Here is a 144179-nt window from a genome sequence, read left to right as displayed (position 1 = left end):
GGGAATAAGAAGTAAACTACAACATGGTAACTGCCCTTAGGCAGTTCACAGTTTAGTGGAGGGTATATACATGCAAACTAATAATTATTACATAACATGGCAAATTCCCAAGTGCTACGACAAGGTGGCATAGTGGTTAAGTGCTACAGCTGCTAATCAAAGGGTCGGCAGTTCGAATCCGCCAGGTGCTCCATGGAAACTCTATGGGGCAGTTCTACTCTGTCCTATAGGGTCGCTATGAGTCGGAATCAACTCCACTGCACTGGGTTTGGGTTTTTGTTTTGATTTTATGACAATTCAAAAGGGGAACCCTAGTTCTCCCTGGAAGAGGTGACATCTGAGCTGATTCTTGCTAGACGAATAAGAGTTGGGGTGGGGTTCAGTCCCAACAGAAAGAACAGTGTGTACGGTGACTCGTGCTTGAGAGCAAAGAACATTCTTGGAACACCATGGAGTTCAGTATGACCTGGGAAAGAGCACGAGCTGGGGTGTGGCCGGAGACGTGGCTGCAGAGGGAAGCTGGCTGGGTCCCGCCTGTCACCTCTTAAGACATGTTGAGAAGTGTAGAGTTATCTTCACTGCAATGGGGAGTCACAGAAAGTTTGTAAACAGCAAAATGACATGATCAGATTTGTGATTTGAAAGACACAGACTTGAATCAGAGAGAGCAGTTAAAAGACCATCGTAATTAAGGGGGGATGTCAAGAGGTTCCTGATCAGTGACAGGTCAATTGCAGGGCAGGTGTCATCGTCATTGCCCCGCATGGCTCTGATTTGACTGCCTTTAACAAATTATAAGCTTTAGCTACTTTATTCACATTTGACTTAAGTTTCCTTCTTTGGTGATCGGTTCACACTGCTAAGTTTGAAGTTTACAGCCTCCAATGTTTGATAGCTTTTTGGTACATAGTTTCCAAAGCTTTGTTTCTTTTTAAGTGGAAAACTGGATATTTTCCATACTTGAAATCCAAGACCACACGAATGACTTAGTTTGACCTTCTCCCAAAATATTGACTTTGGGTAAAGACCAACTATCTGAATTTCAGGCTGGAGCTCAATAACAGATTGGACATCTTTGTTATTTCTTCTCTTTAAAAAAAAAAAAATGGCATGAGCAAAGAGAGGCAGAAAGTGGAAGGGAAGGGAGAGAGAACAGGAGGTTTCTCATTTCACTATCCTAAGAATTAACATCTGAATAATAAAATAATATCCACGTGAAGTTCCCTCCAAAACCAAACCATTGTCATGGAGTTGATTCTGACTCATAGCAACCCTACAGGACACAGGAAAACGGTAAATCATTTTTTTTTAAATAATTTTTATTGTGCTTTAAGTGAGCGTTTACAAATCAAGTCAGTCTCTCACACAAAAACCCATATACACCTTGCTACACACTCCCAATTACTCTCCCCTTAATGAGACAGCCCCTCTCTCTCTCCGCTCTCTTTTCGTGTCCATTTCACCAGCTTCTAACCTCCACCCTCTCATCTCCCCTCCAGGTAGGAGATGCCAACATAGACTCAAGTGTTCACCTGATCCAAGAAGCTCACTCCTCACCAGCATCCCTCTCCAACCCATTGTCCAGTCCAATCCATGTCTGAAGAGTTGGCTTCGGGAATGGTTCCTGTCCTGGGCCAAGAGAAGGTCTGGAGGCCATGACCACCAGGGTCCTTCTAGTCTCAGTCAGACCATTAAGTCTGGTCTTTTTATGAGACTTTGGGGTTTTCATCCCACTGTTCTCCTGCTCCCTCAGGGGTTCTCTGTTGTGTTTCCTGTCAAGGCAGTCATCGGAGAACTGTAAATCTTTATGGAAGCAGACTGCCAAGTCTTTCTCCCAGAGTGGCTGGGGGGTTTGAGCCACTGGCCTTTCTGTTAGCAGCCAAGTGCTTAACCACTGTGCCACGCCACCAGTGCTCCTTGAACTTCCCTCATCCTATAGAAAATGACAGTGTCAAAATCTGGACCCTCAGGTCAAAATGTCAAAGATTCAGGGTTCCCCACCCACACCTAAATCCTCTCCTGCCGGGTCCCTTCCTTTCTTGCTATTCCCCTAATCCCTTCCTAAATCGTCACTACCTCCAAGGCAGGATCCTGAACAAAAGTGGCCTTGGCTCCTTGTCACTAAAGTATAAAGGAGTTCTCTTCAAATGATGCTCTGAAAAGAATTATCAAGTAAAATGAAAATTCTGCTTTCAATTTCCTTATGCCTCTAGCCCTTGCTACTCATCCCTGATTCTGAAGCTCTGTAAGACCAAGTGTGACGATTTGGATATAGTCTATTCACTGTCCCCTCACAACTCCTGCATACCAGGGTTCTTAATGCCATGGGATTTAGGAGATGTTTTGGTTCATTATTTATGCATAAAACCACCGAAAAACTTAGAGACTTAGAGCGAAACAGTTTACTATTTCTCACAAACCTGTGTGGGTTGACCAGGAGGTCTTCTGCTTCACTTGTGTTGGCTAGAATTCTGAGATGGTTGGAAAGTTCAAAATGGCTTTACTCACACGGCTGAGAGCTGTTGTTGGCTGGCAGCAGGAGCTCAGCTGAGGCCGTTGGCTAGGGGCATCAGTTCTTCACTTGGGACTCTCACGTGGCTAATTGGGCCTCCTCATAGGATGGCAGCTGGATTCCAACAAGGAGTCTTCCAACAAGTGAAGGTGGAAGCTACAGTTCTCTTACGTAGAGTATTTGTGTTGTGTTTTACTGGTTACAGCCAGTTACATAGCCAGTCCAGATTCAAAGGTAAGGGAAATAGACTCCACTTCTAGATGGAGGAGAGGCAAGGATACATTGCATAAGAGCATATAGAATGGGAGATATAATTGTGACCATCTTCAGCAGATAGCTGACTTCTACGTGCTTAGATCTACATGGTAAAGGGTCAGACTCAGTAGCCCCTGGGGAAGGTTCAGTGAGTAGCTAAGAACTAAATTCTTTTTTAAGAATTAGACTCATTACTTGGAAGGTGGTTGAATATATCCTTCCTGTAAAAACTCTTTCAGTCTCTTTAACACTATTTAATTTTGGCCCAGTACATAACCTGATCCTGAGGAAAGTAATCATCACAGTTTCCACCAAAATAAGTTTCCAGGCTCTGGGTCATGAGACCTTGACCAGAACTGCTTGAACCAGGAACCTGGGCTAGAGAAGCTGGACCTAAGGGAGACCAGGAGTCAATGAGAAGACCTAATCTGGAAATTCTGTGTAATAGGACTTCTTATTAAGTGGTGATACGACAACATATTCAGATCCTTACCCCTGGAAAATTTTAATGCAAAATGAATGGACAAAGGGATGAAAAAGTAGAAAGCTGATGATGATAAAGCAGACAGGGACAGAAGCAGAGGCAAAAAGAAGCTGAGTCATGACGGTGACGGTAAATGGAGTAGGAATAAATGGACTTCAGTTCTGGCAGAACAAGATGTTTGAGATGTAAGAGCATCTGTTGGATTAACGGTGAACACATTGCAGTTTCTATTTTGAGTCTCCTAGTATTCATCCTAGTATTCATCCTTGCTTATGCTCCTGCCCCACTGGCTTTCTTTGTATTCCCGAAACTTTCCAAACTTCTTCCCACCTAAGGGCTTTGTACCAGCTGTTCCTTGTGCCTACAAGACTTACCCCCAGACCTTCTCAAAGCTGGAGCCTTCTGAGTTTTCCAGGCTTGGTTACAACGCCACCTGCTCAGAGGTCTTTCTGGACAGTGCAATCTGAAGTAGCCTCATAGCCTCTTTTCTTTCTCTCATACCACTTAGTACCATCTGAAATCACCTTGTTCATTTATGCACTTTGTATATTATCTATCTGCCCTCATTTGAGTGGAAGCTCCATGCAAGCAGGAAGCTTATCTGTCTTGTTCACCACTAAGGTCCCCAGAGCCTTGAACACAGTCTGGTACATAGTAGGTGCTCAAGAAGCATTTATTGAATGGATGACACCCTGCACTTGCTAAGGCTACTTTCTGTATCTTCCCACTTACCCCATGTATCTTTACAATGAATCCTCATTTTCAACCTTCACCTGAGCATTTCCCTCCATCTTTTGATAATTGAAACAGCTTCACACCACCAAGTGAGGCCCTTGAAAACCTTTGTGGTAGAAGACTTTGGTTGAGAGACCCACAAGCCCATGGCCAGCCGGCCAAAGTCATAGGAGAATGTGAGGAAGCATTCATGAATATTTAAGTTCATCATCAATATTTAAGTTCAAAAATAAAATGAAAACTATTCCCAAAGTAAAGACAAAGCTGAGGACATTTTGCTAGCTTTTAATTAACAATATTGAATACTTTCCATTCACACCCAAGGAGGAAACTCAGGATGACTCAAAAAATTTCTGCTCATTGGAAACTTCTGAGGATCTTTCTTCCCTCAACAGTCTGTCCCTTGCCATCCCCATCCCAACACCACAAACATACCTTTTAAGGTGCTGCTTACAAATGTGTTTGGGTTTGCCAAAGTGGTGTGCCTATTTTTCTGTGTCTGGCCCTTTAAGGAAACCCTCAATGCCCATGGCATTTTAGCCACTGGGTTCTATAGTCAGAGTGTCTGAGGTCAAAAACTTTTCAATGTCCTCAAAAATGCTGATACCTGAAAAAAAAATGATATTTTCTCTCAAATAAAATAAGGAGATACCAAAATATAATTGAGTAAATGTTTAAATTAAATGCATGTTGAAAATTTCATGTCAACTAGTCAACCTCCATGTACACACTTCTCAGTGGGATGGAAGTGCATTTTCATATGTCTGGGGTGGTGAAATGCTGAACATCTGAAAATGGCTCTCACACTATTTGGTGTCCCTAAGTCATGATGTCCTTAAGTCATGGTGTCCCTAAGTCATGAATTCATCTGTACATGAATTCATCTATATGGGAAATCCTTGCCATACTGACAAGATCTAGAGGACTAGAGGAGTAAACTGGTGTGCACTTGATTTTTGAGGTAGGGTTTAGTGTGTGATCTGTGACCAGGATTCCAAATTCCCTAAGACAGAACCAGTCTCAAGCATGTTATGCCCCATTTTGCCCGTAAGTACACTTGTCCTTGTCAGAGCATATGTTCTCACTTTGGTTCAGAAAATATAGTTAAGTATGGCAGCCATACCTTAGGGTGTGACTAGGAGAAGAGAAAGGGAAGTGAAGGGGCCCTCAGGGCCAAGGTCCCCTGCAGGCTTATGGTGACTGCCTCCCAGGCTGCCTTTCCCCTCCTATCCTCCTGCCTCCATGTTTAAGGACTCATCAAGGGAGCCTTCTGGAAGTCTTGGGAACTAGATTAGGCAGATGAGGAAGGAGACTTGGGATAGAGTACAGTTAAAAATTCCCTTATATGATTAAATGGTGGGGAAGAGGGTTGGTTACTCAACAGAGAAAAACCATATTAGTCCCTCAGAGATGGGTTTTGGATTTCCATTATTTGTGTCATGGATATAATTTTCCACATAAAGTTATCCCATGAAATTCCTTGTCAAATATTAACTCCCTTCCTCCACATTGGAGCTCCAGTGTCTGGGTTTGTTCAAAGCATCATTGTGTGTTTAATATTATGCAGGCAATTGAAGAATGCAGGGATTTGTAACAAATCTAAAACAGCTTAAAATCAAGGGTTGGTGTAAATAAAGAGCGTTGCGGTTGTCGCGTTTCCAGTTTTTTCACGGTCCGTCAATCCAGACCATCCCACAGAGGAGAGAAGTCATTCTATTTTTAAAGACCTCCAGAGAAGTGGATTCTGCCGTCTCCTTTCATAGTCTGTTCTGGCGTCTATGAGTCCTCGATGCTGGCAAGTCCTCCTTGGAATCTAAATTCTACCACTCTGAAGCTTGGCCACCCAGCCGTGGGAGCCGGAGCTCCCTTCTACCATCTTTGGATGATCAATAAGTCTTTGGAGCCCTGATAATCCTAATTTCCCCAGCCTCCTCCAGTGTTTAGAGAGTCTGGTCGTGAGACTCAGTGTTGAATTTGCCCCTCACTGAAGTGATCTCGCCACTCACCAGAGAGGAGAGAAACCAGCTCCAAGAAGCCCTGTGAGCCTAGCTTAGTTTAGAGGGTGAGTGGGTACATGAGCAATTGGTCTCGGTGCCCCCACAGGCCTGCCTGCTCACACTCCTGGGCCTGCGAGCTGTGTCATCTGCTCCCCGAGGACCCTGTTCTCTGAGGCGAGGGATTGACCCTACCCCTAACTGCAGAGCGCCCTTTTGGCATTCAAGGAATAGAGGCCAGAAGTGTCAAGGAAGCATGGCCTCATCCCAGAGGAAAAGGAAGCTTAAAAGCTAGGTCAGGGGGTGAGAAATTGCTGGGTGTTAGGATGTATGTGGCCTTCACGTTTATGAGGAAGGAAAGGAAATCACATCTTGGTGGCCTTCTGAACGTGGCTGGGTTCCTGAGATTCTTCCCACACATCTCTGTCCAGACTGAGGTTCAAAAGTGATTTAAGACTCTCCTCCAACTCCCATCATGACTCCAAGATAAGGGCTACACAAGAAAGAGAATGGGAAGGCTAACTAGGAAGGTACTGTACAACCCCAGGTGTACTATTCACATAGGAAGGCGGGACTCTGAAAACAAAGATTTGTGGGTAAAAGCTACGTGGGGGTGGACCCCCTGTACTGGGAAATTGTCTCCATTTTTAAGCACAGTTTAGGAGCTTACAAAATGTCCCAAGACCTGGGTGCGGGGTGTCCTCCAGAATAAAAGTTGGGCTGAAGTGCACAGTTATAGGTGGAAAGAGCATGGGTCTTGAAGTGAAAAGCTGGGTTCCAGCTCAAGCTCTGTTCACTAGGGAGCCACTGGGGGTCTCAGGGTTTTCTAGGCTAGATCATTAGCTTCCACGGAGAATTCCCATTTAGTGCCAAAAATTGCACAAACCCTCACATGTGGCACAGCAGCTTCTGTAGGGAGTTAAGTTCTAAAGTTAAATAAGTTCTAAAGTTAAATAAGAGCAAACTAGTGCTCATATAGTCAGAATTGACTCATATTGCTCATATGGAGCCCTGGTGGCACAGTGGTTAAATACTCGGCACTAACCAAATGTCAGCAGTTCAACCCTACCAGCTGCTCCACGGGAGAAAGATGTGATAGTATGCTTCCATAACGATTACAGCCTTGAAAACCTATGGGGCAGTTCTACTCTGTCCAGTAGGGTTGCTATGAGTTGCAATCAACTCGTCAGCAATGGATTTTTTGGTTTTATTGCTCATCTGAAGAGCACTGGTGGCACAGTGGTTAAGAGCTTGGTTGCTAACCAAAAGGTCATCAGTTCACATCCACCAGCCACTCCTTGGAAACCCTCCAGGGCAGTTCTTCTCTGTCCTATAGGGTCGCTCTGAGTTGGAATCGATTCAACAGCAACAGATTTGGTTTGGTTTAGTGCTCATATAAGAAGCCCTGTGTCGCAACAATTAAGCACTTAGCTGCTAACTGAAAGGTTGGCAGTTATAGCCCACCAGCGGCTCTGCAGGAGGAAGAACTGGCAATTTGCTCCCATAAAGATTACAGCCTAGGAAACCCTATGGAGCAGTTCTACTCTGTCCCATGGAGTCACTACTGGTCGAAATCAACCTGACAGCACCTAACAACAACCATTGCTCATATAAAAATTCTCCTTTAAAATCCCATAAATTACTCACAAACAGAGATATACTGTATTTTAACAGACATCTGTAAGAGCTGAGACCCACCGAGGGGAAGCAGTCATATCTACCATTGGATGCTTAGCCCAAAGTATCTCCTCACTGAGAGAAATGGTGGCCAAATTGCCAGAGCTATTAAATGGTTGTGACTTTAATTTTTGTTTTCCGTTTGTGAGTTAGTTTGTTAAGCCTATATGGTCAAATCTGCATAGTTCTACTTGCATATGATATAACTCTATCCTAAATGTATTTCTTAATAATCGTTGATTAAAAAATACGTTATGATAAGTGTGACTGGAAACTCAGGAAATTTTTTATATGAATTTCTGTTTCATTTGTATATTATTTATTGAAATAGCATCTATTCATATTTGCAAAAAAGATGTACAAATGAGATGAGATATTTGAATTACCCAGATGTAGACCGTGCTAGGTGTAGATGGATTAGCTGGCCCCTGGCAATATGGCTGAAAAACTCAAGTGGGAGCCAAGTAAGTGAGATGCTCTCAATCATCCATGACAGCTTAAAATCTCCATGAGCCTATGTTGTCCAGATATGTCAGTTGTCATGAACCCACAAGGATACTTTGACTTTTAACTCACATTTCAAAAAGCTAATTCTGAACAAGAGAGGCTGGACTCCTTTTATTTAGCCCCTGATTCTAATTATACTTTATTCTTCTAATTATACTTGCCATTTTTGGAGCGTTTGTGTACATTATTACCTGTGGGCCACGGAACACCTCTGTGAGGTAGAAAAAATGAGTATGTCCCCCATTTGTCAGATTTGAAACTAAGACCCCAAAACCCAATGGGCTTCTCCAAGATGAGAGATGCTAAATAACTTTAAGAGTGGAACCAGAATCCCAACTTTTCTGATTTGAAGACTGTTGTGTTAGCTGCTGCCAAGTCGGTTCCAACTCATAGTGACCCTATCTATGTACAACAGAACAAAACTCTGCCTGGTCCTATGCCATCTTCACAACGCTTGCTATGTTTGAGCCCATTGTTGCAGCCACTGTTATCAATCCACCTGGTTGAGGGTCTTCCTCTTCTTTGCTGACCCTCCACTTTACCAAGCATGAAGTCCTTCTCCAGGGACTGGTCCAAAGTATGCCAGATAAAGTCTTGCCATCATTGCTTCTAAGGAGCATTCTGGCTGTACTTCTTCCAAGCCAGATTTATTCACTCTTTTGGCAGTCCGTGGCATATTTAATATTGTTCACCAGCACCACAATTCAAAGGCATCAATTCTTTGGTCTTCCTTATTTGTTGTCCAAATTTCCCATGCATATGAGGCAATTGAAAATACCTTGGCTTGGGTCAGGCACACCTTAGTTCTCAAAGTGGCATCTTGGCTTTTTAACACTTTAAAGAGGTTTTTTGCAGCACATTTGCCCAATGCAACATGTGTGTGATTTCTTGACTGCTGCTTTCATGGCGTTGATTGTGGATCTGAGTAAAGTGAAATCCTTGACAATTTCAATATTGTCGCCATTTATCATGGTATTGCTTATTGGTCCATTGTGAGGATTTCTGGTTTCTTTAAGTTGAGGTGTAATCCATGCTGAAGGCTGTGGCCTTTAATCTTCATCATTAAGTGCTTCAAGTCCTCTTCACTTTCAGCAAGCAAGGTTGTGTTATCTGTGTGTTGCATGTTGTTAATGAGTCTTCTTCCAATCCTGGTGCCTCATTCTTCGTATAGTCCAGCTTCTTGGATTATTAGCACAGCATACAAGTTAAATAAGTATGGTGAAAGGATACAACCCTGATGCACATCTTTCCTGATTTTAAACCATGTAGTATTCCCTTGTTCTGTTCGAACAACTGCCTCTTGGTCTATGTACAGGCTGACCGTGAGCACAATTCAAGTGTTCTGGAATTCCCATTCTTCACAATATTATCCATAATTTGTTATGATCCACACAGTCAAATGCCTTTGCATAGTCAGTAAAACACAGGTAAACATCTTTCTGGTATTCTCTGCTTTCAGCCAAGATCCACCTGACATCAGCAATAATATCCCTCATTCCACCTCCTCTTCTGAATCTGGCTTGAATTTCTGGCAGTTCCCTCCGATGTGCTGCTGCAACCGTTTTTGGATTATCTTCAGCAAAATGTTATTTGTGTTGATATTAATGATATTGTTCAATCATTTCCACATTCCGTTAGATCACCCTTCTTTGGGATGGGCACAAATATGGATCTTTTCCAGTCAGTTATTTCTTGGCATAGACAAGTGAGTGCTTCCAGCGTTGCAGCCATTTGTTGAAACATCTCAATTGGTATTCCTCAATTCCTGGAGCCTTTTTTTTCTCCAATGCCTTCAGCACAGCTTGCACATCTTCCTTCAATACCATTGGTTCTTGATCATATGCTCCCTCCTGTAATGGTTGAATGTCAGCCAATTCTTTTTGGTACAGTGACTGTATATTCCTTCCATCTTCCTTTGATGTTTCCTGCGTCATTCAATGTTTTCCCTGTAGGATCCTTCAATATTGCAACTCAAGCCTTGAATTTTTCCTTCAGTTCTTTCAGCTTAAAAAATGCCAAGCATGTTTTTCCGTTTTGGTTTCCTATCTCCAGTTCTTTGAACATTTTTTTGAAATACTTTGCTTTCTCAAGTCTCCCTTTGAAATCTTCTGCTTAGCTCTTTTACTTCATCATTTCTTCCACTAGTTTTAGCTACTCTATGTTCAAGAGCTGTCTTTGGCCTCACTGGCCTATGGGGGATGGTTGTCAGGAGGGATCAGCCCCTGGAGAAGGACATCATGCTTGTAAAGTAGATGGTCATCAAAAAAGAGGAAGACCCCCAATGAGATGGACTGATACAGTGGCTGCAACAATGGGCTTAAGCATAACAACGATTGTGAGGATGGCATAGGACAGGGCAGTGTTTCGTTCTGTCGTACAGAGGGTAGATATGAGTTGGAACTGACCCGATGGCACCTAACGACGACAATGTTCAAGAGCAGTTTCAGAGTCTCTTCTGACATCCATTTTGGTCTTCTCTTTCCTGTCTTTTTTTTTTTTTTTTGTGCTAGCTTCATGTATGATGTCCTTGATGTCATCCCACAACTCATGTGGTCTTCAGTCATTGGACTTCAATGCTTTAAATCTATTCTTGAGATGGTTCTAAATTCAGGTGGGATGTACTCAAGGTCGTACTTTGGCTCTTGTGGACTTGTTTTAGCTTTCTTCAGCTTCAACTTGAACTTGGATACGAGCAACTGATGGTCTGTTCCACAGTCAGCACCCGGCCTTGTTCTGAACAATGATGTTGATCTTCACCATCCCACTTCACAGATATAGTCGATTTGATTCCTGTGTATTCCATCTGGGTGAGGTTCACATGTATAGTTGCCATTTATGTGGTTGAAAAAAGATATTTGTAATGAATAAGTCATTGGTCTTTCTATCATGCAATCTCTAGAGTTGTTTCTATCAACAAGGCTATGTATTCCAAATACTGATTCTTCTTCTTTGTTTCCAACTTTTGCATTCCAATCACCAGTAATTATCAATGCATCTGGATTGCATCTTTTGATCAATTTCAGACTGCAGAAGTTGGTAAAAATCTTCAGTTTTTCATCTTTGGCATTAGTGGCTGGTGCATAAATTTGTACCATAGTCACATTAACTGGTCTTCCTTGTAAGAGTATGGATATTATCCTATCACTGACAGCACTGTACTTCAGGATAGACCTTGAAATGTTCTTTTTGACTATGAATGAGACATCATTCCTCTTCAGTTTGTCATTCCCAGCATAGCAGACCATATGATTGTCCGATTCAAAATGACCAATACCAGTCCATTTCAAGCTCATTAATGCCTAGAATACCAGTCTTTATGTGTTCCATTTCATTGTTGAAGACTTCCACTTTTCCTAGATTTGTACTACATACATTCCACGTTCCGATTATTAATGGATGTTTGCAGCTGTTTCTTCTCATTTCGAGTCATGCCACATCAGCATATAAAGGTCCCGAAAGCTTGGCTCCATCCAAGTCATTAAGGTCAGCTCTGCTTGGAAGAGGCAGCTCTTCCCCAGTCATCTTTTGAGTGTCTTTCAACCTGAGGGGCTCATCTTCCGGCACTGTATCAGTGTTCGACTGTTATTCAGAAGGTTTTCATTGGCCAGTTTTTTTTTAGAAGTCACCATGTCCTTCTTAATAGTCTGTCTTAGTCTGGAAGCTCCACTGAAACCTGTCCACCATGGGTGACCCTGCTGGTATTCAAAATACTGGTGGTAGCATAGCTTCCAGCATCACAGCAACATGAAAACCACCACAGTAAAACACACTGGCAAACAAGTCCTGGGAAGACTGTCTAGATAAAAACAAAAGCAAAGCAAAAAAATTTTTAAATATCACTGTGCTTATTTGAAAAGGTTTGTACAAAACACAGCAATGGCCTACATGACCGCTCAACTTCCCTTCCAGATCTAAGACAATTCTTTAAAGTTTTGGCCCCTAATTCTTCTAGATGTGTGGTATTCACTCGACCCTGTTCGTCTGCCCCCCTCTGGTGGCCATTACACAAATAACAGGTCGAAGAGCAACTCTCTTAGGACAAGGGTTGCTTTCTCTTTCATCAATATTTCATTCATTCATACAAACATCACCTACTATGCGCCAGACTTTATACTAGATGCTAGACATAAGAAACTAACAAGATAGAACACTGCAGTCAAGGGTGGTAGACAAACAAGTGAATAGATAATTACAAATTAGTGAAACAAGTGTCATGGAGAAGCATACACAGAATGTTGGGAGTGTACAAAGGATACTTGGGCTGGCCTTGGCATTGGGTTAGGGGGATTGAGGGGAAGTGAAGGAAGCGGAGGAGCTGGGGATTGAGAAGTGCAGATAGGGTTCCTAAATTCAAGTAGGAGTAGGAGATGGGAGAAGTCATTGGGAATTCAGGGAGCTGCCAGTATGCTCATTCAAGATGGCGGAAGTCAGAGCACAGGTTTCAAGGGAGGAGAGCAAGAGGTGGGGTCAGAGAGATTGGTAGGGGCCAGATCACAAAAGGCTTTTTATATCACACTAGAGTTTGAGCTTATATCCCCTAGGCTAGTGGTCCACAAATTTTTTTGATTATGTTCCCCATCAATAAAAAGATTTGTGTATACACCTCCAATATATGAATATTTATTCATTTATACATTTTATACCTAGGCAGTGCAGTGTAATGGTTAAGAGCTTGGGCTCTGGAGCCAGATGGACTATATTCCAAATCCTGGCTTTGCTACTTTTTTAGGGGCGTGACCCTGAGCAAACAACCTCTCTGCACCTCAGCTTCCTCATCTGTAAACTGGGAATAATAGCAGACTCACCACCTCTGAGGATTGTAGAAAGGGTCAAATCAAGTAATTCATGAGAACTTAGAACAATGCCTGGCACATGATAAATGTTATGTTAACTTGTTGCTGTCAAATCAATTCCAACTCATAGTAACCCTATAGGACAGGGTATGACTGCCCCATAGGGTTTCCAAGGAGTGGCTGGTGGATTCGAACTGCTGATCTTTTGGTTGGCAGCCGAGCTCTCAAGCATCTTGCCACCAGGACACTGAATATTATTATATACATCCACTATTGAGTGCCATTATAAAAGTGGGGTTGGAATTTATTTTTAGGGGCTCCACCTACCAGAGAAAGTCTGTTTCAGCACAAACTCACTTCAAAATGTCAAGAATTATTTTCATCCTCAAAACTTCTAACTGGAAGAGCAGACCACCTCTAACCCTTCAGCCTATCTAACAGTAAATAGCCTTGGCCTCTCCTGATTGTACTTATACCAAACTCATCAGTGCAGGTAATTCCTGCATTTAACTCAAAGCAGTGAGGTGGGGCCTGAGAACCTTCTTTTAAAACAAGCTTCCAAGTAGTGCTGATGCTGCTGGTCCAAGTAGTACACTTCCACATTTTGAAAAGAAAATATAAATATCAAATAAACTACCTTTGAAATATATTTTTATTTTTATAGCACAACTAGATGGTGCCCAGCTACCATTACCAAATACTCTGACAGAGACCACAAGAAAGGCTTCCAGACAGAGCTGGAGAAAAATGGAGAACAAAATTCTAACTCACAAAAAAAGACCAGACTTACTGGTCTGACAGAGACTGGAGAAACATGAGAGTATGATCCCCGGACACCCTTTTAACTCAGTACTGAAGTCACTCCTGAGGTTCACCCTTCAGCCAAAAATTAGATAGGCGCATAAAACAAAAAATAATATACGTAGCTCAGCCGTGTATACCAATGGGCCCACCAGCCCAGGGGCAAGAACAAGATGGTAGGACGGGACAGGAAACCTGGACGCATGGAAATGGGGAACCCTAAGTCAAGAAGGGGAGAGTGTTGACATGTTGTGGGGATGGCAACCAATGTCACAAAACAATATACACACAAAAAATGTGTATTAATTTTTTAATGAAACTAATTTGCTCTATAAACTTTCATCTAAAGCATAATAAAAATAAGTAAATATTTTTTATTTTACTTATTAGGACACAGCACATTTTTGTTCTCACTAAAAAATATATATATACATATATAGAGAGAGAAACCCTGGTGGCATAGGGGTTAAGAGTTCAGCTGCTAACCAAAAGGTCAGCAGTTTGAATCCACCAGGAGATCCTTGGAAACCCTATGGGGCAGTTCTAGTCTGTCCTATACAGTCTCTATGAGTCGGAATCGGCTTGATGGCAACAGGTTTGGTTTGGTTTTGGTTTACATATATATGCCTCTGTGTATGTGTGTATATATATATACATGTTTTAGCAAAGGTAAATACGCTCAATTTTTTGACAACACTGGTTTAGTTCTAAATTCAGATTTCTGTACTTGGTTTTGAAATAATTAAAGAAGAACTTCAGCAACATGCACGGATACCAAATGGAAAATGTGCTTTATGGACTTTGTCTAAGAAGTTGTGATACTCATTTTTCAGCGTTATCCACCAGTTATGCAAAGCTCTTTGTTGAAATTCAGCTAACAATTTCCATTTTTCCTGATGTCAATCAGTTGTTCTTGTAAAATAATTGGAAGGTTCTACATTTTCATATTGCTAACAAATTAGTTTATTTTAGCTTTTTATGAGGTTAGACTATGCTGTTCCCAAGTGTTTAAAGCATATAAGATTTTAATACGTGGCCCACTTATATAATATTCTGCCTCAAAACCACGTAACACTAGAGACATTCCCACTGTCCATTGTCAGTATACTCTCTCCAAAATACGAGTTTAAATTTTTTTTGTTGTGCTTTAAGTGAAAGTTTACAGCTCACGTTAGTTTCTCATACAAAAATTTATAAACACATTGTTACGTGACCCTAGTTGCTCTCTCTATAATGTGACAGCACACTCCTCCTTTCCACCCCAGATTTCTCATGTCCATTCAACCAGCTCCTGTCTCTTTCTGCCTTCTCATCTCTCCTCCGGACAGCGTGAGTTTATTTTGAACAGCTGTTACTCTCTCTCTCTCTCTTTGTTAGAACATAACCTTTGGCTTGAAAAGACAAATACAGTTATTTTTTCAAATATCCTTTAGGTGCATTACTGACATAGTTTTCATCATGGAAAAGGTCAAAAAGTTTGGAACATTATTTATAAAAGAAAAAGAACATCCTTAAATTTGATAACTCTTTTAAGTACACTGCCACAGGAAACTGCCTTTTTCCCCCAGGTTGGTAATTTATTGTATAAATTGAGTACCATATGATGAGTTGACATGAGCTTCTCCAGGCATGAGAACATACTAGTTGAGGTCCAGATAGTTTAGAATATGTTGCTTTCACAGTTGGAGTTTCTTCAGACCGTAAATTGAAGTATAGGACAAGCAAAGCAATGCCCAGTATGTGGCCAGTGGTGAGAGAATAAGACTTGAAATATTTTTTTCAGTACCAGGGAACTGCAATTGCACATCAGCTTTTGGAGCCACCATGATTTTCAATTTTGTCAAAGCCACGAATTCTGCAGCATGTGTCCTTCAACATATGCAGCCACCCTCAGCCCCAGGGAAACCCTTTTAACCTCGTGTAGCGGATCGTGGAACACGTTTTCTTTCTCAACCATTTATTCTACTTCTAGGTATGTAGACCTAATTGGCATTTCCCCCCTTTTGTTAAAATACACATAAAACAAAAGGCCCCCATTGATGATATACAGTTCACTACAGATAATACAGAAAATATACATATCGTTCCTATTAGAGTGACTGACCCAGTGGTGTGCTGTTAAATGTATAACAACCAGCTCTTTGAAAAGAACCAAAGAACCAAAGGTATTGATTTGCAGTGCCTGCTAATTCTCATGGTGTAAATACTCCCACCACGGCGAATTTCAAGCTACCAGCCTGATGTCATGATCACGGAGTTGGGAAGAGATGCACAGCAGCACAGCAATACAGCCCATATCCATCACCAAGATACAATAGACGGAAGTAATCTCAAGAGCAGACATAATAGTAAATCATAACTGGAAGTGATGTGTTTTGAGTTCTCATTAACCTTTGCTTTTAAAATAATTTATTAAATTATAAGTTTACGTATGTGATTTTTTAGTAACGTCTGTTTATCAGTAAGTCCCTGGGTAGTGCAAATTGTTAACACACTCAACTCCTAAACAAAAGGTTGGAGATTCGAGTCTACCCAGAGGTGCCTCTCAAGAAAGGCCTGGCGAGCTACCTCCAAAATGTCAGCCACTGAAAACCCTGTGGAGCACAGTTCCACTCTGACACGCATGGGGTCACCATGAGTTGGAGTCAACCTGGCTGGCAACTGGTAACTGGTGTTTATCAACGGACTCACAAAATTCCTGAAAAGTTAACAATATGCTCTTGAGAGCCAGGACAAGCCAACTCCAGCAGCACTTTGATCTTACCGTGCTAAAGGAACAAGGCCTTGGGGAGGACCTGGAGTTAAAGCTCTTTTCCATTCACTTAACACTGAAGGACACCATCCTCAATAGCTTCTTCCTGACTCTTGGTTTCTCCTCTTACCTGGCTGAGTCAGGGGAGTGATGATGGAAGAAGAGTAGTCTTGTCACAAAACTTTTTGATATATACCCTTTTGGTTTTTTTTCATGTATTTGTAGGCATGAGTGTGTGTATATATCTAAACAAAAACCAAACTCTGCCGTCAAGTCAACTCTGACTCAGCAATCCTATAGGACAGAGCAGAACTGCCCCATAGGGTTTCCAAGGAGCACCTGGTGGGTTCAAACTGCCAACCTTTTGGTTAGCAGCCGTTGCTCTTAACCACTGGGCCACCAGGGTTTCTGTATGTATCTAAGTGTAAGTGTATGTAAGACTGTGTAATAAATGATATGAGACATCAAGAACTTTTGAAAAGTTAAAGATATTGGGAAAGAATCAGACTGAGCTTGGTGCAAGCCAATCTAAAGGGACTGTATTGGTGTTGCACACTTCGCAGTTTTTAGGGCTCAATGATTTAAATGCCCTGGAGTCTGTCTATTGCGTGGTTTTCTTTATAGATAATAGGTGAGACTGCATTTAAAGACCTGGGACGCACATCCGTGTGTGCTGTGCTAGCGTTACAGTAGAGTTTAAGTTTCTGCATGCAGAATTACTGGATCTGACTTTAGGTTTATTCATGTATTTAGTCAGTTAGTTGGCAACTTGCCCTCCAAAAATGTTTCACTGTTTACCTTCTCATCAACAATCATGAAAGTCCCTATTTTTTCACATCTACAGCAACACCCAGTAATATTATTCTCTTATCATTGTTTTTAAAACCTTTGCCAAACTTGGCAAGTGAAAAATATTGTTTAATATGCATTGTTTAATTATGAGGGAGGTTGAAAATCATTTCATACCTTTGTTGGTGATTTGTATTTCTTTTTTTGAAAAGTGCTTGTGCATACTCTTTTATATTGGCTTGTTTATCTTTTTATTGATTTGAAAGAGCTCTTTACACTTCTAGAATATTACAGTTTTGTCTATTATACACAGCAACCCCTTCCCCTCCAGTTTGGTATTTGCATTTTAATTTTGTTTTGTTGTTGTTGTCATCATTTGCCACACAAAAATTTACGTTTATGGAGTTAAATATATGAATATTTTCTATTATAGTTTTTCTGCTTTTGTCTCAAATTATAAAAACATTCTCCTATGTTTTCTTCTATTATTCTTTAATCTTTTAATTTGTCTTTAATCCACCTACTTGTTTTTAACAATGCATGAAGTAGAGATTTAATTTTATTTTTTCCTAAAATACAACTAATTATCCTAAGACTATCCTTTTATTTTAATAATTCATACTTTCCCTGTTTCTTTGAGACTTACTTTCATAATATGACAAAACCAAAAAAAAAAAAAAAAAAAAAACCCGTTGCTGTCAAGTCAATTCTGACTCGTAGTGACTCTGTAAGACAAAGAAGAACTGCCCCATAGAGTTTCTAAGGAGCGCCTGGTGGATTCAAACCACCAACCAATTGGTTTGCAGCTATAGTTCCTAACCACTACGCCACCAGCATTTCCTATAATATGCTAAGTTCATGTAAATAGGTAAAGATATAGACTTGTTATTCTGTTCTACTAATCTTTCTCTTTATCCCTTCACTAGTATCACAGCCTCCTTATTAGAGACATTTTATGGCACAATTCATCACCCATTACCTTTGTCTTATTTCTTTTTGCTATTCTCATTTGTTTACTCACCAAATTAGTTTTAGATTCACTTAGTCAACTGCCTCTGAAAATATGTAAAGGTATTCAGACCCTGCAATACAGGGCTGGTATAGGAATATACAAACAGACTAACTGAATAGAATAGGAAGTCTAGAACTGGACCCAAGTTATATATGGGAGCTTGGTATGTGGGGAGGGGAACATTTCAAATCAGTGGGAAAAGGATGGGTTATTCATTAAGGAATCTTAAGACAATCAGGTATAGATTTGGAAGAAAATGTAAGTAAGCTCTCAACCTCACACCATAATAACCTCACACAAGTGAATTAAATGCACGAGAAGAAAATATAGGATGATGCATTTAAGGTTGTGGGTTGAGGAGGAATTTCAGCATGATGCAAATCAGAGACACTAAAAGGAGAATTTGACAGATTCTATTACATAACACATGTTACATAAAGTTAAAAGGTTTATCATAACAACTACAACCAAAAAAAGAGAGAGAGAAACAGATGAAGCGAAAATAGCTGCAATATACTTAATTGGCAAAGGGTAAGATATATTATGGAGTTCCTACAAATTAATTTTAAAAAAATAACAATTTTTAAGTGATCAAAGGATATAGACAGTCAAGGCATGAAAGAAGAAATACAAAATGGCCACGGAAACTATGAAAAGAAGCTCCATTTTGCTAGTTATCAAGAATATGGGTGACTAAACACCAACGGGAAGCAATATTTGCTTACAAGATGGGCAAAATTTTAAAAAGACTGATAGCACCCAATGCTGAAAAGAGTGTGAGAAAATGGACTTTCTTGAGGAAATGTAAATAGGTGCAAGATTTTTGGAGACTAACTTAACAGCATCTATCAAAATGTTAACTGTACACACCCTATGATCCAGCAAGAACTCTTTGGAATCAATCCTACAGAGACGCTAGTGTAAATGTGTAAAGATATATGTATAACAATGTTTATTTTAGCAAAGACACTGGAAACAACCCAAATATCCATTAACAGGGAGATGGATAAATGGATGATGGCGCAACCCTCCTTCAAATATTTGCCCTAGTTAAGAGGAATGGATAGTTGCATATTAATAGCTTGGAACGATGTCTAAGACATATTGATAAGTGAGAAAAATTGCAGCACAGAATGAGAAAAATGATCCCTGTATATACTTAAAAAAAAAAAATGTGTGTGCATGTAAGAGTATAGTCCAAACTATAAAGAGTGATTACTTCTGAAGGAAATATTTGATGCCACATTTGTCATTTTTTTATATAATGAGCTTTTGAAATGAAGTATTTTTCTTAAAAGAACAATTTGGCAAGTTCTGACAAAATGTTAATAATTTGGGATTTAGGCTACATTTCTAGATTGGTTTGAGAATAATTGACATCTTTTCAATATTAACTTCTAAACTACAAATACAGAATGTCTCTCCATTTATTCAAGTCTTCTCTGTCTCTCAATACAGTTTGAAATTTTCCTTATGCTCATCCTTTTTAAACTGGCTGCTTGGTAATACATAGTTCTAGTTGCCATGGCAAACAGGGAAACCCTGGTGGCGTAGTGGCTAAGTGCTAAAGCTGCTAAGCAAAGGGTCGTCAGTTTGAATCTGCCAGGCACTCCTTGGAAACTCTATGGGGCAGTTCTACTCTGTCCTATAGGTCGCTACGAATTGGAATCGACTTGAAGGCAATGGGTTTTTTTTTTTATGGTGAGTAGAATTTTTTTTCCCCATGATATTTTCAAATTGATATGATGTATAAAAGCTGTTGCTTTTCATATATATGTCAGAGGACTGCTTATTGAAAGATACCCTTTGGTTTTTAAACAGTTGGTAGCAGGGAAGTTATGTGAGCAGGTTCCAGAATCGGGTCACTCAGGTTGCAGTCGTGGCTCTACCACTTACCACTCACCTCCTACTTAACCCTTCTGGAACTTAGTTTCCACATCTGTAAAATAGAAGCAATGATAAACTGTTTCTGTCAGTTTGTCATACTGTGGGGACTTGTGTGTTGCTGTGATGCTGGAAGCTATGCCACTGGTGTTCAAATACCAGCAGGGTCATCCATGGCAGACAGGTTTCAAGTGAACTTCCAGACTAAGACAGACTAGGAAGAACAACCTGGCAGTCTACTTCTGAAAAGAATTAGGCAGTGAAAACCTTACGAATAGCAGGAGAACATTCTCTGACATTGCACCAGAAGATCAGCCTCTCAGCTTGGAAGGCACTCAAAAGACGACTGGGGAAGAGCTGCCTCATCAAAGTAGAGTCGACTTTAATGACGAGGATGGAGTCAAGCTTTCAGGACCTTCATATGCTGACGTGGCACGACTCAAAATGAGAAGAAACAGCTGCAAACATCCATTAATAATTGGAACCTGGAATGTTTGAAGCATGAATCTAGGAAAATTGGAAATCATCCAAAATGAAATGTAATGCATAAAGATCGATACCCTAGGCATTACTGAGGTGAAATGGACTGGTATTGGTCATTTGGAATCAGACAATCATATGGTCTACTACGCTGGGAATGACAACTTGAAGAGGAATGGCATTGCATTTGTCATCAAAAAGAACAGTTCAAGATCTATCCTGAAGTACTATGCTGTCAATGATAGGATAATACCCATATGCCTACAAGGCAGAACAGTTAATACAACTATTACTCAAATTTGTGAATCAACCGCTGAGGCCAAAGATGAAGAAATTGAAGATTTTTACCAACTTCTGCAGTCTGAAATTGATCAAACATGGAATCAGGATGCACTGATCATTACTGGTGATTGGAATGCAAAAGTTGGAAACAAAGAAGGATCAGTAGTTGGAAAATAAGGCCTTGGTGATAGAACGGATGCCAGAGATTGCATGATTGAATTTTGCAAGACCAATGACTTCTTCATTGCAAATACCTCTTTTCACCAACATAAACAGCGATTATAAACATGGACTTTGCTAGATGGAACGCACAGGAATCAAATCGACTACATCTTTGGAAAGAGACGATGGAAGAGCTCAGTATCATCAGTCAGAACAAGACCAAGGGCTGAATGCAGATCAGATCATCAAATACTCATATGCAAGTTCAAGTTGAAACTGAATAAAATTAGAACAAGTCCACGAGAGCCAGAGTACGACCTTGAGAATATCCCACCTGAGTTTAGAGACCATTTCAAAAATAGATTTGACGCATTAAACACTAATGACTGAAGACCAGGTGAGTTGTGGAATGACATCAAGGACATCAAACATGAGGAAAGCAAGAGGTCATTAAAAAGACAGGAGAGGAATAAAAGACCTAATTGGATGTCAAAAGAGACTCTGAAGCTTGCTGTTGAATGTCCAGTAGCTAAAGCAAAAGGAAAAAATGATGAAGTAAAAGAGCTGAACAGAAGATTTCAAAGGGAAGCTCGAGAAGACAAAATAAAGTATTATGATGATGTGTGCAAAGAGCTGAGATAGAAAACCAAAAGGGAAGAACACATGCAGCATTTCTCAAACTGAAAGAACTGAAGGAAAAATTCAAGCCTCAAGTTGTAATGAAAAAATATTAAATGACACAGGAAGCATCAAAAGAAGATGAAAGGAATACACAGAGTCACTATACCAAAAAGAACTGGTCGATGTTCAACCATTTCAGGAGGTAACATATGATCAGGAACCAGTGGTGCTGAAGGAAGAAGTCCAAGCTGCACTGAAGGCACTGGCGAAAAACAAGGCTCCAGGAAGTGACGGACTACCAATTGAGATGTTTCAACAAACTAATGTAGTGCTGTCTGTGCCTGCAAATTTGGAAGAAAGCTACCTGGCCAACTTACTGGAAGAGATCCATATTTATGCCTATCCCCGAGAGAGTTGATCCAACAGAACACGGAAATTATCAAACAATAATATTAATATCACATGGAAACAAAATTTTGCTGAAGATCATTTTGAATGTAGAAGTGGCTGCAACAGTATATCAACAGGGAGCCACCAGAAATTCAAGCCAGATTTAGAAGAGGACATGGAACCAGGGATACCATCGCTGATGTTAGATGGATCCTGGCTAAAAGCAGACAATAACAGAAAGATGTTTACCTGTGTTTTATTGACTCTGCTAAGGCATTTGACTGTGTGGACCATAACAAATTATGGATAACATTGCAGAGAATGGGAATTCCGAACACTTATCTGTGCTCATGAGGACTCTGTACGTGGATTAAGAGGCAGTGGTTCAAACAGAGCAAGGGGATACTGCTTGGTTTAAAGTCAGGAAAGGTGTGCATCACAGTTGTATCCTTTCACCATACCTATTTAATCTGTGTGCTGAGCAAATAATCCAAAAAGCTGGACTATATGAAGAAGTACGAGCATCAGGATTAGAGGAAGACTCATCAACAACCTGGGTCATGCAGATGACACAGTAACCTTGCTTGCTGAAAGCGAAGAGGATTTGAAGCACTTACAGATAAAGATCAAAAACCACAGCCTTCAATATAGATTCCACCTCAACATAAAAAAAAAAAAAAATCTCACAATTGAACCAATAAGCAACATCATGATAAACAGAGAAAAGATTGAGGTTGTCAAGGATTTCATTTTACTTGGATCCACAATCAACTCCCATGGAAGCAGCAGTCAAAAAATCAAAAGACACATTGCATTGGGCAAATCTACTGCAAGAGATCTCTTTAAAGTGTTAAAAAGCAAAGACGTCACCTTGAGTACTAATGTGCGCCTGATCCAAGCCATGGTGTTTCCAATTGCCTCCTATGCATGCAGAAGCTGGACAATGAATAAGGAAGACCAAAGAAGAATTGATACCTTTGAATTATGGTGTTGACAAAGAATATCGAATATACCATGGACTGCCAAAAGAACGAACAAATCTGTCTTGGAAGAAGTGCAACTAGAATGCTCCTTAGAAGCAAGGATGGTGAGACTGCGTCTTACATACTTTGGACATGTTGTCAGGAGGGATCAGTCCCTGGAGAAGGACATCATGCTTGGTAAAGTAGAGGGTGGACAAAAAATAGGAAGACACTCAATGAGGGTCAACAATGGGCTCAAGCATAATAACGATTGTAAGGATGGCGTGGGAGTGGGCAGTGTTTTGTTCTGTTGTGCATAGGGTCACTGTGAGTCAGAATCAACTTGACAGTACCTAACAACAACAGGGTTCTTGTGAGAATTAAATGAGACAATAATATGTGAAGCACTGAGAAGACAGCCTGGCAAGGAAGAAGTACTTAGCATATTTGAGTTATTTTTTTTATAATTGAGCCTTGTCATATAGTTTATCACACCTGTCAATAGTAATAATTTTATATTATTTCTCAACAGTACTAACATATCCTTTCTCTGTTTTTAACTAAGATTGTTGAGTTCTTTTTCTCTTCCTTTTCAACTGAATTGGCCAAAATTTTGAACAGTATTAAATAGTAATTATGTTTCTGGCCTTCCAAGTCTTATTCATGGCTTTACTAGATAATGCTTCAAACTTGATGAAGGTATAATGATGACCAGCCATTTAAGAAAGATATCCTTAACTCTATTTGTTAAATTTTTCTTCTCCTTATTTACTGTTTTTTTAAAGAAATAAGTAGAAGTAAGAAACTTTTCTAAAGCCATTTCTCTTTTGACTATTGCTGAGATTATTAAAATATTTTTATATGATTCTTCTACTATTTTAGTTACACAAGTAAAGTTTGAGCATATCTTCATTGTAAAAAAATTAAGAAATACAGAGTTATCTAGAAAGACAAGTCTAGAAAAGGTTCACCCCTCTGGCCCTTACTACTATATCCATTGATACCATTCTAATACCTAGAGTTAACTTCTGTAGACAGATCTTCTTTAGCTTCATCTAAGGTACATGTGGAGACACACAAACACATAGTTCTATTTTTTTACACTAATGGGATCATTCTCAAATATGATCTAGTACACTATTTATTTTAGTTACTGCATCAGGGATTTTTCTGTTGTAGTACATACACGGTAACTCTCTTAGCAACTACCTCATATTCTTAGCACGGAGCTAACACTGTGATTGACTCATTCCCTTACTAATAACTATTTAGGTTCTTACCTTTTTTCCCCTATTACAGAGCTGTGTGGGGCGGGGGAAGTTGCAGTAAATATTCTTATACAGACACCTTTGTACCCATATGAGAATATTTCTTTAGCATACAAATAACTACGAGTGCAAATGCTAAGTCACAGATTAGATGCATTTCTAAATCAATAGATTAGATGCATTTCCAAATCAATAGATTCTGCCAAGTTATCTTCCAAAAAAGCTTCATCAAAAGAATCCAGTCATCTTAGCTTTAAACAGAGAAAAGAGATGCCAGTGTTGTTAAGAAATATAATTATCACCATTTTACAGGTATTATGGATTGAATTTCATGTTCTCCCAAAATATATGTGGAAATCCTAGCCCCTGTACCTGTTACTGTGATTCGGTTTGGTGTTTGGAAATAGTGTTTTTTCTTTTGTTATTTTAATGCAATCATACCCCTCAAAAGTATCTGAGATTTTCTTTTATCGATCTATGCCTGCATTCTTAGAAAATATTTTACTTATTCTTATATTTTACTTACTATATTGTTCTGATGTGCTATTCAATTTCACTTGTGAATACTTAGACTTCTTGGAACTAGATTCCTGTCTGAGATTGTAGTAGATTTCTGCTAGAGGGTGTGCTCATTTAGGAAAATTCAGTGAAACAGGCTCCACCTTTTGCTATAGTCTAAATCACATGGCCATCAGGTGCTCCATGAAGTTCTAACGTAATTTGTTTGTAAAATCCAGACACCAGGGAGCACTTCAACAAATTTTAAATTTTCTTCTGTGGTCACAGGTATATTTGTGTTTTTTTCTTCTTTAATAAATTTTGATCTGTGTTTTATTATAAAATCATTCATTCTATCCAGATTTCAAACCTTTTAGCTGAGTTCAATGTAATAATGCACATGATAAAATTTTAAATCTTTCCTTTACCTGCGGTTATATTCTTTTCCTCTTTCCAAGCTGTTTTATCCTTTTTTTTTTTTTCTTGATTACCTTTGCAAAGGTTTCTCTCTCTCTCTGGTGTTTTAAAGAAGAATTTCTTTGATTTATTTATCAAGTTTGCTCATTTTCTCTTTTCTAACCACTAACGTCTGTTTCAATCTGTATCAATTTCTTCTTCCTATGTTTTTGTCCTATTTTCTTTATTGTCTTTTTAACTTCTCATCAAACAGTTTATCTGCATTTTTTTTTCTTGTTTAATTATAAAAGGCTTTAAAGCTCCTACTTGTTCTGTGTGCACAGCCTTGGCCTTCTCTCTATGTGATGTTCTTGTTAGTATTTTCTAAATAATCTATAATTGCAATGTTGGATTCTCTTCTACCCGAGTTATGTAGGTGTGTGGGGTTTTGTCTTCTTTAAGTTTTGGCATTAATGTGTGATTTCACTGCACTGGGGTTCAAGATTGTGGCCTGCATGATTTCTTCTCCTTGGAAGGTATTAAATGTGGCCTAATAGCTAATTTGGAAACCCTGGTGGCATAGTGGTTAAGTGCTACTCTGTCCTATATGGTCTCTATGAGTTGGAATTGACTTGATGGAAATAGTTTTGTTTTGTTTGGTTTGTTTTCTTTTTTTTAATAGCTGATTGCTCTTAGTAAATGTTGCATGGGCTTAGAATAGAGAATATATTCTCTACTGGGAACAAAGTGTGACACCTATATGTGGTTGGAAAATATTTTGATATAACTTGGTTCAAGTAAGTCATCTGAGGTGCTGAATGAAATTTTTAACTTAGCAGACATGAATTGTTTTTTAATTGCAAATGAAGGAAGGAAGGAAGGGAGGGAGGGAGGACAGAAGGAAGAAAGTTTGCTTAGAATTCTAGAAACTAGGGTTTAAGTATCAGGAATCAATCATAGAGGATTAGCTATAGAGATTTATTCTATGAACTACAGACTTGAGAGGACAGAAGAAATTATGTAAAAGGAATTTTCATACCCAAAGAAATAAATGCAGAAAGGAGGAAGGCTGGAGAGAGGGTAAGAAAGTTAGACGCAGGTGAGTGTTTCTGAGTGGCAGTTCTGGCCCTGTCCCCTCCTAATGTCAAAACCCTGAAAAGAGGAAGGAGGGACCCAGGTTCTGGGGTCTGAAGGAAACCCTGCTTCTTACCAGGAGTTCTGAGAGGAAGAAAACTTTTCAAGTCTTCCATGCCAATATGGAATGACCACCTGGGATAGAAATGGTGGCAGGGGAGGTCAAGAAGAGAGAGGGCCCTGGTGGGTTTGCAGATGACAGCTGAAAGGGTTGACTGAAGAGCTCACCTGGGCAGTTCTGGAGGTAAGGAATGCAGGGGCCTGCATTACAGGGCCAAAGTCACAGACAGACACCCAAGGGATCTGCCAGAGCTGGGATGAGAGCCACGACTCCCAGGGACCCCTAGGCACAGGTCAGGCCAAGAGACAGACCATGGATTTCATTAGGTGTAATCTTAGGCCACTGAGGAAGGAGGCCATCTCCAAAGACCAAGCAGGACAAAGCACAGTAAAAGCCAGCACAGAGTCACACAAACAATAGATAAGATGCCCCATCTCAGAGGCCATGAGATTGTCTGAGCTTCTTACGGCCAGAAGAAACCCAGGGGAATGGTAAGGTCAACCCTGAAAGATGCAAGATTGTTTCACATTTTAATATCTCTGAAATGGGGGTGTGAGTTACAAGCGATGGCCTCTTACAGTTTGTTATCTGTTGTCCAGTTTGTACTTGTGACAAAAAGGCATTGCCTATCCATATGTGAAAATTAAAAGTACCAGCTTCAAAACTTGCAGAATGGCAGTATCAGTAGATTGGAGAAAAAACTCATGGTAAAAGGGAAACAGCCATATATATTCCTCCCTGTCCCCACTGTGTAACATAGCCTTACCTTCTCCTTTTGATTAAGGTTAATTACCCCTGCCAAGATAGTGACTTCTTTTCTGTTGGTCTGGTAGACACAAAACCCATTGCCCTCTGGTCAATTCCATCTTGTGGTGACCCTACAGGACAGAGTAGAACTGCCCCATAGGGTTTCCAAGGAGCGGCTGGTGGATTTGAACTGCCTACCTTTTGGTTATCAGCCAAGCTCTTAACCACTACGCCAGCGGGGTCCCTTCTAGACACAAGGAATTCAAAATTGCTCAGACAGCTGCCATACTGTAGTTTGTGGTTCAGTTTTCCCTTGCTGTGTCCCCTGCCAAGAGTGCATTGCTTTTGGGGGCTAGAATCTCCAACATTGTAGAGCCCAAAGTCACGGGATAGGGTACCACAAAGCTACCCAGTAGATCATTGTTAATGACCACTAAGTGGGGCCATTTCTGCTTCTGCCCCTTGATTATTCATGTATTCTTCTTGTTTGGGACACAGAGCCATAAAGAGTTCCCTGATTGAGTGTGTAAGCTATGTCCTAGAGGAAGCACCCACACCCCATCCTTGCAGAATATTGCCTCAAGCTGCACCCTCAGCGTATCATTCCAATGCTCTATCAGGCTGGCAGCTTCTGAAAGCTTCAGTAAATAATATGACCAGTGGATCCCATGATCGTGGGCCCACTCCAGCAGGTCTTTCACTATGAAGTGGCTATCTTGATTAGATATTCTATTGTGTGGGATCTCATGCCTGTGGACAACTTCTCCATAAGCCACTGAATAATGGTACTGCATGAGGCTCTGCCGGCGTGAAAGGCAAACTCAAATCCAGAATTGGTTGTCTCTTGCTGTTAGAACAAATTGCCATCACGTGATCAATTGATCTCATCAAGGATCAGTGCCATATCAGGGGCTCAGTATTGGTCTCTGCTGCTGGCAGAATGGACATTCAGAGGGGACAATAGTTATATCAGGCTTGATAAATGGAAGTTCATGCAACTGGGTCTATGTGTAACATCTGTCTCTGTCACCAGGGCCACTCTGTTCACGGGTCCTTTCAATAATACATCATACCAGTTTTGGAGGGTTAATGTTGGAGGCTGGTTAACGTCAACTAGCCAGGAATTTGGTCTACTTGGTTGTTCAATGCCTCTTCTGTGATGGATGCTTTCTGGTGGGCATTAAAATGTGATACAAATATTTGTATCACACTTTATGCCTCCTTCCATAGGTCCATCTACCTGCCTCTACCCCACACCTCCTTGTCTCCAATCTTCCAGTCGTTTTCCTTCTAGGCCCATAGCCAGTCTGCCAAGTTATTAGCCACTGCCCATGAGTACATACATTTTGTCATTTTGGACCACTTCTCTTTCCACACAAAGTGAAAGACCAGGTGCACTACTTGCTGCTCTGCCCATTGGGAAGATATCCCCTCTCCACTTTCTACCAAGGCCAACCCTGAGTCTGGTTGTAATGTAGCAGCTGTTCATTTTAGGCTTGAACCCACACACTGAGTCAACACAAATGTAAACCAAGCTAAGGCTTCTTCCTCTTTCTTCAGCTGCTCTTATGAAATCCCACATATGGCCATAGTTGTGAGCTGAGGGAGGGGTGCTGGTACAACCACATGGGCGACATGGGGGACTGAGCTACCTGCTTATGCAGTTTACTTGTGCCCTCTGTTCCTGCATGGGCTCAGTCCCAGATAGACCATTTCCATCTTAAAATTAACTGCTGCTGGGCTCACCCAAATTTCTGACTTGGCAGACCCAACAATTTTCTATGGGAAAATTAATTCCAATGTCAAAATCAGAACTTCAGCTAGTGAGAAGTAGATTTTCTCCTTGTATCTGGCAATAATTAAAGCATTTAGAAGGCTATCCCAGGGCCACAAGGTCCCAAAAAAGCAGAAACAACAGATATGTGGGATGGTTTGGCTGTGAGGTAGGGATTTATGGTGATGGGGATCTGGGATTTGGGGAGTAACTTCTGTGGCAAGACAGAGTGGTTCCAGGCAGGAACAGAGTTGGAAGCATAGAAATTCCTGAAGTGTATGCTTGACTGAGGTGGGAGCATTCATAAATAACAGAGATGCATATTTTAGGTGCTCATGGGCTCAAGGTTCCTTGAATACATCTTTTATTTATCAGAAAAGTGAGATGAAGCACAGGTGAAAGTGGGAACGAATCACCTATACTTGGCTATTTGATGAATTAAATAGGGTTATAAATGAGAAATATCTCTTCCCCTTGAATACAGGCTGGCTCTGTGTCTTATTTTGACCAAAAGAATACAGTGGAAATACCACTGTTCTGCAACTTTCCAGGCTAAACCTTAAGACCACCATGCTGAGTGGGAGCTCCAAGTGCCTGAAGAGAGAGAGGCCATGCTGAGGAGCACTGAGACGTCAGAGACGTGCATAAAGCCAGCCTTCCAGCCAAGCCAGCCACCAGGTTAATGAAGTCAAGTGAGTGATCCCAGCTGACGTCACCTGGAACAAAAGACCACCCACCAGACCCTGACTGAACTCCTGACCTACAGAACTGTGAGCAAATACACGGTGGTTGTTTCAACCCACTAAGTTTTAGGGTAGTTTGTTACACAGCAGTAAATCACTGGAACAGGTTAACGCAGTGTTTAGAGATAGACGGCCTTAACGAAACTGCAGTCTCAACGATGACTCACAAACCCCTTTGATTAATTGGAAATGAAATCATCATCAGTCCGAGTGAGAGGCAGGAGAGAGGGAATTCAGAGAGGGACAATGACTCAGCACAACTGTCTCTTAAAAGGAAAGTCATCTTCTATTCAGTTTCCCGAGGCCCTCTGTCAGAGAGGAGCTACCTGCTTTATTATCAGAGCAGTTCACATGATTCAGCTAGTGTTTCTGTATTCCTCCTCAGCCACACCTCTCTCTCCTCCTCCACCACCAGCAACAAAAATTCCTTGCTGTAAGTTTATTTTGCAAGTATTAACATATGTACATAAAATTATCCAAATAAAAGGACAATTTCCAAAAAAAAAAAAAAACTTAACTGCAAAAAGCCACATTTTAGAGTTTTTAAATGGCTTTCTTGGTCTTGACGAACAAGTAAATCCAGCAAAGCCCAAGGGCAGCTCTCTCTAGAGAGAACTCCTTAGAACTTTCCCCCAAAAATCCAGTTGTCAATGATAGAGAAGCCAGGATTAGAAAGTGGGTATGGGTTCTGACGTGGGGGAAACCGATTTCTATTCCAAGTTGTCTCACTAATGTTTGTAACTTTGAGCAGGCCATTTAGCCTCTCTGAGACTCAGATTCTTCATCTTTAAAATGGGATGTAATGTGCTAAACAAGTGTTTATTGGGCTCTGACTCTGCCGTGCACAGTTCTAAACACTTGAGATACATCAGTGAACAAAAGACAAAAAAAAAACCCAGAAATTCTGCCCTCTTGGAGCTTATATTCTACTGAAAAAAGATAAACAATAAACATAATAAATATGTAAATGATATGGTATGATAGAAAGTGATAAATTCTATGGTAAAAATAGAACAGGGTGAGAAGGGACAATAACACAGGGCAAGAAAGCAGACTGCAGTTTTAACTAGTGCCACACATGATATTGAGAAGGTGCCATTTGCAAAAAGACTTGAAGGAGATGAGGGAGTGAGCCGTGAGGATATCTGAGGGAAGAGTTCCAGAGAGAGGGACCAATAAGGGCGAAGTCCCCAGGTGGGAGTATGCCTGGTGAGTTTCAGGAACAGCAAGAAGATGATTGTGGCGGGGACGGAGTAAGGGAGAGACTAGTAAGAAATCAGCTACATAACCATTACTGAATATGTTGATCGAAGACACTATAGAAGAGTCCTGATTAAAAGGGAGAAAATGCAGAACATAATTTCAAATTCTCACAGAATCCAAATTTCTGGATCCATGGAGCCTGGATGAACCCCCAAATCTACTGCCCTGAGATAATCTTTAAACCTTAAACCAAAAATATCCCCTGAAATCTTCTTAAAACCAAACAATAATTTAGCTTATCTAGTAAAGAATGTCTACCTTGAGCATTATGCTCTTTTAAGATCGACCTACGTGGGGTCAAACTGATAATACCCAAAAAACCCCATTGCCGTCGAGGCAATTCTGACTCATAACAACCCTAAAGGACAGAGTAGAACTGCCCCACAGGGTTTCCAAGGAGCGCCTCGCAGATTTGAACTGCCGACTTTTTGGTTAGCAGCCATAGCACTTAACCACTATGCCACCAGGGTTTCCAAACTGATAATAGCAAGTCAAAAGATTAGATAGGAATATTAGAGAACCATGAGTTGATGTTAATGCAAGAGGAACAACTCAATAAAGGAGGGTGAGAATGGTTGCACAACTTGAAGAATGTAATCAATGACACTGAATTGTACATGTAGAAACTTGAATTGGTTTATGTTTTTGCTGTATATATTCTCAATTTTTTAATTTTTTTATTCTCAAAACAACAAAAAATAAAACAAATTATTTTTTTAAAAAGGTTATATACACAAAAATATCAACCATTATATGAAGCCTACAGGTAATGAGCAATCCTAGGTAACTGTAGTCTACAAAACATACCTCAACCAAAACCACTGACATGAAAACAAAAGAAATCAGCTACGTGAGGGATTGGGGTACTACGGGGTCCATCATGTAGAGCCTTTAGCCATCTTAAGTCTTTGGCTTTACGTCTGATTGAAGTGGGGGTCATTGCATGGTTCTGAGCAGAGGAGTGGCATGTTCTAATGTGCCATGTAACAGGACCCCTCTGGTCTCGGAGTTGAGAACAGATTTGCAAGGGGCAAGGACAGAAGCAGGGAGTCCGCTGCGATAATCCAGGGGAGAAATGATGACCCACACCCTGACATTTTAATTTGCCTATTGTGGGACTCTGTTGAGTAAATGGCATGTAAGACATGGCAGAAAGGATGGGGGGAATGTAAATGATTGTTCTGCTGTCTTTGACACACCTACCCTGCACTGGGGTCTGCTGGAGACTGGACAGCTTCCGGCTGACCTCTTCTGGGGTTATGACTAACTGTCATGGAGGGAGTGGAAGGCAGAGAAAGATCTTTGTGTTTCTTTCCAAGTTTGTTGGGAACTGCTCATCTCAGAGGAATGGCTGGCTAGCCTCAGGGAAATCTGATCCTGCTTGGGTATGTATTTTGGGGAAATAAATCACTGTACACTCTTTGAACAGGAAACTTAGACAGCCTGTCAACAATGGTTGGATTTTAAAGACTGGAAATACCTCTTGACTAGGAAAGCTAGCATCCAGGTCCCACGAAGAGGGTTGGAGAGGAGCTTGCAGCCAGGATATGCAGCAGGACATACAGGCTGGGGTAAGACTAAGTCCTCCTGAGCTTTTAATGTTCCATTGGCACTTCCCTTACACACATGATGCATGGAAAACCCAGTGCCTGCCACGTTCAAGAAAATGTTCAATGAGTGTTATAAAGGAAACCATCGGGATGGATTTGGCATTGAGCTGAGTTGTGCTGGTTACCTTGTGACTTGTCTCATGCTTCTCTACACCTGATCACCTCCAAACAATTCCACTTCATCAAGGGTTTTCATTCATCGGGCTTTTGTCAACCAAAGCTTGGCTGTATTTTACACAGGTTGTCACCTTTAGGAATCCTAAGGAAATTTATATTTAAGAAAAAAAAAGGGGGGTCTAAATTCAACACCCATTTATAATTAAAAAAAAAAAATCTCAGCAAGCTAGGAATAGAGAAGACTTTTCCTCAACCCGATAAAGAACACCTACAAAAACCTACAGCTCACATCACACTCAATGGTGAGAAGCTAGATGATGTTCCCCTAAAATCAGAAACAAGGCAAGGATGTTCCTGTTCTCCACTGCTATTCAACATCATATGGGAGGTCCTACCTAATACAAAAAGACAAGGAAAGGAAATAAAATGTATGCAGATTAGGAAGGAAAGAATAAAACTGTGTTTGTTCACAGATGATATGATCGTCTCTGTAGAAAATCCCAAAGAATCAACAAAATCTTAGCGCTAATAAGTGACTATAGCAAGACTGCAGGACACCACTACACGTCTATTAGAATGGCTAAAAGCTAGAACACTGACAACACCAAGTGCTGGGGAGGATACAGGGCAACAGGAGTTCTCCTTTATTGCTAGTGGGGAAGCAAAATGGTACAGCCACGTTGGACAACCATTTGGCAGTTTCTTACAAAGCTAAACAGCCTTAACATGTTGTAGTCATTGTTAGTACCATCTAATGGCAACCCCATGTGTTACAGAATAGAACTGCTCCATAGGGTTTTCTTGCTGGTAACCTTTATGGAAGCAGATTGCCAGGCCTTTTCTTCTACAGTACTGCCGGGTATGTTCAAACCACCAATATTTAAGTTAGCAGTCGAGTTCAAACCGTTTGTGCCACCAGGGACCAACAATCGTCCTGTTTTGTATTTTCCCAACACTGTTAAAAACTTACGTGCACACAAAAACCTGCACACAAATGTTTACAGCAGCTTTATTCATAATTGCCAGAAGTTCGAAGCAGCTAAGATGTCTTTCAATGGGCGAATGGATAAATAAACTGCAGTATACCTATACAATGGAATATCATTCAGCAATAAGAAGAAACACGCTAACAAGCTGGGGAAAAACATGGAGGAACCTTAAACTCATATCACTAAGTGAAAGAAACCAGTCTGAAAATTCCACATACCGTATGATTGAGACTATATGACATTCTGGAAAAGGCAAAACTACAGAGACGGTGAAGAGATCAGTGGTTGACGGGATGGGGCGGGGGTGCTGAATATGTGGAACGCAGGGCATTTTTAGGGCAGTTACACCATTCTGTATGATACTGTAACGGTGGATACATGACATTATGCATTTGTCAAAACCCTCAGGACTGAACAACACTAATGTAAGCTATATAAAAAAAAAATAGACTGTAATTAATAGCAATGTATCAATATTCATCAATTATAACACATGTAACATACTAATGCAAGATGTTAATAATTAGTTAAGTAGTGGGGGAAAGGGAGTGTATAGGATCTTTGTACTTCGCACAATTTTTCTATAAAGTCTCAAAAATAGTCTATTAATTAAAGAAAAAAAGATGGTCTATAGTTTTCTTGACTGTCCCTTTTCTATATATATGATCTCCTACTCTTCTCTTTATCTGCATCTCAGCCCACAAGGCTCTGGCTATTTTTTTCAAGCAATACTTTTTGGGTACCTCTTACAGAGCCCTGGTGGCTCTGTGGTTAAGGTTCGGCTGCTAACCAAAAGATGGGCAGTCCAATTCTACTAGCTGCTCCTTGGAAACCCTATGGGGCAGTTTTGCTCTGTGCTACAGGGTCGCTATAAGTCAGAATCAACTCAGTGGCAATGGGTTTAGGTACCAAACCCTTAGCTCAGCTCTAGAGTTTCAGTGCTGAATAATTCAAGGTCCCTGCCCTTCAGCTGTGTTTGTTCTAGGAAATCTCTATTTTCTGCACAGGACCTGCATATTGCCTAATACACCTGAGAAAGGGCTGTGACCAATCTAGAGGACCCCAAAGAAGGAATAAATTTGTCTCTGAACTGGGTCTTGGAGAGTGAGATAAGGAGGGAAATACACTCACAGCAGAGTAACTAATAGCTAAGAAAGCTAAAAATTAAAACTGGCTCTCCAAAAACTGTGCATGTGTTATACATTATAACTATTATAAATGTTATCAATAGAAAGGATGTGTAGCACAGAATTCACTACTAATAAAATACATGATATTCATCATTAATTATTTCTTCATGAAATGCTTTCATTGATTTTTGCCATTGTATCCATAGCCAAAGTAGGGCTGCAACTGACAAATAAATGTAGCTATGACATGGATAGGAGCCTTGGTGGCACAATGGTGAAGTGCTCAGCTGCTAACTGAAGGGCAGTGGTTTGAACCCACCCAGAAGCTCCATGGGAGAAAGGCCTGGCAATTTGCTCCCGTAAAGATTAACAGCCTAAAAAATCCTATGGGGCAGTTCTACCCCGTCACATGGGGTCGCTAAGAGTAGGAGTATGAGAGAAATCCATGACACCGACCAACAACAACATCATGACACAGATATGCTGGTTGACATTTTTTTTTTTTAATGACTAAGACAAAAGTGAAACAACAAAAATGTATGGGAGAATTTCACTCCTTGGTCAATGACATGAGCAACTTCTTTGCTGAATCCAGTAATAATTTTGAATACTGGAAAAACAGATCCATAATTTTTTGTGCTATTCCTAACATCACGGCTACAGACATGACACATTTTTAAGTTTAATCATGTTATTAACATTTTTCCATCACTTTGTAAGGCCAGGCAATCAACAAAGCAATAAATCGAGCCCGGATTTGTAGGGTTTGTTGATTTCTGTGGTATAAATACTGACTAGAGAAACCTTGTTGCCATCCAGTCAATTCTGGCTCACGATGACTCCGTGTGTTACAGAGTACAACTGCTCCCTATGATTTTCTTGGCTGTAATCTTTATGGAAGCAGATTGCCAGGCCTTTGTTCTGTGCCTCTGCTGGGTGGGTTTGAACCACCAAACCTTTAGGTTAGTAGATGATCGCAAACTATTTGTACCACTTAAACACAGCCACCATAGCCAATTCCAAGCCACCAATATGACAGAGTTGCGCAGTAGCAAGCTATTATACAATATTCCCAACATACAGATACCACAGGCATAAATAACTGCTACAGTCTAAGTAACAGTAAAATGTAGTCTAATAATTAGAAAGTGATGAGTTTTGAGTATTTCTTCTGCTTTAATATAGTTTATTTAATTTTTAATTATGTCATCATATTTTAATTTTTGATTAAGGCCACATTTAACAGTTTCTTGCAAACTTCCTGGAAAGCAAACAACTGGCTTTCGTGAGCCTGTACAAACCATCTCCGGCACACACCCCGCCTCTTGTAGCACACAGTAGGAATTCGTTAAGTAAGAGTTGCCTTTCTTCCCTTTATTAAAGAACAAAAAATAGAAGCTGATTAGATAAGGTGGGTAAAATAATACTGATACGAATCCACAAAGAAAGGGCTGTCCAGAAAGCAGTGGTAACACTGTCCCTCCTTTTTCTGAGCACGGTCCCTGTCATTTTCTTCCGGAAGTGTCAGGACTGCTCTGCTCTGTGAAGGGGAAAAGGCTCCTCGGAATGACCCCCATGTGTCAGTCTCCCTCCTGGGCAGGCTCCAGGGCGATGGGCCTCCTGCAGGGCACATAATGCTCTGGCTTTGTGTCCAGACAAGCAGCTCAGCCAGGCCCAACCTCGCACACTGTGTCAGGTGACACTCAGAGATTGTCTCCAGCAGCTGAGACTTCACAGCAGCCAGCAAGATCTGGGAATATTTGTGACTGTGGCACAAAGAACAATTCTAAGGTGTCAATCAGGATAACACTCCATCCTTCCGAAATTCATGTGACAAAGTCCACAGAGAGGAAGCTGCTAATACGGAAATAACAAAATCTGTATGTTCCCTGATAGCAGCTCAGGCTCTAAAACACACCACCTCACCATCTCTGTGAGCTGGTGCTTAACACCTCTTCAAGACACCTCCAGTGAGCACCAACATGCTTGCTCTCAGGACGCAAAGGACCAAAGTGTTCCAAGTGATGGTCCTAAGGGCTTTGTAAAATGTGACAGCACCTTTCACTTGGAGCACTGGGCAAGCCTTCCTTTGCCCACAGGCTGGAGAGTGGGCACAGGTAGAGAAAAACAGAGGGAACTCAGAGGAAGGTATGCCTACAAGCTAAGGGGAATAATGACCAAGTCTAGTAATCAATTCCCACTCCCCGGATGAGCGTTTGGGGTCCTGCATAAACTGCTTTTTCAGCGACCACAGGAAGATGGCAGGGAGGAGGGACTGTAACGAACATCTATTACCTATTACTTTATCTGACTTTAGTCTTTAATTTTCTGGATTTTGCCTTTCCATTTTCTGAGAACCAAGCCACATGGTTATCATGGCAGCAGGCAGTTTATGCAACATTATTCTGCTCCTTTAGCTACAAGTGATTGATTCTGGGATAGGTACCCATCCCAATGTAGGCTAATCAATCACAGATAGATAAATAGCTGCTGTCAAGTCAACTCTGACTCAGGGCAACCTTACATCCAACAGAACAAAACGATGCCTGGTACCAGCAGGTTCGAGTCTGTCATGGCAGCTATTCTGCCCATCCACCTCACTGGAGGGTCTCCCTCACCCTTGCTGGCCCCCTACTTTACCAAACATGATGTCCTCCTCCAGCAATCGGTCCCTTCTGATGATGTGTCGGGAGCCCAGGTGGCACAGAGGTGTCCAAAGCAAGCAAGTTGGACGATATTCTGTTGTGATCCATAAGGTTTTCACTGGATAATTTTTGGAAGCAGATAACCAGGCCTTTCTTCCTAGTCTGTCTTAGTCTGGAAGCTCTGTTAAAATGTGTCCACAGGTGACCCTCCTGGCATTTGAAACACTGGTGGCATAGCTTCCCCCATCACGGCAACACATAAGTCACCAAGGACCACAAAGTGACAGACGGTGGTAATCAACCTGACCACTAGGAATTTGGGCTTTAGGCCTTGACTTTGGTCCCAGGGTTAGGTTTCCCTCCAGGCTGCTGAACCTGCTATACGTAAAACCTTGGTCCAATGGTGGCCGTGTTCCTCTGTGTAGACAAAGTAGGAGAAGAAGCCAGTCATTACAAGAAAGAAAAGATACGAAGACCCCAGAGAGAAGCAGAAGCAAGCCACGGTGAGAAATCGTGAAGGCTTTCAAGTCCATGGTTCCACTGGGATCCTGAGGCCCAAATCATTGCTGCCACTAGATTCCAGGGGAAATTTCCATCTCAATGTTATAATCTCCTTTTTACTTGTATTAGTCTGACCTGAGTTTTTGTTACCTCAAACCAAAAGAGTTATAATTTGTGAAAGCCCTGAAGAAGGGTTAAAATCAAGAGCTGGCTTCTCCAGAAAATGCTGCGGTGGCCAGCAGGGTCATCTGGTCACTTAAGTAGGTGGTCGCATTACTTCCCGTTTGCCACTGGTTACTTTTGAATGGCCATCAATGACACTACTAATAATAACACTTATGGAGCGCTTACGAGGAGCCAAACACTATATTAATTGGTATACATAATTATTTCATTTAGTCCTCCTAACTGTTCTATGGAAACCCTGGTGGCATAGTGGTTAAGCGCTATGGCGGCTAACCAAGGGGTTGGCAGTTCGAATTCCCCAGGCGCTCCTTGGAAACTCTATGGGGCAGTTCTACTCTGTCCTATAGGGTCGCTATGAGTCGGAATCAACTCGAAGGCACTGGGTTTTCTGGGTTTAACTGTTCTATAAAACCAAAACTGTTCTATAAAGAAGGTATTATTATCATCCCTGTATTACAAATAGGGAGCCTTGAGTGTTTAAGTGTTCCGTGACTAAGTTTCTGTAACTCATAGATCCATTAGACTATCCGGGCAATTTCATCCCTGTGAACTCCTATTTGTCACAACGAGCATCCTGATTTTTGTTTTACAAATATGGGCATTCTGCATTTATTTATTTATTTATTTGTGTTTTATCTTGTTCCAGGAAGGATTTGAGGAGCGCCTCATTAAAAATGCATATAACGTAAAGTTTCCTGAATAAACTGAATGCTTCGAAGGCCAGCATAGCAGGGGCACGGGTCTGGGGACCATGGTTTCAGGGGACATCTAAGTCAATTGGCATAATAAAATCTATTAAGAAAACATTCTGCATCCCACTTTGAAGAGTGGTGTCTGGGGTCTTAAACACTAGCAAGCAGCCATCTAAGATGCATCAATTGGTCTCAACCCACCTGGATCAAAGGAGAATGAAGAACACCAAGGACACAAGGCGATTACGAGCCCAAGAGACAGAAAGGGCCACATGAACCAGAGACTACATCAGCCTGAGACCAGAAGAACTAGATGGTGCCCGGCTACAACCGGTGACTGCCCTGACAGGGAACACAACAGAGAACCCCTGAGGGAACAGGAGAGCAGTGGGGATACAGACCCCAAATTCTCATAAAACCAGACTTAATGGTCTGACTGAGACTAGAAGGACCCCAGTGGTCATGGCCCCCAGACCTTCTGTTGCCCCAGGACGGGAACCATTCCCAAAGCCAACTCTTCAGACATGGATTGGACTGGACAATGGGTTGGAGAGGGATGCTGGTGAAGAGTGAGCTTCTTGGATCAGGTGGACACTTGGGACTATGTTGGCATCGCCTGCCTGGAGGGGAGATGGGAGGGTGGAGGGGGCTAGAAGCTGGCGAAATGGACATGAAAAGAGAGAGTGGAGGGAGAGAGCCGACTGTCGCATTAGGGGGAGAGTAACTGGGAGTGTGTAGCAAGGTGTATATGGGTTTTTGTGTGAGAGACTGACTTGATTTGTAAACTGTGACTTAAAGCACAATAAAAAATTATTTAAAAAATGCATATAATGTAATACAAAGTAATAAATTTAACTGAATGCTCAAATGGGATAAAGATAAAACAAGAACAAGAAAGATACTATAAATACAGGAGAAATGACAGTGCCGCAAAAGCCTGACAGACAGGGTTTAATGTGAAAATTATTTATCACAGCATCATTTATAATAATAAAAAATTGGAAACTATATGTCCCACATAAGGAGACATAATAAATTATAACACATCTAGTTGATGAAATATATCATAAGTCAGATTAAGGACATTGGAAAATGTCCACAACCTTTTTTTTTTTTTTTTTTTCACAAATAAATGTGTGGTGTGACACCCATTTTGTAAACATTTAAGGGAGATAGGCACAAATCTCAGGCTACAAGTTCAATCCTGCAAGAAACTACTTCTTTAATTTACTTTTTTATAATTTTCAAGTGGTAGAACTCTAATCTCCCCATTCCCCAGAGTTTTCTCTGGGTTCCATAGGTGCCAAGGCATCAGGGTTGATATAAGTGTGGAGAAGAATTCTTCTCTGGGTATTTATTGTCTCCTATCCATGTTGGTGTCGGCTGAGACATTCTCATTCCCACACAACCTTTACTTTTGATCTGTGCAGGGCACTGCTGGACCATCCCAACAAGTCTCCCTTTCGCCTACACAAGATTAAGGTGAGTTTCTGTCTGCTTCTACAGTGAGAATCTTAAATAATACAGTTTCACTCACCTTTCTTATTCTCCAGGGTGCAGCGCTTGGCTCATTATAGGAGCTACACAAGAAATGATTGTTTGATTGTTTGGCTTATTTAAGCAACTAAGTGTGAACACCAAAGTATTTCTGACATCGTGTATACCCTGTGTCCTAAAAGGAAACAGTCACTTGAGGGGCTCCACAGCAGGTGTAAACTGGCAGGAAAAAGAATCAGCAAACCTGAAGATAAGACTATTAAGATTATCTAATTTGAAAAACCCAAAAAACCCAGTGCCATCATTGAGGAACAGAAAAAAAAAAAGAATGAAGAAAAATGACTGGAGTCTCAGAGTCTTGTGGGACACCATCAAGCTAACCAACGTACACATCATGGGAGTCACAGAGGAGAGGAGAGAGGAAAAGGGACAAAAAGAATATTTAAAGAAAATCACTGAAAACTTTCAACTTTGATGAAAACCATTAGACAATGAAAACCCTATGGATCACAAAAGCATATTGCCCAGTACAGTGCTGGAAGACGGAAGGTTGGAAGGCACTCAAAATACACAGTGACCACAATCATGCACTTGAGCACACCAGCAATTGTGCAGATGGCACAGGACCAGGCAACGTTATTCTGTTGCATATGATGTGGCCGTGAGTTGGAGGTGACCCTATAGCAACTAACAACTACAACAATAATTAGTAAGAAAAACTACGCCATAAAATAAGATCAGACATGCATGCTCAGCAAAGGAGAAGTATTCCTCGCACAGTGCTTTGAAGATCCAAATAATTAAGTATTTATAGGTGAGACCCTGTTCTAAAGTGTGTGCAATTCATGTCGAACTGAGACAACAGATGAGGAGGGCTGTGTGGCTGGGGGCCCAGAACATGTGCGGCTGCTCACGTGAGCTGCATGTGGCCAACAGACGTAGAGCCCAGGACGTGCTGCGGGAATGGTCCCAGGAGAGAAGTGTCCCAGCGCACTCAGCCACACGTAGTTACTATGGGAAAACCAAGAACATCTTTTTCCGGATGTCTCTGACTCTCTCAAATTTTCTTTCCTTTTTTTCAATAACGGGACTAGTCATAAGTTTTTGAATAGTGTCAGTTTTGTCAACTGGTGGCTACCAAAGGATAAGTCAGAATTTGCCAACAAATATTGGTATATCCACCAATTTTTTCCCACCCCTCCCTCCCTGAGAATTAGTCAAAGGACTTATCAGTTGTAAGTGAATTTTCTAATTGATGTTTTTTCAACATCTTAGCTGATGGTTTCTATTGTTTCCCTTAAAAACACTGCTTAGTCAAAGTTAAAAAGAACTTTTTTGTGCATCAGGTGCTCCTTTAATATGCCTTTAAGCGTTGGTCTGTCTGTCGGAATTTGAAGGGCTTTCTTTTCGGAAGTTAATGAATGAACTTTAAAGCAGTTTTACAACTTTCCTGTCCTTTGCATTTCTTTCTCATATGAATAAACACATACAGGAACACACCTGCATGGAGCTGTAGATATTCTGTGTCCTGAGAGTGCAAATGTGCCATGCTCACTCTCACTTCTTCCTTCTCCCCACTTCCTCTGTTCCCAGTGACACAGACATTTATTTTGGCTACTTGAAAAAGCCCAAATGGGAACAAAGTTTTATTTAAAGAGACACATGTCAACATTACCACAGGTTACCTGATACACTGATGCATTAGTCCGTATTTGTCATCCTCTTGCAGTAAAATCATTCACAATCTAGCAACCGCTGGACACGTGATGTGAACAGAAGCCTGAAAGGTGCTTGCGTGGCTGGGTTGCTCCCTTGTGCTCTGGTGATCCACCATGAAAAGAACATACTCTAGGTAGCTGCTGACCCTTTGGCCTGGGCTCCAGAACAAGACATGTGGAGCAGACTCGAACCCAATCTGCAGCCTGGGGTCTGGGACAGAATGCCTAGACCAGTTAATCTGCAGCAGACCCACAGAACAGTGAGCGGCTCCATATTTGAAATAGAAGCAGGAAGGGTAGGTACTTATCACTGAGCAGGACTCCAGGCTTGCAGCTGAAAAAGGGGCTAGTTAAGCCGAATAGCTATGTCCAAAATGGGTCAGTAAAAGGGGCAGGGGGGAGGCGGAGCCAAGATGGCAGAATAGACAAACGCTTCCGGCAAGCCCTCCTTACAACAAAGACCCAGAAAAACAAGTGAAACGAGTATATTTGTGACAAGCCGGGAGCCCTGAGCTTCAAAGGCAAGCTTAGAAAACGAACTGAGGGGCAGGCGGAGAAAGAGACCATTCAGAAGCAGAGAGGAGTTAGTGGACCTGAATCGCAGGGAGCCCTCAGGCACCATTCCTGGAGCGGCAGCGGCAGGCTGGTACTAGGGTTTGGCCACAGTTTCCTCAGGGGGAAGCAGCCAGCCACACAGCCTACTCACACCTCTGGAACCAGAGAAGAACGGCGCTCTCGGCAAAAGCTAAGTACTTGCGTATATTTTACTGCGCCCACTCACCCCCAAGCCAGCTTCAGCAGCTGAATTCCCTAGGCCTGAGATAGGCACTGTTGAGCACCTAGAGCCATGCTCCCGGCCTTGGGGTAAGGAAAAAATTTGCAATTGTGGGAAAAGATAATTTGCCAGCTCCACTAACGGGGGAGCTCAGGACAGAAGCAGTCCCTGTCCAGGCATAAACCGTCTGTGGACTTTGAGCACCTTTACCTTCTGCATGGACCTGTGTGGGCCTATTTCAGGAGAATGAGCCCTTGTTGGCAGACTCCAGCCGTTTCAGCTGTGCAGTGGAGAGGTGGGTGTTTGATGATTGACGTTGCTTTGCCTATTAAACAAGGTCCTCACCTACCCACATCAGGGACCTAAGAACTGGTAGCTCCACTCAGGTCACCCAGCCACCCACGATAGGGGCCCAAAAGTAACTGGTGCCTCCCAGTCCTTACAACCAAAAGCTTTGGGTGCCCATGGTCCACCTGCAGAACCCACCCACCTGCACACTCTAGGAAACAGGGACGTGCTTTCCTCAGAGTCACTCGGGGGTCAGTTCTCAGCCTCCTGCCTTGTTCAGAGCGTGGCCCTCTCCTGCAGTCAGATACCAGTATATACGCCAATCACCCCTGCCCCTCTAAGACTGTAGGACAGAGCCTGTACCACACACTTGATGATCAGCAACCCAGAAACCTGAACTGAATTCATACAACAAAACTGAATGGACTCCTAGACTGATACACCAGGTAACAGATTTAGCCATCTGGGGACAGGACGTCAGAGCTCCAAAGGCGAAAATAATCAAGCTAGCTCGCTCAAGCAACCCATAGGGGTATGCCAAAACAAAACAAAGCAAGAAGATATGACACAGTAAGCAAGCATAAACTAATACGATAACTTATAGATGGCTCAGAGACAACAGTCAATGTCAAGTACATGAAGAAATAGACCATGATCACCTCACCAGGCTCTCAAAACAAAGAATCCAGGGATCTTCTAGATGAAAGTGCATTCCTGGAATTACCTGAGCCGGAATACAAAAGTTTAATATACAGAACCCTTCAAAACATCAGGAAGGAAATGAGGCAATATGCAGAACAAGCCAAGGAACACACAAATAAAGCAACTGAAGAAATTAAAAAGATTATTCAGGAATATAATGAAAATTTTAATAAGCTGGAAAAATCCATAGACAGGCACCAATCAGAAATTCAGAAGGTTAACAATAAAACTACAGAAGTAGACAACTCAATAGAAAGTCAGAGGAGCAGAATTGAGCAAGCAGAAGCTAGAATTTCTGAACTTGAAGATAAATCACTTGGCACTAATATATTTGAAGAAAAATCAGAAAAAAGAATTAAAAAAAATGAAGAAACCTTAAGAATCATGTGGGACTCTATCAAGAGAAATAACCTACGAGTGATTGGCATACCAGAACAGGGAGGGATAATAGAAAATACAGAGAGAATTGTTTAAGATTTGTTGGCAGAAAACTTCCCTGGTACCGTGAAAGATGAGAAGATATCTATCCAAGATGCTCATCGAACTCCACATAAGGCAGATCTTAAAAGAAAGTCACCAAGACATATTATAATCAAACTTGCCAAAACCAAAGATAAAGAGACAATTTTAAGAGCAGCGAGGGATAAACGAAAAGTCACCTACAAAGGAGAGCCAGTAAGAATAAGCTTGGACTACTCAGCAGAAACCATGTAGGCAAGAAGGCAACGGTATGACATATTTAAAAAATTGAAGGAAAAAAACTGCCTGCCAAGAATCATATATCCACCAAAACTGTCTCTTAAATATGGAGGTGAAATTAAGACATTTCCAGACAAACACAAGTTTGGGGAATTCGTAAAAACCAAACCAAAACTACAAGAAATACTAAAGGGAGTTCTTTGGTTAGAAAATCAATAATATCAGGTATCAACCCAAGACTAGAACACTGGGCAGAGCAACCAGAAGTCAACCCAGACAGGGAAATCCAAAAAAAACAAAGCAAGAATAAAAAAAAGGGAGGGGGCAGGGGTAAGCCCCTTTATAGAAGCTGGAAATCGGAGAAGAATAGGGGCCCAGGCATCTAAGAATACAGGAGCAAGGAACTGTGGATCATCTTGGGTGAATGGGAGATGGTCAGCAAAATTTCCAGAAAAGAGGGGGAAATCCCCTGGATGGGACTTTCCATGGTCCACAAGAAATACGAATAGCTCCCTCTCATGGATTGAATTGTGTCCCCCCAAAATACGTGTATCAATTTGGCTAAACCATGATTCCAAGTATTACGTGATTGTCCACTATTTTGTTATCTGATGTGATTTTCCTACATGATGTAAATCCTACAGCTATGATGTTAATGAGATGGGATAGGTGACAGTTATGTTAATGGGGCAGGACTCAATCTACAAGGTCGGATTGTATCTTGAGACAATCTCTCTTGAGATTTAAGAAAGAGAAGCAAGCAGAGATACAGGGGGACCTCGTCCCACCAAGAAAGTAGCTAACAGAGCAGAGCGTGTCCTTTGGACCCAGGGTTCCTGCAAAGAGAAGCTCCTAGTCCAAGGGAAGGTTGATGGCAAGGACCTTCCTCCAGAGTCGACAGAGAGAGAAAGCCTTCTCCTGGAACTGATGCTCTGAATTTGGACTTCTAGCCTACTAAACCAAACCCACTGCCGGCAAGTCAATTCCAACTCATAGCAACCCTATAGGACAGAATAGAACTGTCCCACAGAGTTTCCAAGGAGCGCCTGGCAGATTTGAATTGCTGACCTTTTGGCTAGCAGCCGTAGCACTTAATCACTACACCACCAGGGTTTCCTCTGGCCTACTAGGCTGAGAAAATAAATTTCTCTTTGTTAAAGCCATCCACTTGTAGTATTTCTGTTATAGCACCCCCAGATAACTAAGAAACTCCCCCGAGAGGTATGCAATCTCTTCCCTAGAAGATGAGGGAGAGGACATACACTGGCAAAACTGATTCAAAAAAAAAAAAAACCCTAAGTGCCCATCTCAGAATAGATGTTTAGTACATGTACATGTTTCCTTTTGTTTCTTTTTTCAAACCTTCCTTTTTACATGACTTTTCCGAGTGCTTAGGAATCTCTTTTTGATTCCCTAATGTTCAAGGGACATTCTGTCTCTTTGACTCCCTGAGTGGACTAACCATCAATATTGCCCAAGCCTAGGCAGCCAGCTTCTCTCTTCTGTACACATTGGGTTTTACTAAAAGGCTATCTATGAAAAAAGGGGGAGTTCACCTGTGTTAATGAAAAATTCCCCCCCCCCCAAAAAAAAAGAATTTATAATCTCTTGAGGTTGTTTTGAGGTTAAAGCTGACCAAAGAGTGGCACCAAAATTTAGGAACTGGTTTCTTTTTTCCAACAAGGATGTATTGGGGAAAATTCAGGAGCTTAGGTAACATGTTGAGTTCTTCTCTCCTATCTGCCTTGCACTGGCTCCCCTAAGCAGGCTCGCACATGAAGTGAGGAATGTTATCAATTATCTCTGGAAAAGAAAAAGCCCTGGCAACCCCAGGAAGACCAAGGGGAAGAAGCATTGCTATCTCCAGATTTCATTAATGATAGAAAGAGGAGTCCAGCCCAGGAAGCTGCCCAGAGAGATTCTACAAGAGATGAAGTGCCAAAGGTCTGGTAGGCAACAAGCCATGGGCATATGCCTCACATGCTCACACATGTGGGGTAACACACACGTCAGGGTTATCCTACCACAGGGGTGGAGGAGCTATGTATATTCGTCAAATCCCATCAGTCCTTGGTTGATAGCTACACTGAAGGGAGGGTGGTATGAGTCTCAGGCACTCTGGCCTGCAGTGTGGGCAGAGAGAGGCTTTCTACAGTTTCAGAGAAAGCCCTCAGGTAGAGAGATTGGAGACTGGCAGTTGGAAGTAGGCGTGAGACATAAGGAAGTGGTAAGGCCCTAAGGATATGGGAGAGGTGCTATTGTAGATTTTTATGCTTGTTCAAAGCAGCGTCCCAATAGGTTGTTGAACCCTGTTAGTGAGAAAAATAAAGCTGAGCTTGAATGACAAATGATCCAGGGACCAATATCACAAGAGCCACCAAATTAAAATAAAAACTAGAAATACTCGTTCCAAATACTTTATACTCATTCCTCAGGAGCACTGCTGCCATAGAAGGTAAATTTATCATCTCAGTGGTCAAGGCAACTCCATAGGGGACTGGGATCATTCATGTCAATAAATCTCACTTCAAAAGGCAATTGCCAGTAATTCCAGGGTGAGGGCCCCTTACTCTCTGGAGGCAAATTTAGAGCTTGTATGACGTCTGGGTGACTAAGGAGACTTGGATTAATTACAGGCAGGTGGCCATCCTTATCATTTCTGGCATCCAGGGAAATGCTCCACTCACAAAACTAACTTCTGGAGCTGTGTTCGGGACCCTTTCTCGGTCCCTGTAGTACCTTCTCATCCGCCCAGGGCCAGGCCAGGTTCACCACTTGCTGCCCATCAATCCTGCCAAGGGCGCTTCATTTGGACGCTCGCTCAGAACACTGGTTTGCTCTGGCAGGTGATGCTAGCGTGGCACCATGGGCAAGCAAGAGGCTACCCACAGAGTTCAACTGAGATGCATGGTCCTTCACACCAGCCCTCCTGAAAACCCCTACAGTTCCCATCGCCTCTAAAATGTCTGCTCTGTAACTTATATTATTGTCTTATAGCTTTTCTTAACTCTGGTATTATTATTCAAGTGTACATGCGTATGTTTTGTTTCTACAAAGCCATTACAGGTCTTTGAGAATAACAACCATGACTTCTATTTTTATAGCTATCCTCCCCTCTTCCATGCCAACAGAATTCTAATTTTGTTCAGGTGGCAATGTGCCCAGTTTTGGACAGTGAGATCTACAGGTAAGTTGTTGTGAAGACTTCTGGGAAAGTTTTTGCCTTTCTGATAAAAAGAACCAGTTGGCATTGCTGTTCCCCTTTTCTACTTCTTCTTCTTTTTTTTTTCTGCCTAGAATACAGATGTGATGGCTGGAGCTGCAGCAATGGCCTTGCAACCATGAGGGAACATCCAAAAGAATTGCACAGACGCTGACCCTGACACTGTTGAACTCATGAACCAACACCAGTATCGGCCTACCTCCAAACTTCTTGTTAGGTGAAAAAATAAGTGCCTATTTGTTTAAGCCCTTGAAAGTGGATTTTTCTATTATCTGTAGCCTCACAATAATGCTTGACAAAAGAAACAGTAGAAATAGTAGGAGCATGACCTCATTATGTTCATCTCTGCTGTCTAAATCACACACAAGTACACCCCTGGAACAACCTATATCTCATGTGAAACCTGAACTATAAATGGGTATCTGGGAAATGAGGAAATATCTTTGACTTCCTCCCATTTAGCTTTCCCACTACAAAAGGGTTGGGATGGAATTGAGTGAGCCAGTTTGCAATACCTGCCATACCATCCGTGATAGGTAGGGAAATAGAGCCCCCATGCAAAATCCCTAATTGATGCCTCTTCTATTTAGTTACGGAAAAAGTGGCCGCTGTAGCAGACAAACCCCAAAATCTCAATAGTTTTAGCACAATAGAAGTTTATCATTCAACCCTGTGATGTCCGAAATGGGTCTTGAAAATTGTGGAAGGGGACTGGGGGGCACTTTGTTCCGTGAGTCATTCCAGGACCCAGGCTGACTTCTTCAATATCAACTGGCAGACACAAGAAAAGAGGGTGAGGAAGGCATGTGCTCTTCTTCAAAGCCTTGGCCTGGAAGAGGCATCCATCACTTATGCTCACATTCCCCTGCTGAGAGCTCATCTTATCACCTCCACCTAAATGCAAGGGGTGGGACACACAGTCCTTGGCTTGGCAGCAACTTCCCAGGAACAACTCTAGTCTATGGAAGGAGAGAACAAATCTTTGGGGAACAGCTAGGTGTCTGCCACCAGCTAAACTTGTTATAATCACTGTGGCAGGTTTTGTCCCTAATTGCTGTGTTAAAAAAAAAAACATTGCCATAGAGTCGATTTCGACTCAGAAAATTCTTAATAGATAAATAGAAGAATGACGGAAAGGATAAGTATCTCTTTGTATCTCAACTCAAGTATTGTGAAGAGCCACTAAAATATTTTAATGCCAATGTCCTTAAGAATAATTCTTCGTAAGAATCATTTTTAATTATTCTCTTTTGAAACAAGGGGAATGTTTATTAATAACCTTGGATGTATATTTTTAAAAACAGTTTAAGCCATCGGTAAGTGATATCAAACAAGGGTTTCTTCTTGTCGTTGTGTGCCGTCGAGTTAATTATGACTCATAACAACCCTACAGGACAGAGAACTGCCCCAAAGGGTTTCCAAGGCTGCAGTCTTTAAGGGAGCAGATTGTCAGGTCTTCTCTCCCATGGAGCTGCTGGTGAATTCGAACTGAGCCTCAGTCAGCAGCCAAGAGTTTAACCATTACGCCACCAGGGCTGCTTAAGGGGTTCTTAATCCAGGGAATCTGTGGGTAGAATTCAAGAGGTTTGTCAACTTGGAAGAGAAAAATCACATTTGCACTAACCTCTAACTGAAATTTAGCATTACCTTCCGTAATGAATGTAGGTAACACACCACAGGAGTGTAAGCAGTAATTGTAACTGTCACCAACAGAAATCACAGATACTCCTATACAAGGTTACAGTTATTGGAGATAGCTGGAAGTATTGCTTACATTCATCATTATTTCAAAATTACTGCAATCATCAATCTGTTACTAGATCTTGGTATTTCAGCCACACTTACTATCATAATACTTTAAATATTTTTGAAAGCTGTATTTTAATATAATATTATACATTATGTCTTATGTATTTAAAATTTTTATTTTAAAAAGGGGTCCATGGGCTCCACTAGACTGCCCAAGGGATCCACAGATCAAGTAAGATTAAGGGTCCCCCCCCCACCCCCACTCTAGGGAGTGGAGCCCTGGTGGCAAAGTAGTTAAGAAATCAGCTGTTAATTAAAAGGTCGACAGTTCGAATCCACCAGTCGGTCCTTGGGAACACTATGAGGCAGTTCTACTCTGTGCTGTAGGGTCATTATGAGTTGGAACTGACTCAACAGCAATGGGTTGGGTTACAGCTTGGGTTGGGTTATAGCTCCAGGGAGTAAGCAAGGCTATTAATGCAATCAACTTTTCACCATCAGTCTTCCCTTCGGAGCCCAGCCTCTGACAGTTTTTTCAGGCCTTAGGTTGCCTGTCTCTTCTCAGAGGCTGGTGGGAGGACGGTGGTTTTGTGCTGAGAACTCAGTAGGGCCCAGGCCAGGCAGGGCCCCAAGGGCCGGGGAGGCAGGGAAATGCGTTCCTGTTCCATTTCTCCACCTCACAGCAAATCACCCCTCAAACCTGAACCATGCTGACACTTTTCCAGATGACCTGGGGGCACCAAAGCAGCCTTTCAGTTTCAGATCTTTCTTCCCTCCCAGCGAGCCCAGGAGTTTTCACCTGAGCAGACAAGCTTTTGCAGTGAGGCCCAAAAGTGTGGCTTTCCTCCCTGGCAAACATTCGCAGCTTCTCCTGGCAGGTTCCAGGACATGTTAATAAGTCCGATTCATTGCAGCCTGATTTGCAGACTTTATGGATTATTTGGGGTTTGTAGCTAATGGGGATCAAAGCTTGCACATACAACAGCCTCCCTCCAGAAGCTTAGATCACCCCAGTCTGCCCATCCCTGCTTTGTAAGAGCAAGAAAATAGCAGGTTTATCACAGAAGGGCCCTCAACAATGGAAATGAATTGACCCCTTCCCTTCCAGCTCCTGCAGGACACAAAGAAAGCCCTTCCTCGGTGCAGGACTGGGAGGATGGCTGTGTGAAGCAAGGCTTGGCGTGATTTAGTCAGTGGCAGGAGATTTTCCCTGGCACCCCTGCCTGCCAGCCATGCAATCACTAGCACCCTGAAGAGTTTTTTCTTTTTTTTTTTTTAAATCATAGCCTTTAAGTGCTCTCTGTGTTTACAATTAGTCAGAAGCCCTGGGATGGCTCAATTCGAATCACTGTGCAGGGCCCACCCCCTTGCTTGCCCAAGTGTTGTAATGAGCCCTGCAAAGCTCAGCAAGCCTGCCTGGCAGTGGTGTTTGCAAAAGGCTCCCAGCTCTCTCCTCAACAAAGAAAAACATCTTGGCATCTGGGCTTTCCAGCTGTCATTCAGATTCTCTGCTTTTCCAGTCTGCCACTGCTGAGGATGGATTTCATGGAAGCATTTACTTGTTTTGAAATGTTAGCACTGAAGTTTTGGTAGAAATTTGTAAATCTTGCATGTGAGAAGTAATGTCACGTTTGAGAATGCTCACAACTCAAGGAAGGGATAGGATGGGGGTTTCTTGCTCTTGTGTGCCATCGGGTCAATTGTGACTCATAGCAACCCTATATGACAAAGTAGAACTGCCCCATAGGGCTTCCAAGGAGCAGCTGGTGGATTTGAACCATGGACATTTTGGTTAGCAGCCTGAGTTCTTAACCACCAAGCCAACAGGGCTCCAGAACGGGGTGGGGCATTCCATGTTAGGTTAAGAATGGGCCTACTGTTTTGGAAAACTGTTTGGCAGTATCTACTAAAGCTAAACATAGACACACACTAAGCCATCCAAACCCATTGCCCTGGAGTCAATTCCAACTCATAGGACAGAGTAGAACTGCCCCATAGGGTTTCCAAGGAGCAGGTGGTGGATTTAAACTGCTGCTCTTTTGGTTAGCAGCCAAGTTCTTAACCATTGTGCCACCAGGGCTCCCAGACATGCACTATGTGACCCAGCAATTCCACTCCTAGGTTATTTCCACAGAAATGGCACCTGAACCCCCCCAAATGTACTGAGATGTTCCCACTCGCATTATTTATAACAGCTCCAAATTAGAAACTGCCCAAATGCCCATCAACAACATAATGAATAAAAAAATTGAGTTGAATTCACAAAATGAAACACTATACAGCAACGACAATACAAACTACAATTACATGCAACAATATGGATGAATCTTACATATGAAAAGTTGAGCGAAAGAGGCTAGATATAAAAGAGAATATGCTGTATCACTCTATTATATGAAGAATAAAAATTGGTAAAACTAATGCACGTTATTAGTCAGAATGGTTATCCTTGGAAAAAGTAGTGACTAGAAAGATCTTCTGGGTGCTAGTAATATTCTGTGCCTTCATCTGGGGACTATCTACAACGGAGAAACTAGTATATGAAAATGTACTGAGTTGTAAGTTTATGTGTTCATATTTCTGTATATATATTAACCAAAAACCAAACCTGTTGCCATGGAGTCAATTCCGACTCACAGCAACCCTTTAGGGCAGAGCAGAACTGCCCCAGAGGGTTTCCAAGGAGCACCTGGTAAATTCGAACTGCTGACCACTACGCCACCAGGGTTTCCGTATGTATATCATACTTCAAGAAATAGTAAATAATAACAACAATAATAGAGCTAAAGTTGAGGTTACCTTCTCCAAGAGGAAGTTTTAAGGCTGGCCTGATCATTGGATAGTTGGAGCCAAAGTGGTTGATTTTGCCTCCCCGGCCAGCTGGACCTCGTATGCCAGAGACCTGGGTCTGCTCTGAGGGCTGAGGTCACTCAGCCATGGGCTGTTGTTCTGAAAACCCAGCAGTGTCCCGGCAGCTTCATTTCAGGGAAGAGCTCACGTAAAATCGAGGCAGATGACGGGGAGAGCTGTAACTGTGGAGGGGAGAGTCAGGATTAGAACCAAAGGGATGTGACTACATGCAAACTTTACAAATTTCATCCCCTGGGTACTCTAGGCATGCTGCCTAGGACCTGGGAGCTTCTTAAAAGTCTGTGAAATTTTATAAGGGTTAAAAAAAAGTATTAAAAAAAATTGCTGTTGATTCCAACTTATAGCGACCCTATAGGATAGAGTAGAAATGCCCCATAGGGTTTCCAAGGAGTGGCTGGTAGATTCGAGCTGCTAACCTTTCTGTTAGCAGCCAAGCGCTTAACTACTGCACCACCAGGGATCCAAAAAAAAAAAGTATAATGACTTCAAAACTCAAAACAGAAAATTACATAATCAAAATCAATAAATGTTTCATTAAATTTCTACAAAACAGCATTATGACAACTAACTCAGTGTTTCTCAGTCAAGCTCCATCTGCTTCTAAACGTCCAGATGTCCAGGCATCTCAGACATTCCAGTCTCAGCTGAGCGCCTGGTCGAGCCTCCAGATGATTGTAACCAGCCCCTGTCCCAGCCAACACTACCTGGAGCAGAAGGACCACACAGTCAACCCACAGAATTGTGGCTTTGCAGGGGTAGATTATCCAACAGGCAAGGCGCTTACCTTGCTTACCAGATCATCTGTAGTGAACATTTTTTCACCACATCAAAGATTTTTCTTCTAGGTCTGGCTGGAATCTGTCTCTCTCCCAACCCCATAGCACCTTCCTACAGAATCAAAGCCTCTTTTTAAACTTATAATCTCTGACAGAGGGAGATGACCCAGTAGGAAAGGTAAGCACAGGGTTACTTGCGCTTACTTACTAATCTGTAGTGAACAGTTTCACATGGATTTCACCACATCTTTGTTCACTACCGATGATCTGGTAAGCACCATGCTTACCTTGCTTATTGGATAATTTGGCCCAGGTTTTAAGCCACCATCTTTTGAGGTAATTTGTTAAACAGCATTAGCTAAGTGAAACAAAAACCTTTCGAACAGCAAAATTCTGTATGCCCACCTCTACAACAAAAAGACAAATAATCCAATTCAAAAAATGGACAAAGGATATAAATAGACACTTCACCAAAGAAGACATTCAAGCGGTCAACAGACACATGAGGAAATGCTCGCGATCTCTAGCCATCAGAGAAACGCAAATCAAAACCACAGTGAGACACCATCTCACCCCGGCATTACTGGCACAAATCAATAGAACAGAAAACAACAAACGTTTGAGAGGCTGTGGGGAGATCAGAACTCTTATGCACTGCTGATGGGAACGCAAAATGATACAACCATTTTGGAAAATGATACAACCATTTTGGAAAATGATACGGTGCTTCCTTAGAAACAAAAATACTATATGATCCAGTAATCCCACTCCTAGGAATATATTCTAGAGAAATAAGAGTCGTCACACAGACAGACATATGCACACCCATGTCCACTGCAGCATTGTTCACAATAGCAAAAAGTTGGAAACAACCCAGTTGCCCATCAACAAATAAATGGATAAACAAACTGTGGTACGTACACACAATGGAGTATTACGGAATGCTAAAAAACGATGAAACTGTGAAGCATCATATAACGTAGATGCATCTAGAGGACACCATGCTGAGTGAAAGAAGTCAATCACAAAAGGACAAATACTGTATGAGACCACTACTGTAAAAACTCATGAAAAGGTTTTACATACAAAAAGAAACAATCTTTGTTGGTTCTGAGGGTGGGGAGGGGTGGGGATGGAAAAACACTTAATAGACAATAGATAAGCAGTAACTTTGGTGAAGGGTAAGAGTGCACAATACTAGGGAAGCCAGTACAACCTACACAAGGCAGGGCCATGGTGGGTCCATAGACACATCCAAACTCCCTGAGGGACCGAATTGCTGGGCTCAGGGCTGTGGGGACCATGATCTCAGAGAACATCTAGCTCAATTGGCGTAACAGAGTTTATAAAGAAAATGTGCTACATTCTACTTTGGTGAGTAGCATCTGGGGTCTTAAAAGGCTGTGAGCGACCATCTAGGACACTTCACTGGTCTCATCCCCTCGGGAGCAAGGAAGAATGAAGAAAACTAAAGACATAAGGAACAGATTAGTCCAAAAGACTAATGGACCACATCTACCACGTCCTCCACCAGACTGAGTCCAGTACAATAAGATGGTGCCCAGCTACCACCACTGACTGCTCTGACAGGGATCACAGTAGAGGGTCCCTGACAGAGCTGGAGAAAAATGTAGAACAACACTCTAACTCTAATAGAAAGACCAGACTTGCTGGCCTGACAGAGACTGGAGAAACCCTGAGAGTATGGACCCTGGACACCCTTTTGGCTCAGTAATGAGGCCACTCCTGAGGTTCACCCTTCAGCCAAAGATTGAACAGGCCCATGGAACAAAACAAGACTAAAGGGGCACACCAGCCCTGGGGCAGGAACTGGAAGGCAGGAGGGAACAGGAAGGCTGGTAATAGGGAACCCACGGTTGAGAAGGGAGAGTGTTGACATGTCGTGGGGTTGTTAACCAATGTCATACAACAATGTGTGTACTAACTGCTTGATGAGAAACTAGTTTGTTATATAAACCTTCATCTAAAGTTCAATAAAAAAGAAAAATCCCGTATGCCTACTTTGGGACATGGGTGGAATTGAAGATATTTGATAGAGTGTGAAGTAGGTCCGAGGACCTAACAAGAGAGAAGATGCCAAGCAGCTGGTAGAAGATGGGCCCTCAAATAACCCCAGTCCCCAGAACGTGCAGCTACAGCGGGTTGTTTTAATAGTCATTTTGTTGTTGCTGTGTTTGAGTTAAAGGCCCCAACTGTACCAGAGCAGCATGCCAGGTGCCTGTTATCATCCTTAGACCAGGAAGACAACTGGGGATTTTTCCATATATGTGGCTTGGTAGGAGCCCTGGTGGTACGCTGTTAGGAGCTACGGCTGCTAACCAAAGGCCAGCTGTTTGAATCTACCAGCCGCTCCGTGGAAACCCTATGGGGCAGCTATACTCTGTCCTATAGGGTCTCTGTGAGTCAGGATTGACTCCATAGCAACGGGTTTGGGTTTTTGGTTTTTGGTGGCTTCTGTGAGATTCCAACTCCTAATTAGAAGCTTCCTTTTCAAGAAATTATTGTGTAGCTGAGTGATAAGAATGAATTCAGCCCAGTCTGTTCTCAGATTCCCATACTCACAGAAAATAAGTAGTCTGAACATAAAGTCCTGGGAGGGGGCGATGAAGAGCAATACTCGCTCACCCAACCCCCGCATCCCTGGGCCCTCTGGCTGGCAGACCGCCAGGACACAGCTTCTGCCTCCTCCCTCCTTTCCAGGTGACGCTGTGGTACACAAGGCAGGGACTGCCCTAACTTGGGCAAAATGAGTGATCATTTGTTGCTCAGTAATATATATTGAGCACCTTCTATGTCACAAACAGATGCTATGTTGGGCACTGAAATATGCTGGTAAATAAAACAGACATTGTCCCTCCTGTCCTGGAGATTGCAGCCTAGTGGAAGAGACAGATGATAAACAAGTAAATAAACACACGCTATGAAAATGCCTCATTTGGTCCTGCCCCGGGGCCCTTTGCATGATTCCCTCTTCTTCAAGGGCTCTTTCTTCTAATATTTTTTGTCACTTAGGTCCCAGCTTAAATGTCACCTTCTCATAGAGGCCTTCCCTGCCACCCAGTCACCCTTTAGAACATCCCTCAATTTTCATTCTCTGAGTACAACCAGCGGCCATTGAGTCGATGCCGATCCACAGCAACCCCGTTTATGTCAGAGTAGAACTGTGCTCCACGGGGTTTTCAGTGGCTGATGTTTCGGAAGAGGATCACCAGGCCTTGAACTCGAACCACCAACCTTTCAGTTAGCAGCTAAGCACCTTAACCATTTGCACCACCCAGAGACTCCATTCTATGGGGAGCGTTTCCTATTATCAGATAGTTCCTTATATGTTTATTGGTTTATTTGTTTACGATGTCTTTCTCCCCATAGAAGGTAAACTCCAGGAGGAGAGGATCTTGTCTGTCTTGTTCACTACTGTATCTCAAGCTCCTAAAACAGTGCCTGGCATGTAAGTGGTGCTCAATAAATATTTGAATAAATGATGACATAAATTTGGCTCTCAATCTTTTAAGGAAAACATTTTATTTTTTATCCTGTGCAGTTTACTGGTGATTTGACGTACCTTTCTATCTCCAAAAACTGCACTTATGTGATAATTTGCACACTTCTTTAAAACGATATACATATATTAACAGCCAATTACAATTTCTGTTACTCATGAAAAAACTGGGGTAATCTGAGAGGGCTTATAGAATTCCAGCCAGAAACAACGCAGATGGACACTTTCATCAGGGAGTTTTCTTACCCTGGATAAATGTGTGATATTTAAGGGGCATTTAGAAATCTTGGAAACACCACATGGACATTTTGGCTGCTGTCCTTCATTTTTTTAAGAAGGATTTTTTGCCTGACTGACTCCATTTCCTCGTACAATAAAACAAAGGTGTCCTGTTCTCCTACCTCGGTCTCTCGTTTATTCGCCAGCATGAGTCATGCCGAGTAAGAACCTGGGGTTTCCACCTGTTAACAGGAGTATGAGAGATTGATCTTGTAGTAGCATTGCCATACTTAACTAAAAATACAAGAGTCCCAGTTCAATTCGAATTTCAGACAAACAACAATTTTTCAGTATAATCCAAATGTTGCACAGGATATACTTAAAGAATTATTTGTTGTTTATCTGAAACTCAAATATAACTGAGAGTCCTGTATTTTATCTGTCAACTCTCTCTGGTAGGTCTGTAGCTCACCAGTTTCCACACCTCTCCCATCCCTGTTTTGAGGTTTTTATTTCCTGCTAAAATGGCTCCCAGACAATACGCAATGGGTGAGGGGAGATCCAGGGACAACCTGCTTTAATAACTGAAGGAGAACATTCTGAAATGCTGGAGAGTTTAAACTGGTCTCACGAAGCCCTACACTGTGTCAGCACCTGCCTTGAGAAATTCAGTTCACAGTCTCCTCATCCAATTGGTTGCTACCTCAAGCCTGCTGCTGTTTGGGGGAGCAAGGAGAAGAGAGAGACAGAGCCAAAGCACCCAACTATTGTATGGTGATATCTAGGCATTTGTAGTTGAGTTTCCGTGAGTGTCAGGGTCTGCATGTGGGGTGATAATTAAGTGGTAGGTGGTATCAGGGAAAACTGTCAACATGGAGGCTGATGATAGATACTGGCGACCTAAACAAATGAGAAAAGTTAAATTAGTTTGGCTAATTATAGTCATTTGGGTGAGCCTCCTAGCATAGATGCCTAATTCCCATATGGCACCGTAATACGTATATCATATATGCTTTAAGTTAACTTTGTCATAAAGTGTAATCCGATTAGAACAGGAGATTCAACACGTATTGAATTGAGCCATTATAGTTTGTCACTGGTGCAGAACGGATAGCTGCTAATCTTAACGTTGATGCAACTATGGTCTGAGCCACAGAGAGAAAAGCAGCTATGGCAGCCTCTAAAACGGCTCCCAGGGAGCCTCACTTCCAGGTGTTCACACCCTTGTGTGATCCCCTGCCCTTCTGTGTCCAATTGGACCTAGTGACTGTCTTTTAACAAGATGAGGTGAATAATGACTGTGACTTCTTTCTCTCTACCTCTCACTCTCTCTAGGTCCCTGGGAGGCACAAATGCTTTGTACTTGTCTACTAACCTAAAGGTTGGTGGTTTGAACCCACCCAGTGGTACCCCAAAAGGAGCATGGGTGGCAAAGTGGTTAAGCACTCAGCTGCTAACCAAAAGGTTGATAGTTTAAACCCACCAACAGCTCTGTGGGAAAAAGATGTGGCAGTCTGCTTCCGTAAAGATTTGCAGCCTTGGAAACCCTATGGGGCAGTTCTATAGGGCTGCTATGAGTTGAAATCGATTTGAGGTCAACAGCGTTAGTGGTACCGCAAAATGTTACAGCCAAGAAAACCCCATGGAGCAATTCTACTCTGTAACAAGTGGGGTCTCCGTGAGTTGGAATTGATTTGACAGCAACAGATATTTTTTGTTCTCACTCTCTCTTGCGGCTTACTTATTCTGGGTAAAGCCAGCTGCCATGTTGTGAATAGCCCTCTGGAGAGGCCTTCATGGCAAGGAACTGAGGGAGGCTTCTGGCCACCAATCAGAGAGAAAACCTGAGACCTACCAACAGCCACACCAGTCAAGCCTTGAGACAACTGAGATCCACCTTGATGCTGCCCACGAGAGACTCTGAACCAAAGGCATCCTGACCCAAAGAAACGTGAGATCATACATTGTTGTTTTAAGCTGCGAAATTTGGGGGTAATTTGTTGTGCAGCAGTAGGTAGCAAAAACAGTCACTTATTCAGGACTCTTCTTGTATGGTGTCATTGAGAAAGGTGGGTGAAAGTTTAATCCCTATTTTCTACAAAGCAGACACAGCAACCAATGAGGGGTCTACAGAGGGTTGCGGGGGGTGGAGTGATAGGAAGAAAGGCATGGAAACTGGTAGTTTACACACCAATATTGCCAAGTTCTTAGTACCTCTAGCAATGCCCCTGCCTGTCCCTGAAGATTGGGTCATCTTGCTATGGTAACCCTGAGCTGCTCATTCCTTTTACAAACTGAATTTCCAATCACCTGCTGGGCCTCCAAATTATTTTCTTGCTTCTTCTCCCTTTGACTTATATTCTTGGGGTTGGCCTGTGCTGGTCAGGTCACAGGCAGCTCGTCTCCATGACTCCTGCAAAATGTACCCTTTGGAAAGACGTGCCAGTTACCAAGTTGTTGCCTCTCAACTCCAAACATGCTCTTCCATAGTCAGCTTTGTGATGCTGGCGCTGGGACAGGGCAACCAAATTTCTGCTTTGCAGTGGCTCCCCACTCGGGTCTGCCAATAGAGGGCGATAGAGGAATACCGCAGGCTGGAGGAGAAGGCAGGCACTTGCTCCTTCCTGTTTGCTTCCTGGTCCTGTAAGAAGCATTGGGTCCAGTCTGCAGTTTCTGCAACACTACTGAACTCACCTCATGGAGCCCCTCAAAGACACCAGCATTTGCTGAGCAGTACCCTCTCCTCAGAGGTCTGGGTCCCAGCCCCCAGGACCCTTCCCTGAGTTTCTAAGTTTTCATAAATTTCAGCCTCTTCCTGTTATTCTCCAGCCCTAGAAGTGCTAGCTACTTACTGCAGTTTCTACTCCCAGATAATTGTTTGCCTTTTCAGTTGCCTAATTTGGGAACCCTGGTGGCATAGTGGTTACCAGTTTAGCTGCTAACCAAAAGGTCGGCAGTTCAAATTCACTAGGCACTCCTCAGAAACCCTATAGGGCAGTTCTACTCTACCCTATGGGGCCCAACTATGAGTCAGAATCAACTCGAAGGCAACAAGTTTTTTGTTTGTTTAATTAGAAATTATTTATATTAAATTTTTGCTTTGAAAAAACAACCTGGTGTGCTTTTTTGCCTTCTGATTGTACCCTGACTGATACAGGCATGTCTTTGTTATCTAGTGCTGCTATAACAGAAATTTCACAAGCGGATGGTTTATTCTCTCAGTCTATGAAGCTAGAAGTCTGAATTCAGGGTGCCAGCTCCAGGAGAAGGCTTTCTGTCTCTGTCAGCTCTGGGGAAGGTCGTTGTCGTCAATCTTCCCCTGCTCTAGGAGCTTCTTAGCACAGGGGCCCCAAGTCCAAGGGGTGCGCTATTTTCCTAGCTCTTGTTTCTTGGTGGTATGAGGGCCCCCTGTCTCTCTGCTTGCTTCTCTCTTTTATATCTCAAAAGAGATTGATTTAAGACACAACCTAATCTTTTAGATTGAGCCCTGTCTCATTAACATAACTGCCACTAATCCCACCTCGTTAACATCATAGAGGTATGATTTACAACACATAGGAAAACCACATCAGATGAAAAATGAAGGTCACACAATACTGAGAATCATGGACTAGCCAAATTGACACACATTTTGGGGGGACACAATTCAATCCATGAAAAGGGGTGACTGATCTACCCTGGGCTTCTGGCCAGGCTATGTCTCAGCTTTTCATCATAACCCTCCAGAGAGAGCTGCCGGCCCTGTTATTGGTTTCTACTTTTATGGCTTTATGGTCAGAAAAGATGCTTTGTAATATTTCAATGTTTTGGATTCTGTTAAGGCTTGCTTTGGGGTTCAATATGTGATCTATTCTGGAGACTCTTCCACGTGCGTTGGAAAAGAAAGTATGCTTGGTTGCTGTTGGGTGGAGTGTTCTGTGTTTGTCTACGAGGTCAAGTTGGTTTATTGTGGCATTTAGATCTTCTGTGTCTTTTTAGATCCTCTTTCTGGATCTTCTGTCCTTCACTGAAAATGGTGGGCTGAAGTCTCCTACTACTATCGCGGAGCTGTCTATTTCTCTTTTCAATGCTGTTAGAGTTTATGTATTCTGGAGCCCCGTCATTGGGTGTGTATATATTTATTATGGTTATGTTATCCTCGTGTATTGACCCATTAATCATTATATAGTGTACTTCCTTATCCTTTGTGCTGGATTTTGCTTTAAAGTCTATTTTGTCAGAGATTAATATTGCCACTCCTGCTCTTTGTTGATTGTTGTTTGCTTGGTATATTTTTTTCCCTCCTTGGAGTTTTAGTTTATTTGTGTCTTTAAGTCTAAGGTGTGTCTCTTGTAGGCAGCAAATAGACTGATCTTTTTTTTCATCCATTCTGCCACTCTCTGTCTCTTTATTGGTGCATTTAGTCCATTTACATTCAGTGTAATTAGTGACAGGTATGAGTTTAGTGCTGTCATTTTGATGTATTTGTGTGTGTCTGTGTGTGTGTGTGCGTACCGTGGAGAGTTTCTCTGTTACACTTAATTTTCTATGCTGTGTTGTTTTTCTTTATGTTATTTTCTTTTTCATTGTTGTTGATTTTGTATTTGCTGAGTCTTTATGGGTTTTTTTTTTTTTTTTTGATATGTAGGATTGTTAGTTTCCTTTGTGGTTACCTTAATATCTATCCCTATTTTTCTAAGTTGAAACAAATCGTTTATTTCTTTATATTGCCTTGACATCCTCTCCATATGGAAGATTTCTGACTACACTTTTTAGTTCCTCTTTTTTGTTTTCATGTTGTCATCTTTTACTATTGATGTCTCTTTTTCCCTATTTTCAGTGTTTTAGCTTTGATTTATTTTTGTGATGTCCCTATCTGGGTCGATATCTGTGTGATATCTCTTCTGTATTCGAGTCTTGGGTTGTTATCTGATGTTTTTGACTTTCTAACTGAAGGACTCCCTTTAGTATTTCTCACAATTTTGGTTTGGTTTTTGCAAATTCCCTAAACTTCTGTTTATCTGGAAATGCCCTAATTTCGCCATTATATTTCAGAGACAGTTTTGCTGATTATATACTTCTTGGCTGGCAATATTTTTCCTTCAAGGCTTTATATATGTCATCCCAGTGCCTTCTTACCTGCATGGTTTCTGCTGAGTAGTCTGAGCATAGTTTTGTTGACTCTCCTTTGTAAATGACTTTTCATTAATGTATAGCCACTTTTAATATTCTCTCTTTATCTTTGGTTTTGGCAAGTTTGACTATGTCTCAGTGATTTTCTTTTGGGATCTACCTTGTGTGGGGTTCAATGAACAACTTGGATAGCTTCTCATCTGCTGCGGTTTCAGGGAAGTTTTCTGCCAACAAATCTTCAACAATTCTCTCTGCATTTTTTCTTATGCCCCCACTGTTCTGGTACTCCAGTCACTTGCAGGTTATCCTTCTTGATAGGGTCCCACATAATTCTTAGGGTTTTTTCATTTTTTTTAATTCTTTTATCTGACTTTCCTCAAATAAGTTGGTGTCAAGTGCTTCATCTTCAGTATCACCAATTCTGACTTCCATTGCTTCAATTCTGTTCCTATGACATTCTACTGAGTTGTCTAATTCTGAAATTTTATTGTTAATCTTTTCGATTTCTGTTTGCTGTCTCTCTACAGATTCTTGCAGCCTTTTAAATTTGTCATAATGCTGTTGTATAAACCTGTTAAGTTCCTCTACTGTTTTGCCTGTGTGTTCCTTGGTGTGGTCTCTGTTTTGCCTGATCTCCTTCTGGTCTCTTGAAGAGTTCTGTATATTAGCCTTTTGAATTCTACCTCTGGTAAGTCCAAGACATTATTTTCCTCAGGAAGGTTTCTTGACTCTTTGTTTTGGTGGCTTGATGAAGCCATCATGGTCTCTGCCTCTTTATGTGATTTGATATTGACTGTTGCCTCTGAGCCATCAATAATTTATTTTATTTATTCCTTTATTGTTTGCTTACTGTGTCCCTGCTTCTTGTTTTGTTTTTATATGCCCAAATAGGGTGGTGGCGTGAACTAATTTGGTTATTCATGCCTTTGAAACTCTCACATTCTGTCTCCAGGCTGCTAGAACTCTTACTAGGTATGTGAGTCCAGGAGTCCATTTCCTTTTCTTGTGAGGATTCTGATCAGGTGTCCAGGTCATTGGTCACCAAGTGTGAGGTGTAGGCTCTCACTTACAGTCCTAGATGGGAGGGATGATTGGAGTAGGCACAGGTATTTGGCTGCAGTAGAGGGTCATGCACTGATCAAGGCTAGGGGCTGACTGCTGTCCCTGAATGTCTATCTAGAAGGCATGTCCCTGCTCCCAAGAGCACATAGGTAGGTGGATTTTGCAGCCAGATTATGGGCACCCAATGCTGTCGGGTGTAATGGCTGGGAGTCACCACTTATTCTTGGACCCCTGTTGCAGGTCGCTCAGTGGAATGGGTGGAGCTACCAGTCTGCAGGCCCCTGATGTGGGTAGGTGAGGACCCTGCTAAATGGGCAGGGCAGAGTCAACTGTCACAAATCTACCACTCCACCTTATAGCAGATACACATGAAAATAGGCTTCAGGTATAAACCCTATTATACTGTGCTAATGAGGGCCTACGCTGTTGAAATGGGCTAACACAGGTCTAAGCAGGGGTGAAAGGCATACAAAGTCCATGGACCCCTAATGCCTGTGCCTAGGCAGGGAGCCTCTGCCTGCCCTGTATTCCCAGAGTAGAGGAACTGGCAGATTATTTTTTCCCCATTTATTAATTTGTTCCCTCTCCAAAGTGAGGAGAATGGCTCAGGACACATGATGGGTCCTACTTCCTGCCCAGGGAGCACAGCACTTTCTAAAGCCTGACCAGGACCCAGAGCACAGCAAGGAAAATGCAGATAAAAAGGGTTTTGTTTTTGTTTCTATTTTGATCCATATGGTAGGTTAGATGCTTGTACTTATCTTTCGCTGACTGAGCAGCATTTCTCACTGGTTCTGGAGACTTGAGCAGACTCTCCACCAATTGGTCTCTCCCAAGGTGGAGAACTGGTCCCAAAACCACCACTTTCCTCACCACATGCGCCAGCCAATCTAGCCTGCAGGGTGCCAGTGCTGGCCAGGTCAGGCCTGGCAACTTCTCACTGCTTCTGAACTGTTTCTTCCTCCCTCTGCCACTCGGTCCAATTCCTCGACTTTGTCTTTGACATTCAGGGCTCCTACATTGCCATATGTAATCGATTTGCTTGTTTTTGCAGGTCTTTTTTGTAAGAGGGACCACGAGAAGCATCTGACTACTCTGCCATCTTGGCCCTGCCTCTATTCCATTGACTTGAATCACAAGGCATGGTAGTACCAAGAGATGCCCTAAGGGATCTTCTGAATTCCAGATGTACTCTTCTTTACCTCCATTATGTAATATCAATCCGATTTCCTCCTGATAATCAGGATCAATCACACTAGCCAGTACAGTAACTCCCTTCTTTGCCTGTTGATCCAGTGGCATAAGGAGCCCAAAGTGGAAGGTAGCATTCTTAGCTTCCAGTTCAATGGAATCAGTGATGCATCTCCAGGTGGCAGCACTTCTCCCTTTGGAACTAAGACCTCTAGATCTGCAGAGCATAAGGCTGTGGGGACACGAAGCAAAAAATCTTGTGAGGAGGTCACTAGGGGTAATAGTGAGTAGTGCCACTCCTATTCCCACCCATTCGTTCCTAGACCCATGAATCCTGGCTATGGGAGATACAATACCATATATTGGACACTGGTTTAGAGCATATACAGCCTCTAGGTGAATACTGCACCAACCTTGCAAGGCATTGCCACCTAGCTGGCACCGTAATTGTGTCTTTAGGAGTCCATTCCATCATTCTAACAAACCAGCTGCTTCAGGATGATGGGGAACATGGTAAAACCAGTGAATTTCATGAGCATGGGCCCACTGCTGCATTTCATTTGCTGTGAAGTGAGTCCCTTGATTCAAGGAAATGCACGTAGGATACCATGATGGTGGATAAGGCATTCTGTAAGTGCATGGGTGGTAGTTTTGGCAGAAGCATTGCATGAAGGGAAGGCAAATCCATATTCAGAGTAAGCGTTTATTCCTGTAAGAACCAAACGCTGCCCTTTCCATGATGGAAGTGGTCCAACGTCATCAACTTGCGACCAGGTTGCTGGATGATCACTTTGAGGGGTAGGGCCATATCAGGGACTCAATTTTGGTTTCTACTGCTGGCATACTGGGCACTTAGCAGTGGTTGTCAACAAGTCGGCCTTGATGAGTAGAAGTCCATGTTGCTGGGCCCAGGCATAACCTCCATCCCTGCTATCATGGCCACTTTGTTCATGAGTAATGATGGGAGTACCTGGGAAAGGAGGATGAGCGGTTTCCAAAGAACACGTCATCCTATTCACTTGATTGTTAAAATCTTCATCTGCTTAGGTCACTCTTTAGTGAGCATTCACATAAGATACAAATATCTTCACTTCTTTGGCCCATTCAAAGAGGTATATTCACATATTTCTTCCCCATAAACCCTTGTCTCCAGCTTCCCGATCATGTTCCTTACAAGTCCTTGACAATCCAGCTAAACCACTGGCCACAGCCCATGAATCAGTATACATACAATCGTACTTCTGGCCATTTCTTCTTCCAGGCAAAGTGAACACCCAGGTGCACTACTTGAACTTCTGCCCATTGGGTGGATTTCCCTTCACCACTGTCCTTCAGGGAGGTCCCAGCAAGGGGCTGTAGTGCTGCCGCTCTCCATTTTCAAGTGGTGCCTGCATATTGCATACAGCCATCTGTAAACAAGGTACGAGTTTTCTCATCTTCAGTCACCTGATCATAAAGAGCTCCCCATGAGGCCACAGGTGCAGCCTGGGAGATGAAAGGTATGTGACATGAGTGGAGACCATGGGCATTGGGGCATTTCCCCATGCAACTTACTTGGACCCTCACATCCTGCTCAGGCCCGATCTTGTATATACTGCTTCAATTAATGATGGAGTGCTGCTGGGCAGGTCCAACTTTATGATTCTGTGGGTCAAACAACATCCAGTTCATAATGGGAAGCTCAGGCCACATGGTGAGTCGGTGGCCCATGGTTAAGCGTTCAGTCTCTACAAAGGCCCAGTATCAAGCCAAAAGCTGTTTCTCAAAAGGAGAGTAGCTATCTGCAGAGGATGGCAGGGCTTTGCTCCAAAATCCTACAGATCAGCGCTGTGATTCACCGAGAGGGGCCTGTTCTTCAAAATGAGGATGAAGAAAAAGGCATTGGCCAGATTAATGGCTGGATACCAGGTACCAGGAGATGTGTTAATTTGCAGTTCACTCCTCCAAGGAAACTCCTCTTCCAACTGATTGGCTGCTCACATCAGATCACAAAATGGAGGCTGATTACATAATTTCTGCCAAACCCCTGAGAATCGTGGCCTAACCAAACTGACATGTAACATTAACCATCACAGTGGTGATGAAAATGTTCTGAAGTAGATACTGATGATGATTGAATAAGACTGTAAAAGTACCTGAAGCCACTATACTACACATGTTAAAATTATTAAAACAATTTTGATTTTATGAGAAATCTACCTGTTAAAATAGCATATAGTGATTTGGAAAAATACTACCACAAAACCAAAAAAAAATCCCACTCCGGTGAATTGAAGAAAGGGTGTGGTTCTGGAGCTGACGTTCCCTACCCATGAACGAGGAGTGGCTGTAGAGGAGGTGTAGCAAATGGCTCAACCTGTAGTGACCGAGGCAGAGCTGGAGATGGAAGACTTGGTGCTCTGTAGAGCTTTGGTGTTGAGCAGGAGCAAGACCAACATCAGCAGATGGTGTGGGAGCCATTTCTGGAGGTGGCTACGATTGAACTCTACGCCTCCAGCTACCTGTCCATCTGATGCTGGTGATGGAGCTGGTGACGGAATAGTTGGTGCACTATGGAGCTCCAGTGTTAGTGCAGGAGCAGGATCAACATCAGCAGGTGGTACGGGAGCTGGTTCTGAAATGACCCATGTGGTCCCTGTCCCCAGGAGCTCACAATCTGTAAGGGAGACACGAAGATGGATAAAAAATGAAAACAAATACATACGAAGAGCGTGTTTCATAGAGAAAATGAAGCAGGGTGCTGTAAGATAAGGCTGGGGTGTGGTCCAAAAGGCCTCACTAAGGTGACATTTATGTCTGACCAGAATGATAGGAGGGACCAGCCCTGCACAAGTCTGGGAACAGCGCACAAGGGAGAAGACACAGCTGGTGGAGAAATTGGGAGGCAGACGTGAGTTTGTCCAGAGAGAGGGTTGAAATGCAGCCAGTATGGCCAGAAGGAGCTGAGGAGGAGAGGAGGCAGGGAGGAGGAGAACAGGTCCAGGACCCATGACCTGGTGGGCTGGAAGAGTTATCTCCTGCTCTGTGATAACAACACCCCCAAAACTAATGACTCACAACACACAACAGCACACAGCATACACTCTCTGTGGGCCAGGAATCCAGACATGGCTTACATGGTGACTGTCCCAAGTTCTCAGAAGCCTGTGGTTGGGGTCTCAACTGAGTCTTGACTGGGGAGGATCTGTTCTCTACCAACTACCACGCTATGAGCAGGACTCTGTGAGCTGTTGTACTGGGGGGCATCACTTTCTCTCTGTCTGTTGATTAGGACCCTCCCTCAGGTCTATGTCACATGAATCTCTCCATGGGCAAGTCATACATCACAGCTGCTTCCCAGGGGAAGAGACAGAAATAAACTGCAGACAGAGAGAGATGACATAGAGAGAGACAAAGAGAGAGAGAGAATAAAAGAGCGCCAAGAAACATTGCCCCGAATGGGGTCATTATAAGTCGAAATCGACTCAGTGGTAAATAACAACATTCTTCAGAAGCAAGTCCTTGAGTCAATCCACACTGAGGGGAGGGTGTCACACAGGATGTGGAAACCAGGAGGTAGGATTGTTGGGAGCCATAGTGCAGGCTGCCCACCCCCTAGTCTGAGATTAGGCACTGGGTCAGATTCTATATAATGGAAGTTATTGCAGGGTTTTATGCAGAGGGTGACAATATCTGATGTTCATTTAATTCCAACCCCTTCCTGGTGCAGACTGGGAAATGAGGCCAAGAGGGGAAGTGACTTTCCCAAGCTCACACCACCAGAACCCAGCCCTGTTTGGAGATGTACTCCATGCTGCTTCTCACACCTGCCTGAAACTCTGCCATCTCTGAGTTTCTGCATTTGCTACAGGAGCAGATTATCCAACAGGCAAGGTAAGCACAGTGAATACCACATCTTTAATGCGGCAAAACCCATGTGAAATTGTTCACTACAGAGTAGGAAGTACAAGGAGACCTGTGTTTACCTTGCTTACACGGTCATCTGCCCCCATCAGGGATTGTAAATTTGAAGAGGCTTTGATTCTGTAGGAAGGTGCTGTGGGATTAGGAGAGACAGATGCCAGACATACCCAGAAGCAGAGTGTTAGATGTGAAAAAAATATGAAAAGGTGAAAATGTTCATTACAGATGATCCGGTAAGCAGGTAAGCCCTCTGCTTACTTTGCCTATTAGATAATCTGGCCCCAGATTAGCTACAGGTAATGCCAGCCCACAGGTTCTATAGGTGTTATCTCACATATACCTGCTGAGGTCCCTGGGAAGAAGATGCTAGAATGATCCCTTGTGTGGGTAAGGGGATGGGGAGGCTCTGAGAAACACAGACACTTGTTCATGGTCACAAACTGGCTGACAGGGATGACCTTTGTCTAAACCCAGCTCTGTCTGCTCAAAGCTGGGGCCCTGGCTACACCCAGGCCTTCCCCAGGTTCTGGGGGCAGGGGGAGGGCTGTGTTGGTGTCACTCTGTACAATTATGGAGATGGCATGGGGGAAAGGTGAGCACTCAGCAGCCCAGAGGGGAATTTGGGGAGGTCTTATAAAAAAAAAAAAAAAAAAATTTTTTTTTTTTTTTTTTATCTGCCATCTGGCCCAAGCCAGGAGACCCAGGACATGACCTCACTTCGTTGATGACAGAGTACATAGAACTTGGAACCCTGGTAACCAGGCACCCACATTCAACACGCACCACCCTACCAGCTCACTTGAGTGGAGACACTCAAACTAGAAACATGTTTTCTTCTTGTCTCCCATCTTCCCTTGTATCAAATCTTGAGAGACCCAGGAGTTCGACACTTTCACGAAGGCTGAGACATGTTCTCATCCCCCACCCACGAAAGCTCAGGCCATTTACCAAAAAGAATCCAAAGGTAACACAGGGTGGCCCAGGGCTGCCAATCCAGGCCAGGCCACCACTGTGACCCCACCCGGGCAGCCCCACACCCCTCCCCAAGGTCATACCATCCACCAGGCCATGCCAGCCCTTGTCCTCATGGGGTCCCTGGGAATGGGGGCTGGGAGGAAATGTGGACAGAACTGATAGGAGGTAGAAAGTTGTTGGCTGAGGCAGGGTCCATTTGGGAGAGAGGTGGTGGGGGTCAGGGAAGGAGGAGCCATGTGGCCTGGGGAGATCTGGGAGGGGAGGAGCGATAATGAGGATGATGAAAATGGGGCTGCTGCTTCAGGACTAGCACACATTGAGGGCAACCCCAAGCTCCATCCCCACGGCCTCTCACCACACTGGGTTCATGGGGCTGAGTCTGACCGTGGCTGGGCGTGGCAGGTTGGGTGCCTTGGGGGGCTGGGGGCTGGGGTGGCAAATGGGGAGGACTCTATCACTTCCCTGCCCTGATCCCCCTGATCAGATAGAACAGTAGGATGTAAGTCTACCCAGGGGTTCCAGTTCAGACCAGGCCTTAGGGAGGAACTGTTGGGGTCACAGGCTGAGTCAGCACTCTCACCTGGACCTTCTCTGAGATCCAGCTCACCCTGAGTGTGGCAGTCAATGTGCAGCCCTGGCTGCTGGCATTGCCTGGGCCACTGCTGACCCTGTGCCAGCCAACTTCTGCCAGATCCTGCTGCAACAGTCAGAGGCTGATTCTTCTACTCGTGGACGTGGTCAGGGCTGGATGGTACAGCCCACAGGCCTAGCCGCCCAGCATGGGGGAACTGGGAGCTCCTCACAGGCACAAGGGCTTGAGGGGCAGAGACGGAAGTGGGTGGCTTGGAGGGGCTCTTGATAACTCCCTGGCTGCTGCCGGCACTGTCTCTGCAGAACTCCCCGCAAGAGATCCCCAAGGAAAAGGAGAATGGCATCATCTCCTCGGTTTACCCCAAGAAAGGGGCGATGAAGGGCTGCCGCAGGTTCTGGGTGAGTGCAGGGGGAGGGGAGTGACGTCCCTACCAGGGACCCAAGATGACCAAGACACCACCCTGTGGACCGCAGGTCACTCCCAGGGCTTTCCCTCTCGAGGGTCCGCAGCCTCCTCACAACAGAACAAACATTTTCCCCTCCTTCCCACTGTCCTCCCTGCCCTGGCCAGCTACAAAGTCACTCTTCCCGTATTTGTAGGAATGTCAGAAGAGAGTTTTTTATACTGTCTTCACATAAGCCCATGTGTCTTTTGCGTGTTGCTGCTGTTTTAGTGTTTAACTTCAAACCCCAGGGCCTCAGGCAACACTCGGCTGGACTGTCCTTCCACAACTTCTCCCAGCTTCACACATCATCAGTTAGCAGGCTTCTTTTACCCCGAAGTACAGGGTCCAGGCTATGACACACCTTTTTCTACAACCTACAATCTTGGGGAGCACATCACATGACCCCTTCAGGTCAGGGCCTGTATCCTCACTTGATGTAGAATGTTCCAGAAGGTAGGCCTGTCCCCACAGCGACTGAGCTTCTCACTGCTGCTGGCCCTGGACTGATTCCTTCTGCTGCCCTTTCAGCAGGGCTGCAGGAACGCTTACACTAACCCACCCAGGACAGACTCCCAGGAGTGGCCTGCTAGGGGAAGGATGTGCACATTTCAAGTTATGATCACTAAAGCCAGAATCCTTCTCAAAATAGCTGTCCCAGTCCCAAAGCCCAGTAGTTTCTGATGCTGGCTGCATCTCTGCATTGAGCCTGTTCTGGGTGTTATGGTTCTTTTCCATTTTCCGAATCTGCTGGCCAACAGAACTGCAGGGTGGCTTTGAGGCACTTGTTGGCTCTGAGAAGCTGAGCCCCCCTCACTCCTTTACCGAGCATTCACATTTGCCCTCCCTGAACCATTTGTTCAAATCCTCAGTTCCTTGGGGGACTTTCTCCCACCCCAGGATCTCCAGGCTCTCACCCTTGGCTGGATCGGGGTGCTCCCTAGCTTCAGGTTCTCAAAAACCCCTTTAATGTACAGAAAGAAAAAATCTGTGTCTGGCTTATCTCATGGGCGTGTCTGCTCTGTGCACTGTCTCCAGCTGGGAAAGGGTGAGCTTGCACCAGACGTTCCCCTCTAAGTCAGGAGCAGAGCAGGCCTCATGTAGCACAGAGGGAACATCACAGAGCCCTAGTGTCGGATGGCTCTGGGTGCTGACTAGGTGACTTCGAGCAGACACTAGACGTCACCAAGCCTGTTGTCTCATCTGTGGAACGGGGTGTTTTGTGAGGACTCACTGGGATACTGCTCTTCCTTCAGGGAGATACCACGGTTACTTAGTTAATGAAATCACTTCAGGTTCCTAATGTTTGTAATCATCCCCACCTCCAATTCTGCTTGGAAAGCCAAGTCCTGTTTGCTACTGAAGGCACTCGTGTCCCACCTCCTGCCACAGGTCACTGAAGGAGAGGGAGTACCTGGTCTGAGCTCCAGGCCCCCAACCCTCCTGGTGGTTCATGGGGCTGCCTCTGACAATATGTCCCTCCTCTGTCCCACCCCAGTGTGTCTGTGGTTCTTACGAGGACCTGGATGAGGCCTGGGTGATGAAAACCTTCAAGGCAGGCTCACTGGAGAAGCTGGTGGAGTACCTCGTGCCGGCCTACCTAAAAGGTGACTTCTCCTACATCAAAATCTTTCTGGGAGCCTACAGAACCTATGCCACCACCCAGCAGGTCCTAGACCAGCTGCTCCAAAGGTGAGCACTCTGCCCTCCACAGCCCAGTGGGGACTCTACCCCCACCACTTGTGAGTTTGGAGAATGTCACTTCACCACTCGGAGCCTCAGTTTTCTCCCCTGAAAAGTGGGGTGGTAAAGGTCCAATCAGCTAGAATTACTGTCAGGGCCACATGGGATAAGCCACAGGAAGTGTGTAGCCAGAGCCCAGCTCTATGGTAAAGGGTGCTGGAGGGGCTGGGATGTTCACATTGATTATTTTCCTCTCCCCCATGAACGAGCTCTCTGCCCTTGAGCAAATCTATCTCCAATTTGTAAAGGGGAGGTTGAGATTGTCCTTGGTATAGCTAGAACAGGGATCCCTGGAGGCTGGTAGAGGGGCCCCTCGACTCTCAGATACCTGGGAAGGTGGTGGGTGAGTTCACTCATTCACCAGTTATCCATGAAGCCCCTACTGTTGCAGACACTGTTCTAGGTATTTAGCATTGCTCAATGAACAAAGCAGATAGGAAGCCCTGCCCTCCTGGGCCTCCATTCCAGTCCGAGAGTCAGACAGGAACACGAGACATCTTAAGCAAGTAGTGTTCACAGTGCAATAGATGTGACACCCTCACACCACCTCTAGGTATGGATGTAACCACCCCTCTTCTGCCCAGGACAGTAAGCCCCAGGAGCAGCTGAAAGGGTGAGTGGACTTTGGGTGGAGAAGGAGGAGCTCCTATCTCTACAGAAGGGTGGAGGCTGTACGGGGCCTGTGTCTGGATTGGGGTAAATCCTCGTGGTGCAGTGGTTAAGTGCCATGGCTGCTAATGAAAAGGTCAGCAGTTGGAATTCGCTAGACACTCCTTGGAAACTCTATGGGACAGTTCTACTCTGTCCTATAGGGTCGCTATGAGTCGGAATCAACTCAACGGCAGTGAGTTCGGTGTCCGGATTGGGGTTGGCAGACCCTGGGCCCCATACATCAAGATTCCACTAGAAGGATGAGTTTAGGGGTGTCCCCTGCAGGACATAAGAAGTCATAGAGAGCTGGGAGTGGAACCTGGGTGTCCTGGGGAGCAGAGAGGCTGGGTGCTCACAGAGGCCCCTGAGAAAATTCATCCTGCCACAATTTCCTCACATCACTGCTTGCCCCCTCTCCTATTTGGGACCCAAAACAGGAGGTGTGGGGTGGGGGTGGAGAAAATTGCTCCCAAATCCCAATCCCCAGTCAGGGATGCTCAGCTGCATATGTGCCCTTGTCCCAGGGCAGAACAGTGTCCATGGGAGAAGAGACCCTCACACATGGGCAGACAACCAGGCAGCACGCTGGTGCACACGCTCTAGAGGAGCCCTATGGCTTCGACATCTGGGGCAGGGGATGGACTCTGTGTGTCCCCCAGCATCAGATAATCCTGGAGCACTAATGTGTGCCAGGCTCTGGGGTGAACATGCAGACACGCATCTCCGTGCCCTAAGAGGGTTACTGTCCAGTGGGGAGAGGGCCAGGGGACAGAAATGGATGTAATTCAGGCTCCCCAAGGAGGGAGAGTCGGTCAGACCATCGACGGTTAGCTCCCTGGGACAAGGCTCTGTGCTAGTCCCGTCAGTGACCAGGCCTGCTACTGCCAGGGCAGACAGAGGGTGTGATACAGGGCGGTGCTGACCTTTGGAAGGTCAGGGGGAGACAGAGGGAATGGCTCTTTGCAAGGGTGCCCTGGGAGGGCAGTATAGCAGGGAAGCAAGGCTTCTGACCCTGCTCTTCATCACCCACCCCCAGCGCCATCTCTTTTATCTTGGGCACGTGGCTGAAGGAATACTTGGAGGATTTCAATCAGCCCCCGGACTTCCCCTGCCTAAAGCTCGTGGTGGAGTATGTGCAGGTGAACATGCCAGGCTCACATCTGGAGCGCTGTGCCCAACTTCTCTTGGCACAGTTGGATCAAATGGAGGTCACTGACGCAGAGCCAGAGGGTGAGGAAGACTGGGCAAGACTGCATGTGAGCTTGTGAGGGGCACAGGGGAAGACCCCCAGAGGATGGGGTTGAGTAACTTCAGAACGTCCTCTGGTGGACGACAGTCTGGGAAGACTTCCTGGGGTGGGAATCTTGGGAATGGGCTTCTCTTCGTGGCAGCGGGTGTTTTCCATCACTGGCAAGGCATGAGGAGAGGCAGTCATGTTGGTGAACCTTTCTCCTCTTGCAGCTCCAGAGCCGGGGCCAGCACCAGTGGTAAAAGGAGCTCGAGAGCTATCCTTGTCCCAAGAACCGGCTCCTGGACAATCTCCTGGGGTACACTCGGTTCCTGTAGCAGCACCAAAGTGCCATAGTGCACTGCCTACTATGTCATCGGCTGCAGCACTGGCACCAGATGGACAGCTGGTAGGAGGGGTGGATCCCTCTCCTGGGTCTCCTCCAGAAATGGCTCTCGGACCACAAGATGATGTCACTCCTGCTCCTGCTGCTGCTCCAACACCGGAGCTGCAGAGAGCACCAGCTATTCCATCACCAGCTCCATCGCTGCCACCAAACCCAGAGCTGCCTGAAGGGTGGGATTCTTATCCTGGGCCACCTCCAGAACTGGCCCTGGTACCACCTGGTGAGGTTGATCCTGCTCCTGCACCAAAACCAGAGCTCCACAGAGCACCACTGATTCCATCACCAGCTCCTGCAATGGAACCTGACGAAGACCCAGCTGGAAGCTCAGATTCGTATCCTGGGCCACCTCCAGAACTGGTTCCCGGACCACCAGCTGATGTCAATCCTGCTCCTGCTCCTGCTCCTGCTCCTGTTTCAACTCTGGAGCTTGATGTAGCCCAGGTCTTTCCCGAGGTCCACCACGAGCATCAGGTGGAGAGTCAGATGGAGAGGTGGATTTCCATCGTGAGCCACCTCCAGAACCAGATCCTGGACCACCAGCTGACGTCAATCCTGCTCCTGCTCCAACACAGGAGGTCAACAGAGCACCAGTTATTCCGTCACGAGCTTCAGCTCTGGCAGCAGATGGGTAGCCCGCTGGAGGATCACATTCTTAACCAGGGCCAAGACCTGAGCCGGGCCCTGGACCACCTCGTGATGTCGATCCTGACCCTGTACAGACACCGACGCTCAATACAGCACCGCCTATCCCACCACCAGATGGAGAGCCCGCAGAAGAGCTGGATTTTTTCCCTGGGCAATTTTGAGAACACACTCAAGGACCACTTTCTGAGTCAGATCCTGCTTTTGCAGCAACACTGGAGCAGGATACGACAGCAGGTCCTCCATCACCAAGTCGAGCACAGTCACCTGTCAGAGGGCGTGCTGAAACATCGGGTTCTCTCGCTGGTTCGAGACCATAACGAGCTCCTGGACCGCCTGGTGAGGTCCATCATGCGCCTGGACTAACACTGGAGCTCCACAGAACACCATCACCAGCTCCAGCACTGGCACCAAACGGAGAGCCAGCTGGAAGATCAGATTCTTATTCTGGGCTACATCCAGAACTGACTCCTGGACCACTGGCTGATGTCAGTCCTGCTCCTATTCCTCTACTAACACCAGGGCTCAATGTAGCCAATAACCCTCCATCTCGATCTTTGGCCCAGGAACCAGGAGAAGAGCCTGCTGGAGGGCCCGACTCCCACCCTGGGCCACCTACAGAAATGGTTCCTCAACCACCTGCTCCTGCACCAACACCGGAAGTCCTTAGAGCACCAGCTATTTCATCACCAGGTCCGGCCATGGCGCTAGACAAAGAGTCAGCTGGAGGGGTGGATTTCCATTCTGGGCCACCTCCAACTGGCTCCCGACAAACATCTGATATTGATCCTGCTCCTACTCCAACACTGGAGCCCCACAGGCTATTAAGTCCTCCACCTCTAGCTCTGCCTCAGGCACCAGAGGCGGAGCCAGTTGCCCTACCTCCTCCACAGCAGCTCCTCATTCACAGCCAGGGAACATCAGCCTCAGAACCAGACATTTTCTTCTTCTCACCTCAGTGGGTGTTCTTTCGCTTTTCTTGTAGTATTTTTCCAGCTCAATTTATACTTTATAGCTTATACTGTATTAACTGGTAGATTTCTTATTAATAAAGTTTTGTTTTAATAGCTTTAAAGTATGTAATAGAGTGGCTTTACCTACTTTCACAATCCTATTCAACCACCACCAGTATCTGCTCTAGAACACTTTCACGACCACCGTGATGATTCATGTTATGTGTCAACTTGGGTAGGCCATGATTCTCAGGGATTTGGCAGAAATTATGTAATCATCTTTCATTTTGTGATCTGATATGAGCAGCCAATTAGTTGGAAGAGAAGCTTCCTTGGGGACATGGCCTGAAAATTAATATATCTTCTGGGGTATGCAGTCATTACTCTGGCTAATGCCTTTTTCTCTATCCCTGTTTTAAAGGACCACCAGAAGCAGTTTGCCTTCAGCTGGTAAGGCCGGCAATACACCTTCGCTAATTCATCTCGGGGGTATATCAACTCTCAAGCCCTGTGGCATAATTTAGTCCACAGGGAACTTAATTTCTTTTCCCTTCCACAAGACATCACACTGGTCCATTATGTTAACGGTATTATGCTGACTGAACGTGTAAGAAAGAACTATCAATACCCTAGACTTATTGGTAAGACCTTTGCATGCTGGAGAGTGGAAAATTATTCTGACAAAAATCCAGGTGCATACATCTCAGTGAAATTTCTAGGGCTCCAGCAATGTGAGGCATGTCGAGATATTCCTTGTAAAGTGAAGGATAAGTTTATGTATCTGGCCCTTCCTACAACTAAAAAAGAGGCACAATATTTGTTGGGCCTCTTTGGATTTTGGAGGGATCATATCCCTCATTTGGGGGTGCTGCTCCAGCCTATTTATCAAATGGCTTGAAAAGCTTCTCGTTTTGACTACGGAACACAACAAGAGAAAGCTTCGTGACAGGTTCAGGCTGATGTCCAAGCTGCTCTGCCACTTGGGCCATATGAACTGGCAGATCCAATGGTTCTGGAAGTGTCAGGCAGACATGCTGTTTGGAGTCCCGTTTGGAGTCTCTGACAGGCCCCTATTGGTAAATCACAGTGCAAATCCTTAGGATTTGGGAGCAAAGCCCTGCCATCCTCTACATTTAACTACTCTCCTTTTGAGAAACAGCTTTTGGCTTGTTACTAAACATTCAACCATGGGACACCAAGTCACCATGCTCCCTAGCTGCCCATCATGAACTGGATATTGTCTGATTACAGAGCCATAAAGCCGGATGTGCACAGCAGCACTCCATCATTAAATGGAAGTGGTATATACAAGATCAGGCCTCAGCAGGACCTGAAGGCACAAGTAAGTTGCATGGGAAAATGCCCCAATGCCCATGGTCTCCACCCCTGTTACATTACCTGCCCTTTCCTAGTCTTCATCTATGGCCTCATGATCAGTTGACTGAGGAAGAGAAACTGATGTCTGGTTTACAGGTGTTTCTCTGCATGATATGCAGGCACCATCTCAACATGGACAGTGGCAGCAAAGCAATACAGCCCCTTTCTGGGACCTCCCTGAAGGACAGTGGTAAGGGAATAGCCTCTCAAAGGGCAGGACTTCAATCAGTAAACATGAATTTTCACTTTACTTGGAAGGAAAAACGGCCAGATATGCAGTTGTACACTGATTGATGGGTTGTGGCCAATTGTTTCACTGGATAGCCAGGGACTTGGAAGGAAAATGATTGGCATTTGCAGCCAAGGAAGTATGAAGAAGTGGCACGTGACAGACCTCTCTGAACAGGCCAAAGAAGCAAACATATTTGTATCTCATGTGAATGCTCCGACTTAGGCAGCGTTCTCTAAAGAAGCAAAACCAGTAAAGTGTATAAATACCTATATAGAGAGAGATTTATATGAAGAAAATGGCTCACACGGTTTAAAAGGCCATGACATCCCAAGTCTGTGGGTCAGGATAGAGGCCTCTCCTGATTCTGGTGTACCCAACATCAGTAGGCTGAAGAGCAGGGCTTTTTGCTCACAGGCTGTGAAGGTCAACAAATCCAAAGAGTGGCAGGCAAGACCGCAGGTAAACTGTTAGCTCACGTCCCAAAAACTGGAGGTGAGACGAACAGAAGCCAGCTGCAGATTCCAGAATGACAAAAACCCCCGAGCCCTGACAGAATGTCTGCGCAAACTAGATGCAGGACACACGCCTAAGGAAACTCCCCTTCAACCAATTGGCTACTCACAGTGTATTGCACCATGGGGGTAATCACATATTAAATCTCAACAGGGAACTGACCACAACATAACATGACTGCCAAAACTCTGAGAATCATGGCACAGCCAAGTTAACACACAATCTTAATTATCACAGTTCACCCCTTTCCAACTTTTCACCTCTACACATCTCCTTAAACCATACATGATCTCTGAATAAAGACAAATATAAAGGCATTCTTGTGCTAACATGATACAATGAACACACATACAACCAAAAATGCACTAGCCCTGTTTACATCTTATAAGTTGAGAAAACAAAAATATTTGATGCACACATACAAAGCAGAAACACTCATAACAGTAACATTCCTCGTTTCTGCAGTTGGTCACATGGCCATAACTGGTATTTAGAACTAGCTTCTTCCACCACCTATTCCATGTTCCCTTTGCTCTAAGCAAGCACCTCAGCTCGTCGTGGCTCTTTCCTGGTCGGGTGACCAAACTGTCATTCGTAAAGGGTCTGGGCCATTAGTAGTCCTGTCGTAACTGAATTGCTGTAATTTTACACTGACATTAATCACAAGGCATGTGTGATTGTTAAGATTGTGTGTGTCAACTTGGCTGGGCCACGATTCTCCGTGTCTTGGCTGTTGTACGATGTTGTGATCACCTCCCTGTTGAAATCTGATATGTGGATTTCAGATATGGAACCCCCATAATGGAACCTTCTGAGTGGTATCAGTGCAGGTAGGGCCTGTGGTGGCTCACTCCCCACTCAGCCTTCCTCTCTTCACCCTCTGCCATGTACTTCCTTCCTGCTCATCTTGCCAAGGCTCTTGGCTTGCTCTGGATCCTGCAGCTGTCTCTTGTTCATCCGACCTCCAGTTCTTGGGACTTATCTGCTGATCCTGGGATTCATCAACCTTCACAGACTGGGAGTTTAAGAGCCCTGCTCTCTAGCCTGCCAATCTGGGCTTTGCCAGCCCCTACGGCTGCATGAATCAGAAGAAGCCTCTATCCTGATGCATGGACTTGCAAATCTACAATCACATGAGCTGCTTCCTTGATGTAAATCTCTCTTTCTATATATATTTATACCATTGACTAGCTTTGCTTCTCTAGACAACCCAGTCTAAGACAGTTGGTACTGAGAGTGGTTCTAGACACAGGAAATTTTAAGGATGAGTTTTCTAAATTAATTTTCAAGTCTGGTTAGTTTCGAAGATGTTGATGACTCTGCTCTCAGTAGTAAAGAAGGCACTGCTAATCCACGCCATGAGGCAATTCAAATATGCAAATTATCACCACCAACAGATCAGGTATTGGTGAAAGGCGAGGCTCTGGGTGATCGCATATATGATACCTTTCAACAATTTTCTCATAATGAGAAGTATACAGAAGCTGGTTGGTTGGTCCTACTTTCACTAGATAAACTGGTGAAACAGATGCGCTCAGGGCTTCAGTGTCAAACCTCAAGTACAGCATGAACAACCTCAAAGTTTCCACTTGTGCTTTGAAAGAAAGCCTTATTTCTTGTAGCAATAACACTGATATTGCCAAAAACCAAACCAGAGTAAGAGTGGCTCAATTACAATCCTACTTCAATTGCCAACCTCAAGAGGCGTCTGAAGTTAAAATGAGGGCACTGATTGGGAAGAAATAAGATCCTGAAACGTGGGATGGGGACATATGGGAAGGTAATTAGAAAGCTGGAGACACTGAGCCCCTCAATTCCATTTAATCACTCCTGTTGGTCAGGTTGCCAGAAGAACCACTTCCATCTGAAGAGATTACTTCATGTTTGTCTGCTACACCACCCTGCCCAGTAAAAGCATTAGCCCCTCCACTTCCATTTAATTAAATTAGCCCTTGCTCAGCTGCCTCTAAAGAGCCCTTGCCTGAGCCATTGCCTGGGGCATCTGCTTTACAAGACAATGCTGAATGTTCTCAAAACAATTCCACACTACAGATTCTGGCTTCTAGACCTATAACTAGACTTAAGTCCCAGCGAACCACAAAAGGTGAAGTACAAAGTGTGACCCAGGAGAAAGTATGCTACACTCCAAGAGAAGTACTTGAGTTTTCTAATATGTACAAACAGGAACCTGGGGAATAGGTGTGGGAATGATTATTAAGGGTGCAGGATAATGCTCCAAGGAACGAAAACATGGATCGGCCTGAGTTTATTGATATGGGTCCACTAAACACAGATTCTTCATTCAGTGTTTCACCTCAAGAAGTTAGGAAAAGATCTAATAGTTCCTTTGGTTAGGTTGCTGAAGCATGGGTTATGCACTGGCCTACACTAAATCAAGCTGAAGTACCAGACATGCCTTGGTATACTGTAGAAGAAGGTATTCAAAGGCTTAGAGATACTGGTATGCTAAAATGGTTTTCTCAGGTTAAACCCACAGACCCACACATGGAATGCCCAGAGAACACACCTTTTACCACAACTGTGAGGAACAAATTTCTGAAGGGAAATTCAGCATCCTTGAAGACTGCTGTGACTGCTATTTTATGTAAATCAGATTTGACACTGGGAACTGCCCTAACTGAATTAAGACACCTAAGTACAATAGGGTTCATTGGACCCTGTGATAGTAGGGGCCAAGTGGCAGCACTCAATCAACAAAGACAAGTGGACGTGGTTACAGTAATGGATGGCAGAATCAAAGCAGTAATCAGAATAGTGTGACTCATATGGACTTAAGACTACTTAGTCATGGTGTCCCTAGGAGTAAATTAGATAGGAAATCTACTAAATATTTACTTGATCTGTACAAACAGAAGAATTCTACTTCAGATGAACAGCAGTCTAACTCGAATTGCTCTCAGTCAACTTCCATACTTGAGCAAATTTAAAGACCCACAACCCCTTCAATGAAGGGGAGGCCAGGTCCCCATGAGGAAGGACTCCAATACACTGTCAAAAATTTATACGCTCAATTCTCTCCTAGCCTTCCCCAAAGGTGTCTACAACCTTTTATGAGAGTGACTTTTCATTGATGAAAAGAAAATAATCACACTTTTTGGGGATTACCAGACAGTAGCTCTGAACTGACACTAATTCCAGGAGACACAAAACGGTACTGTACCCCACCAGTCAGAGTGGGGGTATACAGAGGTCAGGTTATTAATGGAGTCTTGGCTCATGTTTGTTTCACAGCAGGTCCAGTGGGTCCCTGAATCCCCCCACACTGATTTTCCCAGTTCCAGAATGCATTATTGCAATAGATACGCTCAACAACCGGCAGAAACCCCACATTGAATCTCTAACAAATGAAGAAAGAGCTATTTTGGTAGGAAAAGCCAAGTGGAAGCCATTACAACTGCCCCTACCTAGGAAAACAGTAAACCAAAAGCTATACTGCATTCCTGGAGGAATTGCAGACATTACTGCCACCATCAAGGACTTGAAGGATGCAGGGGTGGTGATTCTCACCACATCCCCCATTCAACTCGCCCATTTGGCCTGTGCAAAAAACAGATGGACCTAGGAGAACAACAGTAGATTATCAAAAACTTAATCACGTTGTGACTCCAACTGCAGATGCTGTTCCAGATGTAGTTTGATTGCTTGAGCAAATTAATACACTTCCTGGTACCTGGTGTGCAGCTGCTGAACTGGCTAATGCCTTTTTCTCCATAACTGTTTTGAAGGACCATCAGGAGAAGTTCACTTTCAGCTGGCAAGGCAAGCAATACACCTTCACTTGCCTACCTCAGCGCTCCATGAGCTCTCCAGCCCTATGTCATAATTTAGTCAGCAGGGACCATGATTGCCTTTCCCTTCCATAAGATGTCACAGCTGGTCCACTACATTGATGGCATTATGCTGATAGGACCTAGTAAGGAAGAAGTATCAATGACTCTGGACTTATTGGTAAAACATTTGCCTGCCAGAGAGTGGTAAATTATTCCCACAAAAATTCAGGCACCTACCACCTCAGTCAGATTTTTAGGGGTCCAGTGGTACGGGGCATGTTGAGATATTCCCTCTAAACTGAAGGATAAGTTATTGCATCTGGCTGCTCCCACAACTAAAACAGAGGCACAATGCCTACTGAGCCTCTTTGGAATTTGGACGCAATACGTTTCTTGTTTCGGTGTGCTACTCCAGCCTATTTATCAACTGACTTGAAAAGTTGCTAGTTTTGAGTGGGGCCCAGAAGAAGAGAAGGTTCTGTAACAGGTTCAGGCTGCTGTGTAAGCCACTCTGCCACTTGGGCCATATGATCCCGCTGATCCAATGGTGCTTGAAGTGTCCGTGGCACATGAAGATTCTGTCTGGAGGCTTTGGCAGGCCCCTACTGGTGAACCACTGCACAGACCCTTAGGATTTCGGAGCGAAGCCCTGCCATCCTCTGCATTTAACTACTCTCCTTTTGAGAAACAGCTTTTGGCTTGTTTCTGAGCCTTAGCAGAGACTGAACGCTTAACCATGGGACACCAAGTCACCATGTGGGCTGAGCTGCCCATCATGAACTGGGTGTTGTATGACCCACAGAGACATAAAGTTGGATGTGCACAGCAGAACTCCATCATTAAATGGAAGCAGTACATACAAGATCGGGCCCAAGCAGGACTTCAAAGCCTGAGTAAGTTGCATGAGGAAATAGCCCAAATGCCCACGGTCTCTATTCCTATCACATTATCTTCCTTCTCCCAGTCTGCACCTATGGCCTCATGGGGAGTTCCTTCTGATCAGCTGACTAAAAAAGAGAAACTTGTACCTGGTTTACAGATGATTCTCTGCAATATGCAGGCACCACTCAAAAGTGAACAGTGGCAGCACTTCAGCCCTTTCTGGGACCTCCCTGAAGAACAGTGCTGATGGGAACTCCTCCCAACGGGCAGAACTTTGAGCAGTGCACCTGGTTGTTCACTTTGCTTGGAAAGAGAAATGGCCAGATGTGAGCTTGTATACTGATACATGGGCTGTGTCCAAAGGTTTGGCTGGATGGTCAGGGACTTGGAAGGAATATGATTCAAAAATTGGAGACAAGAATTTATGGGGAATAGGTATGTGGATAGTCCTCTCTGAATGGGCTAAAGAAGTGAAGATATGTGCGTCATGTGAATGCTCACCAAAGGGTGACCTCACCAGAGGATTATTTTAACAATTAAGTGGATATGGTGATGTGTTCTTTGGAAACCCATCATCCTCTTTCCCCAGCTACTCCCGTCATTGTTCAATGAACTCAAGAACAAAGTGGCCCTGGTGGCAGGGATGAACGTTATGCACGGACCCAACAACATGGACTTCCACTCACCAAGGCTGACTTGGCTACAGCCACTGCTGAGCATCCAATCTGCCAGCAGCACAGGCCAATACTGACTCTCCAATATGGCACCATCCCTTGATGTGATCAGTCAACAACCTGGTGGCAAGTTGATTATACTGGACCACTTCCATCATGGAAAAGGCAGCGTTATGTTCTTAGTGGAACAGACACTTACTCTGGATAAGGATTTGCCTTTCCAGTATGCAACGCTTCTGCCAAAACTACCATCCATGAACTTACAGAATGTCTTATCCACAGTCATGGTATCTCACACAGCATTGCCTCTGATCAAGGAACTCACTTCACAGCAAATGAAGTGCAGCAGTGGGCCCATGCTCATGGAATTCACTAATCTTACCATGTTCCCCATCATTTTGAAGCAGCTGGTTTCACAGAATGATGGAATGGCCCCCTGAAGTCACAATTATGGTGCTAGGTAGGTGGCAGTACCTTGAAGGTTTGGGGCTGTGTTCTCCAAAGGCTCTATATGCTCTAAACCAGCGCCCAGTATATGGTACTGTTGCTCCCATAATCAGGATTCATGGGTCCAGGAATCAAGAGGTAGAAATGGAAGTGGCACCATGCACTATTACCCCTAGTCATTCACTCATAAGATTTTTTTTCCTGTCCCTGCAACCTTACGCTTTGCATGTCTAGAGGTCTTAGTTCCAAAGGAAGAATGCTACTACCTGGAGACGCATCACTGATTCCACTAAACTGGAAGCTACGAATGCCACCTGGCCACTTTGGGTTCCTTATGTCTCTGGATCAACAAGCAAAGAAGGGAGTTACCATACTGGCTGGTGTGATTGATTCTTATTACCAAGAGGAAATCAGATTGATAGTACATAATGGAAGTAAAGAAGAGTATGTTTGGAATGCAGGAGATCTCTTAAGGCGCCCCCTAGTACTACCATGTCTTGTCATTAAAGTCAACGGAAAACTACAGCAACCCAATTCCGACATGACTACTAATGGCCCAGGCCCTTCAGGAATGAAGGTTTGGGTCATCCCACCAGGCAAAGAACCATGACCTGCTGAGGTGCTTGCTGAGGACAAAGGGAATACGGAATGGGTGGTGGTAGAAGGTAGTTCTAAATACCAGTTGCGGCCACGTGACCACTTGCAGAAATGAGGACTCTAATTGTTATGAGTTTCTGCTTTGTATGTGTGCATCAAATATTTTTGTTTTCTTCACTTATAAAATGTAAGATGTCAACAGGGCTAGTGTGTTTTCGGCTGGATGTGTGTTAGTTGTATCATGTTAGCTGCAAGTGTGACTTTGTAATTGTCTTTCTTCAGAGATTTTGTATGGTTTGGGGAGATGTGTACAGGTGCCAAGCTGACAAGGCGTGGACTGTGATGGTTAAGATTGCATGTCAGCTTGGGCTGGGCCATGATTATCAATGTTTTGGCAGTTTTATAGTATTGTGATCACTTCCTGTTGAAATCTGATATGTAATCACCCCCAAGATGGAATCTGCTGAGTGGCATCAGCAGAGGCAGGGCAAGTGGCACTTCACCACCCCTCAGCCTTCATCTCTCCTCCCTCTGCTGCCTACTTCCTCCCTGCTTGCCTCGCCAAGGCTTTTGGCTGATTCTGGACCCTGCAGGTACCTCGAGTTCATCTCACCTCTGGTTCTTGGGACTTGAGCTAACAACCTACCTGCCAATCTTGGGATTCATCAGCCTTCACAGCCTGTGAGCAAGAGCCCTCCTCTTTGACCTGCCCATCTTGGGTTCGCCAGCCCCTGGGGCTACATGAATCAGGAGAAACCTCTATCCTGATCCATGGACTTGGGTTGTTCCAGCCTCTACAATCACGTGATTGATACACAAACACACACACACACACATATATATTTATACACGTATGTATATGTATATACACTTTACTGTTTTGCTTCTCCGAAGAACCTAGCTTAAGACAGCACATATGCCCGGTTACCAGCTGCTCTGTCTCCTGTTGCCTTCTCATACTCCCTGTCTGTATTCCTTGGTAGCTGTAGTCCAAGATGGCGAATCCGTGCTGTATTACCTGGTAGGGGACCTCCACTTCGTAGCTGTTTTCTCTGTTCTTTATCAGTTTCTTATTCCATTTGATGCTTGATCGAGTTCTTTATTCCTTCATTTGATGCTTAACGTTCCAGAACTGATGTATATATTTGTTTTGTTTTTTTGGGTCTTTGCTGCAAAGAGATGGCATGCTGCTTCTGTGTATAGTGCCATGTTGGAAATGTCTTGTTTTCTTTATGTTGAGTCGCAATCCATACTGAAGGTTGTCATCTTTGATCTTCATCGGTATGTGCATTAAGTCGGCAAGCAAGGTTGTGACATCTGCATATCTTAGGTTGTTAATGAGTCTTCTTCCAATCCTGATGCCCCATCCTTCTTCATGTAGTTGGATTATTTGTTCACCATACAGATTGAAAAAGTATGCTGAAAGGATACAATCCTGACGCACACCTTTCTTAACTTTAAACCACTCAGTATCCCCTTGTTCTGTTCAAATGACTGCCTCTTGGTCATTGTACAGGTTCCTCATGAGTAAAATTAAGTGTTCTGGAATTCCCATTTTTTAAATGTTACTCATAATTTGTTATGATCTACACAGTTGAATGTCTTTGCAGAGTCAATAAAACAGGTAAACATCTTTCTGGTATTCCCTGCTTTCAGCCAAGGGCCATCTCACATCAGCAATGATGCACCTTGTTCCATGTCCTCTTCTGAATCTGGCTTGAACTTCTGGCAGTTCCCCATTGACGTATTGTTACAACCACCTTTGAATGATCTTCAGCAAAATTTTACCTGCGTCTGATATTGATGATGTCGTTCAATATTTTCTGTTGCATCACCTTCATTTGGAATGGGCACAAATATGGATCTTGTCCAGTGACTTGGCCAAGTACACGGCTTCCAAATTTCTTGACACAGATAAGTTGGCACCTCCAGCGCTGCATTCATTTGTTGAAACATCTCAATTGGTATTCTGCCAATTCCTAGAGCCTTGCTTTTCGCCAATGCCTTCAGTACAGCTTGGACTTCTTTTTTCAGTAGCATTGCTTCTTGATCATATACGACTACCTCCTGAAAGAGTTGAACATCGACCAATTCTTTTTGGTACAGTGACTTAGTGTATTCCTTCCATCTACTTTTGGTGCTTCCTGGGTTAGTCAATATTTTCCTGTAGAATCCTTCAGTACTGCAACTCATGGCTTGAATTTTTTCTTCAGTTCTTTCAGCTTCAGAAATGCTTAGTGTGTTCTTCCCCTTTTGGTTTTCTAAATCCACATCTTTGCACATTTCATTATAACACTTTACTTTGTCTTCTCGAACGGACCTTTGAAATCTTCTGTTCAGCTCCTTTACTTCATCCTTTCTTCTATTCGTTTTAGTTTCTCTATGTTCAAGAGCAATATTCAGAGTCTCTTCTGACATTCATTTTGGTCTTTTCTTTCTTTCTTCTCTTTTTTAATGACCTTTTGCTTTCTTCATGTGTGATGTCCTTGATGCCATCCCACAACATTTCTGGTCTTTGGTCATTAGTATTCAATGCATGAAATCTATTCTTAAGATGGCGTCTAAATTCAGGTGGTATACACTCAAGGTCAAAGTCCTGGTGGTGTAGTGGTTAAGTGCTACAGCTGCTAACCAAAAGGTCAGCAATTTGAATCCACCAGGCACACTTTGGAAACTCTGTGGGGGCAGTTCTACTCTGTCCTATAGGGTTGCTTTGATTCAGGATACACTTGATGGCAACAGGGTTGGGTTGCTTGGTTGGTATACTCAAGGTTGTATTTTAGCCCTCACGGATGTGCGAACGAAAACCATAAATTTCTTAGAAGAAAATGCAGGGGCAGTGCTTTGAGGTCCAGCTTTGAACAATGGCTTATTTAATATAATAATAAAAGCACAAAAGGAAAAATAAATAAATAGAACTTCATAAAAAGTAAAAAGACTTTATCAAAAAAGTGAAAACACAAGCTACCAAATTGGAGAATATCTTCAGGAACTCTATGTCGTATAAGAATCTAACAATCAAACTATACACAAAACTTGAACAAAAAACCAAACCAAACACGTTGCCAATGAGTCAATTCTGACTCTCAGTGACAAAAAGACAAATAAAAAAAAATCATAAAATGGGCAAAGGGGTTGAATAGACATTTCACCAAAGAGGGCATTCAAATGGCCACCAGACACATGAAAAGACGCTCAGCGTCATTAGCCATCAGAGGGATGCAAATCAAAAACACAATGAGATACCATGTCACTTCCACCAGGATGTCTAATAATACAAAAAACTAACAGATGTTGGTTGGGATGTGGGGAAATTGGAGCCCTTATCCATTACTGGTGGGAATATAAAATGGTACAGCAGTTGTGGAAAACTGTGGCAGTTCCTCAATAAACTAAAATAGGAGAGGCAGTGCCAAGATGGGGGAGTACTCACATGCTTCCGGTGGTCCCTTTTACAAAGAAGACCCAAAAAACACAGTGAATTGATTATATATATGAAAAGTGAGGACCCATGAACATCAAAGCAAAGTTAAGAAACTGGACTGAGCAGCAGGGGGGACGGAGAGATGGTTCAGAATCATGAGGAGTTGCTGGACCTGTCTCAGTGGGAACCAGCACCCCTAAGCCCCAATCCCCTGGCTTGACCACAGCAGCCCTGGCTGTACCATACTGAATGCGGTTTTCTCAGCCAAAGACAGTGAGCAGCAGAATCTACTCATCCCTCAGGAATCAGCGAAGAACAGCCTTCTTGGCAAAAGTTAAGTGGTTGCATCTAATTTACTGTGCAGATTTATCTGATCCCTCCTCCCTCTGCACCAGGTCCTAAGTCACCTTCAGTGATAGTCAGTTTTCCTGGGCCTGAGCTAGGTCCTGCTGCGCACCTTAAGCCACTCTCCTGGCCTTACAGAAGAAGCAAATTAACAAACGGGGAGAAGAATAATCTGCCGGCTCCCCTAAACTGGGAACTTAGGCAAGAAGTGGCTCCTGTTCAGGCACAAACAGTCCATGACTTTGAATGCCTTTGACCCCTGCATGGACCTGTGTCCCATTTCAGTAGCTAAGCCTTTGCTGTTACACTGCAAGGGTTTATGTGCCTGAAGTCTGACTTTAACTATTTCAGCTGTGGGGTGGAGAGCCAAGTTTTTAATATTTGACACTGCTCTGCCTGTTAAGCAGGGTCCTCACCTACCCACATCAGGGGCTTCAGGACTGGTGTTTCCACCCATACCACCTAGCCACCCACAACACCCGTCCAAGGATAAGTGGTGCCTCCCAGTCCTTACAGTGAAAAACACTGGGTGGCTATGGCACGGCTTCAGAGCCCACCCACCTGTATGCTCTAGAGAACAGGGACTCACCTTCCTCACAGACACCTAGGGGGTGGTTGTCAGCCCCGACTTGCTCAGAGTGTGACCTCCTGCTGCAACAAGAAACTTGAGCATGTACCAATCACTACTCTCCTCTCAGACCATAGGTGACAGCATGCACCACACACTTCGTGACACGTTCGCTGGACACCTGCCCTGAATCCATACAAGAAAAGTGAGTGGACGCCTATGCTTGTATACTTGGTAACAGTTCTAGCCATCTCGTGAAAAGACATTACAGCTTAAAAGGCTCTGATAATCAAGTTAGCTCATTCCAGCAGCCTATTTGGGTATATCAAAACAAAACAAAGTAAGAAGCTAAGACAGGAACCAAACAAAATAAATAAATACAAAATAAATTAATACAGTGCACAATTAAATGAAATAGAGAAAAACAAAACAATTGAAAGAGTTAAAAAGACCAAAAGCTCTTTCTTTGAAAAGATTAACAATCAATAAACCACTGGCCAGACTTACAAAAGAAAAACAGGAGAAGCAGCAAATAACTGAAATAAGAAATGAGATGGGTGATATCACAACGGACCCAACTGAAATTAAAAGAATCATTTCAGATTACTATGAAAAACTGTACTCTAACAAATTTGAAAACCTAGAAAAAATGGACAAATTTTAGAAACACACTACCTACGTAAACGAACACAAATAGAGGTAGAACAACTAAAATTCATATCAGAAAAAGAGACTGAAAAGGTAATTAAAGAACTCCCAAAAAAAAAAAGCTCTGATCCTGATGGCTTCACTGGAGAATTCTACCAAACATTCAGAGATGAGTTAACCTCACTACTACTAAAGGTACTTCACAGCACAGAAAAGGATGGGATAGGCCAAAACTCATTCTATAAAGCCAGCATTTCCCTGATACAAAAACCAGGTAAAGACACCACAGAAAAAGAAAATTACAGACCTATATCCCTCACGAACCTAGATGCAAAAACCCTCAATAACCTTCTAGATGGAAGATTTCAAAAACATATCAAAAGAAAATAATTCACCATGACCGAGTGGGATTCATATCATGTATGCAGGGAGGGTTCAACACTAGAAATACAATCAATGTAATCCACCATATAAATAAAACAAAAGACAAGAACCACATAATCTTATCAACTGATGCAGAAAAGAAATTCGACAAAGTCCAACACTTATTCATGATAAAAACTCTCAGCAAAATAAAAATATAAAGGAAATTCATCAACATAATACAGGGCATTTATACAAAGCCAACAGCCAACATCATCCTAAATGCAGAGAGTCTGGAAGCATTCCCCTTGACAATGGGAACCAGAGAAGGATGCCCTTTATCATCACTCTTATTCAACATTGTACTGGATGCCCTAGCCAGAGCGATTAGGCTAGATACAGAAATAAAGGGCACCCAAATTAGTGAAGAAGAAGTAAAAGAATCTCTGCAGATGACATTATCTTATACACAGAAAACCCTAAGCAATCCTCAAGAAAACTACTGAAACTAATAGAACATTTCAGCAGAGTACCAGGATACAAGAAAAATATACAAAAATCTTTGGATCCCTCTACACCAACAAAGAGGAAATTACCAAATCAATACCATTTACAATTGCCCCCAAGAAGATAAAATACTTAGGAATAAATCTAACCAGAGATGTAAAAGATCTATACAAAGAAAACAAGACATTAATGCAAGAAACCAAAAGAGACCAACATAAGTGGAAAAACATACCTTGCTCATGGACAGGGAGACTCAACATTGTAAAAATGTCTGTTCTACCCAAAGTAATCCATAGATACAATGCAATCCCAATCCAAATACCAAGGACGTATTTTAATGAGATGGAGAAACAAATCACCAACGTCAAATGGAAAGGAAAGAGGTCCCCGATAAGTTAAGCATTACTGAAGAAAAGAACAAAGCGGGAGGCCTTGCACTACCTGATCTTAGAACATATTATACTGCCAAGTTGTCAAAACAGCCTGGTAGTGGTACAACAGACATAGAGACTAATGGAACAGAATTGAGAATCCACACATAAATCCATCCACATATGAGCAGCTGATATTGGACAAAGGCCCAAAGTCTGTTACATAAGGAAAAGACAGTCTCTTTAACAAATGGTGCTGGCATAAGAGGATAGCCATCTGCAAAAAAAGGAAACAAGACCCATAATTCACACCATGAACAAAAACTAACTCAATATGGATCAAAGACCTAAATAGAAAATCTAAAACAATAAAGATCATGGAAGAAAAAATACAGACAGTGCTAGGAGCCCTAATACATGGCATAAACAGTATGCAAAACGTTAGTAGCACTGCACAAACACCAGAAGAGGAACTCGACATCTGGGAGCTCCTAAAAATCAAACACCTACACTCATCCAAAGACTTCACCAAAAGAGTAAAAAGATAACCTACAGACTGGGAAAAAGTTTTGGGCTACCACAATTCTCATCAGCATCTGATCTCTAAAACCTACATGATACTGTAAAAATTCAACTACAAAAAGACAAATAATGCAATTAAAAAACGGGCAAAGGATATGAACAGGCACTTCACCAAAGAAGACATTAAGGCAGCTAACAGATACATGAGGAAATGCTCACAGTCATTAGCCATTAGAGAAATCCAAATCAAAACTACAATGAGATACCATCTCACCCAAACAATGCTGGCATTAATCCAAACAATACAAAATGATAAATGTACGAGAGCTTGTGGAGAGACTGGAACATTATACACTGCTGATGGGAATGTAAAATGGTACCACCACTTTGGAAACTGAGTTGGCGCTTGCTTAAAAAGCTAGAAATAGAACTACCATAAAATCCAGCAATCCCATATCTTGGAATCTATCTTAGAGAAATAAGAGCCCTCACGTGAACAGATACATGCACACCCATGGTCACTGCGGCACTGTTTATAATAGCAAAAAATGGAAGCAACCAAGGTGCCCATCGATGGATGAATAGATAAATGATAGTATATTCACAAAATGGAATACTACACAATGGTTAAGAACAATGATGAATCCGTGAAATATCTATAGTAGGAAGGAATCTGGAAGCATTATGCTGAGTGAAATTAGTCAGCTGCAAAAGGACAAATATTGTACGAGACCACTATTATAAGAATTCAAGAAAAAGTTTAAACACAGAAGAAAATATTCTTTCATGGTTACGCGCGTGAGGAGGGAGGGAATGGGTATTCACTAATTAGATAGCAGACAAGAACAATTTTAGTTGAAGGGAAAGACAGCACACAATACAGGAGAGCTCAGCACAACTGGACTAAACTAAAAGAAAGGAAGTTTCCTGAATACAACTGAACACTTTGAAGGCCAGAGTAGCAGGGCTGGAGGTTTGAGGACCATGTTTTCAGGGGACATCTAGGTCATTTGCATAACAAAATGTACAAAGAAAACATTCTGCATCCCACATTGGTGAGTGGCATCTGGGGTCTTAGATGCTAGCAGGCAGCCATCTAAGATGCATCAATTGCTCTCAACCCACCTGGAGCAAGGGAAAATGAAGAATAACAAAGACATAAGGTAAAGATGAGCCCAAGAGACAGAAAGGGCCACATAAACCAGAGACTACATCAGTCTGAGACCAGAAGAACTAGATGGTGCCCAGCAACAACCAATGACTACCCTGACAGGGAACACAATAGAGAATCCCTGATGGAGCAGGAGAACAGTGGGATGCAGACCTCAAATTCTTATAAAAAGACTAGGCTTAATGATCTGACTGAGACTAGAGGTAACCTGTCAGTCATGATCCCCGGACCCTTTGTTACCCCAAGACTGGTACCATTCCCAAAGCCAGTTCTTGAGACAAGGATTGGACTGCACGATAAGACAGAAAATGATACTAGTGAGGACTGAGACTTTTGGCTCAAGCAGACACATGAGACTATGTGGGCAACTGCTGTTTAGAGGTGAGATGAGAAAGCAGAAGGTTATAAGAGCTGGTTGAATGGACACCGGGAAGACAGGTTGGAGATGAGGAGTGTGCTGTCTCATTAGGGGGAGAGCAGCTAGAAGTACATAGCAAGGTGTTCATAAGTTTTTGTATGAGAAACTGACTTGATTTGTAGCCTTTCACTTAAAGCACAATAAATAATAAGAAATATTTTTTTTACCCAATAATAGAGCTACCATACGACCGAGCAATTCCACTCCTAGGTATATACCTGAAAGGCTTGAAAGCAAAGACTCAAATAGGGATTTGTACAAGAATGTTCATTGCAGCCTATTCACAACAGTCAAAAGGTGGAAACAACCTAAATGCCCATCTACAAATGAATGCATAAACAAAATGTGGTACATACATACAATGGAATACTATCATCCAGTAGGAGAAATAAAGTCTTGATACATGTGATAGTATGCTGAGTGAAATAAACCAATCATAAAAGGAAAAATGTTATATGACCTCCATTATATAAAAAGACAAGAAAAGGCAAAAGTACAGAGCCCAAAGTTTATTAGTGGTTACCTGAGGCAGGGAAGGAGGAGGAAAGGGGGGTTGACAGTGTTGGAAAAATCACATTGATTAAACAAGGGTTGCACAGCTAAGTATGGTAATTGCTGTCAATTCATACACCTGTAAAAAGCTGAATTGGCAAAAGTTGTGTGACAGATAGATTTATAACTACAAAAAAAAAAAAAAAAGAGCAGCTGTTGAGGCTGCTTATGTATAACCAAACACCTCATGGGACTTGGTTCCTTGGCTTGGAGGTTTACGGTTATGATTTCATGGACCATCCCAGTTAACTGACCTAATAATGTATTTAGTGCTTCTGTTTTACCTCCTAGTTTCTTTTGTAGTGACTGAGGTCTTAAAACACTTCCAGGCAGCTGTCCAAGGCACAATTGGTCTCTATTCACCTGGAGCAACACGGGGAAAAAAGAGGGTCAGGAATAAGAGGAGGATTTTTTTTTTTTTTATGGAATGTGTAGCTAATTGCCTCCATGAACAACCACCTCCTTTGCCATAAGACCAGAAGAACTGGATGGTGTCTGTCTACCATTACTAAACATTTTGATCAAAAAGTCCACAGAAGAATCCTGATTGCAGAACTTCAAATTCTCATGGAATCCATACTTTCTGGAGCCATACAGGCTAGATTAACCACTGAAACTATTGCCCTGAAATGATTTTTAAACATTAAACCAAAAATATTCCCTGAAGTCATCTTAAAATCAGCCAAGAGTGTAGCAATATGCTCTTTTAAGAACCATCTATATAGGGTGAGTCTATGTTAATGAGGAACAACTGAGAAAAGGAGGGTGAGAATGGTTGCACAACATGAAGAATGCAATCAGTGTCACTAAATTGTACATGCAGAAAATGTTGAATTGGTGTATGTTTTGTTCTGTATATTCTCAACAACAAAAAAATCTAATAAAATTCAGGAAAAAAAATCTGTTGACCATAAAAAAAAAAAAAGACAAATGACCAATAAGGCTCTTCATGATTGTCCCCTATTACTCCTCTCTTATCATCTTTCCCTGGCTCACTCTGCTCCGGACTCACTGGTTTCCTTGCTCTTTCTAGAAAACCCCACACACCCTGCTGCATTAGTGCTTTTCAACTTGCTGTTCATTCATCTTGGAGCACTACCCTTCTCCCCAAATCTGTGTCTCATTTCCCAATTCCTTCACCTTAACAAGGTCATCTCTCATCACCTATCTAAAACAACAAACCTCATGCCCTGGAACTCCAGGTTCCTCTTACTGGTTTTATTTCTCTCCAAAGTACTTATTGTCCCCAAAATTAAATGAATAAGTAAATGAACGTTTGTTCATTTATCTATTACCATATTCTCCATTGAGAATTTAAGCTCTATTAGAGCACAGACTTTTTTTTTTTAAATCTATTTTACTTTTTGCTGAACTCTGAGTGGGCAGAATGGTTTCTGAACTATAGTAGTCACACATATGGCCAAAATAACACATACCTGTTGAGTGAAAGAATGCACAAAGGAACCATTGGGCCATAGTCAATTCACAGCCAATCACCATTTAAGTAGGGGAAGGGAGACAAGTGGATAGCTTAGGGGACTGAATACACTCATCTTCCCTGCCTACTCCTGGGTCTACAAGTTGTGTCTGGAAACTCTCCTGGTTACAGATTGACTGACAGCAAGACTTGAGAGTCTTGGGTCACCACCTATTTCCCTTCCAGGGGATAGAATATTGCCTTATGAAAAGTACAAGTTGTTCCAGAAGGTCTAGTTTTAAAATCCATTAATTATTTGGAAGGTTTGAGAAAGTAACTTAACTATATCGAGTCTCAGTTTCCTCATCTGTAAAACAAGAGAACATCAGCTATTTTTCATATGGGATGCAATGAAGATTAAATGAGGTAACATGAAAACAACGTTCTGTAAACTGTTAAAAAAAAAAAAGGAATAAATATAGATTGTGATGGTAGAAGAGAACAATACTGATTTGGACCTACTTAGCAACTTAGGATTGGAGGAAGACTCATTAACAACCTAAGACATGCAGATGACACAACCTTGCTTGCTGAAAGTGAAGAGGACTTGAAGCACTTACTGATAAAGATCAAAGACCACAGCCTTTAGTATGGATTACACTTCAACGTGAAGAAAACAAAAATCCTGACAACTGGACCAATAAACAACATCACGATAAACAGAGAAAAGATTGAAGTTGTCAACGATGTCATTCTACTTGGATCCACAATGAACATCCACGGAAGCGGCAGTCAAGAAATCAGACGACACATTGCATTTGGGCAAATGTGCTGCAAGCATCTCTTTGAAGTGTTAGAAAGCAAAGATGTCACTTTAACAACTAAGGTGCGCCTGACTCAAGCCATGATGTTTTCAATTGCCTCATATGCCCATGAAAGTTGGACAATAATTAAGGAAGACTGAAGAAGAATTGGTACATTTGAATTATAGTATTGGTGAAGAATATTGAAAATACCATGAATTGCCAGAAGAACAAACAAACCTGTCTTGCAAGAAGTACAGACAGAATGCTCATTAGAAGCAAGGTTGGTGAGACTTTGTCTCACATAATTTGCACATGTTATCAGGACGGACCTGTCCGTGGAGAAGGACAACATAAAGTAAAGGGTCAGCGAAAAAGAGGAAAACCCTCAGCAAGATGGATTGACACAGTGGCTGCAACAATGGGCTTAAGCATAACACCGACTGTGAGGATGGCGCAGGACCTGCCAGTGTTTCGTTCTGTTGTACACAGGGTTGCTATGAGTCAGGATCAACTCAGAGGCACCTAAAAACAACAGCAACCAACAGAGTCATTGTAATTACAATTACATTGTAATTGATGGATACCTGATTAGTCACACAAACACTCAAAATATTTGTTGGTTGCTGCTATTAGCCTTGTTGGCCTAAAAGGAGAATGATGATGTTTTAGTACTCACAAGTGGTGAGTACTTTATATGCATTATTTCATTTTATTCTAATAAAAAACTCTTGTGAGGTAAATATTACAACAACTATTTTAAAAGCGATAAGTGGTTTACGGAGGAGGCGGGGGCCAAGACGGCTGACTAGGTAGAAGCTATCTCGGATCCCTCTTGTAACAAAGCCTCGGAAAAACAAGTGAATCGATCACATACATGACAATCTACGAACCCTGACCATCAAACACAGATCTAAAGAGTTGACCTGAGTGACAGAGACTGAGAACGAACAACCACAGGGAAGCAACAACTCCTTTCGGAGCCTGCAGCCAGCGTCCCAGTCAGGAAACCTTGGCGCCGGGCTTTGGACTGGGCTCAGGGGACCTGAGCACGGCATCCTGAGACAGCGCAAATATGGGACGCGGCACTAGCCCCCAGAAGTGACCTCGGGGGAAGCCCAGCCAGTGAACACAGGCAGCGCAGCCACGTGGCTGACAGGAGGAGAAGCCACCAGTAGGCATCGACTAGTTTTGGAGCCTGGAGTGTGGCGTCCCAGCCGGGAAACAGTGGCGCTGGGCTTTGGACTGGGAGCGGAGGAACTGCCCACTACTTCTGAGACAGTGCAGGCACAGGACACGGGCCTGACCCTCGGGGGCAATCTCTACCCACCCAGCACACACAGTCGACACGCCCCTTGGGAATCTCAGATAAAACAGTAATCCCAAGCAAGATAAGTAACTTTGTCTATATTCCAGGGTGCTACTCTCTCCTATTTATCTGAACCCTCCCCTCCCCTCCCCTTCCCAGGCGGCTTCATTAACATTGAAATTTCCTGAGCCAGAGAGTGTGAAGTGTGCTGCTGTTTTTGTTTCTTTCCTTTTTTTTTTTCCTGGTCTTTTCCTAACCCATTCTCCTGGCCTGAGAGAAGCAGCTACAAAAAACCCAGGGACCAAAAATCCTTCCCTAATTGGACTAAAGACACATAACCAGCTCCAGCCAAACATACGTGATCCAGAGTCTTTCATCCCTACAGGGAACAAGGTGGCTATTATAATGCAAAGGCAATTCTGATACGGATCTGACTGTAATTGTTTTAGCCCATTACTGGAAAGACAAGTTTCCCAGGTCTGATATCTTTGCGTATTGAACAGAGCCCTCACTTACCACAACAGGGAACTGAGGGCTGAAGCTCCCCCCAGACCACCTAGCTTCCTGCCTTAGGGGTCTAAGGAGGGTGATACCTACCAATCTGTAGAGGTGCATGCATTGGGGGCCTAAGGTACAGCTGCAGAGCCCACCCACTCAAGTGCATTAGGAATAGAGACAAACCTACCTCACTGGCACTTGGGGGAAGACTGCCAGTATCCTGCCCCCACTGGAGTGTGAAACCCTGCTGCTACTAGAATCTGGTGCACACAACTATCACCACTACTTCTCTAGGTGGATAGGTGACAGTCTGCACCACACACTTGATGAACCAAAATCAGATTCTACTCAACAATAGTGAATGGACTCTCAGGCTTATATATCTGGTAACAGCCCAAACCAGCTGGAACTAGGACATAAGTGATTCAAGGGCTACAAGAATCAAAACAGCACAATCTAGTTGCCCATCTACGTATATTGAAAGAAAACAAAAGAAGATAAGATTTAGTTGGCAAATATACAACAGATCACTACACTATCTTAGAGATGGCTCGGAGACAGCACTCGATATCAAACCACATAAAGAAGCAGACCATGATTGCGTCTACAACTCCCCAAAATAAAGAATCAAAATCTTTCCCAAATGAAGATACAATCCTGGAATTGCCAGATGTACAATGTAAAAAACTAATTTACAGAATGCTTCAAGACATCAGTGGCGACCTCAGAAATGAAATAAGGCAATCTACAGAAAGAGCCAAGGAACACACTGATACAGCAGTTGAAGAACTCAAAAAGATTATTCAAGAACAAAGTGGAAAAATTAATAAGCTGCAAGAATCCACAGAGAGACAGCATTCAGAAATCCAAAAGATTAACAGCAAAATTACAGAATTAGACAACTCAATAGGAAGTCAGAGGAGCAGACTCGAGCAATTGGAATGCAGGGTGGGGGATCTGGAAAACAAGGGAATTGACACCAATATAGCTGAAAAAAAATCAGATAAAAGAATTTAAAAAAATGAAGAAACTCTAAGAATCAAGTGGGACTCTATCAAGAAGAATAACTTGCGTGTGATTGGAGTCCCAGGACTGGGAGAGATAACAGAAAATACAGAGAGAACAGGTGAATATCTGTTGGCAGAAAACTTCCCTGATATCATGAAAGACGAAAGGATATCTATCCAAGATGCTCATCGAACCCCATTTAAGATTGATCCAAAAAGAAAATCCTTAAGACATATTATCATCAAACTTGCCAAAACCAAAGTAAAGAGAAAATTTTAAAACCAGCCAGGGATAAAAGAAATGTCTCCTACAAAGGAGAATCGATAAAAATAAGTTCAGACTACTCAGCAGAAACCATGCAGTCAAGAAGGCAATGGGATGACATATACAGAGCACTGAAGGAGAAAAACTGCAAGCCAAGGATCATATATCCAGCAAAACTCTCTCTGAAATATGAAGACGAAATGAAAACATTTACAGATAAACACAAGCTTAGAGAATTTGCAAAAACCAAACCAAAGCTACAAGAAATACTAAAGGAAATTGTTTGGTCTGAAAACCAATAATATCAGATACCAGCACAACACGAGGTCACAAAACAGAACATTCTGATATCAACTCAAGTAGGGAAATCACAAAAACAAACTAAGATTAATTTTAAAAAGAAAAAAACACTCAGAACAGGGAATCATTGAAGTCAATATGTAAAAGATCACAATAATCACAAAGAGGGACTAAATACAGGTGGTAGAGAACTGCCATAAGGAGAGGGAAACAAGGCAATATAGAACAATACAAGTTAGGTTTTTACTTAGAAAAATACGGGTAAATATTAACGTAACCACAAAGAGGTATAACAACTCCATAACTCAAAACAAAGACCAAGAAAAACATAATGACTCAGCAAACATAAAGTCAAATACTATGAAAAGGAGGAACACAATTTACAAAGAAAAACGTCTCAGCACAAATAATTGAAAAATGAAATTGTCAACAACGCACATAAAAAGGCATCAAAATCACAGTACTAAACACATACATATCTATAATTACGCTGAATGTAAATGGACTAAATGCACCAATAAAGAGACAGAGAGTCTCAGACTGGATAAGAAACACGATCCGTCTATATGCTGCCTACAAGAGACACACCTTAGACTTAGAGACACAAACAAACTAAAACTCAAAGGATGGAAAAAAATATATCAAGCAAACAACAAGCAAAAAAGAGCAGGAGTAGCAATATTAATTTCTGACAAAATACACTTTAAAGTTAAATCCACCACAAAGGATAAAGAAGGACACTACATAATGACTAAAGGGACAATTGACCAGGAAGATAGAACCATATTAAATATTTATGCACCCAATGACAGGGCTGCAAGATACATAAAACAAACTTTAACAGAACTGAAAAGTGAGATAGACACCTCCACAATTACAGCAGGAGACTTCAACACACCACTTTCAGAGAAAGACAGGACTTCCAATAAGAAGCTCAACAGAGACATGGAAGACCTAATTGCTACAATCAACCAATTTGACCTCATAAACTTATACGGAACACTCCACCCAACTGCTGCAAAGTTTACTTTTTTTTCTAGCGCATATGGAACATTCTCCAGAATAGAGCACATATTAGGTCATAAAACAAACCTGTGCAGGATCCAAAACATCGAAATATTACAAAGCATCTTCTCAGACCATAAGGCCATAAAAGTGGACATGAATAACAGAAAAACCAGGGAAAAGAAATCAAATACTTGGAAACTGAACAATACCCTGCTCAAAAACAACTGGCTTATAGAAGACATTAAGGAGGGAATAAAGAAATTCATAGAATGCAATGAGAATGAAAACACTTCCTATCCAAACCTCTGGGACACAGCAAAAGCAGGGCTCAGAGGTCAATTTATATCGATAAATGCACACATACATAAAGAAAAAACAGCCAAAATCAGAGAACTGTCCCTACAACTTAAACAAATAGAAAGTGAGCAACAAAAGAATTCAGCAGGCACCAGAAGAAAACAAATAAAAATTAGAGCTAAACTAAATGAATTAGAGAACAGAAAAACAATTGAAAGAATACACAAAGCCAAAAGCTGGTTCTTTGAAAAAAATTAACAAAATTGATAAACCATTGGCTAGACTGACTAAAGAAATACAGGAAACAAATAAGCCGAATAAGAAATGAGATGGGCCGCATCACAACAGACTCAACTGAAATTAAAAGAATCATATCAGATTATTACAAAAATTGTACTCTAACAAATTTGCAAACCTAGAAGAAATGGATGAATTCCTAGAAAAACACTACCTGCTTAAACTAACACAATCAGAAGTAGAACAACTAAATAGACCCATAACAAAAAAAAGAGATTGAAACAGTAATCAAAAAACTCCCAAGAAAAAAAGCCCTGGCCTGGAGGGCTTCACTGCAGACTTCTACCAAACATCCAGAGAAGAGTTAACGTCACTACTACTAAAGGTATTTCAAAGCATAGAAAAAGATGGAATACTACCTAACTCATTCTATGAAGCCACCATATCCCTGATACCAAAATCAGGTAAAGACATCACAAAAAAAGAAAATAGATGCAAAAATCCTCAATAAAATTCGAGCCAATAGAATTCAACAACATATCAAAAAAATAATGAACCATGACCAAGTGGGATTTATACCAGGTATGCAAGGTTGATTTAATATTAGAAAAACCATTAATGTAATCCACCATATATATAAAACAACAGACAAAGATCACATGATCTTAGCAATTGATCCAGAAAAGACATTTGACAAAGTCCAACACCCATTTATGATAAAAACTCTCAGCAAAATAGGAATTGAAGGAAAATCCCTCAACATAATAAAGGGCATCTATACAAAGCCAACAGCCAACATCATTCTAAATGGAGAGAGCCTGAAAGCACTTCCCTTGAGAACGGGAACCAGACAAGGACGCCCTTTATCACCGCTCTTATTCTACATTGTGCTAGAGGTCCTACCCAGAGCTATTAGTCTAGACAAAGAAATAAAGGGCATCCAGATTGGCAAGGAGGAAGTAAAATTATCTCTATTTGCAGATGACATGATCTTATACACAGAAAACCCTAAGGAATCCTCCAGAAAACTACTGAAACTAATACAAGAGTTTGGCAGAGTCTCAGGTTATAAGATAAACATACAAAAATCACTTGGATTCCTCTACATCAACAAAAAGAACATCAAAGAGGAAATCACCAAATCAATACCATTCACATTAGCCCCCAGGAAGATAAAATACTTAGGAATAAATCTTACCAAAGATGTAAAAGATCTATACAAACAAAACTACAAAGTACTAGTGCAAGAAACAAAAAAGAACCTACGAAAGTGGAAAAACATACCTTGCTCCTGGATAGGAAGACTTAACATAGTAAAAATGCCTCTTCTACCAAAAGCCATCTATACATACAATGCACTTCCGATCCAAATTCCAATGACATTTTCTAAGTGATGGAGAAACAAAGCACCAATTTCATATGGAAGGGAAAGAAGTCCCGGATAATTAAAGCATTACTGAAAAAGAAGAAGAAAGTGGGAGGCCTCATTCAATCCGATTTTAGAACCTATTATACAGCTACAGTAGTCAAAACAGCCTGGTACTGGTACAACAAAAGGCACATAGACCAATGGAACAGAATTGAGAACCCAGACATAAATCCATCCACATATGAGCAGCTGATATTTGACAAAGGCCCAGTGTCAGTTAATTGGGGAAAAGGTACTCTTTTTAACAAATGGCGCTGGCGTAACTGGATATCCATTTGCAAAAAAATGACACAGGACCCATACCTCACACCATGCACAAAAACTAACTCCAAGTGGATCAAAGACCTAAACATAAAGACTAAAAAGATAAAGATCATGGAAGAAAAAATACGGACAACATTAGGAGCCCTAATACAAGGCATAAACAGAATACAAAACATTACCAAAAATGACAAAGAGAAACCAGATAACTGGGAGCTCCTAAACATCAAACACCTATGCTCATCTAAAGACTTCATCAAAAGAGTAAAAAGACCATCTACAGATTGGGAAAACTTTTTCAGCTGTGACATCTCCGACCAGTGCCTGATCTCTAAAATCTATATGATTCTGTTAAAACTCAACCACAAAAAGACAAACAACCCAATCAAAAAGTGGGCAAAGGATATGAACACGCACTTCACTAAACAAGATATTCAGGCAGCCAACAGATACATGAGAAAATGCTCTCGATCATTAGCCATTAGAGAAATGCAAATTAAAACTATGATGAGATTCTATCTCACCAACAAGGCTGGCATTAATTCAAAAAACACAAAATAATAAATGCTGGAGAGGCTACGGAGAGATTGGAACACTTACACACTGCTGGTGGGAATGTAAAATGGTACAACCACTTTGGAGATCTATCTGGCGTTTTCTTAAAAAGTTAGAAATAGAACTACCATACAACTCAGAAATCCCACTCCTCAGAATATACCCTAGAAAAATAACAGCCTTTACACGAACAGATATATGCACACCCATGTTTATTGCAGCACTGTTTACAATAGCAAAAAGCTGCAAGCAACCAAGGTGTCCATCAACGGATGAATGGTTAAATAAATTGTGGTATAATCACACAATGGAATACTACGCATTGATAAAGAACAGTGATGAATCTGCGAAAGATTTCATAACATGGAGGACCCTGGAAGGCATTATGCTGAGTGAAATTACTCAGAGGCAAAAGGACAAATATTGTATAAGACCACTATTAACAGATCTTGAGAAATAGTATAAACTGAAAAGAACACATACTTTTGTGGTTATGGGGGGGAGGGAGGGAGGGTGGGAGAGGGTTACTTACTGATTAATTAGTAGATAAGAACTACTTTAGGTGAAGGGAAGGACAATACTCAATATACGAAAGGTCAGCTCAGCTGGACTAGACAAAAAGCAAAGAAGTTTCCGGGATAAACCGAATGCTTTAAAGGTCAGTGGAGCAAGGGTGTGGGTTTGGGGACTATGGCTTAAGGGGACTTCTAAGTCAGTTGGCAAAATAATTCTATTATGAAAACATTCTGCATCCCACTTTGAAATGTGGCGTCTGGGGTTTTAAATGCTAACAAGCGGCCATCTAAGATGCATCAGTTGGTATCAACCCACCTGGATCAAAGGAAAATGAAGAACACCAAGGTCATATGATGACTATGAGCCCAAGGGACAGAAAGGACCACATGAACTAGAGACTTACATCATCCTGAGACCAGAAGAACTAGATGGTGCCCAGCCACAACGCATGACTGCCCTGACAGGGAGCACAACAGAGAACCCCTGAGGGACCAGGAGAACAGTGGGATGCAGACCCCAAATTCTCATAAAAAGACCAGACTTAATGGTCTGACTGAGACTAGAGGAATCCCGGCTGTCATGGTTCCCAAACCTTCTGTTGGCCCAGGACAGGGACCATTCCCGAAGACAACTCATCAGACATGGAAGGGACTGGACAATGGGTTGCAGAGAGATGCTGACGAAGAGTGAGCTATTTGTATCAGGAGGACACTTGAGACTGTGTTGGCATCTCCTGTCTGGAGGGGAGATGGGAGGGTAGAGAGGGTTAGAAACTAGCAAAATTGTCACAAAAGGAGAGACTGGAAGGAGGGAGCGGGCTGACTCATTAGGGGGACAGTAAGGGGGAGTATGGAGTAAGGTGTATATAAGCTTATATGTGACAGACTGACTAGATTTGTAAACTTTCACTTAAAGCACAACAAAAATTATTAAAAAAAAAAAAAAAGCGATGAGTGATGTTCAGAGAGCTTAACTGCCAAAACTCATATGGTCATGTAACTAGGAAGTACTAAACCCCTTTCCAAAATACCAAGCCGTTCTCTGACTTTTAAAGTTAGGCCTCTCTTTACCCATGATATTTAAACATGTTCAAGACAGGTTGCTCCACATGAAATGTGCAGGGAAGGGTAGCACCATAGAAAGTGAAAAGTTTAATTTAAATTCATAGAAGGTAGGAAATGCCTGATATAAAAGACGACATGCTGCATGATTCCATTTGTATGAAATTCTAGAGCAGACAAAAATAAGCTATGCTAATTATCTTGTGGGGAGGGGGAGTAGAATTAACTCGAAAGGGGCAAATTGAAATTACTGATGTGACAGAAATAGCCTTATTTTGATAGTGGGTTACATGCTGTTTGCATTTTTCAAAGCTCATCAGACTGTATACTGATGATCTGTGCATTTTACTGTACCTAAGTCATAATTCCATTTGAAAAGTTTAAGCTCATAGAAATAGAGATGAATTGTAGACTTGGGAACCAAATGAAACATAGTAACGCTAGAATGATATCACCACGATGGTAAAGGAAAAAGCTCCAAGCTCCTGACTACCAAGTAAACTTGAAAAGCAAGTAGAATCTGTCAGAATTAACCTTGTCAGAACTCTGGTACACAGTCAGAGGCTCATGGCAATCAAACAAACACTGAATTTAGAAGGGGGTAATGTCAAGAAAATGGTAGGAAAATTGTGTGGCTTTCTGTTACTGGCCTATGCCTCTCCCCTGCCCTGGCTCAGTAGCCAGCTTGAAGGGGCAACCCATATTTTCAGCTTGGGACTCTGGTCCTGGATTCTGAAAGGAGTAAACCAAACCTCATGCACAAAGTACTATGTTTGTCTGTTTGAACCTGTCAGTGGCTACCTAAAGGGCTGAAGCAAACCGCATGTCTCTGTATCATCTATCTTAGAGGTAGTACAGGTGGAGGAGTAGCAGGCACACTGAAAGTCCTGGGCTAAGAGAGGAAGATTCAGACACACATTAGAAAGCTGTGGGGTAAGGTCAGGGGCCAAAAAGAGAGCTTCTTTGGGAAGCTGGGGCATTCAGAAGCACTCAGGTATACTGAGGAATTTAAAAAGACATACGAACGCCTAGGTTAAGATGCTCACCCAGAAGAGACCTGAGAACACCTTTAACATTCACTTGGGGTTGATCTCTAGGTCAGCGTAAACCTTCCTAAGTATTGAAGGAGTGTTGCAGGACAGACCCTATCTGCAAAGACCACAGAGGACTTTTCCTCTCATTGCTTACCTTTTCTTTGCTTCTTTTTCCTGTTTTCTTTCATTTTTTTCCTTTTTCTTTTCAACTCCTAGTGTTCATGGAAGTCTCTGTCAGAACAATAGCTGAGCACAACCTAAAGAAACAGAGACTTCAGTGAACACACACATCAAGTAATTCAGACTTTGCAAAAATTATTTGTGAAAGTCACTAAACCAATGGACTTCAACAACAAAACAAAGACAGAGACAGAGAGGAATGGAGGAAGAAAGGAAAGTCCGGTAGAACGGGGAGAATCTCATTTCAAGAGTTAAAATATTACTCAAATATCTGATTTTCGATTAAAAAAATCACAACGTATACAGAGAAACAAGGGAGAATGGCCCATTCAAAGGAACAAAGTGACAGAAATCATCCCCAAGAAAGCCAAGATACTGGACTTACTAGATAAAGACTTTTAAACAACTCTTTTAAATATGCTCAAAGAGCTAAAAGAGAACAAAAACAACTAAAGGAAATCAGAAAAAAAATCTATAAACAAAGCGAGAATATCAGTAGAGATATAAATTATAGATATATACAAAAAAGAAGCAAACAGAAAAGTACAATAACTGAAATGAAAAATTCACTAGAGGGGCTCAACAGCAGATTTGAGCTGGCAGAAGGAAGAATCAGTGAACCTGAAGATAGGACAATTGAAATAATTCAATCTGAGAAACCGATAGAAAAAAGAATTTCAAAACAATATACAGAGTCTAACAGACCTGTAGGACACCATCATGCACACAATATACACATTATGGAAATCCCAGAATGAGGAGAAAGTAAGAAAGGGACAGAAAGAATATTTGAAGAAATAATGGCTGAAAACTTACCAAATTTGATAAAAGTAATGAATTTATGCATGCAAGAAGCTCAATGAACTCCAAGGATAAACCTAAAGAGATCCACAGTGAGACACATTATAATCAAGCTCATGAACACCAAAGATAAAGAGTTTTGAAAGCAGCAAGAGAGAAGCAAATCATCCCATGCAAAGAATCCTCAAAAACATTAAGTATCAATTTCTCCTCAAAAACCATGAAGGCCAGAAAGCAGTGGGGTCACATACTTGTAACGATGAAAGAAAAAAAAAAAACTGCCAACTAATAATTCTGTATCTGACAAAACTGTCCTTCAAAACTGAGGGCAAAAAATAGAATATTCCCAGATAAACAAAACCTAAGGAAGTAGGAAATGACCCAAGATGGCAGCTTAGTCACACACACCATGCTGTCCCCCTACAGCAGAGAACCAAGAAACAAAGTGAAACAGATAAAGATGATGTCATGGATTGAACTGTGTCCCCAAAAAATATTTGTGAACTTGGCTAGGCCATGATTTCCAGTATAGTGTGATTGTCTACCATTTTGTCATTTCATGATATTTTTCTATGTGTTGTAAATCCTATCAATATGATGTAATGAGATGGATTAGTGGCAGGTATACTGATGAGATCTGCAAGATTAGATAGTGTCTTAAGCCAATCTATTTTGAGATATGAGAGAGAGGAGCGAGCAGAGACACATGGGAACCTCACACCACCATGAATACAGTGCTGGGAACAGGGTGTGTCCTTTGGATCTGACATTTCTGCACTCAGATGCTCCCAGACCAAGGGAAGACTGATGACAAGGACCTTCCTCCAGAGATGACAAAGACAGAAAGCCTTCCCCTGGACCTGGCGCCCTGAATTCAGACTTCTGACCTACTGGACTTGGACAGAATAAACTTCTCTTTGTTAAAGCCATCCACTAGTGGTATTTCTATTATAGTAGCACTAGATGACTAAGACAGATGACAATCTGGGAACCCAGAACAGCAAATGAGTCAAACACCGAAGGGAAGGAGAATTGAATGAAAACAGCAAACAAGACTTACAGACTGTAGACGTCCTGCCAGCCAGCCCAGCACCATGTGGACATCTTAAGACAAAGTGAGTTACATTCCTGGGTGAGGAGCTCAGGAAAGCAACTTCACAGAACCCCCATTAAGAGATAGAGATACTGTGTAGACAAACGTGGAGCAAAATAAGGTGAGCAAAACATGAACCATATCTAAAGAAGCAAAGTGCAGGAAGGCAGGCGAGAGCCCTAGGGATCCAGGCAAACACAGAGTAGAGACTGAGCTAGAAAATAGGGCAGAAGTACTCACCAGCAGCAGTTTCTGGTCATTAGGGCAGCTGGCACTGCCAGAGTGGAGGATCCTTGAAGTGGCAACTAGAGATCCCTCACATGACCAGACTCTGAACAGCGCACTTCCAACATCTGGTCAGAGCTGGTCCTGATCACTGGTTGCACTCTGTGGGGAGTGCCTCAGCTCCCTCTCTATGCTCCCCGCTTCCCTCCCAGTTCCCAGGAGTGTGCCTCTCTTCCCTTCGCCACTTGGCAATCCACTTCACACAGCCCCGTGCTGTCACACTTGCAACCCAAGGTTTGCATCTGCCCCGTCCATTCTCATGCCAACTTGCACACCTGGCAATCCACAGCACACACTCGTACGCTGTCGGACCTGCAACCAGAGGCTCATGCACGCTCCATCCACCCCTGCGCTACCCAGCCCACCACTCCCACCACCAGACTGGCAATCGGAGGACGGAAACTCCCCTCTCCCGCCCACCATTCCACCCACCTGGCGATCAGCAGTGCAAGTTCCTGTGCTACCTACCCACTGACACCTGACCCATGCACTCTCAACCCAACCACTGGGAAACCAGCAGTGCACACACACAATGCCCAACCCAGAGATCAGTAAGAATGCTCCCTGCACCCATGCTCCAGTAACCAGCTGGAAAGACATATCACCTCATCAGCAATGGCAATATATCCTCACAGGTGCCAACTAAACCTCTGCCAAATGATGATCAGGAGATCCTAGTGCCCTCAGCCTACATCTGACCATCTGTAATGCCACACATTCCACATCCAAAGAGTTCTTGCAGGCTGTCTACACTTGTGCTGAAACCCCTTGATACCCTACCACTTAATGAGATAACAATTTGTGCATTTACAGTGGGCCTACCCCATCTATTTGGGTAGCACTCTCTCATGCTGGATATGGAAACATCCTGCCCTGACCTCCAGAAAACACACTAACTCTATCACTAACCGAGAAGGATCCCATGGTCCCACAAGTGCTATGGAAGGAACCTGAACACCCAACGCTTGTCACCCAATATCAGGAGAAGAACCAGCTCTCCCACCTCCACTCAATCCAGTAAGGGAAGACAAATGAGCCTACCCAAAGAAGATTCACACATCAGTGTGACCCACCATACCCCATAGTGAGAGGAAATCATGCTCAGACAAAATATACCACCAAAGTAACAATAAGCCAGAACCACAAAATAAATAATACAAAGGAATAAAGGCATTCTAAAGAGAAAGAAAAGAAACAAGGCTCTGGATACATTAAAAGAAAACGAATTAGCATGCATCAGGAGCAAGGTAGAATGAAGAAAACTAAAGACACAAGGGAGAGATTAATCCAAAGGACTAATGGACCAAAACTACCACAGCCTCCACCAGACTGAGTCCAGTGCAACTAGATGGTGCCTGGCTACCACCACTGACTGCTCTGATAGGGATCACAGTAGAGGGCCCTGGACAGAGATGGAGAAAAATGTAGAACAAAATTCTAACTCACAAAAAAAAGACCAGACTTATTGGCTTGACAGACTACAGAAACCCCAAGAGTATGGCCCCCATCACACTTTTAGCTCAGTAATGAAGTCACTCCTGAGGCTCACCCTTCAGCCAAAGATTCAACAAGCCCATAAAACAAAACAAGACTAAAGGGGCACACTAGCCCAGGGGCAAGGATGAGAAGGCAGGTGGGGACAGGAAAGCTGGTAACAGGGAACCCAAGGTCAAGGAAGGAAGAGTGTTGACATGTTGTGGGGTTGATATCCAATGTCACAAAACAGTATGTGTACCAACTATTTAGTGAGAAGCTAGTTTGTACTCTAAACCCTCATCTAATGTATAATAAAAAAATATCAGCACAAAACATACAATCAAGAAAGAAATACATAAATAAATTAACACCTTAATACCTCAGAGACAGTAGACAATAACAAATCATAGGAAGAAACAGGATAAGACAGCTCAAACAAGTAAGCAAAATAAAGGAGCAGAAAACCTTACTAAGGAAGAAACAGTAATAGAACCACCTGATGAGGGATTCAAAATACATATATAGGACCATCAAAGAGATCAAGGAAAACACAGACAAAACCCTAGAAGAATTCAGGAAAACAATACAAGAACAAAATGACAAGATAGACAATTAGATACCATACAAAAACAACAACTAGAAATTCAGAAGATTAACAATAAAATATAAGAAGTAAATAATGCAATGGAGCACACAGAAGTAGAATGTAATCAATGAGAGAAGGAACCAGCAAAATAGAGAACAAATTCCTTGTTACTAAGTTGTTTGAGAAACAATCACAAAAAAGAATGACAAAAAATGAAGAAAGCTTAAAAGTTATATGGGACACTATCAAGAATAATAATTTACACATAATAGAAGTTCCAGAAGAGGAAGAGAAAAAAAAAAAGCATAGAGAGAATTTTCAAAGATTTATTGCCAGAAAATTTCCCTAATGTCATGAAAGACGAGAAGGTTTCCATCCAAGAAGCTCAACAAACCCCATAGGGGATAAACCAAACAAACCAAACCCAGCGCCGTTGAGTCAATGCCAGACCCCACAAAAAGCCACTAAGACATATCATAATCAAACTTTCCAAAACCAAAGAAAGAATTCTAAGAGCAGCTCAAGAAAAACAAAATATCACCTACAAGGGGGCACCAATAAGACTAAGCACTGATTTCTCAGCAGAAAACATGCAGCAAGAAGGTAATGGGATGACATATATAAAGCACTCAAAGAAAAGAACTGCCAACCAAGAATCATATATTCAGCAAAACTGTCTTTCAAATATGATGACAAAACTAGAACATTTTCAGATAAAAGAAAAATAAGGGAATTTGTAAAAATCAGACCAACCTTTCAAAACAACATTAAAGGGAGTCCTTCACACAGAGAATCAACAATATCAGAGAACAATCTGAAACTAAGACACATAACAACATCACACAGATACCAACACAGATAAAGAATTCTCAAAAGTAAAATAAAGTGCAAAACTGAAAACAGGGTACCAGAGCTGTCAATCTGTAAACAATGACAAATTCTAAACAAAATGGGGGAATACATGGAGAGGAAGTCAAGGTGGTATCAAGCTATAACAGACTGTTTTAAACTTAGGAAGATAAAGGTAAATTTCAGAGTAACCACAGGCAAAATTAATAAATCTACTCACCAAACAAAAAGAAAATCAAAAAGAATCAGTAAGCACAAAGTCAACAACAATTGAGGTTATGGAAAGAAAATCCATAAACAGAAAGAACTTAGCAAAAAAATTTAAGTGGCACAAAGAAATTATTAACATCACCAAAAAAAAAAAAAAAAGGCATAACAAAATAACAGTAAAACCATACCTATCAATAATCACACAGAAAAGAGAGAGTAGCAGAATGGATTAAAAAAAATCCACGATCCATCAATATGTTGCCTACCAGAGACACACTTCAGACATGAGGACATAAATGGTTAAAAATCAAAGGATGGAACAAAAAATCAAACAAATAGTAACCAAAAGAGAGTAGGAGTGGCAATAATAATCTCTGATAAAACAGACTTAAAGTCAACATCCATTATAAGAGACAGAAGGGCATCATTAACTATTAAAGGGTTCATCCACCAAAAGGACATAATCATAATAAATATTTATGTACCTAATAACAGAGCTCCAAAATACATAAAGCAAACTCCAACAGAATTGGAGTTCTACAATAGTAAAACAGAAAGTTGTACAACAGTAGTAGAAAACTTTAACACATCACTTTCGACGAAGGACAGAACAACTTGAAAGAAACTCAAGATACAGCAGGACTAACCAATAGACTGGGAATAAGTTTTTGGCTACGAAAAATCTGATCAGCACCTGATCTCTAAAATCTACACGATACAGCAAAAACTCAACAACAAAAAGACAAATAACCCAATTAAAAAATGGGCAAAGGACATGAACAGACTCTTCACCAAAGACATTCAGGGGCTAAAAATACATGAGGAAATGCTCACTATCATTAGCTATTAGAGAAATGTAAATCAAAACTACAATGAGATACCATCTCACCCCAACAAGGCTACTGTTAATCCAAAAAACACATAATAATAAATGTTAAAGAAAATGTAGAGAGACTGGAACACTTATACACTGCTAGTGGGAATGTAAAATGGTACTACTTTGGAAATCAATTTGGCGTTTCCTTAGAAAGCTAGACATAGAACTACCAAATGATCCAGCAATCCCACTCCTTGGAATATATACTTGAGAAATAAGAGCCATCACATAAACAGTATATGCACATCCACGTTCACTGTGGCACCGTTTACAGCAGCAAAAAAGATGGAAGCAACCGAGGTGCCCATTAACGGAAGAATGGATAAATAATGGTATATTCCCATAATGGAGTAAGAGTACTACCTAACAATTAAGAACAATGAAGAATCCATGAAATATCTCATAACATGGAGGAATCTGGAAGGCATAATGCTGAGTGAAATCAGTCAGTTACCAAAGGACAAACATTATATGAGACCACTATTGTAAGAACTCAGGAAAAAGCTTAAACATGGAAGAAAATATTATTTTTATGGTTATGAGGGTGGGGAGGAACTGAGAGGGGTATTCACTAATTACATAGTAGACAAGAACCATTTTAGGCGAAGGGAAAGATAACACACAATACAGGGGAGCTCAGCACAACTGGACTAAACAAAAAGCTAAGAAGTTTCCTGAATACAACCAAACACTTCAAAGGCCAGAGTAGCAGAACTGGGGTCTGGGAACCATGATTTCAGGGGACATCTAGGTCAATTGGCATAACAAAGTATATTAAGAAAAAGTTCTGCATTTCACTTTGGTGGGTGGCATCTGGGGTCATAAATGCTAGCAAGCAGCCATCTAAGAGCATCAGTTGGTCTCAGAAAGGGCCACATAAACCAGACACTACATCAGCCTGAGACCAGAAGAACTAGATGATGCCCGGCTACCACCGACGACTGCCCTGGCAGGGGGCACAAAAGAAAATTCCTGATGGAGCAGGAAGACAGTGGGATGCAGACCTCAAATTCTCCTCAAAAGATGACTTAATGCTCTGACTGAGACTAGAGGGACCCAGGAGGTCATGGTCCCTGGAACCTCTGTCAGCCCAAGACTGGATCTATTCCAAAAGCCAACTCTTCAGACATGGATTGGACTGGACTATAAGACAGAAAGTCATACTGGTGAGAAGTGACCTTCTTGACTCAAGTAGACACATGAGACTATGTGGGCAGCTCCTGTCTAGAGGTGAGATGAGAAAGCAGAAAGGGATAGGAGCTGGTTGAATGGACACAGGGAATACAGGGTGGAGAGGAGGAGTGCGCTGTCTCATTAGGGGGAGAGCAGCTAGGAGTACATAGCAAGATATGCAGAGTTCTTGTATGAGAGACTGACTTGATTTGTAAACTTTCATTTAAACCACAATAAACTTTAAAAAAAAAAAGATACAGAAGATCTAAATTAACACAATCCATCAACTCGACCTTCTAGATATATACAGAACACACCACCCAACAGCAGCACAGTACACATTCTTCTCCAACGCACATGTATCATTCTCCAGAATAGGCCACATTTTAGGCCACAAACCAAGCCTCAATAAATTAAAAAACATCAAAGTACAGGTATGTACCACTTAATGTCCACAATACATTCTGTGAAATATGACATTACGTGATTAGGACGTTGTGTGAACACCACAGTATATACAGGAGAGAGGTACACAGGATGGTCACCAGCCACACCAAGGGACTGTGCAAAAATTTCGCTCTGCCGTAGTCAGTCCTGCATGGCTACTAGCCCGTCTCCAGGAGCCCCACCTGGCCCCCAACCTGCTGTGGCACGCACTTGCTGTCCAGCCAGCTGCCAGCTCCATTCCCTTCATTCCTCCCTGCCTTCCCCATCCCCCATAATGGCTTTAAACTCTTCCAGTCCTGCCCGCCCCTCCTTTACATCACATCTCCACATGCCTTTCCTATTCTTTCTCCTACCACCCCCATGAGCCAAATAATTAGGTGACCAACCACAATGGGAGGAGCTGCAGCCTCAGGCCTCAGCTTCAAGTGTAGGGCGCCCAGGCTGACTGGAGCTGTGGCCTCAGCAGGGCATACCCCTCAGCAGCTCTGGCAGCATCACCCTGCCTGAGGTGAATATAGCAGGACAGGCAGCCACAGATGGGCACCGAGACCCTCATCCCCTCTGCCCCCGGGGCCAGGGCAGATGTGGGACCCAGACAGCTAGTGAGAGAGGGATCAGATTCCCAGCAAAGTACATCTGCTACATCCTGTTCTGTGATTGGGATTTCTAAACTCTATTATAACTTTATGAAACCACAGACATGTATGCAGTTGGATATTACCCGAAAGAATGTTAAGCGATGTATTCCTGTAATGCAGAACATCTTCTTTGATCATAATGCTATAAAGCTAGAAATCGATAACAGAAAGATCAGTAAAGAAAATACATGGAAACTGAATAACAACTTACTTAAAAATTATTGGGTAATCGAAGAAATTAAAAATGAAATTGAAAAATTCTTAAAATCCAATGAGAAAGAGGTGGAGCCAACATGAAGCTATAGACAGAAGCGCCATGCCATCCTTCTGCAGCAAAGACCAGAAAAACTAAGTAAAACAGAGACAAATGCCAATCCTGGAAGCCGAAGCATCAAATGAAAGAATAAAGAACTCAATCAAGCACCAAATGGAATAAGAAACTGACAGAGAACAAGGAGAACTACAGAGTGGAGGTCCCCTACCAGCTAAGGCAGCACGCATTTGCCATCTTGGACCACAGCCACAAAGGAAGGCAATCAAGGAGTACAAGAAGGCAACTTCACAGAGCGCCCAACAGGAGACAGAGCACCCAGTAACCAGGGATACATGCTTTCCCACCCTCACCCTTTTTCCCTCTATGTGGCCTCCACTGCTTTCCAATGGGCCATGGTTACTCAGCTGGAGAGACACCAGCTCACTGCTTGCTGATTTGCCATCTTGGAAATTAGCCACCAAGGACTGCAGATAAGGAGGACGGGAAGGCAAACTTCATGCTGCTCCCAACAGGAAACAGAGTACCCAGTAACTGGGGGTACACATTTTCCCACCTCCCACCCTTGTTCCCTCGACACAGCCTCCAATAAAAACGAATAATATAAAATAAGAAGAGGGAAAAAAAAAGTGACCAATAAAAGTTCTTTCCAGTGGAACAGGGAAAGCTATTGATAGCTAGGAGAATCATGCTCCCCCTTGCCTGCTTTCTTCCTTGTTTCTGATGCCCCCTCGAAGGAGGTGGGCTGCTAGGAATGGGTCACATTTAAAAACATTAAGTCAGCCACAGCTTTACTTCTTTGGAAGTCCAAGGCAACAGCCAACGACGGGCTCAGGACAGAGAGCACCAAGAAGCATCGCCCCTTCCCGCACCTAATGGGAAGGGCGGGGCGGCTCACTAGGTGGGGGGGGTGGTCCTCAGTCACACATCTGCCCCCCAGTCCTTCCCCTGGTGCACATTTATCCCTCAGGGGACTCACAGGGAGTGGCCTGCAGCAGGACAGGGTTCAAGGATCCAGGATTTTAATTTTAGGCTCTCAGCCATCTTTCAGAATCTCTCAGGATCTCTTTACATCCTGGGGGGAGTAGATGTCTTTACCATTGCTACAGAATCTTCATCGAGGGTTGCTGCAAGTTAATTCCTGATCCTATGGGAACAATGGTAATTTTGTTTTATTTCTGTAAAAAAAAATTATATATGCACAGATTTGAGCTGCTTTACCTTTATCTAGTTTAGCCTGCAAGAGTAATGCTCATTTAAAATTAAAATTGAAGGTTTTAATCTTCTGGCAACACATGGTTATCTTTGTATAAATCTTCCTATTCAAAAGAAATACATATATATATACATACATATGTTAAAATGAACTATATATAATTCTGTACTTTTTTCTCTTCTCATTTTTTTTTTTTTTTTAATTCCATAGAGGGTGTAGGAATCTTCAAGAAGAGAAAGAAGAGCAACTGGAGCAAATGATTCCCCTCTGTTCTTTTCACTTCAGTAGTCAGCAGCTGGGTGAGAAAGCTGACCCCGGCCACCCCTGGGTAACAAACCACACTTTCTCCTCACCCACCAGCTGGAGATGCTCTGCTGCACCCCTTCTCTGCTGACTCCCAGTCGACAAAGCTCCATCCCTCTAAGGAAGCGCTGACTGATTCTCTGTTAGTGCCACCGGGATCCAGCTACTCGGTGAGAAGAATTCAGTGTTAGAGCCTTAAATGACTTCATCGACATCGTGAGCTCTTTGTGCTGCCACAGATCACCCCGCTCACAGCTGTGCTGGTCCCAGTGGAACCTGGACCGTCGTTCCTACCCTGACACAGAATCAGGAATAAGGACAGAGCTCTCTGTGATATTATAATGCATTCCCTTGTAAAGTCACACTCAATCGTTGGTTCACATGAACAAAACCCACTATAACAACATATTAACTATGCTTTCTAAGACAGTAATCCCTGAAATGACACAATTTACACAGAATTTATTTTTAGACTAATACGCCAAGTTATTTTTTTTGTCCGACCTGGAATCTTACAAACCCAGCTGTTGAACAGCAATTGTCACAGATGTCAAAACATCTTTCAACATTTAGACAGTCACCTAGCCGTTATTCTCGTGGGATACATGAGTGCCCGAGAGAATCATACTTGACGGATGCAAAAAATAGGATAGCCATATGGTAAATACAACTCCCCATGTCCCAATCATCTAATCTAGTAATTTCCCTACTATTCTATACTGAGAGGAAGCCCATCGTCTCAATTAAAAGAACGGGTTCATGCTTTTCCCCAAATGCTCCCGAACATGAGAACATGTAAGTTTTGTGAATGATCTTCCAATTCTCTATGCTACATGTAACCCACAAATGCTATTTATACTGATTCCTGAAGTTAACAACTCAGGGTCCCTATGTCAGAGAGAGAAGTCCCTGAGTGGCGCAAACAGTGACGCACTCGATTACTAGCTGAAAGGTTGGAAGTTTGAACCCATCCAGAGGCGCCTTGGAAGACAGGCCTGGTGATCTACTTCTAAAAGGTCACAGCGTTGAAAACCCTATGAGCAGCTCTACTCTGCACGCATGCTCTTGCTATGAGTCAGAATCAACTCGATGGCAACCAACAACAGCAATATACTGGAGACGGAGTCCCTGGATGGTGCAAACGGTTAAGTACTTGACTACTAACCAAAAGGGTGGTAGTTCGAAGCCACCCTGAGGCTCCCTGGAAGAAAGGCCTGCTGACCTGTTTCTGAAAGCTCACGGCATTGAAAACCCTATGGAACAGGTCTACTCAGCACATATGGGGTCACCTTGAGTCAGAAATGATGCAAGGGCAACTGGTTTTTTTGGTTTACACTGGAGGGGGTCTCACGTTCTATCAGTCTATTCTATCACTGCTCTCTTCTAGGGAAACTGCCAGGACCACAGTCCTAACTGAAGCAAGTAGCCCTAGGCCACAAATGTTTGGACCATGTCGTGGATTGAATTATGTCCTGGCAAAAAATGTGTGTATCAATTTGGCTGGGCCATGATTTCCAATTGTGCAGTTTCCTCCATTTTATGATTGTAATTTTATGTTAAAGAGGATAAGGTAGGATCGTAACACCCTTACTGAGGTCACACCACTGATTCATTGTGAAGGGGGTTTTCCTGGGTGTGGCCTGCACCACATTTATCTTACAAGACATAAAAGGAAAAGGAAGCTAGCAGAGAGGGGGACTTCATACCACCAAGAAAGAAGCACTAGGAGCAGAGCACGTCCTTTGGACCCAGGGTCCCTGCACCTGAGAAGCTCCTCGACCACGGGAAGATTGAGGACAAGGGCCTTCCTCCAAAGCCGACAAAGAGAAAAAGCCTTCCCCTGGAACTGATGCCCTGAATTTGGACTTGTAGCTTACCAGATTGTGAGAAAATAAATTTCTCTTTGTTAAAGCCATCCACTTGTGGTATTTCTGTTATACCAGCACTAGATGACTAAGACAGACCAGCAGAAGGTATCAGCATCCATCGGATTGCCTGGTATGAGAGCTTATGCCAATAGGGATGATAGCTACTACAGAACCTATCACAGTCCATTCTTTTCCTGGAGTTTGGTGCATACACAGACCATCGGCTAGGTTGTGGGAGCAAGAAGGGAGAGCAGGAGCAGAAAGACACCAGAAGAGAAGCCAAAATGGAAATGCTGAGTCATGTTAATGGCCAAGAAGTAGAATACGAATGAGCAGCCAATGTTAGTGCAGACATACCCTGGAGTGGCACCAGACCAGGAACTCTCTTCCTGCTCATGAGTTAGGTCCCTCCCTGGCAGTAACAGAGGCCTCTGTTGACTTTCAGCCTCCGGGGCCAAGTCTTACAGTAGCAGAATGCAATTCTTCTAGTCTAATAGAATAAAATTAGTTCCCAACATCAGTTCTAGCACTGCAAGAAGTGGCTGTTTGGGGCCAGCTGTGTCAGAAATTAATGAGCCAGCCCCTCGGAGCACCTGCACCTTCACCAACTCTAATCACTTCTCCCTCCCAAGAAAGACACCAAGCTCATCTCTTTAGCTACCAGTGATTCTCAATCACAGGCATTTGGAAATGTGTATTGTGGGTGGGGTGGATATCTTTGCTTGACGTGATGACTTGGTTAAGTTGGAGTAACACGGGCATCGAGTGACCAGGGATGCTAAATGTTCCTAAATGGGCAAGGACAGTTCCATACAATGATAAGTCACACCAAAACACCCTCCTTGAGAAACACTGGGCCCCCTCCAACATTCTGGGCAGACAGAAGAGGGTAAGAAAGGCAAGTTAAAGAGAGGACGGCAGTAAGAGAATAAGCAACATCCTCCGTAAGAAGTGAACAACTCAAGTCAAGACTGTCCAAAAATCAGTGTGAGCCCCTATGCACCTCCTTCCCTCACGTCCAGCAATAATGCTAAAGACAAAACTAGTTCTTACTCTCATACCCCCTCCCATGGGCCCAGTTAGCTTTCAGTTTTATCTTTTAAAAACTGTGCATTTCCACATCTTTTTTCATTTGTTCTAATTAGAATAATTTCTTAGCAACTAAGAATAATTATTGCTGTTGTTGATAACAGCGATGCCAAAACCAAACTTATTACCATCAAGTCAATTCCAACTCAGAACAGCCTGACAGGACAGAGTAGACTGCCCCACAGGGTTTCCAAAGCTGTAATCTTTAGACAAGCAGACTGCCACATCTTTCTCCCACAGAGCAACTGCTGGGTTCGAACCACAACCTTTCGGTTAGCAGCTGAGCACTTAACCACTGCATCATCAGAGCTCCTTGATAATAGCAATAAAGTAACAACTGAAATTTTTTCCACGTTACTAAAGGGACTAATTACTAAATCTGTGCTATAATATGTCTGTTGAAATTTTACCTTAGAGATTAATTCTTCAGAGGATAACTCTTCACAGATTAAGTTTGTGAATTAATATCCTCTTAGGAAACAGTTTTTTGAGCCACGCTGGGGAAACAGAAGGGGTGAAATTCTCTTGCCGTCTCTTCCAGACTCTTTATAAAGCTCTAGGCAGTGTTGATAGAGACATCTGCCCAAACAAGCTTTACCACCAATGGTCAGGGCATGGGGAGACCAAATGGAAAGAGACAGCTTAGCAGATTAAAGAGCAAATATTTTAGAGGCAGTGTGCTCAATTATGTGGGAGACAGACCCACGGCACTTTCTATACCAGGCAGATGCCAACACAAGGTAGAAAGTTCACCAGGATACAACTACAGACTGAAAGTCTCCCCAGAGTACAGAAGTCCAAAACTCAATTCTGTTTTCAACGACTTGACGTATTCACTTAACTAGAACACACCATCACTACAAGTGGGGGTTTCCAGCCTGTATGAGTCAAACAGGGGTCATTACAGGCTGAAACAGTGCTGGCCAATAGAACTTTCTGTGATGATGAACGTGCTCTACATCTGTGCTCTCCAATAAGGCAGCACTAAGCACATGTGGCTACTAAGCACTTGAAAGGTGGCTAGTTCAACTGAATAACTAAGTTTTTTTTTAATTGTAATTAATTTAAGTATAAATAGCCACCTGTGGCCTGTGCCTATTGTACTGGACAGCATAGTTAAAGGCTTAGACCATGCCCTGGGAAAATGATCCCAAAGTATATCACAAGACAGTCTTACTCATCCTCCGACTACCTCATAAAGCACTTCCTTAACCCTTGCCCTCCATACACATGTAGACACTACGCATAAAATTTCAGCATATCACGCATGACTAGACCAGCACTCTCAAATTTCAGCACATGTAAGAATCATGGAGGGCTTGTTAAAACACAGATTATTGAGCTCCAACCCCAAGTTTCTGATTCAGGAGGTCTGGGTTGAGCCCCTATCATTTACATCTCTAACAAGTTCCCAGGTAATGCTGATACTGCTAGGACCACACTCTGAGTAGTACTAAAATAAAAACTTCAACCATTCAAACACCAACTGTCATAGATTGAATTGTGTGTCCCCCAAAATGTAAGTCAACATGGCTAGGCCAGGATTCCCAGTATTGTATGACTGTCCACCACTTGGTCATCTGATGTAATTTCCTATGCATTGTAAATCCTATCTCTAGAATGTTAATGAGCTGGGATTGGTGGCAGTTATGTTAATGAGGCAGGAGTCAATCTACAAAATTAGTTTTTATTTTAAATCAATCTCTTTGAAGATGTAAAAGAGAGAAGTGAGGACAGACACATGGGGATCTCCTAACACCAAGAACACAGACCCAGGAGGGGAGCGCTTCCTTTGGACCCAAGGCCCCGGCACTGAGAAGCTTCTAGGATCGGAAGACTGATGACAAGGACCTCCCCCCAGAGCTCACACAGAGAAAGAGCCTTCCCCTGGAGCTAGCATCATGAATTTGGACTTCTAGCCTCCTAAACTGTGAGAGAACAAATTTCTCTTTGTTAAAGCCATCCATTTGTGGCATTTCTGTTACAGCAGCATTAGACGACTAAGACACCAACCTATCTACAAGAACAGCTTCTCTCACTGTCCCCTTTCTGCTACACAGAAGTGTCCCTTTCTTCTAGTAAACACTTAACACCTCGGGACCAAGATGGCTGACTAGGTAGAAGCTACCTCGGATCCCTCTTGCAACAAAGACTCAGAAAAACAAGTGAATCGATCACATACGTGACAATCTACAAACCCTGACCATCAAACACAAATCTAAAGAGTTGACCTGAGTGACAGAGACTCAGCCAGTGGAAGCAGGCTGCACACGGATGCAGCTAACCAGAGAACGAGCAATCACAGGGAAGCAGCAACTGTTTTCGGAGCCTAGAGCCAGCATCCCAGTCAGAAAACCTTGGCGCCAGGCTTTGGACTAGGCACAGGGGAGCTGGGCACGGCATCCTGAGATGGAACAAACACAGGAAACAGCACTAGCCCCCAGAAGTGACCTCGGGGGAAGCCCAGCTAGTGCATGCAGGCAGAGCAGCACTGCGGCTGACAGGATGAGAAGTCACCAGTAGGCAGTGACTGGTTTTGGAGCCTGAAGTGCAGCATCCCAGCTGGGGAACCTTGGAGCTGGGCTTTGGACTGGGAGCAGAGGAACTGACCATGGCTTCTGAGACGGCAATAGCACGGGACACGGGCCTGACCCTCGGGGGCAATCTTGACCCAGCCAGAGCACACAGGCTACACGCTCCTCGGGAATCTCAGAAAAAACAGTCATCTCCAAGCAAGGTAAGTAACGTTGCCTATATTCCTGGGGTGCTACTCTCTCCTATCTATCTGATCCCCCCCTCGCTTCCCAGGCGGCTTCATTAATATTGGAATTTTCTGCGCCAGAGAGTGAAGAACTCTGCAGTTTTTCTTTGTTTGTTTGTTTTTTGTCTTTTCCTAACCCATTCTCCTGGCCTGAAAGAAGCAGTTACAAAAAACCCAGGGACCAAAAATCCTTCCCTGACTTCCCAAAATTGGACTGAAAATACAGAACCAGCTCCAGCCAAGCATATGAGATCCACAGTCTTGGGCTTTCATCCCTACAGGCCACAAGGTGGCTATTATAATGCAAAGGCAATTCTGATAGGGATCTGACTGTAATTGTTTTAGCGGATTACTGGAAAGACAGATTGCCCAGGTCTGATATCTCTACCTACTAAACAGAGGCCTCACTGACCCATAACCAAAAACTGAGGGCTGAAGCTTCACCCAAACCACCTAGCCTCCTGCCATAGGAGTCTGAGGATAGTGACACCTACCAATCTGTAGAGGTACATGCATTGGGTGCCTAAGGTACAGCTGCAGAGCCCATCCACCAAAGTACTTTAGGAATAGAGCACACCTACCTCACTGGCACCTGGGGGAACCCTGTCAGCATCCTGCCCCCACTGGAGTGTGACCCCCTGCTGCTATTAGAATCTGGTGCACACAACTATCACCACTACTCCTCCATTGAATAGGTGACAGTCTACACCACACACTTGGTGACCGAAAATCAGATTCTACCCAAGAATAGTGAATGGACTCTTAGGCTTATTTACCTGGTAACAGCCCAAGCCAGCTGGTAATAGGACATAAGTGATTCAAAGGCTACAACAATCAAGACAGCACAATCTAGTAGCCCATCTACGCATACTGAAAGAAAACAAAACAAGATAAGACTCAGTGAGCAAATATAAAATAAATCATTACAATATCTTATAGATGGCTCGGAGACAGCAGTCAATATCAAATCACATGATTACCTCTACAACTTCCCAAATAAAAGAATCAAAATCTTGCCCAAATGAAGATACAATCCTGGAATTGCCAGATACAGAATATAAAAAACTAATTTACACAATGCTTCAAGACATCAGGGGTGACCTCAAAAATGAAATAAGGCAATCTACACAAAAAGTCAAGGAACACACTGATAAAGCAGTTGAAGAAATCAAAAAGATTATTCAAGAACATAGTGGAAACATTAATAAGCTGCAAGAATCCATAGAGAGAGAGCATTCAGAAATCTAAAAGACTAACAGTAGAATCACAGAATTAGACAACTCAATAGGAAGTTAGAGGAGCAGAATCGAGCAATTGGAATGCAGAGTGGGGCAGCTGGAGCATAAGGCAATGGACACCAATATAAAGAAAAATCACATAAAAGAATTAAAAAAAAATGAAGGAACCCTAAGAATCATGTGGGACTCTATCAAGAAGAATAACTTGCGTGTGATTGGAGTCCCAGAACAGGGAGGGATAACAGAAAATACAGAGGGAATAGTTGAAGATCTGTTGGCAGAAAACTTCCCTGACATCATGAAAAACGAAAGGCTATCTATCCAAGATGCTCATCGAACCCCATTTAAGATTGATCCAAAAAGAAAATCACCAAGACATATTATCATCAAACTTGCCAAAACCAAAGATAAAGGGAAAATTTTAAAAGCTGCCAGGGATAAAAGAAAGGTCTCCTACAAAGGAGAATCAATAAGAATAAGTTCAGACTACTCAGCAGAAACCATACAGTCAAGAAGGCATTGGGATGACATATATAGAGCACTGAAGGAGAAAAACTGCCAGCCAACGATCATATATCCAGCAAAACTCTCTCTCAAATATGAAGGTGAAATTAAAACATTTACAGATAAACACAAGCTTAGAGAATTTGCAAAAACCAAGTATTAAAGGAAATTAGTCACAAAATCAATAATATCAGATACCAACACAACACAAGGTCACAGAACAGAACATCCTGATATCAACTCAAATAGGGAAATCACAAAAACAAATTAAGATTAATTTTAAAAAGAAAAAAATGCTCAAAACAGGAAATCATTGAAGTCATTATGTAAAAGATCACAATAATCAAAAAGAGGGACTAAATACAGGAGGCATAGAACTGCCATATGGAGAGGAAAACAAGGCGATATAGGACGATTCAAGTTAGGTTTTTACTTAGAAAAATATGGGTAAATGTTAAGGTAACCACAAAGAGGTATAACAATTCCATAACTCAAAATATAAACCAAGAAAAACATAACAACTCAACCAACATAAATTCAACTACTATGATAACGAGGAACACACATTTTACAAAGAAAAACGTCTCAGCACAAAAGAGTAAGTGGAAAAGTGAAATTGTCAACAACACACACAAAGAGGCATCAAAATGACTGCAATAAACACATACTTATCTATAATTATGCTGAATGTAAATGGACTAAATGCACCAATGAAGAGACCGAGAGTCTCAGACTGGATAAAGAAACACGATCCGTCTATATGCTGCCTACAAGAAACATGCCTTAGACTTAGAGACACAAACAAACTAAAACTCAAAGGATGGAAAAAAAATATATCAAGCAAACAACAAGCAAAAAAGAGCAGGAGTAGCAATATTAATTTCTGAAAAAATAGACTTTAAAGTTAAATCTACCACAAAGGATAAAGGACACGACATAATGATTAAAGGGACAATTGACCAGGAAGATAGAACCATATTAAACATTTATGCACCCAATGACAGAGCTGCAAGGTACATAAAACAAACTTTAACAGAACTGAAAAGTGAGATAGACACCTCCACAATTATAGTAGGAGATTTCAACACACCACTTTCTGAGAAGGATAGGACTTCCCTTCAGTAAGAAGCTCAATAGACACACGGAAGACCTAATTGCTACAATCAACCAACTTGACCTCATAGACTTATACAGAACACTCCATCCAACAGCTGCAAAGTACACTTTCTTTTCTAGTGCACATGGAACACTCTCTAGAATAGATGACATATTAGGTCATAAAACAAACCTTTGCAGAATCCAAAACATCGAAATATTACAAAGCATCTTCTCAGACTACAAGGTCATAAAAGTGGAAATCAATAACAGAAAAATCAGGGAAAAGAAATCAAATACTTGGAAACTGGACAATACTCTGCTCAAAAAAGACTAACTTATAGAAAACATTAAGGAGGGAACAAAGAAAATCATAGAATGCAACCAGAATGAAAACACTTCCTATCAAAACCTCTGGGATACAGCAAAAGCAGGGCTCAGAGGTCAATTTATATCGATAAATGCACACATACATAAAGAAAAAACAGCCAAAATCAGAGAACTGTCCCTACAACTTGAACAAATAGAAAGTGAGCAACAAAAGAATCCATCACGCACAAGAAGAAAACAAATAATAAAAATTAGAGCTGAACTAAATGAAATAGAGAACAGAAAAACAATTGAAAGAATTAACAAAGCCAAAAGCTGGTTCTTTGAAAAAATTAACAAAATTGATAAACCACTGGCCAGACTGACTGAGGAAATACAGGAAAGGACACAAATAATCCAAATAAGAAACGAGATGGGCCACATCACAACACACCCAACTGAAATTAAAAGAATCATATCAGATTATTACGAAAAATTGTACTTTAACAAATTTGCAAACCTAGAAGAAATGGATGAATTCCTAGAAAAACACTACTTACTTAAACTAACACATTCAGAAGTAGAACAACTAAATAGACCCATAATAAAAAAAGAGTTTGAAACGGTAATCAAAAAACTCCCAATAAAAAAAAAGCCCAGGCCCGTATGGCTTTACTGCAGAGTTCTACCAAACTTTCAGAGAAGAGTTAACACCACTACTACTAAAGGTATTTCAAAGCATAGAAAATGATGGAATACTACCTAACTCATTCTATGAAGCCACCATATCCCAGATACCAAAACCAGGTAAAGACATCACAAAAAAGGAAAATTACAAACCTATATCCCTAATGAACATAGATGCAAAAATCCTCAACAAAATTCTAGCCAATGGAATTCACCAACATATTAAAAAAATAATCCACCACGACCAAGTGGGATTTATATCAGGTATGCAAGGCTGGTTTAATATTAGAATAACCATTAATGTAATCCACCATATAAATAAAACAAAAGACAAAAACCACATGATCTTATCAATTCATGCAGAAAAGGCATTTCACAAAGTCCAACACCCATTCGTGATAAAAACTCACAGCAAAACAGGAATTGAAGGAAAATTCCTCAACATAATAAAGGGCATCTACTCAAAGTCAACAGCCAACAACACTCTAAATGGAGAGAGCCTGAAAGCATTTCCATTGAGAACGAGAACCAGACAAGGATGCCCTTTATCACCGCTCTTATTCAACACTGTGCTAGATAGAGGTCCTACCCAGAGCTATTAGGCTAGACAAAGAAATAAAGGGCATCCGGATTGGCAAGGAGGAAGTAAAATTACCTCTATTTGCACATGACATGATCTTATACACAGAAAACCCTAAGGAATCCTCCAGAAAACTACTGAAACTAATACAAGAGTTTGGCAGAGTCTCAGGTTATAAGATAAACATACAAAAATCACTTGGATTCCTCTACATCAACAAAAAGAACATCAAAGAGGAAATCACCAAATCAATACCATTCACAGTAGCCCCCAAGAAGATAAAATACTTAGGAATAAATCTTACCAAAGATGTAAAAGATCTATACAAACAAAACTACAAAGTACTAGTGCAAGAAACAAAAAAGGACCTACGTAAGTGGAAAAACATACCTTGCTCCTGGATAGGAAGACTTAACATAGTAAAAATGCCTCTTCTACCAAAAGCCATTTATGCGTACAATGCACTTCCGATTCAAATTCCAATGACATTTTTTAATGTGATGGAGAAACAAATCACCAACTTCATATGGAAGGGAAAGAAGCCTCGGAGAAGTAAACCATTACTGAAAAAGAAGAAGAAAGTGGGAGGCCTGACTCTATCTGATTTTAGAACCTATTATACAGCCACACTAGTCAAAACAGCCTGGTACTGGTACAACAACAGGCACATAGACCAATGGAACAGAATTGAGAACCCAGACATAAATCCATATATAAATCCAGATATAAATCCATCCACATATGAGCAGCTGATATTTGACAAAGGCCCAGTGTCAGTTAATTGGGGAAAAGACAGTCTTTTTAACAAACAGTGCTGGCATAACTGGATATCCATTTGCAAAAAAATGAAACAGGACCCATACCTCACACCATGCACAAAAACTAACTCCAAGTGGATCAAAGACCTAAACATAAAGACTAAAATGATAAAGATCATGGAAGAAAAAATAGGGACAACCTTAGGAGCCCTAATGCAAGGCATAAACAGAATACAAAACATTACCAAAAATGACGAAGAGAAACCAGATAACTGGGACCTCCTAAAACTCAAACACCTATGCTCATCTAAAGACTTCACCAAAAGAGTAAAAAGATCACCTACAGATTAGGAAAGAATTTAAAGCTATGACATCTCCGACCAGCGCCTGATCTCTAAAATCTGTGTGATTCTGTTCAAACTCAACCACAAAAAGACAAACAACGCAATCAAAAAGTGGGCAAAGGATATGAACACATACTTCACTAAAGAAGGTATTCAGGCAGCTAACAGATACATGAGAAAAATGCTCTCGATCATTAGCCATTAGAGAAATGCAAATTAAAACTATAATGAGATTCCATCTTACTCTAACAAGTCTGGCATTAATCCAAAAAACACAAAATGATAAATGTTGGAGGGGCTGCAGGGAGATTGGAACTCTTATACAGTGCTGGGGGGAATGTAAATTGGTACAACCACTTTGGAAATCTATCTGGCATTTTCTTAAAAAGTTAGAAATAGAACTACCATACAACCCAGAAATCCCACTCCTCAGAAGAGGGAAATAAGAGCCTTTACACGAACAGATATATGCACACCCATGTTTATTGCAGCTCTGTTTACAACAGCAAAAAGCTGGAAGCAACCAAGGTGTCCATCAACAGATGAATGGTAAAATAAATTATGGTATATTCACACAATGGAATACTACGCATCGATAAAGAACAGTGACGAATCTGTGAAACATTTCATAACATGGAGGAATCTGGAAGGCATTATGCTGAGTGAAATTAGTCAGATGCAAAAGGACAAATATTGTATAAGACCACTATTCTAAGATCTTGAGAAACAGTATAAACTGAGAAGAACACATTCTTTCCTGGTTACAAGAGGGGGGAGGGAGGGAGTGTGGGACAGGGTTATTTACTGATTAGTTAGTAGATAAGAACTACTTTAGGTGAACGGAAGGACAATACTCAATACAGGGAAGGTCAGCTCAACTGGACTGGACCAAAAGCAAAGAAGTTTCCGGGATAAACTGAATGCTTCGAAGGTCAGTGGAGCAAAGGCGGGGGTTTGCGGACTATGGCTTAAGGGGACTTCTAAGTCAATTGGCAAAATAAATTCTATTATGAAAACATTCTGCATCCCACTTTGAAGTGTGGTGTCTGGGGTCTTAAACGCTAACAAGCGGTCATCTAAGATGCATCAATTGGTCTCAACCCACGTGGATCAAAGGAGAACGAAAAACACCAAGGTCACACGATAACTATGAGCCCAAGAGACAGAAAAGGCCACATGAACTAGAGACTTAGATCATCCTGAGACCAGAAGAAATGGATGGTGCCTGGCCAACCAATGACTGCCCTGACAGGGAGCACAACAGGGAACCCATGTGGGAGCAGGAGAACAGTGGGATGCAGACCCCAAATTCTCATAAAAAGACCAGACTTAATGGTCTGACTGAGACTAGAAGAATCTCGGCAGTCATGGTCCCCAAACCTTGTATTGGCCCAGGGCACGAACCATTCCCGAAGACAACTGATCAGACATGGAAGGGACTGGACAATGGATTGGAGAGAGATGCTGATGAAGAGTGAGCTACTTGTATCAGCTGGAAACTTGAGACTGTGTTGGCATCTCCTGTCTGGAGGGGAGATGGGAGGGTAGAGAGGGTTAGAAACTGGCAAAAAAGTCATGAAAGGCAAGACTGGAGGGAGGGAGCGGGCTGACTCATTAGGGGGAGAGTAAATGGGAGTATGTAGTAAGGTGTATATAGGTTTATGTGTGACAGACTGACTCGATTTGTAAACTTTCACTTAAAGCACAATAAAAATTATTAAAAAAAAAAAAACTTAACACCTAGTACTATAAATGCAGGGCAGACAGAAGATGAAAAAACAAGGCTACCTGTCTAAGACGGCTTCTCCACGTATTAGATCCAAGATTTGTCCACGTTTGTCATAAACTTTGCAAGTGTGTCTAACGCTACAGAGACCAAAAACACAGCAAGGGTGAATGCTAGCCTGCCAGGATGGTTCACATCTAATTCCTGCACTGCCCGTCTTAGAGTCAAGTTGGTGCTTTCTATCAAAATAACGTAGATCACTCAGGTCTAGATCAGGATTACAGCCTTTTTCACCTTTTCAACACACAGTTCTGAAGAGTAATAAAAGAACACACGGATCATAGTAAAGCATTTATGAAAAGCCTATGTGAAGACAACGTTTTTCCATATTCCAAAAGAGAGGAGACAGAAACCTAAAGGCTCTAGAACAAAGAGACTTTTCCAAAAAGTTTTTGGTCTGCATTAATCACCGGCAACAACTCTTCAGGATCAGCAGTCATTTGAAAAGACACTTTGATTTGGGGGGTTACTTCTCTGTGTCCTCTGGTCCAATTATACATGAGTCACTTTCACATCACGAGATCGCCCCACCAAGTGCACTTTCCTGACTGCTCTTCTCAACAGCCTCCTTCCTGCCTGCTGCACCCTCCCCTTTCTTTCCTCTCCAAAAGAAAGCCTTCATCCAGAATACACTGTCACAATAAACTAGGACAGGATGCCTTCAAATAAACTCAGATGCCACTACTGTTCACCATTTCCCACACCACTAAGCCTTTACCCTTCTCCAAATTCCCACTGCCCCTCACTTACTGCCATCACAAAGATTAAGAGTGATCTTTGGGTCTTGGAAATGTGGGCAGATAGGTATTGTTTCTGAGCACTTACACAACCCCCTAGTTGCCACGCAGTTCTGTGCACATTACTTCCTTACACTGTGTGAGGCACGATGAGGTTAAATCATTAAAATACAATCCCAGAGAAACTCAGAGTAAGATTAAATTCCTATCTCCCACTGGAGTCACTCTCAGCTGGGGCTCTTTGGGTGCCCCTCCCCCTCATGCAGACATCTGCCATGTCTGGAGACATTTTTGATTGTCACAATTCGGGAGGGGGGCAGTGCTACTGGCATCCAGTGAGCAGAGGCCAGTGATGCTGCTAAACATCCTACAACAACTCCCCCTTCCCCCCGCCCCCGCAACAAACAAGAACTGTCTGGATCAAAATGTCAACTGCATTGACCTAATCTCTAGGACTACGTTCTTCGGCCCCTAATTGATAGTTAAAGAATGGCTTACTCTACAATTTTATCATTGTACAGCATTTACACATGCCCCCCTTTTTTAATCAAGTGCTATTTCTGACATGTTATACTTAAAAAAAAAAATACTTTTTAGTTACTCTAAAAAGAAAATTTTTTTTTTTTTTTTAAAACACACGATATAGGGAGCCATAGAGGAACATGAGTAGAGCTCACAAAGCCCAACTCTCTTCCTTTATTGAGAAAACCTGGCAAAGACCAGCTCCTTTCCTTAGCAACCTCCATCCCCTGAGCTGTGGTCTGCCTGTGCCTGGCTGCTCACCTGGAGTCTTCAGTTGCTGACATGCTCTTGCAGCTGCCTTTTCTCTGCTTTGCTCATCCCCACACACATGCGTCACTCCACAGCAGTAATGATGTACATTGATGGGAATCTCCACAGATCTACAGCCCCTAGTTGTCTGTTTCCCTCCGTAAATTACATTCATTGCCGAGCCATGTGAGGCACCTAAGGACATCAGCCTTTCTGGCTGCCCTCTGTCTGAGGCTGGGCAATGGGACATTATCTAGTAAGGGCTCCAAATTACTATCCTAAGCTGAAAACAACACTCCAACCAGTTTTTAAGCTGAATACAATTTTTCGTTCTTAATTTTTCACTCCCTGTCCCTCTTTCCTAACCATCCTTGGCTCTGCCTAGATTTCTATTAGTTGTAATTTTCTCTTCAAGGAGTCTGCTTTGAGTTCAAGCTGGAGAAGCTGGAGAGCTCAACAAGATGTGGTATCTTTTCTACTCCTTCTTCCAAGGCTTCCGCTTGGACTCTCAGAAGGGTACACCAAACAGTGACTTTGTCCTTCTGGCCTCAAACATCGTCAGCACAAATGAGAGCTCAAAGCCAGCCTTGGGCATAATGCTCCCAATGCCAATGCCTGATTCACTGTTGTTAGGTGCCATCAGATTCCCAGGTCTTTCTTCCAGCCGCTGGGTGGGTTTGAACTGCCAACCTTATGGTTAGCAGCCAAGTGCTTAACCTTTGCGCCACCAGGGCTCCTTGCCTGATTCACTAGGAACTGTAAATAGATGAGTAAATGGACATGTGACTGCCAGTGATGAAGGATAAAGTGGAACTGGCAGAACCATGTGCTTTGCTAATGCTATTATCCACCAAACCTGGAATCCTCAACTCTCTGGCATGCTGTTTCCTTTACAGAAAAAGTAATTAACAAAAGAACAGCTAAGGAAAGTGATCCATGGAGAAGAAGGATGGTGGTTGAGGGAATGTGAGTTGGCAGAGCTAACAACCTGATATGGTACAGAAAAAGGGCAATCAGACCTGGTTCCATTCTCGACAACACACCTCAGGAAGGCCCAACAACTCTTCCCTGGTTCTAGGAAAATCATGTCTCATGTCAATAAATCCCTAATGATGCCTGAGATATTTCCACCCACATAATGAATTCCATCCTATCACCCAAAACCTAATGGTTTTCTCTTCACAATTATTCACTGGCATGGTGTCTATGAGTTGAATCAACAGAGGCTTTGGGAACCTTTCACAGGCAGGGTATCCCATTGCACTAACTCCAAGAGGCTGGAGAGACAAGAGTCCCTACGACCTGGCAAAGTCAGAGTAACAGTGGCAGCCACTGCCTTTGCCTTACCCTGAAGTAGAGAGTGTGGCAGCCTTCAAACACATCTTCACAATCCATCAGCTCTGCTGCTTTTCACCACTCACTCACTTCTGCATGCTGGACCACGATCAATCAATCACCAACTGCCAGAGACAAAAAAAGGAATGAATGCATTAGGCCAACAAACCCACGACTTCAATTACTAAGTCACTGCTCGAGTGTATTTGTTAAAGTTGGCTAAGTGCTGAAGAAATAGACCCAAACACAGATAATGGCTCAAGCTCAAAATAAAAGTTCACTTCTAGCTCCTGTACACATACTGGACAGGTGAAAGGTCTGTCACTGAGGTGGGCCTCCTCAATGCAGTGATCCAGGAACCCAGGCTGACAAGTCTTGCCATCTCTGAAACAATTTTTAAGGTTGCTCTGGGGTGAGGCGGGGCCAAGATGGTGGAATAGTCAGATGCTTCCAGGATCCCTCTTACAACAAAGACCTGAAAAAACAAGTGAAATGGTTATATATATGACAAGGGAGGATCCCTGAACACCAAAGGCAAAGTTCAGAAGTCAGACTGAGTGGCAGGGGGACGGAGAGATGTCTCAGAAGCTGCAAGGAGTTGCTAGACCTGACTCGGCAGGAACCAGTGCCCCTCAGGCACAATCCCCCAGAGCAACTGCAGCAGGGCTGGTGGTGGCATTCAGGACGTGGTTTCCTCAGGGAGAGACAGCCAGCCGCACAGTCTACTCACACCTCCCAAACCACAGAAGAACAGCTCTCTTGGCAAAAGCTAAGTACTTGCGTTTATTTTACCGTATCCCCAAGCCCCCAAGCCAGCTTCAGTGGCCATTGATTTCCCTGGGCCTGAGATAGGTCCTGATGCACACCCTGAGCCATTCTCCCGGCCTTGGGGGAAAAGATAATCTGCCAGCTCCACTAACCTGGGGAGCTCAGGACAGAAGCGGCTCCTGTCCAGGCACAAATGGTCCGTGAACTTTGAATACCTTTAACCCCTGCATGGAGCTGTGTGGGCCCATTTCAGATTAGGCCCTTGTTGGTAGACCGCAATGGTGCATCTGCTTGAGATCTGACTTTAACAGTCTCAGCTGTGTGGTGGAGAGGTGGGTTTTTGATGTTTGACAACTCTTTGCCTCTTAAACAGAGTCTTCACCTACCTACATCAGGGGCCTGAGGACTGGTGGCTCCACCCATGTCACCTAGCCACCCACGACAGGGGTCCAAGGGTAAGTGATTCCTACCAGTCCTTATAACCAAAAGCATTCGGTGCCCGTGGTCCAGCTGCAGAACCCACCGAACTCTGCGTTCTAGGGAACAGGGACACACTTTCCTCACAGACACTCGGGGGGACGGCTGGCAGCCCCCTACCTTGTTCAGAGCGTGACCCCCTTCTGCAACCAGATACCTGTGCCTACACCAATCTCCCCTTCCCCTCAAAGACCAAGGTTGTTCTGGGGACTTCACTCCTTTCAAGCCAGCTAGGAGTGGAAAACACAATGGAGGAGCTGCATGGGAGTTATCTTGTTAAGTTTCTCCCTCTTCCCTAGAAATGGATCTCAGTACCTCCCACTTCCACTCACATTATGCGGGCTAGAGCTATCCACACGGACTGCTCCGCAGCCAGGAATCTCTGTTGTACAAGGCTGACTCCAGCCCAACCAGGAACACAGCATTACGTTTGTTGTTGTTGTTGTCAGGTGCCGTCAATTCTGACTCACAGAGACCCTGTGTACAACAGAATGAAACACTGCCTGGTCCTGTGCCATCCTCACAGTCATTGCTGTGTTTGAGCTCACTGTTTCAGTCACTGTGTCAATCCATCTCATTGAGGGCTTTCCTCTTTTTTGGTGACCTTCTATTTTCCCAAGCATGATGTTCTTCAGGGGCTCGACCCTCCTGATCATATGTCCGAAGCATGCGAGATGAAGTTTTGCTATCCTCACTTCTAATGAGCATTCTGGCTACATTAGGTTTAGAGCAAGAAATTTGGGATAAGACACAAGCACAGTAACCTTGCCTTAGTTACTTAACAACTCTGAGTCTTGATTTCCCCATCTCTAAAATACCCTGCCTTCCTCTGAGGGTCATTGCTGTTATTGTTGTTAGGTACTGTTTGCAACCCTGCTTTCAATTCTTTGAGCCATATGCTTAGGATTCGAACTGCTGGCTCATATGATAAGCTCTACACTGAAATTTTTTGAGGAACCACCAAACTGTTTTCCACAGCGACTATGGCATTTTGCATTCCCACCAGTAATGAATGAGGTTCCAAATTCTCCACATCCTTGCAAACACCTGTATTTTCCTTTTTTTTTTTTTATTATAGCCATTCTACTGGGGGTGAGGTGGTATGTCTTTGTGGTTTTGATTTGCATCTCCCTAAATTTTTTTTTTTTTAATGACTAACAATGTTGAGGTAGCACCAACAGAATTTTAGGATTCGTCATCGGTAGTAAAACAAGCTCATCAGTTCATTTGAAGAGAGACAGAAATAAACCTTCAATAAGCTGAACATAGAATACGAACTGAAAGAGGAAGCAGGTGACTGGCGTACTGGCATCAAAGGCAGTGTACTCTACCTGGGTCAGGGTCAAAGCTGAGGTCCTCATTATACACTGTAACCTCCCCTTCACTGGAAACAGCACCCATCTCCCTCAAACATCATGTCTACAAAATTCACCTCAAAGAACAGCCATCTAGTTATTTCAGAAAAGAGAATGGATGAATGAACCCTGGCTCGTGAGGTCAAAAAAACCAATGTTCAAGTTTTGGGTTGTGAATACAATCTCAAAGGGACAGAATTTAAGAAAATCCATACTTATTAGAAACTTCCAAGTTCTAGAAAAACCTGATTTCAGAATAACTTTGACCTGCCTTCTGTGCCAGCCCTGAAGTATACTGACTAATTAACCAACATTATTTTTACTAGTACTCTCACGCCTACCTTCAAGGTTTATAATTACTGGATATTGATCAGGTTTAAAAGTCACATGTATGTTTCCAGAATCCCACCCATGTGTGTAGGCTAGGTTTACATGCAACGAATTAGAAACTATGAAGTTATGGGGAATTTTAATTGAATCATGATTTCAACTTCAGGTTCAATTACCCAATTTATGCAACCCAAAATTCAAAACCTGTATTATGATGCTTAATTGTTAGGTTACATCCCACCTTCTCCCCCACTACACACGCAAAAACACACACACACACACCCCTAGCAAAGTAACCACAACCATCCCTCAGTCTCCACAAAACCCATTATTTCAACCTTACGTAAACAATTTGGCTTTCACAACTATTTTCTTTGAGCTTCTCTTTGACTGAGATCTCACAAAGCCTCTCAAGATCCTGTAGACTAGAGGCTACACACTGCTAGTTTGCCAGCTCCATTATTTCACCTCCTCCAGGAATTCCCAGAGACAGCAGTGCCACCTGCTGGTAGGGAAGGCACAATCTGCTTTCTGGAAGCCTATGGGTGACAGGAATGGCAGCCTAGATTTCTGTCCTTGGGAGCCTTTCTTTTCTAGAGCACATCATAAGCATAAGCTACCATCTGAGATGTGTAACCTCCACAGGAGCCTCCACTGTGACTGGCAGGTCGTCTGGAAGCCATGTAAAGCAAAGCCAGGCTGGCCAACAATGAGGCACTTCTGCCTGGAAATGCCTCCTCAATCTTGCAAATGCAAGAGCCTCACTGAATTCAACATTTCCTGGTTCTCCTTTTCCCCCACTGCTTCAGTATCAGATAACAGCACTCCCAGCCCCCACCTGTAGCTATGCTATCTAGCTCTACCTTACATCCTAAGGAAGGTGCTCAGACCCCTCTCAATGTGAAGGCTCTTACATGTACACAATGTGACACAGATCCTTCTCAAGGGATACTACTGCTTAGGCATGCAAGTCAGACTCTAATTTTTCATTCACTCTCCATCCTGCCCGTGCCTAACCCAAAGGACAGAAAGGACAGGAAGGAAATGATTTTGTTATTGTTTTGAAAGTAACACTACTGAGCTTTCACTGATTCAGAGAGTAAACTCTTGTGCTATAGGTCACTAATACATGCTGTGTCCCTCAAGATGCACTCAGCCTGCCAATCTTCCTGGTTTCCCTTGCTTAACCTGATCAGTGTTTTTCAACCTTTTCACAGCCCCTTCCACAGGTGAACGTGAGAACTGCACGCCCTTTGTGTAGTTTTCACAGGCAGTCCCCAGTTACAAAGGTCCCACTAACATGCAACCTGTAGTTACAAACCAATTCCCATAAAGCCTATTTATATTAAAAATTTGAGGTATATACAATGGCTCGTAATAATAAACAGGTGCTACTTTGCAAAGAGCATTAAAACACTCTTATTATCACCATATTATCATGTTAAAGATATTTGAGTGTATCTGGAAATGATTCTATAATGCTTTTTATGTCTACAAAAGGAACACTACGTGCTAAGACAAACATCTGGTTAACTAACATTAGATACAAACTGTACCTAACTGTTCCGGCTTATATACAAATTCAACTTAAAGACAGATTTAGGAACGGAGCTCCTTCTTAATCCGGGGACTCCCTGCATGACAAAAATGACATTTTTTTTTTTTAGATCTAAAAGCATATACTTTTTCAAGTTATACCACCTCTCTCAAACTTCAGAATTCCTTCCCTCACCATCACCAACTTAAAAATTTTAGACAAAATTTGAAGTTATTACCAATAATTTGCTTTGTGTTCCAAACTATTAGCCGACAACCTATATTTCACTTTACTAGGGACAGTTGTTCCCAGCGAGCTTGAGCTTCGCAGCAACTTCTTTTACTTCCATTCACCTCAGAGTTCTCATCTCTCTAACAGATCCAAGTGCTCCCTCTTCAATTTTTTTTTTTTAACTTGCCAAGCTAATTGATTGCCTATCAAGTACTGACATTTTGCCAGTATGCAAGGGTGGATTAGCCAGTAAGCAAGGTGTACAACAGGGTTAATTGTGTTTACTCACTAATCAGTAGTGAACAATTTCATGGGGGTTTCATCACACCTTTGATGTGGTGAAAAACAGGGAAAATTTTGACTACAGATTAGTAGGTAGGCACAAGTAAACCCGTGTGTACCTTGCTTATTGGATAAACCATCTCTGGAGTATGACTTACATGTTTGAAAATCACAGTGTTTCCTAAAGAAACAAATTTGTAGGGAGAAGAGGAATAAAACGGCTTTGAAAAAGTATCAGGGTGTCTCCAAGGAACCAGGTAAATATAAATCTTTGTCAATCTCATGCCAGAATAAATTCTAAGTGAATTACATTCAAACGCCAGAATACAGTAAAATTAACACTAGTGAACCACTGGAAAACTGAAGGGACTTTTTATGTTTCACTATAAGGATGTACACTATGCCCTTCCTATTGCAGGTCTGCGGAAATGGAGAAGAGAGGTAGGGGATACCCTGCAGTTTTAATCTGCTCTGAAACTCCTGCAGGCACCTCCCCTTTTCAAAGCGTGGTTTACAGGAGATATTCCCTCCCCACACATCCCTCTTCTGCCAGCCAAATGGTCTTCTTCAAACACACACTTTTCAAAGAACTGAGGAAGTCTGAAGAGGCTTAATTTAGACCTTGCCTTCACCCTACAGCCCAGTAACATGCAGAAAATAACTAATTTCCCTATTGAACAGCCCCAGAAAAGCCTCAGTTCACAGCGACCCCCCACCCCACACACACACACACACACACACACAAAATCCTGTCTTCTTGAACAAGAATCTCAGTGTGCTGATCTGGTCTGCAGTTCACTGCAGGCATTTCCTTCCTCACAATTTACCAGTCAGCAGTTAAGCGTCTCATTTAGATCTGCTCCGCCAGCGCCCAGCTGCTTAGAACATTTTTACCTTTGTAACGAATCTCTGGGTCCCTTCAGCCCACTCAGAGCGCCCAACTGCGGTGAACCTGGGCCCTTCAGCCCACTCAGAGCGCCCCACTGCGGGGAACCTGGGCCCTTCAGCCCACGCAGAGCGCCCACCTGCGGGGAACCTGGGTCCTGCAGCCCACTCAGAGCGCCCACCTGCGGGGAACCTGGGCCCTTCAGCCCACTCAGAGCGCCCAACTGCGGGGAACATGGGCCCTGCAGCCCACTCAGAGCGCCCACCTGCGGGAAACCTGGGCCCTGCAGCCCACTCGGAGCGCCCAACTGAGGGGAACCTGGGCCCTGCAGCCCACTCGGAGCGCCCAGCTGCGGGGAACCGGGGCCCTTCAGCCCACTCAGAGCACCCAGCTGCGGGGAACGTGGGCCCTTCAGCCCACTCAGAGCGCCCAACTGCGGTGAACCTGGGCCATTCAGCCCACTCAGAGCGCCCACCTGCGGGGAACCTGGGCCCTTCAGCCCACTCAGAGCGCCCAACTGCGGCGGAACCGGGGCCCTTCAGCCCACTCAGAGCACCCAGCTGCGGGGAACGTGGGCCCTTCAGCCCACTCAGAGCGCCCAACTGCGGTGAACCTGGGCCATTCAGCCCACTCAGAGCGCCCAACTGCGGGGAACCGGGGCCCTTCAGCCCACTCAGAGCACCCAGCTGCGGGGAACGTGGGCCCTTCAGCCCACTCAGAGCGCCCAACTGAGGGGAACCTGGGCCCTGCAGCCCACTCAGAGCGCCCAACTGAGGGGAACCTGGGCCCTGCAGCCCACTCAGAGCGCCCAACTGAGGGGAACCTGGGCCCTGCAGCCCACTCAGAGCGCCCAACTGCGGGGAACCTGGGCGGAGGGCTCGCCTGCAGGTCGAGCGGCCAGAGAAGCTTCTCCGGGCGGCACTCGGGCTCGGTCACCGGGTCACGCCGCTCCCACCCCGCCCGCACCAGGGAAGAGGGTCTGTGTCCACCTCAGAATCCGGGATCCTGACGTGGTGGAGGGGCGTGTGAACCCCCGCCCGCCCCGCCAGGCCCATCCCGCTCACCCCGCCCCGCCCCGCCCATCCCGCTCGCCACGACCCGGCGAACGTGCGATGCGACTGGCAGCCCCGCGGCGTCGCTCACCTCGGAAGAAACGCTCCGGCTTCCTCCCACGGCTCTGGGGAAAAAAAAAAAAAAAAAAAAAAAAAAACCTGCCGCTCCCGCAGGCGCACTAGGCTCTCGCGCCTTCGCCCCTCCGGTCCAGGCGCGAGACCCTCCGACCAGGCTCTGGCCCGCCCCGGCCCTGTAGGTCAGCGGCCACGAGAGCCAATCCGCTCGCACGGGAGGCCCAGCGGCAGTCACGTGGCCACAGCAGCCAATCACAAAATAGCCCTCGGCCGCCTGCTCCCAAGTCCCTGGGGGCTCAGCTGCTACAGTGCAGAGAGGGTGTGAGACGTGCGCAAAAGACTGAGGATCCGTGTTCCGGGACTGATTGATTGATCATTTGCTACATCTTTTAGTTTCTAAAATCCTAATAATAGTCATCACCTGGGTACCTTGTTAAAATGCGGATTCCGATGCAGTAAGTTTGGGGTAGGGACCTGAGAGTCCACCTTTCTAACTAGCTCCCAGGTCGTGGTGATGATGCGCCTGGTCCGAGGACCACCCTCGAGGAGCAACATTTTAAGGAAATCTGTCAGAAAGCGTCGGTTTTACAGCTGCCCCATGTTATTTTCAAGTTTTGAGACCTCTTCCTCCAGTGATGCAGAGCATTCCAGTGACTGACTAAGCACGGGGTGTCCTGGTGACGCTCATGGTTTGGGCACCTGCTGAGGGAAAAAACCCGCTAACCAAACCCACTGCTGTGGTCTCGATTTGGACTCATAGGACCCTACAGGACAGAGTAGAACTGCCCCATAGGGTTTCCAAGGTTGTAAATCTTGAGGGAAGCAGACTGCTTTGTCCTGGGAGCAGCTGGTGGATTGGAACCCCTGACCTTTCACCACTGTGCTCTGTTTAATTCCCACACCACCCACCCTTAGACTAAGGGACAACAACCTATGCCAACTTGGGGTTGGGGTATGGAAAGTAGAAATGGACACTGTATGATCCTTGGAAATAACAGGACTGTGTTCTGAAATATTGGGCATGTGTTTCTGAGTGGCAGCTGGACCAGACTCTGGCATAAAGTCCCCCCCTACTTTATGTAATTTACAGTCTGTCATACAACTACAAGGGCAAGTTCAGGAAGGGCACTTGGAGTATAGGAAAAACATGCAGGGACCTGATGCTTGCAGTGTAAGCTAGAGTGGTTGTACACTAACCTGCCTTAAAACCCACTGCCGGCGAGTCGATTCCGATTCATAGCGACCCTACAGGACAGGGTAGGACTGCCCTGTGGAGTTTCCAAGGAGCACCTGGTGGATTCGAACTGCTGGCCTTTTGGTTAGCAGCCATAGCAAACCTGCCTTAGAAGTCTTAAAAATTTTCCCAGATGCTCTTCTGTAATTCCAGAGTCAGGACGTCAAGAAGCCCATTGCCTCTAAAATCTCTCAAACTTGACCTGAACTTAGTGTACAGACTGCCATCTAGAAGCTTTGTGGTTCAGCATAGCCAAGCTCTTATTACCCAGTGTTGTACTGATGTGGCTCAAGAGTCTAAGTGCTAAATTGTCTAAAGCCTTCAGACCAGGTGGTGTGATATTCCACCACATTGCTTCAAGCAGTTCTCTCTCACTATTCATCAAGGGGACTAAACTGCCACTTAGAGAGAACTTCATCCTTGTCAGTGTGTCTTAGTGCTAGAAGTGAAGCCCAGTGAGTAACCTTGGACATTGTTCATCACATTGCTCAGTATCAGGGCACGCATACCACAAAATTCAGAGTTTCTGGGAGCACATTAAATCAAGTATAGCACCGGTTCTGGTTATAGCAGGAATAAACAGATGTCCAAGCAAGAAAAACACATTTGAAGTCTCAAAGAAAATCTCCTTTGCTGTCTTCTAAGGTCGCTATGAGTCGGAATCAACTTGATGGCAATGCGTTTGGTTTGGGTTGGTTTTAGCATTAAACTGGAGGAGTCCTGGTGGCTCAGTGGTAAAGTGGTCGGCTGTTAACCAAAAGGTTAGTGGTTTATATCCACCAGCCATTTCATGGGAGAAAGATGTGGTGACCTGCTTCTGTGAAGGTTACAACCTTGGGAACCCTATGGGGCAGTTCTACTCTGTCGTATAGGATCGCTATCAGTCACAATCAACTCAATGGCAATGGGTTTGATTTTCGGTTTATCATTACATCAGTGGTTCTCAAGCGTGGCTGTACAGTAAAGGTTTTTAAGGGTATAGATTTTGGGCCCCTGTGCCCAGAGATTCCGATTGGGGTGAGGCATGGAACTTGTGTAGCTATAGGTTTAAAAAGCTCCGCAGGTGATTTGCTATCCAGCATGTGTGAGAACACCTGCATAAGTTCCTAGATCAATGGAGTCATTCTTTCACAAGGAAAAGTCAGCTCTGCAACACAGAACACTGATGACATTAAGACTGTGAAAACAGGGCATTTTGCACACAATATGTGAGAATAGATAAGAAAGGCCAAAAATAACTCATAGGAAATAAATACTCCAAGGACAATTCAGCGGTACAAATTGAAAAGCCAGGTCCATAACTCAGTTTCATTCCAGTTGATTAGCTAAATATTTCAAAAAGAACCTGTTATCTTTGTTAAGCATGCCAAGCTGACCAGCTCTCTAGTGATATCTTCACTTCTTCTATGCCCCTCTTACCAAAAGCAAATTCCTGGTTGAATATTATTAACAGTTATTCTCTGAGGCTTTTCCCAAAGTGTGTAACAGAGTCACCAGGGATACTTGTTAAAATGCAGATTCCCAGGACCCACCCCAGAGCCTCTTGTTACCTCTCTCATGTAACGATCCTGAAGTCAGTATTGGTTAAATGGGAGTCCAAACTGGACCTCCTGATAGAAAGCATCCACACATAGGCAAGGCCTCAAGTAAAAGACCTATGCTATTAGTTTGCCATGCTGGCTAAATAAAGGAGGGCCATTCCATTTTATAAAACTCCAGGAGATTCTCAGTTCTCTTTACTGGGATTGTATGAAGTTCTGTCATTATTATTATTATTATTATTAATCAGGCATCCGGATGCTGTTGTTGCACAGAGTTTTTCTACGGAATGATGTGTAATGCAGTGGAGCTTGACTCGGTATTTAACTCAATTAGTGAGGTCCCCTCAGAACACTCTGCTAACAACAGCCATCTTTTTCTAAAGTGACTTTATTTGTGACACCAAAAATAAGGAAGCCCAATGCGTGACCCTTCAGACTAGCTTCTTTCTAGCTCTGACGCTTTAAAAAATATATTTCACAGCATCCAAATGGGGGAAGAATGTTTTTTGCCTTGTAAACTTGTAGCTCTATCTACTGGGTAAAATAAGGACAGGTTTCACTGATATTTAACTAGCAAGAATAATGTGAACTTTTAACTAGGAAAAAAAATTTGTTTTTCTCTTTATCAGTGTCAACATTATAAAGAGAGGCAACAGGAAGCAAAGAGATGCTTACCTGAGGATATGAATTTGTAAAAAGACATCCAGGCCCTCATTCATTTTCTGTTTTTCGGTCTACTTGCCTCACATACATAACTCGAGTATTCTAGCTCAGGAAATGGCTATGTTAGGATGTGATATAAATCCCGAGTGATCGCAAGCACTTTTCTTCCCCCCCAGAAATAGCTGAACAAGAGATTTGGGTATATTTGAAAAGAAAAGAAAGAGATAAGATATAAACACCCCACCAATTTGCCAAGTCCCCAGAAATCCGCCCATTGGTCTGTTGTGAGCAAAACCTCTGTAGACTCCTTTATAATTGCTAATTACACTTTTATCTCTCTAGCAATAAACAGCTTCTCTAAATGCAATTGATTTCATTCACAAAGACTCACAGGTTATCCCAAAATTTACCCTTTGTAACATTTTATACCTATGTGTCTGTCTTTTGGAAATGCTGGTGGCATAGAGGTTAAGTGCTATGACCGCTGACCAAAAGGTCTGCAGTTCAAATCCACCAGGAGCTCCTTGGAAACTCTATAGGGCAGTTCTGCTCTATCCTGTAGGGTTTCTATGAGTCAGAATCAACTTGACACCAAAGAGTTTTAGTTGTGTTTTAATAACTGTTGCTTTTTTTTGTCATCCAGTGTAATCCTGTACAGATTTAGATTTAACCTAACACACAAGGCACAGCTTAGATAAAATGATTTTCTTCATGGTCTCTATAGGTTGTTACTTTTTAAAAAAATATTTCAGACTTAAGGAATGTGTAGGTAATATACAATATAGCCTTCTATAGCCCCCCTCCTTCAACTCATGAAAGAAAACGTTATGAATACAGTCAAAACTCCGTGAACCACTCCCAAGAAGTTTATTTTTTAGAAGGAGAGTTCACAATAAGCAAGCTTAGCCACAAAGGAAAGAGAATAGCTTATGTAAGGAAACATCATGTTGTATACATGTAGTAAACAAAATATAAATGGACAAAGTTCTTACTGAACAAAATGTTTGGAAATTCCAAACTGGTATAAGAGCATGATAACAGAGCTGGAGTTTCCACGTGGTCCAACCAACCCTTGTGTTTTACAGTTACAGATTTGGAGCTGGAAAGCAGGTCACCTTTGGAGGGCAGCACAGGTAATTAGGAGCAGACATAAGGTGAGGGATCAGATCTCATTCATTCAACAAACACACTCCATGAGCCCTGTCTTTCAGCTCATTTTGGAAGAGAAGTAAGCCATCACAATTCAAGATTAAAAAGTGTTGTATTGCAAGTGAGGCACACAGCATGGCAAGAAAGCAAATAGGACCACCACTTCTGATTGATGGAATCAGGGAAGAATTTTTACAAGAATTAATGCCTTAACTGAATTCCAAAGAACTAGTAAGAGTTTGCCAGCCAAGGGTATTCCAGGCCTGGGGAACAGGCCATATAAAAAGCACGAAAGCATGGAACACTGCGGAAGAGAAAATAATTTAAATAGGTATGAGAGGGGAAGAGGGTGAAATGATGATTAAAAGGTGGTGGTGTTTTGGTTAGGTGCTATCAAGTCAATTATGACTCATAGTGACCCTAGGTACAACAGAAAGAACATTGCTCAGTCCTGTGTCACCCTCACAATCGTTATGCTTGAGCCCACTGTTGCAGCCACTGTGTCAATCCATCTCATTGAGGGGCTTCCTCTTTCTCCCTGATATTCTACTTTACCAAGCATGATGTCCTTCAGGGACTGGTCCCTCCTGATAACATGTCCAAAATAAGCGAGACAAAGTCTCGCCATCCTTGCTTCTAAGGAGCGTTCTGGCTGTATTTCTTCCAAGGCAGATTTATTCCTTCTTCTGGCAGCCTGTGGTATATTCAATATTCCTCGCCAACACCATAATTCAAAGGCATCAATTCTCCTTCGGTCTTTCTTATTCATTGTCCAGCTTTCACATATGAAGCGATTGGAAACACCATGGCTTGGGTCAGGCATACCCTAGTCCTTAAGGACTTTAAAGTGACATCGTTGCTTTTTAACACTTTAAAGAGATCTCTTGCAGCAGATTTTCCCAGTGCAATGCATCTTTTGATTTTTTGACTGCTGCTTCGGTAGACGTTGATTCTGGATCCAAGTAAAATGAAATCCTTGACAACTTCAGTCTTCTCTTCCTTTATCGTGATGTTGCTTATTGGTCCACTTGTGAGGATTTTTGTTTTCTTCCTGTTGAGGTATAAATCATACTAAAGGCTGTGGTCTTCATCAGTAAGTGCTTCAAGTCCTCTCACTTTCAGCAAGCAAGGTTGTGTCATCTGTATATGA

The 144179-nt window shown here is 42.9% G+C and overlaps 1 long non-coding RNA gene across 2 annotated transcripts; it reads right to left on the bottom strand.

Moving 5' to 3' along the window:
- Positions 1–45821: 45821 nt before the first annotated feature.
- Positions 45822–137264, bottom strand: LOC135228756 (uncharacterized). Of its 2 annotated transcripts, XR_010319568.1 has the most exons (5): positions 131752–137264; positions 131462–131574; positions 105337–105439; positions 59194–66904; positions 45822–52529 (listed from the first exon to the last, which is right to left on the bottom strand). It is a non-coding gene; the product is annotated as an uncharacterized LOC135228756 (long non-coding RNA). The 2 variants fall into 2 exon arrangements; XR_010319569.1 differs by lacking the exon at positions 131752–137264 and having other exon boundaries at positions 131462–131741.
- Between the last annotated feature and the right edge of the window lie 6915 nt (positions 137265–144179).

Source organism: Loxodonta africana, chromosome 27, assembly GCF_030014295.1.
Source record: "Loxodonta africana isolate mLoxAfr1 chromosome 27, mLoxAfr1.hap2, whole genome shotgun sequence".
Taxonomy (NCBI): Eukaryota; Metazoa; Chordata; class Mammalia; order Proboscidea; family Elephantidae; genus Loxodonta; species Loxodonta africana.
Note: the sequence above shows the minus strand (reverse complement) of the source record. Positions and strands in the feature narration are given on the sequence as shown.